At 38.2% G+C, this 144,179-nt stretch overlaps 3 protein-coding genes and 1 pseudogene across 5 annotated transcripts; all 4 read left to right on the plus strand.

The window, feature by feature from the left end:
- The first annotated feature begins 10,554 nt into the window (after positions 1–10,554).
- Positions 10,555–19,508, plus strand: LOC149169638 (cell division cycle 20.1, cofactor of APC complex-like; annotated as a pseudogene).
- Positions 19,509–27,000: 7,492 nt separating this feature from the next.
- On the plus strand, positions 27,001–119,689 carry LOC149169639 (uncharacterized). Of its 3 annotated transcripts, none has more exons than XM_089427137.1 (4): positions 27,001–27,080; positions 66,812–66,884; positions 118,877–118,932; positions 119,327–119,689. In XM_089427137.1, exons 1-4 carry the CDS (start codon positions 27,001–27,003, stop codon positions 119,430–119,432), a joined length of 315 nt encoding a protein of 104 aa, XP_089283263.1. In that variant the 3' UTR covers positions 119,433–119,689. The 3 variants fall into 3 exon arrangements, with proteins under 3 accessions (XP_089283263.1, XP_089283262.1, XP_089283264.1); XM_089427136.1 differs by lacking the exon at positions 27,001–27,080 and adding an exon at positions 66,239–66,461; XM_089427138.1 differs by lacking the exon at positions 27,001–27,080 and adding an exon at positions 66,495–66,635.
- LOC149169640 (UDP-glycosyltransferase 86A2-like) lies at positions 44,078–44,921 on the plus strand. Its single transcript, XM_089428062.1, has 2 exons — positions 44,078–44,579; positions 44,728–44,921. Exons 1-2 carry the CDS (start codon positions 44,078–44,080, stop codon positions 44,919–44,921), a joined length of 696 nt encoding a protein of 231 aa, XP_089284188.1.
- On the plus strand, positions 48,508–50,750 carry LOC149169641 (clavaminate synthase-like protein At3g21360). The gene is made up of 3 exons (XM_089428063.1): positions 48,508–49,023; positions 49,591–49,745; positions 50,402–50,750. The coding sequence occupies exons 1-3, from the start codon at positions 48,508–48,510 to the stop codon at positions 50,748–50,750; spliced, it is 1,020 nt and encodes a 339-aa protein (XP_089284189.1).
- Positions 119,690–144,179: the final 24,490 nt, after the last annotated feature.

Here is a 144,179-nt window from a genome sequence, read left to right on the forward strand (position 1 = left end):
CATGGAGGATTGCTTGGATTGACAGTGGTTTTGCCTAGCCTTGCCATTTCCTAGATAACCATGGTGTTGTGGGTTTTATCTTTGTTTTTTGGTTGGTGCTCAGTTCCTTTGGCCATGGGTTGAGTTATTAGTTCCTGGAGCCTTGGTTGGACAAATGCTATAGAAGCCCTTGGTGGGTTGGGTTACTAGTCCTAGAAGCCCTGGTTGGACAAACGCTCTGGAAGCCCGACAATAGTTATGGGTTGAGTTACTAGTTCTGGAAGCCCTAATTGGAACAAACACTCTAGAGCCCTGGACAACTTGGGTAGAGACAGGATAAAACCTTAGTTTAGTTGCCCAGTTACCCAGTCATGTAAGAGAGAGAGAGAGAATGATATTTTAAGGGGAATTTTAAGATTTGTGGTGAACTTGAAGACTTGTGACAAAATATTGGTCTTTATAAAAGGTTGATAACAAAGAAATTTATGAAACAAGAAGATGGAAACCTTATCATTATTGTGAAGAAGGAAGTACATTGAAGTTTTGACATTTAGGCATACTATAGTCCTAAACCACCTTGAAATTGAATAATGGGGTCTAAGAACAATCTTGGGGTCTTATGTGCATTAGCACATAATTCCTTGAAGGGGACCAAGTCAAGTGAGTCAATCATTATTAAGAAAATCCAACTCATTGTAACTAAAGTTAAGTGGGTCATCAAATTTAAGATTGTAATCAAACTTTAGGGTGCATGATAATTAGTGCCTGACACCCTTAGGTAACATAAAAATCAAGCGAGCATGATTAAGGGAATGAGTACAAGCGATCGAGTACAAGTAAATAAGTGAGCATGCTAGTACAAATGGGAAAAGGAGGAAATTTCCTTCTAAATGCATCTCAAGAAATTAAAGATTTGCAAGAGTGCAATCATGACTTGCACAATAAAATTAAAGTACTTGAGTGGAAATTACAACAAAATCAAACCATAATTGATCAAATGACTGACACACTAGCATGTGCAAAAGATCTTAGAAAATAAATAGATATGAAGGACCAATTTCTTGATGCTGTGTAGACTAAATTAAGAGAAAAACATGATCAAATTGATGATATGATTGATGCAACATCTATAGTGAAGGTAGATGAGTTTTGTGATACAAAAGATCTAATAGAAAAGGTTAATGCATCTTGTAACACAAATGAATTCACCCACAAAATTCATGCAAATTGTGTCTAGAAACAACTAATAATACAAAGTGACGCAACATGTCATACAAAGGACCTTATTCAAAAGTTTGATGCAACATGTGATACAGTTGAAATAATGGCAAAATTTGATGTAACTTGTGATACCCAAGACATAATATAGGTGATTGATGCACAATGTGATACAAATGACTTAATGGAATCAATGAATCAAGCACAAAATATCAGCCAGAGTAACAATTGTGAAGAAGAAAAAGGCAAGAAAATGGTATTTCTATGATGGTTATTAGACCTAGGGAAAAAGTTGTATTCAACAAAAATATGTATGGATTAGGCTACACCAAATATGATAACTTTTATATTTCAAATTGCTCCAAACCAATTCAGTTTGTGAGTTCAAGATTTCTTGATCAAGTTAAAAAGATTGATAAAAGTGCCAACATTGTTAGAGAAATAGACACATCAATGTTTTGATATCCATCCTTGTCTTCATTGTGGGAAGAAAAATCACCCATCAGAAAGATGTCGAAAGAAAAATAATCTAAGAAATTAATTCAATGTGGATGGATAAATCATTGGAGATGGAATCAAGAAGTAAAGAAGTTGCATAAGTCCTACAGTTTGGTCAAGATAGAGGTAAAGACAAAGCTGTCTGAAGAAATTGACGAAGAGATTTCAACAAGTTATTCCAAAAAAAAGATTGTACTCTCCCACACCTTAATGGGGGGAGTACATGCATAACTCTCCCACACCTTTGGGTGGGGAGAGTAAATTGATAAAACAGATTGGTTAGTGGAAGATTGAAAACCACCACATTATTCAAATCAAGCATATAGGTTAATGGTCATCTAAAAACCACTGCATTATTGAAAGTAGACTGGTTAGTGGGCATTCAAAAACCACCACCTTATTCAAAGAAGATTGGTTAGTGGTCATCCACAAGCCACCACATTATTCAAACTAGATTGGTTAATAGTAAACCATGAACCACTAGTTTTTATGGAAGACGATTAGTGGTCAACCAAAAAAACCACCACTTAAAGAATCCAAAGCCCTAGCTTGGATCCTTTCAAGAATTAACTATTGAAAAATTTCTCACCTTGCACCTGATAGGGGTGGACATCACATATAACTTTTAAGGTCTTATTATCATTTAGTCATCAATTGGGAATTCATGCATAGTAATTGGTCTCCTCAATATAAAATCATTTCAATTATTCAACTGAAATATTTGGACATAACAATTGTTCACTTCCTCGATATTCAAATATTGGCAGTTTTCAGGCATATCTTCATTGAAACTTAGTTCAACAGTGTTAGACAGTGAAGATAACACATGTTACTGGTACAATTATTTGAACTTGTGATTTTTTTTTGTGGGGGGGGGGGAGATGTTAGATTGTGATTTCCTAAATAATCACAAAATCTGAGAATACAATTGTCATGATTTGTAAATCTTATCTTGATTAGATGTCGTGATGATCCACTAATAGGTTGTCAGTGTGATCTAGATCTAGACCTAAAAGATCTTGAATGGTAATTAATGTATTATAAAGTTAAATTTTGAAATCTATATAATAGAATAGATGGCTTCAAGCCTTTTCCGCTAGTTTTCTTGTCTTGTCTCACTCTCGTAGATTCTTAAAATAAAACTTAGCAAAAGCTCAAAACCTTACTTGCACTAGCTTAAGAACATTTTAAATATATCCACCAATAATATAATAGATAAATAAAATTTAGTAATTCAAACAAATTAATAATATAATTTGCTTATAAAAAGGAAAAAAGATATATTTTAACTTCCACAAGACTAAAAATTAGTATATAAAACAATATAATAAATATAGTCAAACAATTAATTAATAGAAAGTTAATTATTAATCCATTACTAATCATAATCCTAATAAACCCAACTGTAAATCCATTACTAATCCTAATCTTAAGAAAATCAAATATAAATAAAAAAACGTAAAAACAAACAATTTAAAAATATTTAATTTACACCAATTTTCTTCATTCATCCCAAACATATACTTCAAAAACGCATTGAAAAAACCTCATAACCATACTTAGCATAGACGCAAATTAAAATAAAACCCCAAACAAACTCATTTTGCTTTTTTGGTTCGAAATAAGTTTGTCGGAATGAATATTTATACCCCAAGGAATTATTCAAGTTGTGAGGGAAAAGAGAGAAATATCAACGCTACCTGCGATTTCCGTTTCATTCGCGGAGATAGGGCAGTCTCTTTCTTATGCAGACTGAAACTTTACTTGGTAATCCCATGTCCCAACTCAATGATTTTTGCCATTCCTTCTTTTAAACGTTACCAGTAATCATATAATGTGTAGTGTCCACCTATGCTCAATGATAACTTTTATATTTCAAAGTACTCCACACCAATTCAGTTTGTGAGTTTACGATTTCTTGATGAAAAAAAGATTGATAAAAGTGCCAACATTGTTAGAGAAATGGACACATCAATGTTTTGATCCCCATCCTTGTCTTCATTGTGGGAAGAAAAATCACCCATCAGAAAGATGTCGAAAGCAAAATAATCTAAGAAATTAATTCAATATGGATGGATAAATCATTGGAGATGGAATCAAGAAGTAAAGAAGTTGCATAAGTCCTACAGTTTGGTCAAGATAGAGGTAAAGACAAAGGTGTTTGAAGAAATTGACAAAGAGCTTTCACAATTTAGTCCAAAAAAAAGATGGTACTCTCCCACATCTTAATGGGGGGAGCACATGCATGACTCTCCTACACCTTTGGGTGGGGAGAGTAAATTCACAGACGCAAATTAAATTAAAACCCCAAACAAACTCATTTTGCTTTTTGGTTCGAAATAAGTTCTTCAAAATGAACCTTTATACCCTGAGGAGTTATTCAAGTTGTGAGGGAAAAGAGAGAAATGTCGAAGCTACCTGCGATTTCCGTTTCATTCACAGAGATGGGGCAGTCTCTTTCTTATGCAGACGGGAACTATACTTGGTAATCCCATGTCCCAACTCAATGATTTTAGCCATTCCTTCTTTTAAACGTTACCAGTAATCATATAATGAACAGTGGCCACCTATACTCAATGATAACTTTTATATTTCAAAGTACTCGAAATCAATCTAGTTTGTGAGTTCAGGGTTTCTTGATGAAGTTAAAAAGATTGATAAAAGTGCCAACATTGTTAGAGAAATGGACACATCAATGTTGTGATATCCATCCTTGTCTTCATTGTGGGAAGAAAAACCACCCATCAGAAAGATGTCGAAAGCAAAATGATCTAAGAAATTAATTCAATATGGATGGATAAATCATTGGAGATGGAATCAAGAAGTAAAGAAGTTGCATAAGTCCTACAATTTGGTCAAGATAGAGGTAAAGACAAGGTTGTATGAATAAATTGACAAAGAGCTTTCAATAAGTTATTCCAAAAAAATATGGCACTCTCCCACACCTTAATGGGGGGAGCATATGCGTAACTCTCCTACACATTTGGGTGGGGAGAGTAAATTGATAAAACAGATTGGTTAGTGGTAAATTGAAAACCACCACATTATTCAAATCAAGCATATAGGTTAATGGTCATCTAAAAACCACCGCATTATTGAAAGTATATTGGTTAGTGGTCATCCAAAAACCACCACCTTATTCAAAGAAGATTGGTTAGTGGTCATCCAAAAGCCACCACATTATTCAAAGTAGATTGGTTAATGGTAAACCATAAACCACCAGTTTCTATGGAAGACGATTAGTGGTCAACCAAAAAAACCACCACTTAAAGAATCCAAAGCCCTAGCTTGGATCCTTTCAAGAATGAACTATTGAAAAACTTCTCACCTTGCACCTGATAGGGGTCGACATCACATATATGTTTCGAGATCTTATTAACATTTAGTCATCAACTCGGAATTCATGCATAGTAATTGGTCTCCTCAATATAAAATCATTTCAATTATTCAATTGAAATATTTAGACATAACAATTGTTCACTTCCACGATATTCAAATATTGGTAGTTTTCAGGCATATCTTCATTGAAACTTAGTTCAACAGTTTTAGATAGTGAAGATAACACATGTTACTGGTGTTAGAGTCGGTCTTGTCGCCCTCCATCAGCGATCAAAGCTCTTTGCATTTGCATAAATAGGTGTCTCATCAGTGTCAATTTTTGCATCCCATTAGGCATGCCATAACCCTGATGGAGGAGCTGGTGTCTTTGTCCCCCTCTTGGCATTGCTGGATCAGGTCATTTCAGTCCTTAGTCACTTTCAAGCTTATCTTGTCTTGTCTTGAGGTCAAATTCCTAGGTCTAGGGTTTTGGTCAAAATGGTTTACAAGGTCATGTCTCTGAAGGTCAATAAGTGCTCAGCAAGCCAAAGGGATGGTTTTAATGGTGTTTCTTCACAAATTTCTCTTTTGTACAGTTAATCTTCACCTTGGATTTAAAAACTTTGTTTTTAAAGCCAAGGTCATTTTTAAATGATTTTGCAAAAAATGTAAAAATTCAAAAGTTTTCAAAGGACAGCATGTAACCCTGGCTCCCTTGCCAAGATCCCTCAGATGATATCCCTGCAAAAAGAATCGAGCAAAAGCAGTAAATGAGTCAATTTCAGGACAAAGGAAACCAAAAAGGTCAATTTTATAAAGTGTCAAAGCAAAACATTATAAAGTGGGTTTGGGCATGAAATTTATTCAAATGAAAGCTATAAAGGCCCAATCTCCCTCCATTTACCCTCATTATGCATTCAAGTCACTTGCAAGAGAGTTTGGGCGAGTGATTGAGTGAAAGTTGAGCGAATTCGGGAGTTTGACAGGCGCGCGACCCGTCCAGCGCGTTCCCACAGTTCATTTTTTCAACGGGCGCGACCCGTCAGAGGCGCACGACCCGTTGGGTGAGGCGCGCGACTCGTCAGCGCCCTCCCTTTGAAATCACCTGCAAATTCACCCAAGGAGCTATCAAATCGCCGATTTGCTTAAGGTAGGCCCTCCAAACTCAAATTGGTTGCTTGTTATGTTTGAAGGACATCATGAATGTGTTTTTAAAGATCAAATTGTGCAAGAGAAAAAGCTCCATATGGTTGTATATTAAATTTGTAAAAATTTGCTAGGGTTTTATGTTGTTTCAATGGTTTTTCCCTTGTAATCATTTTTCCTCATTCCCATTTCATTTTCCTTGTATTTCCATGTAAATTTCCCTTTTAAATTTGTAAAGAAAATAAACCCTACCCCTTTTCCCTAAAAAATAAAAATCTAGCCCCAACCCTACCCCTTATAATACCCATGTAAACACATGTATTTAATGATGCATATGCAGTGTTTTTCCCTAAATTCCCTGTTGTATACATGTATTCCCATTTTCCTTTTAAAAAATTTCCCTCCTCTAACATTCCCTTCATGCTCCTTGTCCCCCTTGAAACAGCATACAAATCAACATTTTACAAAGCAGAAACAGCAGTACATTTTGGCCACTCTGCTCCTTAAACAATGTCAGAAACCGAAACCTATGAGCAGAGTGATGACTAGGCATCAGCTTCAGAGATTGAGATACAGAGGAGGCCTCATAAGGGTGGTAAGGGTGGACATCATAGGCGAGAGGAGCCCACCTCTTTGACAGATTTACAAGCTTGTCCTATGGCAGTCTCATGTTTCCAGTACATGTCTTGCTATGAGTTTTGTGAGAGGATCTCTCGGATTCAGCACCACAGAGAGTTGGCTCGCCTGTTTGTTTTACACTTGCATGATGGACATGTCAACCTTGCCGGGGTGGACTTCACATTGACACCTGAGGTGATTGCACAGGCCACAGGGATACCTAATGTTGGAGAGGTATGGAATAAGCGCAAGGTGTTGGACAGTGTTCATTTTGAGCCTTTTGTTAGACCAGCACTCATGAGACACTTGACAGGAGTGTTTCCCTTCAGATTTCTCAGGAGTGAGTATGCTCCCATGATGAGGCTCATCATGCACTATTTTACCTGTGAGGGTAGATTTTCACAGGTATATTCATACCATATTCGCCTCTTGATGCACTTCACCCGAGTGAGGATGATGAACATCCATGTTTTCTTCTATCAGAACATTGAGAAGATGGTGTCCATGATGCAGAGGAAGAGCCCGGTACAGCAGTACAGGAGCCTTTACCATTATGGTTTGATTCAGCTAGTGGTATTACATCAGTTGGCTCAGCAGGGCATCTCATGGGAGGAGTTCATCTCTCGTGAGTTTTTCACAGCACCATCACCGCCACATCCTGAGGTTATTCATGAGGAGGGAGGACCATCACAGCAGCATGACATCCCTGTCACTAGACATGTCAGCTCCTCACCTTTGGTTACTTATCAGAGAGGCCAGAGGGCCTTATTTGTAGCAGTCAGGCGAGTATTATCTCCACACCAGGTGGAAGGGGTCTCGCCTTCTTCATCGGCTCAGCGAGTGTTATCTCCACATCAGGTGGAAGGGGCCTCGCTTTCTTCACCAGCATAGGTACCAGGGAGGGGCAAACAGCCCAAGATTGATGAGGGACCATCAGGTGTTCCGGATATAGAGTTTATTGATCTTGATGTCAGTTCTCCTAGCCGAGAGGCAAAGGAGATCATTCAGCACCTCAGAGCTAAAAATGATGCCTTGCAGAGGAGATTAGAGGGGGCACAATGGACCATCACATACCTGGAGCAGTGCAACAAACAGTTGGAGGATGAACAAGCTCTTGATGAGTTGTGGAGGATTCGTAGTGACCGCCATTTGAACCGGAGAAGACCCGGTGATCTATTGCCCGCTGAGCGAGAGTCCATGCTCATCCAGGTAAATGCACACTTGGAGAGGCTATTGGCTAAGGCCAACCAAGAGAAGAAATTGCTGAGGAACATGAAGAACCATTACTGGGCAAGAATGCATGTGTGCAAGGCAAAGATGAAAATGTTCCAAAGGCGGTTGGCCAAAGCACAAAAAGGGAGAAAGAGGCCTGATCCCCTCCATATCTTGGCTGAGGCCTCACTGAAGGACCATGGCACTAAATAGCCCAGCCACAGCACAAATCCCAAGAAATTTTGAAAATTTTGGGTCAATTTTGATTTTTCAGGCAATTTACAGGTTTTTGCTCATTAACGGGTCTCACCCCCCGCGCGACCCTACATCATGGCAACTCCATTTTGCAAAAACTTAGCATTTCCAGATTTTTCATGAGAAGTTACATATGCTCATCAATGGACTTGAGATTTTATGAAGTTTTGGGCCTCCAGAAAGTCAAAAAACAAGCAAAAATTGACTTTCTGCCACATTTTTGAGTTGCAGAAAGCAGTCTTGGGAGATTGCAACTTTGGAGCGGCAAATGACCACCAAATTCAGAAATTCTAGTTGGGTTGGAAAGTAGACTCACAGACCTCTCCAACAAGCCTACTCTCGCTCAGTTTGGACACCGGGAAGTGCCCCAAATGTGGTCCCAAAGGCGCGTGACCCGTCAGGCAGAGGCGCGCGACCCGTCAGGCAAACTTCTCCAGATTTCACTGTACAGCTTAGAAAAACGCAGTTTGACCTTGTTTGACTTTTTGGGGTGGATTATTATCTTATTTGATGTAATTATTGTACTTTATTGACACTTTTACTCTTATGTACATCTTCTAGAAGATTCATTCATGAAAAAGGTGAAAATTAAATGAATGAATTGGTTTCCTAACTTATAGAGGCAAGTTGTTTTGACTGCCTAGTTTGTAGTGCTTAGTTTAGAAGTGGTTGAAACAGCTCCTAGGATAGTGATCTCGACCCATGGAGGCAGGGAAAGAGGTTAGATGATCTATATTATGTACTTTCTTGCTCATTTTCATGGTTGGACTCTTGAGGGAGAAGCTATCATTGTATTATTCACTGTATCTCTGCAATTTTTGGCTAAGGAAGACCAGGGTTTTGCAGTCCTTTTTGGGATTCTTGTGGTTACATGTATTGATGGTGTGTTTCTCTATGTACTTGTAAGTGTTTTATGTGAATCATTTCCTTTCTTTTCCTTCTGCACATTAAGCAAACGAAGTGTTAAAGTAAGAATTCATGGCTGTCATGCTCTGCTTTTAAGTTTGTTTAATTTCAATGTTTTCTACTGTTTAAGGAGAATTCAAAGTTATTGTTTGCTCTCCTTAGGTCCTCACCTGTCATTCCTGACCATCCACCTCAATCAAAAGCATCAATACTGTCTCCTACCTCGCCCCAAAGAACCCCCTGCAGAAACTGTGTCCAATCCCCGCACCCAAAATTGTCATCCCCTCAATTTGCCACCAAAAACCCTAAAAACCCCAAATCAACCTTTTTGATCAGTTTACTAGCCTAAAATCAGTGTTACCCTATTGGTCATCTCATCCATTGAAGATTTCACCGAGATAGACCGGAGAGAACCCTCTCCAGCCCCGTAGCGCTAGCTACGAGGCTAAGTGGTTTGATGTTGCCTTGAGGTTTACCTTTCTCAGCCTGAGGTGAAATTTCAAGCGCTAACATACTGGCGACCATACTGGGGAGAACATTCAATTTGTTGATTGTCTTGTCCCAGTACATGCAATCAAGGTGCAGATCTGATGCTGATGGTGGACAGCAGTCAGACACTTATGCAGGCTGAACCATTCACCTGGCGACTCCAACTCGATCCAGACATTCCAACGCTTGCTGATCCATTTATGCAATGGTGGGGTATGTGGCAAACCCTGCCCTGTGTGAAGCTCTAAACGAATTTAGAGAATGGTTAGTGGATATTGAAATTAATGAAGAATTTTTCAGTATCTTCCTTCGTTTGTTGAAATCTCCAAAGTTCCCTTGGTTTAAAACTAGTGTCTGTGAGTTAGTTGTTGATAGAATCGAAAAGAAGATTCAATGTTTAAATGAGCAAATCCAGTCATATGATTTCCAAGACCCTAAAAAGTTCCTCCTTCGCAACAAGAAACAACAGACTTGCCTACAGATGTATACATTGACAATGTGCAGCTGGAAGTATGTATTGCAGAGTTGGGACAGCCAACAGAGTCTGGCTTCCGTGATCCTATTGCGGCATATATGGACGTGTTTTTCAGTTTGATTGACAGATCAGGCTGTCTTTTCCGTGACCAGGGTCATTACGTGCATGAAGGGCTGCCAGCAATTACATCTGTGACCTCGTGGAAGCATTCTCGAGCGGCATCATTTTCAGGTTTACTTGAATGGTTAATATGGCATTTTAGTATTACCTGATCTATTGTTTGTGCAGCAAAGTAGGGTAGCTTTTGTAAATAAATAAGCATCCATAAGGGCAACATCTTGTTTTAGTTTGCTTGAAGATTGTTAAGTCATTTCAGTTCTGAGATCAAATCAGTTTGAGTTCAGTTTCAGTTTGAAAATGAGTCAAGAGTTGTGTTGATGATGAATCCATTGCCCAATGGGTGGAGGCACTGTCTGCTCTCCCAAAGTTCTGTGGTTCTTGGCACCTCCAAAAAGCGGCAGCTGCCATCCCAAGTGGAGCCGATGTTAGACTCCGTCTTGTCAAGTCAAATGTGAGATTGATTCTTCTTCAAAACCCTGTTTTGAAGAAGAAATCATTAATATGTAATTTGTCATGATGTTCCAAAGCTCTACAGTTCTTCAAATGACAGTGTTTTTCATGTGGATGATGAGACAATCCCTGCAAAAGTTAGAAATGGATTTACATTCTCCGTAGCTGATGAACAAGGACTAGACCATGCATTACTATAGAAAGAAGCCAAATTGGTGGCTAGAACTTTTAAGAAGGCGATGACAATAGGTTTTAGCTGGGATTCTTCTGCTACTCAGTATGAAGAGCTTTATGAACAGGCTCTGGCAATCAACAAGCCCGCATTTCTAGCTCCACTCAACAATCTGCTTCAAATTCATTTATGTTTTGATAATATAACAGTTTAAAAAAAAACCAAACATGTTGGTGCAGGTTCGGCAGCTGGACAAAATCAGAGTTCTCTGTCTTTATCGTATGAGGCAGCCATAGATGTAATTTCATCTAACAGCACCAATATAGCCAATGAATTTCTTATCATGTTTGAATATTTGAAGATGCTAGAGTTAGAGGATTCTTTATCGCAGCTCAAGGTTATCCATGTTGCTGGAACTAAAGGAAAGATTCGAAATATCTCAAGAAAAGTTTCTGGCAAACTTTTGGTGGTGTTGGGACCGGTTGAAGGATAATTGAACGGAGGATGTGCCTATGCCTAATTATTTCCGCCTCCCTACTCTAGTAGCATTCAAGATATTTACATCAGAGAAAGTGGAAATGGTTGAAATGACACTTATTGTTAAGGCTGATGTGCAGGGTACTGTTCAAGCTGTAACAGATACATTGAAAAGCCTGAATAGTTCTCAGGTGCTTGTTAATATTGTTCATACAGGAGTTGGGGCAATCTCTCAAGTTGATGTTGATTTAGCCCAAGAATATGGGGCTGTCATTGTAGGTTTCAATATACGCAACATGTCAAGTTCTGTAGATGCAACAGCTTGTCAAGCAAAGATAAATATAAGGCTCCGCCGTGTAATCTATCATCTACTAGAAGATATAGGAAACTTGATTGTGAGCATGGCACCCGGCATATGTGAAACTCAAATTGTTGGTGATTAAATGTTTTTAAGCTCAAAGGAAGGAGGTTTTGCGAAACTCCATATTGCTAAAGGGAATGGGTTCAGAACGAGAAATAGAGGTCGAGTTCTATTGGTGTAATAGGGAAAAATTGAATGTGTGCTGGCACTGCTCTCTTAGCTAAAAGGAAAATTTCTTCACTATTACCAAGGGCCATGTTGACTATAATAAATGGAGGGTTTATGGCTTAATAAGGAGCAAGAGTTTAATCTTCGAGGAAGGGTTTGAATTTATTGTGGTGGGCTGTGCGACTACCATTGTTTGAAGGATGGATTGGAGTTGTGGGAGCCGTATTCCCTTGTTGGTTGAGGCAACTGGCCTCTATTATGTTTGAGGAGAGACTAAACCATTGTTTGCACAGAACTGAGTGCTCTTCTTCCTTGATGACTGTGTGAGCTTTTCTTGTAGCAAAGATTCAAATTTCAGAGGACACATTCATTTGGTTGGTTGTACATGTGTATTCTCAATCGAGTGGATCCATGTGACTTTAATGTAGCTGTGACAAAGGCAGAAAGACAGAGAGATAAGAGGTCGATTTCCTTGGGGTCTTGATTACAACAACGTATTAAAGGTTGGGCATCGTATGGAAGAGAGGGACAAAAGATTGAAAGCGGAAGAGCCGCTGGGATCAACCAACAGGGTTCATTGCACGAGATAGTTCGTCTCAAACAAACTTGAGATGTGGAGAAACCAATGTAGAAAATGGGAAGGATTCTGGTTCTGTCATTTGTTAATGTGATAAAGAGAATAATGCCGAAACAGATCATGATGTATCCACTTCAGGTGGGAAATGATCTTCTGAACAAAAATCATGTGATCAATATTGATTGTCCAGGTACTTCTGTTCCGTTTGTCGTATCTTCTTGTCCACCTTCTACAAACATGTGTATGTCAAAAGGGGCCGGGGACATCTGGAAAGATCAGTCTTTGTCGTTTCTCATTCAACAAACGACGCAAATGCCTGGACGCGTAGATTCATGCGTTAGTTTCATCGGTACTATACCATGCTCAACAGATATGCCCATCATTATTGGATTAGAAAGATTGTAGGGGGGTCTGGATTCTGCGTTGTGGCAATTGAATACTCCGGCATTCAATCCGATATATGCGGTGGATTTACTCCAGATTATCAAAATCTTTTCCTAATTTCGGTAAACCGGCCAACGCATTTCCAGAGATTTGGGGCGCAGTTTGCAAAGTGGCATGCAAGATTCGATTGCCTGTGTTTATCTTCAGTAAATGGGATGGACACCTGTAATGCCACCTCTTCATCAGATTCAACAGATTCGAGTGGAAGGAGCGCTATTCTCTCTTCAAAAGCGCTGAGTGTTTGTTTTTTAGTTTTATTTATTAATAATGAAAAAACAAATCCCTTGTCTTGGGGGTCGATTTGTTTTGTTTTAACAGATTTTTTATTTAATGTATCAAAAACAAAATCATTTGGTTAGAGAGTGGGGGAGAGAATTCTAAGTGCTGAGAGGTGTGTGTAACAGAGTTTCATTGTACAGTTTTTGATAGAGATTTCTAATGAAATTACACAGCTCTGACTTCTGAGATTCCTGTGGTATGAAAGTTAGCATAAGTTTTTCTTCTGTTTCATATGTAAACTGTTATGTTTCATTTCACTTCATGATCATTTCTAATTGAACAAATGAAGTGTTAAGGTAGAATTCATCATTTGTATGCTCTGCCTTTAAGTTTGTTCAATATTTCATGTTTTCTTCTGTTTGACAAGGATTCATCTTCTATGCCCTTGTCAGCTCCTCAGCAGTCTTGCCATCCCATTTAATCTCAATTTGATGTTAAATTTCTTTCCTACCTTGCCTCAGTCGATAATCTGTGTTTTTTATTATATTTCTCTGTTCAAGCTGTTACTTTTCCCATGCAGCCCAGAAAAACCCCATCATTTTATTAAAAAACCCTTTTTTATCAATTTACTAGCCTAAAATCAGTGTTTCCCTATTGGTCATCTCGCCCATTGAAGATTTCACCGAGATAGACCGGAGAGAGCCCTCTCCAGCCCCGTAGGGCTAGCTACGAGGCTAAGTGGTTTGATGTTGCCTTGAGGTTTACCTTTCTCAGCCTGAGGTGAAATTTCAAGCGCTAACAACTGGTACAATTATTTGAACTTGTGAATTTTTATTTTTTTTGGGGGGGAGGGGGAGATGTTAGACTGTGAGTTCCTAAATAATCACAAAATTTGAGAATACAATTGCCATCACTGGTAAATCTTATCTTGATGAGATGTCATGATGATCCACTAATAAGTTGTCAGTCTTATCTACATCTAGACATAAAAGATCTTGAATGGTAATTGATGTATTATAAAGTTAAATTTTGAAATCAATATAATTAGGCCGATAGGCCTTCCTTTGAGTGAGCTTTTCGTCTACACTTTGTTTCTCTGCTTGACAGCTGGCGTGCACCTTCAACTCCCATATGGTTGACATTTGTCATGCAACTCCATTTCTGTTTCTCCTCTTCAGCTCTCTGCTCTCCCTATTTTTTTCCACGACCATTTCCATTCCTCCTGTTTCCGCTTTCTGCTCTTCCTGTTCTCTTCCACGCTCTGCTGCAATGATGTGTCTCGTTTCTACTATGCAATCTGTTGTGCACGACCTAGCCATTGGTTATTCAGTATACCCTGTTTACAGCCTTGTTTTATTGTTCAGAAATCGTTCACTTAGGTGCTCATAGTTCTTTTGTTCGAATTTTAGCTTAGTGCTCTCAAGAACAAACGCGGAATCGAACTCGGGACTGGCTGCGGCGTCGCTGGAATGGGCCTGGCCCTGCTCGGCCTCGACGTGGTCTTGACCGACATCACCCCTGTTCTGCCCGCCCTCAAACGCAACATGAAGAAAAACACGACGGCGACCTCCCTCGCCTCAGCCGGAAAACCAAGATCCGGCGTTGGAAGAGTGAAGATTTCTCAGCTGTATTGGAACAATGAGAAGCAGATTCAGGTACTGAAGCCTCCATTTGATTTCATTGTTGTCACAGATGTTGTTTATTTGGAGAATATCGTGGAGCTTTTGATTTCCACCATGAATGCCCTTTCTGGAGCGAATGCTGTAATTCTATTAGGTTATCAGATACGATGTCCAGAAGCCCATTAGCTTTTTTGGCAGATTTGTCCTAATTATTTCATTGTGGAGAAAATACCCCATGAGGATTTGCATCCAGAGTATGCGTATGAAGAAACTGATGTGTATATTCTCGGGATCCAGCATTGGAAGAGTGAAGATTTCTCAGCTCTATTGGAACAACGAGAAACAGATTCAGGTACTGAAGCCTCCCTTTGATTTCATTATTGTCACGGATGTTGTTTATTTGGAGAATACTGTGGAGCCTTTGATTTCCACCTTGAATGCCCTTTCTAGAGTGAATACTATAATTCTATTAGGTTATCAGATACAATCTACAAAAGCCCATCATCTTTTTTCGCATATTTCTCCTAATTGTTTCACTGTGGAGAAAGTACCCCATGAGGATTTGCATTTGGAGTATGCGTATGAAGAAACTGATGTGTATATTCTCTGGAAAAAATGACCTAAGTGTGGGTAAAATAAGGTTTTCCAGGGTTTAGGGGTGGGGCGCAAATTGTATATGGGTTATAAAGTAGAGGGCGCATAAAGTACCTGGCCCTGTTATGCAAAAACTCTGATCAGATTGCCACTGGGGGAAATCTTAGGCAGATCCTATTTCCGGAACTGGGTTGTCCAATTTTGTTCCACCGCAGGACAACGTTGCAGCTTTTGAAGTCGACATTCTTCTTTATGTGTGCGAGCATGAAGCCTCCCGGGTGAAAGGCGGCCGAAGAAGGCCAGAAAAAGGGTCACTATCATATTCCATTATATATAATGCTTTGAGAACCAGATCTTCCGTTGATGTTTACTTGTGTAAGAAAACCAAACCCTTAAGCCCTTTTAGATTGTACAAAATGGCTTGTGTTTGTTAATGCAGTAATATTCCATTTGGTGGATTGTTTGCAGTCTCCTTATACTTTTTCACTTAATGCTGAATTTGCTACCACACCCCAATCCAATTTTTAAAAATATTTACAAATTATTTCAGCACTGAAAAATACCTTTTGTGAATGAAACTTTAATCCCAGCCATTGATATTTACCTGCTTTTGCATTCTAAATATAACCTTGGAATCCAGTCAAACAGAATAGTGTTTGGGGCTTTCGTTATTAGTACACTGGATATGCCCATCTCAGAACAATTGTCCTTGGGCCATTTACCTTTTTTTTCTTAATATTTTAACTTATCCATGTTGATTATAGTCTGTAGATAGAACTCTGGATGCACCAGACCTTGTGGATGATTATTTTTTGAACCTACTGGACTGGAGTTTGAACAATGTGTTGTCCATAGCCCTTGGCAATACTGTATACCTGTGGGATGCTTCAAATAGTTCTATATCGGAGCTTCTAATTGCAGACGATGAAGAAGGCCCTGTTACTAGTGTTAGCTGGGCACCTGATGGGAGGCACATTGCCATTGGGTTGAATAATTCTGTTATACAGCTATGGGACTCTTCATCTGATAAACAGGTAAATAAAATCTCCTTATCTCTTTAAGGTTTTTTCATTCTAATGTAATGGAAATCTCCAAATTTTGACATGGATAAAATTGCAGTTAAGAGCATTGAAAGGTCATCATGCACGTGTTGGTGCCCTTGCTTGGAATGGTCCTATTCTTACGACAGGAAGACGGGATGGGATCATAATCAATCATGATGTTCGTATGTGAGAGCACATTGTTCAAACATACAGAGGGCATGACTAGGAGGTTTGTGGATTGAAATGGTCTCTTTCTGGCCAACAACTTGCAAGTGGGGGGAATGACAATCTATTGTACATTTGGGATCAGAGCATGGCATCCCATAATTCTACCTCTCAATATCTCCACCGCTTAGATGAACACCGTGCAACAATCAAGGCCTTGGCATGGTGCCCCTTCCAAAGCAATCTTTTAGCATCTAGTGGAGGGAGTGCATACATGTCTATAAAGTTTTGGAATACTCACACAGGTGCCTGCTTAAATACTGTAGACACTCATTCCCAAGTTTGTTCATTACTCTGGAATAGGCATGAACGTGAGTTACTGAGTTCACATGGATTTAGTCAGAACCAGTTAACCTTATGGAAGTACCCATCTATGGTGAAGATTACTGAACTTACAGGTCATACTTCTCGAGTTCTTCATCTAGCACAGGTATGGAAATTGATTTATTTTTATGAGTACCTATGCATTCATCTTTCGTTTTATGAATGGATTTGTCCTCGTGATCCTTCTTATGCCTTACCTCTTCAGAGCCCTGATGGGTACACAATTGCATCAGCTGCAGCAGATGAAACACTCAGGTTTTGGCAAATATTTGGAGTTCCTGGTACCTCAAAAAGGGCAAAGAGTAAAGATGAAAATGGGGCTTTCAGCAAGTGTCATACTTACATCCGCTAATAAGCATCTTTCTATATTTATGAAATGAGGATGTTTAACTCAAGGTAGTAATTCAATGTTTTGTTTTCTATTTCACATAGCTCTTCTGTAGGTTGTTGGATTGCCATGGAGCATGTTCCACTTTCTTCAATGTAATATGCTACAGTTTCTTCTTTCTTTCTTCTCATATACCATGAACTTTGAATTTATCTTTTGTGAAACTTGATGAAACAATGTTGCAACAGCTTTTTGAGACAAGAACCACTCCTTCAGCTGCATCGTAAAAATTAAAATGGTTTTGGCAAGTCTTTGGAGCCCCATATTCTTCAGTGAAGGTTCTGAAAATGATACATTATGAGTGTCAGCAAGTATGTCATTCACATCAACAAAGAAACCTCCACGCCTCCTCCACTCATGGAATAATTCACATTCTACAAAAAGCCTTCACGCCTCTACTCAATCTTATAGGTAATTCTTGAATGATTTATCTTCTTCATTTTGCTATGACGCACTTATTATGTAATTTCTTACCTGAGATAAATTCTATATCTCTATTGCTATAGAATTTTAGTTCTGTATCTATATTGCTATCTCATTTGTATAATTTTTTCGTAATATTTTACATTGTACTGTAGTTCAGTTCCTTAGGCTTGCAAAATTCATCTCTCACATACATTCATTCAAGAGATCAGTAAAGCATTTTTTAATAGACATTAATCAGAAAAATAGTCACATGCATAGGTCCTTGAAACTTGAAAGAACTCCATGAATTACCCTGACTTATGGTTACAACTCTCAACCTTACAAAAATTTTGACTGCGACAGAAGAACTGAAAAACTGACTAAATACCTCCATGCATACCAGGTATTGATGATATAGCCATGAATAAGTAGACACTAAATTGAGAGCTTCTAATGTGCTGCTAGGACAAGCGATATTCATCATCATTTGTTGTGCCCCTGTTGCAAGATCATGTCTCATGGAACTGTTGGTCTGATCAGTTATCTTTGTCCTCTGACACCTTAAATATTTTGAATGTTTGTTAAAGTTGTTCATGCTCATTGGTTCTATGATCTATTATATCACTCCTCCCATTTGCCAGTATCTATTATTGGTCTGTTGGACTGATCAACCATATTTATCCTATATTCATCTGCTTCCCAAATTAGTTTAAGTTGTGGCTTTTTTGTTTGTCTGATTTCCATCTGGTGCCTGTGCTTTGATTTGAAACTTCGTTGTTTGTGTTAATTGTTGTGATTGCTTTCTCTGGGACCCTTGTCAGATTTTGGCCTCTCATACTGTCTGCCCCACTAATTGATATTTTTGCTGGTACTCAAATTTAACATACCCACATGTGTTTTCCAATACCTTTCTTTATGCCAAATAGTGTGGGTTTCAGTGCCAATAAAGTAGATTAAGCTCCATCATGGTTTCATCTATTTATTGCCACTTTCCAGTACATATTGGTAATGAATTCATTTATTGATGAGTAAGAAATAACCAGATGAAAACCTTGTTTTCCCTATTCGTAAAGTTCTAAGGTAAGTGAAAGGAGATACTTGTCAGATTTCTTAAATTTAATGTGGCAGCATTTAGTCACTTAGTTTTATTCAAAGATTGTAGATGATCTGTAATTTATTATGCATGGTTGATTGGTACTTAGCAAGTTAGCATTGCATTTGCCATATGTCTAACAAATGATTTTTGAAATTTTCATCCTTTTAGTCAACAATAAAGGGGATAATGAGGTATCAACAATGAATTCTATTAAGGATCAATGGAAATAATTAAGATGAAATTCTAGTTTTGCCTCTTTTTAAAGGTACCTCCTTAGGCTATTTAAATGATATACTGTCAGGTATTTTAAGCTAATGTAGCAGAATTTAGATAATCACAGAGGTTGGGTTTGCAGCTACTGTCTAATTTGTTATGCATGGTTATCTGATACTTAAGACTACCATTTAATATGTGTCTAATGCTGATGAATTGCTTCTATTACTCAGTAATAATTGTTTTATTGCAGTGCATCCTTCTGAATCAAAATCCTAGGCAAGGCATAAGGAACATGGGATCGTGCCAACATTCTAAGATGCACATGGATGGATTCAAACTCTCAACCGAAGAATCATACGGAGAAGACTAGCATGGTCCCTCCATTGCATTTTGTATTATGGTGCACTTGTTTGTTGGTTCTGTACTTAGCTAATCGCACTACAATTTTGCAGCACATTTGACTTTTTAAGTAGCCCTTGTTGATACATCTATGTGTCATCTTTATATTATTTTATCATTTATGGCATGAGTTGCCTTGCAACTTCAAGTTCTTGTATTGCATTCTTCCGTCACTATTACCTGATTGTAGCTCTTCATTTCTGGCATGAATGATCAATATTTATTGATGTCTATCACATTATTTTTCTCGGCATTTATAAATGCCAATAGTAGAGTGGACATTTTTCCACCCTTCAACTTGACTGTTGGAAATCAACTTGACACTCTTCTACAATTAGTGTTTTAGAAATTGGTAATTACCAAGTGATCCATAAACGGTAGGCCCGCCTGTTTGTCTCGCCAACATGGGTCCTTCTCTGTGGAATTAAAAATGTACGTCTTTGCAATCACTATAGAACTGAGTTCAAGCTTCTTCCAGATCATCCCGTGATGAATAGCTCTGTTCCAGATCTGGTTTCAAGGCTACTTTTATTTGTTTAACAGTGCCAAGTCTAATTCCCAACAACAGATACATGTTGATTCCATTTCAAATGTCAGCTAAAATACCACATTGTTCATTTAAATGTATCACTTTTTTCATCAACACATCTGCCAAATCATTATAAAGTCAAGTAATAAACAAGATGCTAATCAATAACATGCAGGAATGACTCTGTTTGCATTCAGATTCAAGATTTGTTTTACATGTTTGTAGTAGAATACCAATCTCACTGCCAAGTGGAGATTAGTGCACTTCGTTTATATTTGCTACTTCTTTGCTTTTGAATGGGGATAATGCTCTGGCATTGCAGGGTTGGGTTTTGTTTTTTGTGGTTCTGTTATCACTCATGAATGGATGTGTTTATGGATTGAAGTTTAAGGAAAATATGGGTTTACTGTAGCATATGAATGGGATGCATCCAAGCATTGAAATTTCAGAAGTTGGGTTTATTGTGCCTATGAAATGGCATGTGTTCATGCTTTTGAAATTTTACTCAGAGAAAAGGAAAGATGGATTTGGTATTGCATATGAATGAGATGCATTCTTCGTATATTCTTGGCCATCTATAGAGGTTTCTTGATTTTGGGTAATTAACTTACTCTAAAATGAAATAAGACATTCAATGTGTTTCTGAAAAGTAATTGCACAATAATCCAGTCCAAGAAAACAAGGTTTTCCACAAACCAATTAACTCTTCTAGAAAAATTCAACAATTCCAATTTAATAATCCTATCGACCTCTCTTTGTACGTTTTCGGACAATTGCTAGTATAATAGATGGCTTCAAGCCTTTTCCGCTAGTTTTCTTGTCTTGTCTCACTCTCACAGATTCTCAACATAAATCTTAGCAAAAGCTCAAAACCTTACTTGCACTTGAATAAGAACATTTTAAATATATCCACCAATAATATAATAGATAAATAAAATTCAATAATTCAAATAAATTAATAAATATATATTAACTTCCACAAGACTAAAATTACTATATTAAACAATATAATAAATAGAGTCAATTAATTAATTAATAGAAAGTGAGTTATTAATCCATTACTAATCCTAATCCTTATAAAACCAATTATAAATCCATTACTAATCCTAATCCTAATAAAATCAACTATAAATAAAAAAACGTAAAAACAAACTATTTAAAAATATTTAATTTACACCAATTTTCTTCATTCATCCCAAAAATATACTTTAAAAACGCATTGAAAAAATCGCATAACCATACTTAGCACAAACAGAAATTAAAATAAAACCCCAAACAAACTCATTTTGCTTTTTGGCTAGAACTAAGTTTGTTGGAATGAACCTTTATACCTCGAGGAGTTATTCAAGTTGTGAGAGCAAAGAGAGAAATGTCGACGCTACCTGCGATTTTCGTTTCATTCGCAGAGATGGGGTAGTCTCTTTCTTACGCAGACTCAAACTTTACTTGGAAATCCCATGTCCCAACTCAATGGTTTTCGCCATTCCTTCTTTTAAACGTTACCAATAATCATATAATGAGTAGTGGCCACCTATGCTCAATGATAACTTTTATATTTCAAAGTACTCCTAACTAATTCAATTTGTGAGTTGAGGATTTCTTGATGAAGTTAAAAAGATTGATAAAAGTGCCAATGTTGTTAGAGAAATGGACACATCAATGTTTTGATCTCCATCATTGTCTTCATTGTGGGAAGAAAAAGCACCCATCAGAAAGATGTCGAAAGCAAAATAATCTAAGAAATTAATTCAATATGGATGGATAAATCATTGGAGATGGAATCAAGAACCAAAGAAGTTGCATAAGTCCTATTGTTTGGTCAAGATAGAGGTAAAGACAAAGCTGTTTGAAGAAACTGACAAAGAGCTTTCAACAAGTTATTCGAAAAAAATGGTACTCTCCCACATCTTGATGGGGGGAGCACATGCATAACTCTCCTACACCTTTGGGTGGGGATAGTAAATTCACAGATGCAAATTAAAACAAAACCCCAAAAAAACTCATTTTTCTTTTTGGTTCGAAATAAGTTCGTCAGAATGAACCTTTATACCCCGAGGAGTTATTCAAGTTGTGAGAAAAAAGAGAGAAATGTCAATGCTACCTGCAATTTCCGTTTCATTCGCGGAGATGGGGCAGTCTCTTTCTTATGCAAACTGGAACTTTACTTGGTAATCCCATGTCCCAACTCAATGATTTTCGCCATTCCTTCTTTTAAACGTTACCAGTAATCATATAATGAACAATGGCCACCTATACTCAATGATAACTTTTATATTTCAAAGTACTTCAAATAAATTCAACTTGTGAGTTCAAGATTTATTGAAGTCAAAAAGATTGATAAAAGTGCCAACATTATTAGAGAAATGGACACATCAATATTTTGATCTCCATCTTGGATAAAAGTGCCAACATTGTTAGAGAAATGGACACATCAATATTTTCATCTCCATCTTTGTCTTCATTGTGGGAAGAAAAATCACCCATCAGAAAGATGTTGAAAGCAAAATAATCTAAGAAATTAATTCAATATGGATGGATAAATCATTGGAGATGGAGCCCCAAGGGTTAGCTTAGTTGGTCAAAATTCGTGCCTCGCCATCGGGAGGTCACGGGGTCCATTCTCCCCAAAGCCCTTGGGGTTAGGCCTAGCTAGTGGGCTGCGGAGCTAGATTCCCTTCGAGGTCGATCAGCCTAGATTTTTCTGTGGACGTAGCGCCACCCGTTGACTAGGGTGTCCGTGAACCACAACCCAAAAAAAAAAATCATTGGAGATGGAATCAAGAAGTAAAGAAGTTGCATAATACAGTTTGGTTAAGATAGAGGTAAAGACAAAGTTGTATGAAGAAATAGATAAAGAGCTTTCAAGAAGTTATTCCAAAAAAAATATGGTACTCTCCCACACCTTAATGGGGGGAGAACATGCATAACTCTCCTACACCTTTGGGTGGGGAGAGTAAATTAATAAAACAAATTGGTTAGTGGTAAATTAAAAACCACCACATTATTCAAATCAAGCATATAGGTTAATAGTCATCTGAAAGCCACCATATTATTGAAAGTAGATTGGTTAGTGGTCATCCAAAAACCACCACCTTATTCAAAGAAGATTGGTTAGTGGCCATCCACAAGCCACCTCATTATTCAAAGTAGATTGGTTAATGGTAAACCATAAACCACCAGTTTCTATGGAAGACGATTAGTGGTCAACCAAAAAAACCACCACTTAAAGAATCCAAAGCACTAGCTTGGATCCTTTCAAGAATGAACTATTGAAAAACTTCTCACCTTGCACCTAACAAGGGTGGACATCACATATAATTTTCGAGGTCTTATTAGCATTTAGTCTTCAATTGGGAATTCATGCATAGTAACTGGTCTCCTCAATATAAAATGATTTCAATTATTCAACTGAAATATTTGGACATAACAATTGTTCACTTCCTCGATATTCAAATATTGGTAGTTTTCAGGCATATCTTCATTGAAACTTAGTTCAATAATTTTAGACAGTGAAGATAACACGTTATTGGTACAATTATTTGAACTTGTGATTTTTTTTTGGGGGCGGGGGGGGCGGGGGGGCGGTGGTACGAGGGGAGATGTTAGACTATGAGTTCCTAAATAATCACAAAATCTAAGAATACAACAGTCATGACTTGTAAATCTTATCTTGATGAGATGTTTTGATGATCCACTAATAAGTTGTGAGTGTGATCTAGACCTAGACCTAAAAGATCCTGAATGGTAATTGATGTATTATAAATTAAATTTTGAAATCAATATACTAGAATAGATGGGTTCAAGCCTTTTCCGCTAGTTTTCTTGTCTTGTCTCACTCTCCCAAATTCTTAACATTAAACTTAGCAAAATCTCAAAACCTTACTTGCACTTGCATAAGAACATTTTAAATATATCCACAAATAATATAATAGATAAATAAAATTCAATAATTCAAATAAATTAATAATATAATTTCCTTATAAAAAGAAAAAATATATATTTTAACTTCCACAATACTAAAAATTAGTATATAAAACAATATAATAAATAGAGTCAAACAATTAATTAATAGAAAGTGAATTATTAATCCATTACTAATCCTAATCCTAATAAAATCAACTATAAATCAAAAACGTAAAAATAAACTATTTAAAAATATTTAATTTACACCAATTTTCTTCATTCATCCCAAAAATATACTTTAAAAACACATTGAAAAAATCTCCTAACCATACTTAGCACATATGCAAATTAAAATAAAACCCCAAACAAACTCATTTTACTTTTTGGTTCGAAATAAGTTTGTGGGAATGAACCTTTATACCCAGAGGAGTTATTCAAGTTGTGAGGGAAAAGAGAGAAATGTCGACGCTACCTGCGATTTTCATTTCGTTTGTGGAGACGGGGCAGTCTCTTTCTTATGTAGACTAGAACTTTACTTAGTAATCCCATGTCCCAACTCAATGATTTTCGCAATTCCTTCTTTTAAATGTTACCAATAAGCATATTATGACCAGTGGCCACCCATGCTCAATGATAACTTTTATATTTCAAAGTACTCCAAACCAATTCAATTTGTGAGTTCAGGATTTCTTGATGAAGTTAAAGATTGATAAAAGTGCCAACGTTGTTAGAGAAATGGAGACATCAATGTTTTGATCTCCATCCTTGTCTTCATTGTGGGAAGAAAAAACACCCATCAGAAAGATGTCGAAAGTAAAATAATCTAAGAAATTAATTCAATATGGATGGATAAATCATTGGAGATGGAATCAAGAAGTAAAGAAGTTGCATAAGTCCTACAGTTTGGTCAAGATAGAGGTAAAAACAAAGCTGTCTGGAGAAATTGACAAAGAGCTTTGAACAAGTTATTCCAAAAAAGATGGTACTTTCCCACACCTTAATGGGGGGAGCACATGCATAACTCTCCTACACCTTTCGGTGGGGAGAGTAAATTCACAGATGCAAATTAAAATAAAACCCCAAACAAACTCATTTTGCTTTTTGGTTCGAAATAAGTTCTTCGGAATGAACCTTTATACCTCGAGGAGTTATTCAAGTTGTGAAGGAAAAGAGAGAAATGTTGAAGCTACCTGCGATTTCCGTTTCATTCGCGGAGATGGGGCAACCTCTTTCTTATGCAAACTGAAACTTTACATGGTAATCCCATGTCCCAACTCAATGATTTTCACCATTCCTTCTTTTAAACGTTACTAGTAATCATATAATGAACATTGGCCACCTATACTCAATGATAAATTTTATATTTCAAAGTACTCCAAACCAATTTAGTTTGTGAGTTTAGGATTTCTTTATTAAGTTAAAAATATTGATAAAAGTGCCAACATTGTTAGAGAAATTGACACATCAATGTTTTGATCTCCATCCTTGTCTTCATTGTGGGAAGAAAAATCACCCATCAGAAAGATGTCGAAAGCAAAATAATCTAAGAAATTAATTCAATATGGATGGATAAATCATTGGAGATGGAATCAAGAAGTAAAGAAGATGCATAAGTCCTACAGTTTGGTCAAGATAGAGGTAAATACAAAGTTGTATGAAGAAATTGACAAAAATCTTTCAACAAGTTATTCCAAAATAAAGATGGTACTCTCCCACACCTTAATCGGGGGAGCACATGCATAACTCTCCTACACCTTTGGGTGGGGAGAGTAAATTGATAAAACAGATTGGTTAGGGGTAAATCGAAAACCACCACATTATTCAAATCAAGCATATAGGTTAACGGTCATCTAAAAACCACCGCATTATTGAAAGTAGATTGGTTAGTGGTCATCCAAAAACCACCACCCTATTCAAAGAAGATTGGTTAGTGGTTATCCACAAGCCACCACATTATTCAAAGTAGATTGGTTAATGGTAAACCATAAACCACCAATTTCTATGGAATACGATCAGTGGTCAACCAAAAAAACCACCACTTAAAGAATCCAAAGCCCTAGAATGGATCCTTTCAAGAATGAACTATTGAAAAACTTCTCATCTTTCACCTAATAGGGGTGGACATCACATATAAGTTTCAAGGTCTTATTAGCATTTAGTCATCAATTGGGAATTCATGCATAGTAATTGGTCTCCTCAATATAAAATCATTTCAATTATTCAACTGAAATATTTGGACATAACAATTGTTCATTTCCCTGATATTCAAATATTGGCAGTTTTCATGCATATCTTCTTTTAAACTTAGTTCAATAGTTTTAGACAGTGAAGATAACACATGTTACTGGCACAATTATTTGAACTTGTGATTTTTTTTTAGGGGGGTGGGAGATGTTAGACTATGAGTTCTTAAATAATCACAAAATCTGAGAATACAACTGTCATGAATTGTAAATCTTATCTTGATGAGATGTCGTGATGATCCACCAATAAGTTGTGGGTGTGATCTAGATCTAGACCTAAAATATCATGAATGGTAATTGATGTATTACAAAGTTAAATTTTGAAATCAATATAATAGAATAGATGGCTTCAAGCCTTTTCCGCTAGTTTTCTTGTCTTGTCTCACTCTTGCAGATTCTTAACATAAAACTTAGCAAAAGCTCAAAACCTTACTTGCACTTGCATAAGAGCATTTAAATATATCCACCAATAATATAATAGATAAATAAAATTCAATAATTCAAGTAAATTAATAATACAATTTGCTTATAAAAAGAAAAGAAAAAGTATTTTAACTTCCACAAGACTCAAAATTAGTATATAAAACAATATAATAAATAGAGTCAAACAATTAATTAATAGAAAGTGAATTATTAATCCATTACTAATCCTAATCCTAATAAAATCAACTATAAATAAAAAACGTAAAACAAACTATTTGAAAATATTTAATTTACACCAATTTTCTTCATTCATCCCAAAAATATACTTTAAAAATGCATTGAAAAAATCTCATAACCATACTTAGCAGAGACGCAAATTAAAACAAAACCCCAAACAAACTCATTTTGCTTTTTGGTTCGAAATAAGTTCATCGGAATGAACCATTATACCTCGAGGAGTTATTCAAGTTGTGATGGAAAAGAGAGAAATGTCGACGCTACCTGCGATTTCCGTTTCATTCGTGGAGATGGGGCAGTCCCTTTCTTATGCAAATTGGAACTTTACTTGGTAATCCCATGTCCCAACTCAATGATTTTCGCCATTCCTTCTTTTAATCGTTACCAGTAATCATATAATGAGCAGTGACCACCTATGATCAATGATAACTTTTATATTTCAAAGTACTCCAAACCAATTCCGTTTTTGAGTTCAAGATTTCTTGATGAAGTTAAAAAGATTGATAAAAGTGCCAACATTGTTAGAGAAATAGAGACATCAATGTTTTGATCTCCATCCTTGTCTTCATTGTGGGAAGAAAAATCACCCATTAGAAAGATGTCGAAAGCAAAATAATCTAAGAAAGTAATTCATATGGATGGATAAATCATTGGAGATGGAATCAAGAAGTAAAGAAGTTGCATAAGTCCTACATTTTGGTCAAGATAGAGATAAAGACAAAGATGTCTGAAGAAATTCACAAAGATATCTCAACAAGTTATTCAAAAAAAAAGATGGTACTCTCCCACACCTTAATGGGGGAAGCACATGAATAACTCTACTACACCTTTTGGTGGGGAGAGTAAATTCGTAGATGCAAATAAAATAAAACCCCAAACAAACTCATTTTGATTTTTGGTTTGAAATAAGTTCGTCAGAATGAACCTTTATACCCAGAGGATTTATTCAAGTTGTGAGGGAAAAGAGAGAAATGTCGACGCTACCTATGATTTCTGTTTTATTCGCAGAGATGGGGCAGTCACTTTCTTATGTAGACTGGAACTTTACTTGGTAATCCCATGTCCCAACTCAATGATTTTCGCCATTCCTTCTTTTAAACATTACCAGTAATCATATAATGAACAGTGGCCACCTATACTCAATGATAACTTTTATATTTCAAAGTACTCCAAACCAATTTAGTTTGTGAGTTCAGGATTTCTTGATGAAGTTAAAAATATTGATAAAAGTGCCAACAATGTTAGAGAAATGGACACATCAATGTTTTGATCTCCATCCTTGTCTTCATTGTAGGAAGAAAAATCACCCATCAGAAAGATGTCGAAAGCAAACTAATCTAAGAAATTAATTCAATATGGATGGATAAATCATTGAAGATGGAATCAAGAATTAAAGAGTTGCATAAGTCCTACAGTTTGGTCAAGATAGAGGTAAAGACAAAGCTGTATGAAGAAATTGACAAAGAGCTTTCAAGAAGTTATTCCAAAAAAAAGATGGTACTCTCCCACACCTTAATGGGGGTAGCACATGCATAACTCTCCTACACCTTTGGGTGGGGAGAGTAAATTTATAAAACAGATTGGTTAGTGGTAAATTGAAAACCACCACATTATTCAAATCAAGCATATAGGTTAATGGTAATCTAAAAACCACTGCATTATTGAAAGTAGATTGGTTAGTGGTCATCCAAAAACCACCACCTTAATCAAAGAAGATTGATTAGTGGTCATCCACAAGCCACCACATTATTCAAAGTAGATTGGTTAATGGTAAACCATAAACCACCAGTTTCTATGGAAGATAATTAGTTGTCAACCAAAAAAGCCACCACTTAAAGAATCCAAAGCCCTAGCTTGGATCCTTTCAAGAATGAACTATTGAAAAACTTCTCACCTTGCACTTGATAGGGGTGGACATCACATATAAGTTTTGAGGTCTTATTAGCATTTAGTCTTCAATTAGGAATTCATGCATAGTAACTGGTCTCCTCAATATAAATCATTTCAATTATTCAACTAAAATATTTGGACATAACATTTGTTCACTTCCTTGATATTCAAATATTGGTAGTTTTCAAGGATATCTTCATTGAAACTTAGTTCAATAGTTTTAGAGATTGAAGATAACACATGTTAGTAGTACAATTATTTGAACTTGCGATTTTTTTTTGGGGCGGGAGATGTTAGAGTGTGAGTTCCTAAATAATCACAAAATCTGAGAATACAACTGTCATGACTTGTAAATCTTATCTTGATGAGATGTCGTGATGATCCACTAATAAGTTGTGAGTGTGATCTAGATCTAGACCTAAAAGATCCTGAATGGTAATTGATGTATTATAAAGTTAAATTTTGAAATCAATATAATAGAATAGATGGCTTCAAGCCTTTTCCGCTAGTTTTCTTGTCTTGTCTCACTCTCGCAGATTCTTAATATAAAACTTAGCAAAAGCTCAAAATCTTACTTGCACTTGCATAAGAACATTTTAAAGATATCCACCAATAATATAATAGATAAATAAAATTCAATAATTCAAATAAATTAATAATATAATTTGCTTATAAAAAGAAAAAAATATTTTAACTTCCACACGACTAAAAATTAGTATATAAAACAGTATAATAAATAGAGTCAAACAATTAATCAATAGAAAGTGAATTATTTATCCACTACTAATCCTAATCCTAATAAAACCAACTATAAATCCATTACTAATCCTAATCCTAATAAAATCAACTATAAATAAAAAACGTAAAACAAACTATTTAAAAATATTTAATTTACACCAATTTTCTTCATTCATCCCAAAAATATACTTTAAAAACTCATTGAAAAAATCTCATAACCATACTTATTAGCACAAACACAAATTAAAATAAAACCCCAAACAAACTCATTTTGCTTTTTGGTTCGAAATAAGTTTGTCAGAATGAACCTTTATACCCGGAGGAGTTATTCAAGTTGTGAGGGCAAAGAGAGAAATGTCGACGCTACTTGCGATTTCCTTTTCATTCACGGAGATGGGGCAGTGTCTTTCTTATGCAGATTGGAACTTTACTTGGTAATTCCATGTCCGAAATCAATGATTTTCGCCATTCCTTCTTTTAAACGTTACCAGTAATCATATAATGAGCAGTGGCCACCTATGCCACTGCCCAAACGCTTGAAGGCTATTATTACACTAGCAAAATTTTCCTTCATAATATTTCCAACGCTGAGGTGGATTGTTGAGTAAAAGGTTTTTTACAGAGGTCTTTGAAGCATATTAGCAAGTCATGGATAGTGAAGCCATGTTTTTCTGCCTACTTTCCCTTTTTGCACTTGTTTTTTTCGAAGCCATTTCTATTCGAGAATTAAAGAAATTATAGTTCCACTGTGATATTGCACTTACAATTCCAAGCATATTAGCAAGTCATGGATAGTGAAGCCATGTTTTTCTGCCTACTTTCACTTTTTGCACTTTGTTTTTTTTCGAAGCCATTTCTATTCGAGAATTAAAGAAATTACAGTTCCACTGTGCTATTGCACCTATGTTACCAGAAATGAAAAACGGGAAACGAGACGAGAAACAGAGTTTTGAGATTTCACATTCAAGAAACGAGGAGAGAGAAAAAACAATAAAAATAAGAAAAAAATAAATTTTAACTCTTCAAATAAAGTAAAGTTCAACCTAAAGTGTCATTACACTCAATTTTATATAAAACTATAAATTAGAACCAACTTTTTGTAAATAAAATCTAAAACCTAATTAGAATACATAATCTACCACTTATAAAATACTAAATAAAATTTAAAAATATATCATTTCAAAATAAAGTTAACCACTTTTAACATGATCCAAATAATAAACTATAGGATAATATTAGAATATTTGTTTGTTTTGGCAATAGCATTCTCAATGTTTTTCAATGTCCAAATAGTAAGCCATCTCAAAATATTTGATGTTTCTCACAATAAGATGTTGTTACCCACTAAGTCATTTGAAATGAAATACAGGGTGAAACAACACATCGTGTTGGATGATCAGTTGAAGAATGGAATAAAAGGCTTAATTGTATAAACTGCCTTATTTAGACACTCTATACACAAAATTATAGATTATGTATTCCAAATAATTCACTATGTCCAGTACTGACCCATGGTGACTAGAACAGTCGTAGAAAATGACGTTTCCTGTACCGTCCCGTTTCTAGCTCGTTTTTCTCCAAGAACGATCGCTCCCGTCACGTTTCTGGCGGAGTAGGGCCTCAAAGAACAAGGTTCCCAGGTCCTATTTATAAAATCAAAGTGTTCCCAAGGCCCCCATCTATCTATATATCTGTTTTTTTTTTCATGTTCTCGATCACTGGAGGACTTATTCAAATTAGTGTTCCTGAGGCCCTATCTATCTACACATCCGGTTTTTTTTTTTTTTCATGTTCTCGATCACCGGAGGAGTTATTCAAGTTGTGAGGGAAAAGAAAGAAATGTCGAAGCTACCTGCGATTTCCGTTTCATTCATGGAGATGGGGCAACCTCTTTCTTATGCAGGTTGAAACTTTACTGGGTAATCCCATGTCCCAACTCAATGATTTTCACCATTCCTTCTTTTAAACATTACTAGTAAACATATAATGAACATTGGCGACCTATACTCAATGATAACTTTTATATTTCAAAGTACTCCAAACCAATTTAGTTTGTGAGTTTAGGATTTCTCGATGAAGTTAAAAATATTGATAAAAGTGCCAACATTGTTAGAGAAATTGACACATCAATGTTTTGATCTCCATCCTTGTCTTCATTGTGGGAAGAAAAATCACCCATTAGAAAGATGTCGAAAGCAAAATAATCTGAGAAATTAATTCAATATGGATGGATAAATCATTGGAGATGGAATCAAGAAGTAAAGAAGTTGCATAAGTCCTACAGTTTGGTCAAGATAGAGGTAAAGACAATGTTGTATGAAGAAATTGACAAAAATATTTCAACAAGTTATTCCAAAATAAATATGGTACTCTCCCACACCTCAATGGGTGGAGCACATGCATAACTCTCCTACACCTTTGGGTGGGGAGAGTAAATTGATAAAACAGATTGGTTAGTGGTAAATTGAAAACCAACACATTATTCAAATCAAGCATATAGGTTAACGGTCATCTAAAAACCATCGCATTATTGAAAGTAGATTGGTTAGTGGTCATCCAAAAACCACCACCCTATTCAAAGAAGATTGGTTAGTGGTCATCCACAAGCCACCACATTATTCAAATTAGATTGGTTAATGGTAAACCATAAACCACCAATTTCTATGGAATATGATTAGTGGTCAACCAAAAAAACCACCACTTAAAGAATCCAAAGCCCTAGCTTGGATCCTTTCAAGAATGAACTATTGAAAAACTTCTTATCTTTCACCTGATAGGGGTGGACATCACATATAAGTTTCAAGGTCTTATTAGCATTTAGTCATCAATTGGGAATTCATGCATAGTAATTGGTCTCCTCAATATAAAATCATTTCAATTATTCAACTGAAATATTTGGACATAACAATTGTTCACTTCCCCGATATTCAAATATTGGCAGTTTTCATGCATATCTTCTTTGAAGCTTAGTTCAACAGTTTTAGACAGTGAAGATAACACATGTTATTAATACAATTATTTGAACTTGTGATTTTTTTTTAGGGGGGTGAGAGATGTTAGACTGTGAGTTCCTAAAAAATCACAAAATCTGAGAATACCACTGTCATGACTTGTAAATCTTATCTTGATGAGATGTCGTGATGATCCACTAATAAGTTGTGATGTTCCACTAATAAGTTGTGAGTGTGATATAGATCCAATTTCCATACAGATCAAACTCTATGAAATTGACACAAGCAGTCACAAATGCTTTGCTAAACAGAATGCAATCTTCATGAGGAATCAAAAGATGGAGGCTTGGACCAGACACAAACAGCTCCGACGGCGAAAATGGCGGAACCCTAGATTGGTTTTCGTTTCTGAACTACTCCCCATGGCGGTTTACAGGCAGACTCCGGGTTTCATGTGAAGTGTTGGGTTGACTGCGGCACTGTTATTGTTTTGCGCGAAGTTTCTTGGGTCTTCCTGCGGTCCCCCCTGGACACCCACTGCTGCTCTCACTGCCGCTCTGACTTTCCCTATCACGGTGCAGACGGACCACTGTTCGAACCCCGTTCGCACCACATAACCGACAGATTATCATGGGTGACGAGGATTTGGTTGATTACGAGGCGGACCCCATGCCGCATCAAGATATATGGGCACATACTAGCAGGCCTATTATGCTTCCGTGGAGCGTTTCGTTGGGTTTTGCGACAGGTGCCCCGAACCTGCATCCACATTTGTCTTCTACTGGAAAAAACAAAGGGCCGGCTATCTCTACAGCGGACACCCCGCCTATTGACTGCCCTCCTCTCTCCCCGGCTACGGCACAGTTACTGGGCACATGCTTCCTTAGTTCCCCTTTCCTGGATGCCTCACTACAGGACCACAACCGCCCTGCGCTCCCCCCGCCTCCTCCGCCTCCGCCCCTTTCGAGCTCCCACTCCCCCTCTGTATCATTTATGCCTCAGACACACCAGCATCCCTGCATCCGGCCTCCCTGGTTCTAGTTTTTCAACCCCTCGCACACCGATTCACTCTGGCTGTTTCACCACCCCGCCACTTCCGGTGCGTTCCGCTGCATCAGCACATCACAGTTCATCTGACCCGTGCCGCAACCTGCTGAAGGGTATACCATTTGGAAAACGCTCTGAGAAGGTGACCAAGGGACGCTGCCTCCGGTCCATTGATCCTGACTACAACATCAATTTGGGGCCTGAAGATCCACTTCCGGACGTTATGGATGCGGCTCGAAAAGTTCTGGTGGGCAGAGTCAGGGGTCGAACATACTCCGCGGAGAGACTCAAGCTTTGGGTGAACGAGATTTGGGGGTCTTTCTTCAAAGAACTCCCGGAGATTATGGTGCTAACAAGGGGTTGGTTTGCCCTACACTTTCAGAGGCCCGAATACACACAGTGGGTTCTCACCCAATACTGGCATATAGAGCTCGCTCCGGTCCTGCTCAAACGGTGGGATCCCCTTTTCGATCCAGAGCGCGAACAACTCGGGGAAGGCCCCATTTGGGTACGCCTTCCTGGGCTACCTTGGCAATTCTGGAATCAATTCACCTTCAAAAAAATTGGGGACACTTTAGGCACCTATCTGGAGCATGATAGATCATATGAAAAAACAGGCATCAGGACTATGGCACGAATACTGGTTAATATGGATATCAGGCCCGGGCTGGTGGAAAAGATCACCCTGCACCATAATCACGTCTCGCGCAAACATCCCCTTGATTATGAGGGAGTGCCATATCGATGCAGGAGATGCCACAAGTTGGGCACCTCTTCAAGGACTGCCCACTGCTAGCGAAGGGTATTTCTGAGGACTCTAAGGGCCCTCGTCAACAGACTACGGTGAATCAAAATGATGGTGAGCACCTGCCATCGGAGGGGGTACAGAATCAACAGGAGATCCCTACCATGAAGAAGGGGGACAGCGCTACAAAATCTGCTCGCAGCAAGGACTTGGATGCACCTGGACCGCCGCGGACCCGCTCGAGGACTGCTGGGAAGACTGCTAAATCGGTCGCGACTGTACCTACTCGATCGGGTAATGACTCCCTCCCCCCTCTCTCACAGTCATGCTCTATTGATATGCTGTCTAATGTGCATTCATCTATACAAGCACCCCGTTCTGAGCCTGTTACCATCCCCTCCATACTCTGCACCATTGCCCCTCCTCCGCCATCCATATCTACCACCCCTCCCACGCACAACCTGATCTTGGGGGATGCGGACCACCCATCTTCTCCGGATTTGTCCGGCTCACATCACTATCACCTGAGACCTAGAGCTCGGACTCGTATATTAGGTTTGGGCTCATCCCCTGGTCGTCTCCATAAACAGAAACGCGGCAGACCTTCACATATCTCATCGGCTAAGTTAAATGTTGTGGCTGACGTCGCCATGGGGCGACAGACTACCATTGAAAGGGCACTTAGAGCTATCGAGCCCATGAACTGTGGTGACCCATGATCTGGCTCTCCTTCAACTGCAGGGGACTAGCCAACCCCAAAAAACGACTGGCTCTGAAAAGACTCCTTCTAGTATCGAGGTGTGATATTATTTTTCTCCAAGAGACTCTATGCACAGCTAAGGTGGCGGTGGGATGCCTGCAAGGATTACTCCCGGGATGGACTCTGCATGGACTGGACGCATGTGGGCGATCAGGTGGTTTACTCATCGGCATCAATCCAAGGAAGTGTAGATCTTTCTCCGCCTGGGGGGGCAGAGGCTTCCTCGGAATGGATATTATGGTTGGTGATCTGGGTTTCCCGATCAGAATTATTAATATATATGGTCCCAACCAGCATCGACTTCCCTTCTGGCAAGAATTTCTATCCGGTAACCATATCACACAGAATACAGTGATCGGAGGGGATTTCAACTTCTCAATGGGAGTTGGAGAATCCTAGGGACATAATGCCCAGTGGGATACCATTGCGGATCAAATGCAATTACTTCTAGACTCTCATCACCTGGTGGACATTCCTATGAATAAGAAACTACCTACATGGCACAATCAGCGCACAGGGGAGGCTGCACTGGGGAGGCGATTAGACAGGTTTATGATGCACCAGGATCTAATCCAGTTATGCCCACTATACAGACAATGGGTTGGTACAGGGGGTCTATCTGATCATCATCCAATTTTTCTACAGATTAGTGACAACAAGCCCAAGCCGAGATCTCCATACAAATTTTTTGCTGGCCTTCTTAAGGATCCAGATTATATCAATTTGGTCACGGATTTCTGGGCAACACAGCCTCCTCTGCGGGAGCAGAGGAAGGTCTATGATTTCTGTGAAAGACTCAATAAACTCAAAGCATTGACTGAGAATTGGGCGACATCCAAAAGGAATAGAGATGAACAAATTCTGAAGGATACTGAAGCACAGATTGCTTCATTGACCGATGACAAAGGATCTGGATACCTCTCTGACGAATCCAAAGAACTACTCAATCGTCTGCACGGTCAAAAAGCAAAAATTCTACATGACAAGGAGGAGCAATGGAGGCTTAAAAGTAGAGCCATTTGGCTCAAAGCGGGGGACTGTAACACTAAATTCTTTCATAACTTAGCCAACGGAAGGAAGGCTTCGAACACCATATGGAGACTTCCAAGGGAGCCAGACGGATGGGCTACCACTCATCAGCAATTGGCTAGACTTGGGGTGTCTCATTTCAAGGGTCTTTTCACAGCACCACCTGAAGTCAATCTTCCTGATATTATTAGAACTGCAGAAAAGTTCCCTCGGTTTGTTAGCCAGGAGGACTTGGAAGATCTTACAGTACCAGTCACATCTCTGGAGCTTGAAAGTACACTAAAATGGTTCAAGAAAGATAAGAGCTCGGGACCAGATGGATGGCCGGTGGAATTCTATCTGGCATTTTATGAACAGATGGGAGAGGATCTATTAGCTGTTGTTAAGGAAAGTCGGATCTCGGGGCACATCCACCCTCCTATGAATCAGACCTATATTGCCTTGATCCCCAAAGCCGATGAACCCACTTCTTTCAATGATTTTCGGCCCATATCTCTCTGTAACTGCCTCTACAAAATCATTGCCAAGATTATAGCCAACCGTATTAAGCCGATTCTATCCTCCCATATATCTGCTGAACAATTTGCTTTTCTCCGAAATCGTCATATTCTAGAGGCTATTGGCACTGCCCAGGAAACCTTACATTCCATCAAGCTGAAGAAACTGGAAGGGGTATCCTTGAAAATTGATCTTACAAAGGCTTTTGACAAGGTGAATTGGCTATATCTTAAAATGATCCTTATACACCTGGGCTTTCCTCAGCCATTTATTAACTGGATCATGGGATGTGTTACATCTGTCTCTTTTGCCATTCTCATCAATGGTGCAGCCTCAGATCGTTTTTACATCAACAGGGGTATCAGGAAAGGATGCCCACTCTCTCCACTACTCTTTCTCATTGTTATGGAAGGGTTGAGTAGGCTTATCGCGGATGCAAAAAGGAATGGGGAGATAAGTGGCCTCAAAATTACCGAATAGCTCTCCATTACACACCTTTTGTTCGTGGATGATATACTCATATTCCTCAATGGCAGTGTCAGAGATAGCACTGCACTCAATAGTATCCTTCAACTATTCTGCAAAGCCACGGGTATGGAAATAAACAGGGACAAATCCACCAGATCAGTGACGAGATGTACTTAACAAGAAACTCAGTTGGCTGCCCAGTTCTTTCCCTTTCTGGAAAATAATCTACTGGATGGAATCAAATACTTGGGATTCAGATTAAGGCCGGATGGTTACAAAACTGAACACTGGGGGTGGCTCATTAACAAAATTGAAAAGAGGATAACTTGCTGGCACCATCGCTTACTATCAAAAGCGGGCAGATTACAGCTAATCAAATCTGTACTTGAGGCCACACCAGTGTACTGGATGTCCCTCACCTGGATTCTGAGGAGCATACTACAAAAAATTCAACAGATCTGCAGCAGGTTCCTGTGGAATGGGAACAAAAAGGGAAAGACCTTTGCATGGACAAGATGGTCCCTGGTATCTAGGCCCAAGAACTGGGGTGGGTGGGGACTTAAATCCCTCTCAGAATTTGCACTTGCCCTAACAGCTAAGCAGGGATGGTCACTACTCAAGATGGACAGCTTATGGGCAGAAGTTATTCACAAAAAATACTTTTGGCCTACAAATATCATTGACTGGATTCGTAGACCTTCTTGGAATCACCAAGGTGTATCTGTAATCTGGAAAGCTACCCTTAAAGCACTGCCCCTCATCAAGGAAAACCTTCTATGGAAAATTGGTAATGGAACTCAGGTACGCATTGGACTGGATCCATGGCTTGGGTCTGGGAACGCTCACCTCCTACCTGCAGACATGATCCGACATCTCAACTATAAGGGCATCAAACACTTAGCACAGGTCGGTGACCCAATCCGATCTACTATATTCTCGCAGGCTTGGATAACAGATCAACAGTGGCAATTAACAGATGAGTGGGCGGACCTATGGCAGCGATACATACAGGCGCTCACTGAAACTCATATTAAGCTACATGAGCAGGATGATGAACTCATTTGGGCACCTGCTAAATCAGGCATATATACACCTAAGCTGGGATATTTAAAGCTCATTGAGGACAAGAAGCCTGAATTACTCATAAATTGGTGGTCGAAAATCTGGCAGCTACAAGCTCAGCCCAGATCCAGACTCTTAATGTGGAGCATACTGGCCAATAAAATTCCAACTGGGGAAAATCTAAAAAGACGAGCATTTGCTGGACCTACCTGGTGTGTTCTATGCAACAAGGCGGAGGAATCTACATTCCATCTATTTCTCTCTTGCGAAGTTACCATTGAAATTTGGCAGCAGGTCAATCAAGCCCTCAACATTACATCCGCCTGGCATGCAGATGACATTCCCACTGCCTGGGATCAATGGTGGACTGCTGTGTCCTCGGAGAAAGCAAGAAATTTTCCATTAGTGGTGTCCATGTACATTTGGTACAAACGCAATGACATCATTTTTGCAGAAGGCAGGCGTAACTGGCAGTTTCTTCCGCCTACCATATGTGCTGCCTACACAGAAATTCCTTTTGACATTAAAGCTATTACACCCAGGCATATCACTCCAGAAATTATATACAGGAATATGCCGTGGGCATATTTTGATGGGGCCGCATCAGCTCAAGGGTGTGGAGGGGGTATCCTATTCCACATAACAGAAACTCATTATTTTCATCTGAGACTGGGTCTTGGTCTGGGTACCAACAATCATGCCGAACTCATCACATTGAGACATCTTCTTTATTTCGCTCTATCTAAAAACTGCAGGCAAATACAAATCTTTGGTGATTCTAAGATAATGATTGATTGGGCAAACAATAATTCCATTTGTCACACATATTCTTTGAGACATATCTTGGAAGAAATTGTTTTTTTCAAAACACATTTTGACCGGATCACTGTTTCTCATATATACAGGGAAAGAAATACAACTGCTGACCGGCTCTCGAAAGAAGCGGCGGATCGGCCTCTAGGCGACTGGATGATCGAGGAATACAGTCCAGACGGGATGCACGTTTTCTACCATCGCCCCTACATAGATGGACTGCTACAAGGGGACAACCTCCCCTACTGATTTTGAATTTTTGATTCACTAGATTATGCTTTGTATATAATGGCATGGCTCTTTCAGACAATATTGTATAATTTTTTAACAGAGGTAAAACCTCAATATTTGCATATTACAGTACATTATGTATATCTGAAATTTTTGTAAATGGATACAGCCCCATCGTATCCATAGCGACACTTATGGGACAGATCTTTTGTAACTACTGAACAGTGGTAATACCACGATTCCGCATATGCCATTGGCATCTACAGCATGTAATCTCTATTATACCTCTTAATAGAAATTATGAACTCTATTTTCCCCGAAAAAAAAAAAAAAAAAAAAAAAAAAAAAAAAAAAAAGATCTAGACCTAAAATATCCTGAATGGTAATTGATGTATTATAAAATTAAATTTTGAAATCAATATAATAGAATAGATGGCTTCAAGCCTTTTTTGCTAGTTTTCTTGTCTTGTCTCACTCTTGCATATTCTTAACATAAAACTTAGCAAAAGCTCAAAACCTTACTTTCACTTGCATAAGAGCATTTTAAATATATCCACCAATAATATAATAGATAAATAAATAAATGTTATGAAACCAACTCACAAAAAGATAGAAAAGATAGTTGAAAGCCTTAGAATTCAGCCTCTTCGAAGGGGCAACCTCCTTTACATTACACAAATGAACAATTCTTGGATGATTCAAATGACAAAACCTCCTTTCTATATATAAGAGTCTAAGGGGTCACAATATAACCAAGCCGACCTAACAATAATAATATAAAGGCACAAAAATAACAATAGAGGGATTTTATGAGGCACAGTAATAACAATATGGGGACAATAGGGGCACAACAATATTAATAAGGGATACAACTACAAGAGTAATGGGGGCATCACTAGTTTTATAGGGACCTTATGCCCCTCTCCTTCAAAAAAGTGTTGTCCTCAACGCTTGAGTAGTTCTGGATGCTTCTGTATAAAATTCTCATCCTCCCATGTGGAATCTTCAGCGGATAAGTTCTTCCACTTGATGAGATACTCTGAAATGGATCGATTTCATAGCTGTCAAATTCTTGTTTCTATGACTGCTTCTGGTTCCAATATAATTTTTCCTTCCTCGTCAAGTTCTAGTAATATTGTTTGAACTGGGAGCTTGTCACCTATAACCTTCTTTAAACATGAAACATGGAAAACTGGGTGCACTCGAGAAGCTGCAGGAAGCTCCAATTTGTTTTCCATAGTACCAATCTTTTGCAACACCTTGTACGGACCATAATACTTTGGTGATAATTTATTATCCTTCTTAGCTTGCTTGAGGGACATTTGTTTATATGGTTGTAGCCATAGGAATACCCAGTCACCTACATCAAAACTTCTTTCGCTGCGATGTTGATCTGCCTGTTGTTTCATTCTTTTCTGTGCCAACACGAGGTTATCCTTTGAGAGTTGGAGAACTTGTTGTTGATGCTTGATGTGATGTTCCACTGCTTGAACCTTGGAATTTTCTCTTAAATAGGATGTGATGGATGGTGGTTGATATCCATAAAGTGCCATAAATGGGGTCATTTTTGTTGCAGTATGGAAGGAAGTGTTATACCACCATTCAGCCAGAGGCAACCATTTGACCCATTGTGTCTGTTTATCAGATACCAAGCAACGAAGATATCCTTCCAAACATTTGTTTACTATCTCATTTTGCCCATCAGATTGAGGATGATAAGATGAGCTATGAGCTAACTGAGTACCAAGACAAGAAAATAATTCTATCGAAAAATTTCTAGTAAAAATGGGATCTCTGTCACTTACAATAATCTTTGGGTTTCCATGTAGCTTTTGAATTGTTTCCATAAATGCAGTAGAAATTGTACTGGCTTTAAATGGATGTGATAATGCACAAAAGTGTGCATACTTGGTAAGTCTGTCAACTACCACCATGATGACACTCTTTCCCTCAGACTTGGGTAAACTTGTGATACAATCCATTGAAACCTCCACCCAATGTTGGCTTGGAATGGATAAAGGTTGTAATATACTTGACGTCTTAAGTGTTTCAGCTTTATTTTGTTGGCAAACCAAACATTCCGCCACAGACTTGAAAAAAAAAAACCCAAGCGGGTTTTTTTTCATGGTCTCGATCACCGGAGGAGTTATTCAAATTGGTGTTCCCGAGGCCCTATCTATCTACATATCTGGTTTTCTTTTCATGTTCTCGATCACTAAATTTTATATAAAACTATAAATTAGAACCAACTTTTTGTAAATAAAATCTAAAACCTAATTAGAATACATAATCTACCACTTATAAATTATTAAATAAAATTTAAAATTACATCATTTCAAAATAAAGTTAACCACTTTTAACATGATCCAAATAATAAACTATAAGATAATATTATAATATTTGTTTGTTTTGGCAATAGAATTCTCGATGTTTTTCAATGTCCAAATAATAAGTCATCTGAAAATATTCTAAGTCATTTGAAATGAAATACAAGGTGAAACAACACATCCTGTTGGATGTTTTCGCACCTCGGAATTATCAGTTGAAGAATGGAATAAAAGGCTTAGTTGTATAAACTGCCTTATTTAGACACTCTATACACAAAATTATAGATTATGTATTCCAAATAATTCACTATGTCCAGCATTGACCCATGGTGACTAGAACGGCCGTAGAAAACGACGTTTCCCGTACTGTCCCGTTTCTAGCTTGTTTTTCTCCAAGAACAGTCGCTCCCGTCGTGTTTCTAGCGAAGTAGGGCCTCAAAGAACAAGGTTCCTAGGTCCTTTTTATAAAATCAAAGTGTTCTCGATCATCGGAGGAGTTATTCAAATTGGTGTTTCCGAGGCCCCTATCTATCTACATATTTGGTTTTTTGTTTTTCATGTTCTCGATCACCGGAGGAGTTATTCAAGTTGTGAGGGCAAAGAGAGAAATGTCGACGATACCTGTGTTTCATTCGTGGAGATGGGGCAGTTTATTGCTAATGCAGATTGGAATTTTACTTGGTAATCTTATTTCCCAACTCAATGATTTTAGCCATTCCTTATTTTAAACGTCACCAGTAGCCACCTATGCCACTGCCCAAATGCTTGAAGGCTATTAGCAAGTCATGGATAGTGAAGCCATGTTTTTCTACCTACTTTCCCTTTTTGCACTTTGTTTTTTTACGAAGCCATTTCTAATCGAAAATTAAATAAATTACAGTTCCATTGTGCTAAATATTGCACTTACAATTCGGAGAGAGGCATTCTAGTACGTCCTTTCATCTACAGTCCACAAGAACTTCTACTCTGCTAAAGTTCAGCCTAAACAAAAACTGTCCGCAAAAAATCCATACAAAGTCTTTGAAATTGGTCCTCTATCCTTCAACTATACCATATGTTCACACATGTCTAAAGGCAAATAAAAGTCTAATTTTTTTTCACAATTCTGAAACTTTCAGGACTATTTTGCACTTTGTCACGATCAAACATTTTTTTCTTTGTTTTATAATTATTATTCGGAAGTGTTTAGAGAAACATAATGTGAAGTCTAGTGCTTTACCCCAAGTGCGAACTTCATTGGGATTAGGTGCCATAGCTATTCCACTCAAGTCGCCAAGTAAATGCATCTGGCCTCATCACTTCGAGACTCATGCCATTCGAAAAATGGGAAACAAGACGAGAAACAGAGTTTTGAAATTTCACATTCAAGAAACGAGGAGAGAGAAAAAAACAATAAAAATAAGAAAAATAAATTTTAACTCTTCAAATAAAGTAAAGTTCAACCTAAAGTGTGACTACACTCAATTTTATATAAAATTATAAATTAGAACCAACTTTTTGTAAATAAAATCTAAAACCTAATTAGAATACATAATCTACCACTTATAAAATATTAAATAAAATTTAAAAATACATCATTTCAAAATAAAGTTAACCGCTTTTAACATGATCCAAATAATAAACTATAGGATAATGTTATAATATTTGTTTGTTTTGGCAATAACATTTTCCATGTTTTTCAATGTCCAAATAATAAGCCATCTGAAAATATTTGATTTTTCTCGCAATAAGATGTTGTTGCCCACTAAGTCATTTGAAACGAAATACTGGGTAAAACAACACATCGTGTTGGATGATTAGTTGAATAATGGAATAAAAAGCTTAATTGTATAAACTGCCTTATTTAGACACTCTATACACAGAATTATAGATTATGTATTCCAAATAATTCACTATGTCCAGTACTGACCCATGGTGACTAGAACGGCCGTAGAAAACTACGTTTCTCGTACCATCCCATTTCTAGCTCGTTTTTCTCTAAGAACGATCGCTCCTGTCTCGTTTCTGGCGGAGTAGGGCCTCAAAGAACAAGGTTCCTAGATCCTATTTATAAAATCAAAGTGTTCCCGAGGCCCCTATCTATCTATATATCTGGTTTTAATTAAAAAAACATAAAAATCTAATTATATTTTAATAATTTATTTTTTTATTAATTAAAATAAATAAATTATAAAATAAATTAATCATAGACCAATAATAATTAATAAACAAATATAATCACCCTATGTTAATTTTATATACCTAAAGGAATAAAATCATTCTTAAATTCAATAATATCATCACCCTATTTCTTTCCTAAGAAATTTAAGAGGCCATGGTTGGATTATTATTGCATGTTTGTTATAAAAATAATTAACATATAATTAGGCCGATAGGCCTTCCTATGCATCAACAATCGTCAACACTTTTATCGTGCTCCGTTGGATCAAGGGAGACACTTTCAACCATTGATTTGAAGTGTGACTGCTTTTTCTAAATATAGATTGAGTTGCTTTACTGCTTTCTCCCATTCTTTTATGTCACTCGTAAGATATTTCTGCTTTTTCCCTGCCAGTTGTCTCTCACATCGCATCTGGCAAGCATGCACTGCACTTTGACTGTTTTTTCCAAATATTGGTTGTTTTGCCTTCTTTTCACCTCCGAGTTCTATTGTGCATTGAACGTGGCCCTGTTATGCAAAAACTATGTTCAGATTGCCACTAGGGGAAATCTTAGGCAGATCCTATTTCCGTAGCCGAGGAACGTTGAAGCTCACAATCGAACAATCCAATGGCTCGCAATCCGCAATCCTTGCAAGGTCACATAACTCCCATGATGCACTTCGCGAAGAAACTTGCTTCCAAAGGTGTTACAGTCACGTTCGTTAACACGCACCACAGGCACCAGCAGATCACTAAGGCTAACAATCACAGTGCTGAACAAGACGACCCTCTTGAGAAGGAAGCGCTTAATGTTGGTCTTGATATTCGCTCTGTTCAAATCTCTGATGGATTACCTCTGGATTTCGATCGGTCAGCCAGATTGATCGATTTTATGCGCTCTGTAGATAATATGGCAGGAGAGTTGGAACGACTCCTTCAAAATCTCAACAAGACAGGGCCGACAATTTCTTGTGTCATAGCTGATAGTGGACTTTCCTGGTCATTTGAAGTCACAAAGAAATTAGGTATTCCCTGGATTTCGTTTTGGCCACAGCCTACCTTTCTTTATTCGATCCACTATCACGCACATCTGCTGGAGGATCTCCGTTGCAATCTTTATGAAGGAACCGGTAAGGTTTCTGGGTGCTTTAAATAGTTTTTTCGTTTGAAATCCTGCTTACAGAAGCTTGCAGATATATTTGCGCAGGTCTTCATTAGTAGGCATCTTGTTTAATTTTATTTTGGATTTTAATTATCGTCAGTGCGATTTATCTGCAGCTGATGAGGGCAGCATTTCGATTGATTTTATTCCCGGCGTACCAAACTTAGAAGCAAGAGATCTTCCGTCCTTCATACGTCGGACCCCGAGTCACAGTGCATTCTTGATGGGATGCATAGGTCCTTTCAGGTATGTCGCGAAGCAGATTGGGTTCTTGGAAATTCTTTTGACGATCTCGAAAGAAAGGAAGTGAATTTAAACCCTTCGGTACTGCATGCTAGTTCGTTGCTTCCCTCAGGTTTTTTGAACGGTGAACATTCCAAGGACATGAGAGTTGAAACGAGCATTTGGACAGAATGTGACTGTTCTGAGTGGCTGGATGCAAAGCCTAATCGTTCGGTTCTATACGTTTCCTTTGGGAGTATGGTTCATGTGACTAAAGCTCAGCTGGAGGAAATAATATGTAGTATGGTTGATGTGATGAACTTCCAGATCATGTGTCAGAAAGCTTCCAATATCCAACCGATACTCTTCTTCCACTCCAGCCCCTCAGGAATAATATGCAGTTAATATCTAGATTGGGAAGGGGCACGTTTAAACTAGGCTACTATCGTCTCTACTTTGATAGCTACAACATTCTTCGACTCATTTACGACGACGAATCAGGATTGAAAGACAACTACGGGCCTTCTGGCAGGCAAAACACATTATATGTCCGAGCTATGTTGAATGCCTACGGTAATTTCAGGTCAAACGACGGGTTTAACATTGCGGCATCAGATTATGGAGAAGGCCCCAAGAGAAGATTAACTCTGGACATTGATGGAAACCTGAGCCTATATAGTTTGGTGGAAGAGAAAGGTACATGGACCATTGTTTGGATGGTGATCCGTGATCAATGCAGAGTTCATAGCTTCTGTGGAATGTACGGTCTGTGCATATACACTCGAAAGCCTAGTTGTACATGTCCCCCTAGTTTTGACATGAAAGATTCCACCAATTGGTTCCAAGGTTGCCAGCGGAATCAAGAACTGGATGGGCATAGTACAAGACCTCTGTATTTTTCAGATACAAATTATTCTAACTTCGATCTATCCCAGCCTGCTGAGATTACGCTGGAAGAGTGCAAACGTTTGTGCATGAATAACAACCGTTGTGAAGGCTTTGTCTACGTGGATGGCGCCGGATTGTGTTTTCCTAAGTATTTACTGATCAGTGGATACCAATCTCCTGGTTAGACGGGCCACATGTACATCAAAGTTTCCAGCAATGATTCTACTGTTTCTAATATTACTAGTGCATCTAAGCCTTTGCCATTAAACTGTTCGCCTTCCACGGACGAAGACAAAAGGCACAAGACAAGAAGCGCTACTGTCAAATCTGCGCTAAGATATTTTGCTATTGCATTTGGTGTTGCAGAGCTATTTTGTGTAATACTTGGTTGGTGGTATATGTCCAGAACATATAGAGATCTTGGCTATGAACGTTTAGCCTACTCAGACATCCCCGGGGGATTCAAGAACTTTAGCTTTTCAGAATTGAAGAAAGTGAAGAAAGTGACAGATAACTTCAAGATAAGACTGGGAGAAGGAGGCTTTGGGTCTGTGTACAAAGGCGTGCTGACCGATGGTGAGGTGGTAGCAGTGAAGCGACTGGAAGGAGTATCCCAGGGTCATGATCAGTTCTGGGCAGAAGTGAGTGTGATTGGGAGAGTCCATCACATGAACTTAGTTCGTATGTTTGGCTTCTGTGCCGAAGGAAATCACAGGTTGTTAGTTTACGAGTACATTGAAAATGGGTCTCTAGACAAGTATCTGACTGCAGAAAGCCAAGAAGTTGGCAACGACAGAGTTTTGGGTTGGAAAGAAAGATTTGGGATTGCGGTGGGCACAGCCAAGGGGTTAGCCTACCTTCACGAAGAATGTTTGGAATGGATTCTGCACTGTGACATCAAGCCCCAAAACATACTTCTGGACATGAATTTTTGTCCCAAGGTTGCGGACTTTGGGTTGGCGAAGCTGGTAGATAGAGATCACTCATTCTCCTTCTCCACAATTAGAGGCACACGGGGTTACTTAGCACTGGAGTGGGCAATGAATATGCCAATCACGTCCAAGGTGGATGTTTATAGCTTTGGGATTGTTTTGTTAGAGATAGTGACCGGAAGAAGCTCGTTATCCAGTTCAACAGGACATCTGGTTCAGTGGGTCTCTGCAATGATGAGGGAAGGGAGAGAGATTGAGGAAGTGGTGGATCCGAGGTTGCATGGAGATTTTAATTCGGCAGAGGTGAAGAGAATCCTGAAAACAGCACTGCTCTGCATCGAGCAAGACAAGGATGTGAGACCAACCATGAGTCAGGCCGTCGAAATGCTTTCTCAACCTGATTCCTTTACATCATCAGATTCTCTTTGGGTGTAATTTTTTACTTCTTAACTCGTCTTGTAATGGAAGCTTTTGTGGTTCACGACTCACCTTTTGATTTTTGGCTATTAGAGCAGAATAACTCCAATCCCCAAAGTTGCACTTAGCTTGAATACCCTTAAATAGACCGTTGGATATCATGAGGCCACAAATCAACTCAGCTCTGACAAGGGAAGCCAAATTTTCTTTGTTGTAAACTTATAAATTCAGCACAAATAGCATTGATTATGTTGTATTCTATTCTTATCATTTCCTTTGGCAAAGCAATATACTCTGTAATTTGATTTTGTATTTGAAATTTACTGCAAGAGGAAATCTATGGAAATTTGAAAACGATATTCTGATTATTTTATCAAACGACAAAGAGCGTTTAGAAGGGTAATTGCACAATGATCCAATCCAAGAAAACAAGGTTTTCCACAAACCAATTAAATCTTCTAGAAAAATTCAACAATTCCAATTTAATAGTCCTATCGGCCTCTCTTTGTACCATTTGGGACAATTGCTAGTTATATTTAGGCCGATAGGCCTTCCTATGCATCAACAATTGTCAACACTTTTATCCTGCTTCGTTAGATCAGGTGAGACACTTTCAACCATTGATTTGAAGTGTGACTGTTTTTTCCAAATATTAGTTGAGTTTCCTTCTTGGCGTGGCAAGATATTTTTACTGCTTTTTCCCATTTTTTTATGTCACTCTTGAAGATATTTTTAGGCCGATAGGCCTTCCTATGCATCAACAATCGTCAACACTTTTATCCTGCTCCGTTAGATCAGGTGAGACACTTTCAACCATTGATTTGAAGTGTGACTGCTTTTTCCAAATATTGGTTGAGTTTCCTTCTTGGCATGGCAAGATATTTTTACTGCTTTTTCCCATTTTTTATGTCACTCTTGAAGATATTTTTACTGCTTTTTCCCATTCTTTTATGTCACCCTTGCCCTTTGTTTCTTTGGTATGCCAGTTGTTGTTGCTATTCTTCTTCCCTAGCTTTTGGCAAGCACTGATTAGTATTAAATTATATACCCCATACACCCATTAAAACTACCTGCGGCGAACTCTTTAGCTGTATCTCTACAGACTTAATCCCCAAACCCCCAAAGCCGTGATCTGGTGCATCTTGAAGTTGTGTTTCTAAGCTCTATAGCTGCATGGTTCATTCATTATCGTATTTGAACTAAACTGATAAATCATTTCTCAAATTTTGGATTTGAATGTCTCATTTTAAGCAAAATCTCGAATTTCAGGTTGTTTTAGAGGAAGCAAAGCCCAGCTGATCTGCACATTTAAATTATAGTAATGTCATCTCGCAAAGAGATTGTGTTACCTACCAGCCCTGACCTTTTAGTCGTCTCGTTGTTCTGCAAAAGCACAAGGTTCCCTCGAGTTTTGTATTTCGTTTTGTAATTTAGAACATGGAGATTACATCTGAATCATTTGCAACCATGCACACTTTCTTAGAAGGTCGAATACCAGAGCAGAAGATGACGATTGCAGGAGCGTCGGAAGAAAACAGATTATTCCCCAAGGTTCTTCTCCCTGCTCAGCAATGCGCTACCTCCCACGATCGCAAAGGAGGGATTGCAGATGTAACCCACAACATACGCAATAACAGAGATTGGATACAGCATCAACACACGGATCACGGTGCTCTGCTTTTCAGAGGATTCCCTCTCAGATCCGCCGCAGATTTCAGCTCATTTGTTAAAGCGTTTGGGTGGGAGGAGCAACGTTATGAAAGAAGAAGTCAAAATATCATTCAACCTCTTATAATATCTAGGAAATATCTAAAAGATATGTTATTTGATAGATGTACAAAGATATGTTATTTGAAATACAAATCTTCAATGCCTTGTTTCCCTAATCTATTATTTGGTACCAACTTACCAAGTGAACTTCAACAACTTTTACAACAGATTTCCCCCTTTGGTGTTATTCAATTTTATACCTATACAATAAATTGCCCCTTTTCTATTATTCAATGTGAGACCTATACAATAAAATGACCCTTTTCTGTTTTTCAATTCAATTTATGTTCGCCACAATTGAATTTAAAAACTTCTGCAACAAATTTTCCGCTTTGTTGTTACTCCACTTTGGAGACCCACATTTTGTTGTTACTAAATTTGGTTACCCTCTTATCCTCCATATCTCTAGCATATTCCAAAACCAGGAACGAATTCTCTCAATTGCTGTGTTAATTTGAATTCTCCCAACAAATACTGCCCTCTCACCAATTAGAATGCCCAAAGTTTTGGGGTTTTCTAAATCTTGGGATAGTTACCAAAACCCAAGCTAGAATGGATTGATGTCTATTATTCATTTATGGGTTAATATATCAAGATGGAAATGAACCTATAGCTAAACATGGCCATGAATTTTCGGGTTGGGTGTTTCAGTTTTTAAGAGCATGGATCTAGCTGAAGTTGAAACTTGTGTTGTGCCAATTTTCCATCTTTGTCTACTATTCAATTTTCTGTTACAATGGTTCGATGCAGATGGATGAGTGGCCGTCTAAGCTGTTTTTCTTCTACGAGACTGCACCTCCCACAGGTGGAGAGATTGCCATAGCTCTCAGCCAAGGCATTGCGCAGCGAATGGAAATCAGAATGCCTGAATTTGTAAGAAGAGTGAAGGATACAGGGTTGGTCATGTCTAAAGTAATGGCTCCACCCTAAACACATTTGCTTCCTTCTCTACCGGAAACTGGCAAACTTTTCTGGAAAAGAACGACCCAATTGAGGCGAAAAAGAGGTAAGTGCAATGTAGCTGCTAGAAGGCATTAATTAGCGTAAGTCCATTTAAAGTACCACCCGGTATAGCTTTCAGAATCTCAATTCACATGGTGTGTATACCAGTTGGTTTCACATGGTGTGTATATTAGTTGGTTTTAGTGGGTTTGGTCTCAGTTTACATTATAAATTTAAACCTTTTGGGAAGGGTTGAAAATGAAAATTGGTTGGGAATTAAATTTCCCCAATCTTATCTAGCCTCCCCTAAACTTTCACACAATTCTGATAATAAACATCCCATTATATAAACAAACTTTGATACCAACGCGACAATTTTGGAGGTGCATATAATTTTATCTGGCAATTTTGGAGGTGCGAACTTCACAGTTTGAGGATGGGTATTAATCCTGGGTATCAACTTGACATGATCTTCATAGGAGACCTCAGGTTCACATGGCTTTGTCATAACTTTATTATTTCACTGCATTTAAGCTCATCATCTCATTTATCATTTTGTTGTTCAGTTATTATTGCTTTCAAAGTTTAATGCCTCTGCATTTGAATGAATGATAAGCAGAGTAGTAGAGGTGATGGGTTGTAGGAACTTTAAGTGCCTAGAGGACGGACCAGATGAGTTCGTGTTCGGCCCTCGGGAGGCGATCAGAGCAATCGAGGGATATGGAGGGAGGCGAGCCTGGTTTAACACCATAACCGGCTATGGCAAAAGAAACCTGTCACTGTCTTTTGGAGATGGGTGTCATATTTCTGGTGAAGCAGCGGAGGCATCCAAGGCCATTGTTGATGAAGAGTGCGTAAATTTAAGGTGGGAGGAAGGGGATGTATTGTTGCTGGATAACCTGGTTGTTCAGCATGCGAGAAGACCTTCAAAGCCTCCACGTCAAGTACTGGTTGCTATGTGCAAGTAGACGTTATTCTCTGGTAGAGAAGGAACCTGAGATTTTTGCACAGGAAGATGATTTAGACGTAAAGAGTTTTGCATTTCATCTGTTTGTATCTAAACATCAAGATGATTTAGACGTAACGAGTTTTGCATTGCATCTATTTGTATCTAAAGAATAACTATTTTTGTTCCCTCTACATAACTCTTTCACAGTTCAAATATGCGTTATAGTGTAGAGTTTTTTAAACTATTTATGTTTGGTTTTAATTTCATGAGTAGAGATATTCTTTAATATAGACTCAGTTATCGAATGGATCAGCAAACCCTTCTGGTTTTTTAAATTTCCGTATTGAAATTCAGATATTTTTAATTAAAGGAGGTTACATGTTTGTTGGAAATAATGGAATTTCAGGTATAATTTTGATAAAATCAGGTGGAAATTTTGGGAAATCTTAGTTATAACTGTCAAGTTTTACAATTTTGGGAAATCCTGGTTATAACTGTCAAGTTTCAGAATTTTGGGTGCTCAGAAATTTTTGATAGTACTGATTCCACTTCCACCATAAAAAAAAAATATTCAAACAATTCCATAATTAAAAAAAAAAAAAAACCAAAACCAACTTTGAATGAAAAAAGACTATCCTCAACAAGCAATTCCTTATCAAATTCCTCCCTTTATAAATCAAATTTCTTTGGAAAAAATTGCTTATCAACAACATAAAATATATCTCTAACATATTATTCCCATTATTTTATACCTTCGAACCCTAGTTACCCTTAAAAAAACTCCCCATTTAGAAATGTGTAGAATATCTGTAAAAAGTACCAATATTTTTAACCAAATTTCCAAATTCTTTACCAAATAATAAACATCTCTAACAATAATCTTTTTAACACCAATCAAAACAAAGTCAGAGACATAAAAACGAAATCCATAAAAATCCCCATTCAAAATTATAGCTTTTAAAGTAAAGTTAATTAAAATATGAAAAGACATGTTCAAGACTAAGGGCGGTAGCTTTCAATCTTCTCATTTTTCTTGTTAAATTCTCTTTCTATATGGACTCCCTCTTCTCTCTTGCATCGGTATTCTTCTCTTATTAATTTTATCAAACTTTTGCCTGTATTCTTTTCCTATTAAATTTATCAGACTAAATTTTGATGCTTCCAAGGGAAACCCTAGTCCTTCATGTTACGGGGAGTCATTTGCTCAGAAACATGAAACATTATTATTTTATATTGATGCTTCCAAGGGAAACCCTAGTCCTTCATGTTACGGGGAGTCATTTGCTCAGAAACATGAAACATTATTATTTTATATTTTGTTAGATTGATCATAATAATAGAACTTAAAACTCTTGAAATGGGTCTAGAATTGTCTCCATCATCAATCTCTCTGGTCTAATTTTAAAAAGTGATTTTCGTTTTGTTATTTCTTTGATTATTAAGTTTTTTTTTTGGACTTTTCCCTCTCAAAATGGTCAAATATTAAAAATAAGTGAATCTTGTTATTTTTTTATTACTAAATTCTCTTATAGATTTTCTTTTTTCAAAATTACCAAAAATTAAAGACTCTAAAACTCTTTGAATCTCATCGAACAATTCATTCCTTGTATCTCTACCGCCATTCCTTTACACATCCTTAGATTTGCATATCCATTAGCCGACTAAAGATTGTATGACTCCCTCAATGTTCAACCACTCTCCCCCACTTCCTCACTAAAATAAAAATACCATAAAATAACAGCCTGGAGATATCATTACCATAATAACTTGAGTTAGATCCCTTTTCCCTTTTACCATAATAACAGGGAAATGAAAAATAAAGACAATCCACCACTTTGAATATCACAATTTATTCCAAACTCTTAGCCTCCTTGAAGTCTATAGTTCTAGACATTAAGCTAGGGGTGAAATTTATTTGAGCACCAACTTCAATAGCCTTGAAGTGTTTCGTTGGAGTACACAAGATTTACAAGGGCCCTATCATACTGCCAGAGACAACTTCTCCCGAAAAGGAATACAACAAATCTAACTTTGGCCTTGTGAAATAAATGCACGAATGCACCTGTAACTCGACACTCACCTCTGAGTAGAAAAATAAGGGATTTGATGAGCATAAAGTTTCAACTTTAGCTAGATCCATGCGCTTAAAAACTGATAATAATATCAACATGATATAATAATAATAATATCATGGTTTCTAATGGAATTAATTTTTTAATAGCAATATATCAACATGTTTTCTAATATTATGTTTTGACTTTCTAAATGCAATATACAATTATAATTTTTAATGAAATATACTGGTAGGGGATAGTCATGGTGGTTATTGCCTCGGTCACTAGCAAGCTTCGTATATGCTTGGCCATCTATAAAGGTTTCTTGATTTTGGGTAATTAACTTAATCTCTTGATTTTGGGTAATTAACTTACTCTAAAATGAAATAAGACATTCAATGTGCTCCTTGTAATATAGATATTAACAAAACATTTAAAGAAAAGTAATTGCACAAGGATCCAGTCCAAGAAAACAAGGTTTCCCACAAACCAATTAACTCTTCTAAAAAAATTCAACACTTCCAATTTGTTGAAATATTAATTTCAACTTGTCGTGCTGCATTTAATGCACAAAACCACCAGACCTTATCGGACCGCTTTTCACGAAAAGTGGTTTTCCTCCAAACGCACCCGATGCAATCACTTTTTGACGCGTGTCCATTGTACTTTTCCAAAAACCACTTTTCATCGGGATGTAAAGTTCGGTAGAAAAGGCCCGTCCGATATTGTTCCGAACCGTTTGATTGGAAGGAAGGTTGTCCACCGTCCGATTAATCCAAAGCTGCATTCAGGCCTGCAGGGAATGACATTGCGTGAAGTTTTTGGTTGACCGCCGGTAAAATATAAATGAAATTAAATGTGTTCGTAGAGTATTGGTAAAAAGTTTTTAATTTTAATGTTTTTTATTTCTTACGGAGGTATGGGCATAGTAAAAACGCATTTACGTGTTATGTTTTTGTTTTGTTGTTAGTTGACTTTGTATTGTAATGCAAGGGTGAAACGCACAACAGTGCGAAACAAACAAACACAGAAGAACAGGGGGCAGCGTGAATTTTTTTTTGTGTGGAGCATATGCATTGAAACGCATAGCAATGAAATGTATTGTGTAAATGCAGCAGCATGAGGAAAATATATGTAGTATTTTTGTTGATTGAAATGTAATGTGAAGAATGGATATGTAAGAATTTTTCTTATTTACAGTAGTATATGTAAATGAAAAATTTATACACAGAAGTGTAAATCTTTTCATAAAGAGACAGAGTAATTTTGTTGAAATGTTTTTGGTGAATCCCTCTGAGAGAAAGATGATGAATTTTGTATCAGGCATTTTATTTTAATGAATACAAAGCTTTTGTGGGTGTATGTAATACTATGTTCTTAGAAATCAGTTATAGCTTCCCTGTGTTAAGATCCTGGTGAAAAACAGAGCATTGTCTCTGTGTTCAGTTAATTTGTTTTTGGAATTTTACCAGAAAAAATCCCAACACAATTTAATAATCCTATCGGCCTCTCTTTGTACCTTTTGGGACAATTGCTAGTTATATAATTAGGCCGATAGGCCTTCCTTTGAAAGGGACTTTCGTCGTCCCTTTGTTTCTCAAACTGACACGTGTCGTCGGGAATAGAGCAGGCATAACCGCAGAGTTCTGAAAGCGAGCGGTCATACTCATCGTGTATTCATGGATATTCATGAAGGCGGTTCTGCGGCTACTTAATTTTAGTTGGAGTTTGAGAGAGTTTCATGGAGAATCAAGCTTGTCAGAGTCCATCTGTCGTCACGGTCTTCAACGTGGACAGGACGGAGCGAGACACAGTGACGAAGCTGGTACACCAATGGGAGTTGATCACGCCCGCATTGGAGGAGGATCTGTATCGGGTACCCAATTAAAAGGGGGGCAGACGGATGTTCAGCTGACCTTCAATGGAATGTATCTGGGACCCCTCCATGAACTCCTCGACATAGTGAATAAGAGCTTTCCGGAAATGGGCATGGTCAGCAGCGACTGTAAAGAGACGAGCTGGATAGGCTCCATATCCTACACTGCATACACAAACAGGGCCGAGTTATGCAACAGATACAATTCCAACAAAGGTTACTTCAAAGGGAAATTGGATTTCGTCAAAAGCCCTATTCCGCCATTAGCATGGCATGGAGCATGGAAATTCCTGGAAGAGCTGCCTGGAAATTCTTATGTTCTTCTCGATCCTCTTGGGGGTATAATGGATCAAATACCTGTTAGGATATTCCGACACATAGGAAATAGTTAAGTACAACTTGGTCTAGTATAGAGTTAGGTAAAGTGTGTTTCTTTACCATTGTACATTTTGTAACTTACAATCTGACGGTCACGATATGTAGTGATCCAACGGTTCATTCTCTCCTCGGTATTACCGACACTTGATCCGTGGCTTGACACCCGATTGGTCCATTAATTCTATTTAAAGCGCATGGAGGGTCATTTGTAGGGTAATCCGTGCATGAGAGAAACATATGTAAATTTTCATTCTTTTATTAATAAATTGCGTGAAGTGGCCGCGTTGGCTCAGCCCGTGGACTGTTTCCCTCTTTGAGGGTTTTAACCATGTCAAAATACTGGTGTATTGATCTGAGATCTGGTTGTGAGCGGTGTCCTTTTGGTGTTCTGTCTGAGGAACTTACCATGTAAATTCCTACATGGTATCAGAGCTATTTGAGGGCCGCGTCCATTGGTGATCCAAATCTGAAGCCGGTAGAACTGCATCCGACTGCCGTTTCCTAGATCTGCTGTTTCTGACTGCTTTCGGGCCGAGAGGACTGCTCTGTTGTGTTGGGAGCATCTGTTCCAGTGAGGAACCCCTTTCGTTTCACGCGAAAAGGTTTCCAGTAGCCCTAGCTGCGTCATTTTTAAGATCTGGAGGTATACAGTGTTTATTTGCAGTTTACTGTTATTTTCTCTCTGTTTATTTCGGTTTCGGTTTATTTATCTTTTTTTATTACCGGATCTATACCTTTCATTTCTGCGTATGCTCTTTGCCCTGCGACTCTGTGCGATCTGGGCAAATCAGAAACAGAAAGGAAGGATTTTTCTCATGCGTATGCTCTTTTCCCTGCGCCTTAGGGTGATCTCGGAAAATCAGAAACATTGAGGAAAATATTTAGTTTCCGGCCAAACCTAACTTTGAGCCGCAAGGTTCGTTTTTGAAAATATTTAGTTTTTCGGCTAAAGCTAACTTCGAGCCATAAGGTTCGTTTTCTTTGCATATCCATGTTGGGTTTTGTGTTTTTTGTTTTGTAGGGAAAAAGAGCTTTCTCAAAGCAAGCACGCAACCCAAAGCACCCCCCCCCCCCCCTCTCTCTCTCTCTCTCTCAAATTTTTTGTATAGATCAATTGGTTCAAAGCTATTTTAAGAGAGTAGAGGTCTTGGGTTCAAGTCTCCATTTTGTGGGGGCGGACTTTTCCATTTCCACACATTCCCACACTTCGTCGGCAACTTCAACAACTTTTTTTCAAAAAGCCATAACTTCTTCATCCGGAAGCCGTTTTCAGAGCCGTTTTTTTTAAACCAGCCTAATTTTTCGAGATCTATCCATTGGAACACTTATTTTCAGCATCTTTAGCTTCAGTTTCCATTGAAATGGAAAGTCAATACCAAGTTACCCTTGACAGCACCAACTACTTCCAATGGTTGGCTTACATTGAGGATTTGCTTAGAAGTAAAGGTCTCTACAGAATAGCCTCAGGCCAAGAAAAGAAACCGAAGGATGAAGATAAGGCTGCTAAATGGGAAAATAGGCAAGATCAAGCACGTGGATTGATAGGAATGTCTATTTCTCCAGATCTTAGATTCCATATTGCAGAAATTGATACTCCTGATGAAGCAATGAAACAAATCAATAAAGTTTTTGGGATTAAAAATGAAATTAGAGCCCATCAACTTGAAAATGAGTTGCTTACATTGGACCCTAATAATTTTTCTTGCATTGAAGATTTCTTGTCCAAGTTCAAGACCCTTAGATATCTTTTGGAAGGTGTTAAAGTTAAGAAAGAAGATAGTAACCTTATCTATTCCATTCTTACAAAGTTGGGACCAGCCTACTCTGTGTTTGTTTCCACCTTCCATTCTACAAGAGAAGCCTTCATTTCTCAAGGAACAGACTACAAGCCCCCTTCCTTTGACTCTTTTTGTGATTCTTTAATAAGAGAACAAGAAAAACTCTTACACCTTGGTCTTCTTAATCTTGGAAACTCTTCCAAGAAAGCGTTAGCCGCCCAGCAGCAACCAAATTCAAAGAATCCTAAGAAGTCATATCCTAAAAAGAATGGTCCTAAACCAAACAAGGGTCCTAAGCAATTTCAGCCCCAAAATGAAAAATCATTTCAACAAAATGATAAGACAAATAAAAACAAAGGGAAGAAGACTGATAGACATTGCAATTTTTGTAATCGAGATGGCCACTTAGAATCAAAATGCTTTAAGAAGATGGAAGCCTAGGAAGCAACAACGAAGAAGCATAACATCCATTTGGGGCAATCTTCAACTTCAACTTCATCTTCAGGAATGGCACTTTCTGCATGTGGTTGTCAAGCATCTCGGTCTGGCTATGCTTCAAATGTATCTTCTTCTTCTCATTCTCATGAGTGGCTCATTGATTCTGGAGTTTCTTATCACATGGCCAAAAACAAAGCCATGTTTTCTTCTTTAAATGATTGTAACACCAAAAATATATATGTTGGTGATGATAGATCTCTTAGTGTTGTACGGACTGGAACTGTTCATCTAGACAATGGTCAGTTTAATGATGTATTATGTGTTCCAACCTTATCCTGCAACCTTCTATCTGTATATCAGATAACTCATTCAGGTGAAGGTAAAATCGTTGAATTTTCACCTCATGATGTTGTAATCAAGGACTTAAGAGATCCTAAACAGATTTTGGCTACTGGCATTGCTGATGATTCTACAAGGTTGTATAAGTTTCACAACTTTGGGTCATCAAATCTTCCCTCAGTATTTGTTGCTCATAACGATGAAGTGAGCAAACTTTGGCATGAGCGATTTGGTCACTTAAACTATCGCTCCCTTCAGCATCTATGTAAAGAAAATATGGTGACAGGTCTTCCTATGGTATCTTGTAGAGATGGTGTTTGTTCCGGATGTGTACTCGGAAAACATCATCGGGACAGTTTTGAAAAACGTGCCTCTTGGCACGCCTCAGCCCCTTTACAGCTTGTGCATAGTGATTTATGTGGTCCACTTCCAGTTGTGTCATTCTCTGGCTGCAAGTATTTCTTAACTTTCATTGATGATTTCTCCAGACGCACTTGGGTATACTTCTTAAAACTCAAGAGTGAAGTATTTAACACTTTTTTGGCCTTCAAGGCCTTTGTTGAAAAACAATCTGGACATCAAATTCTTAAGTTAAGATCTGATAATGGTGGAGAATATGTTAAAAACACATTCATCAACTATTGCACTGAGAATGGAATTCAAATGCAACATACTGTTCCATATACTCCACAACAAAATGGTGTAGCTGAAAGGAAGAATCGCACCTTAAAGGAAATGGCTAATTGTATGCTACAATCTAAAGGACTTGGTCTTAGTTTTTAGGCAGAAGCAATTAACTGTGCAAATTACATAATAAACCACACTCCTACTAAGGCTTTAAAGAATATCACTCCAGAAGAAGCATGGAGCTCAATCAAACCAGATGTAAGTCACTTTCGTGTTTTTGGAAGTGAAGCGTGGGCCCATATTCCAGATGAAAAGCATAAAGCTTTAGAACCTAAGAGTGAAAAATGCACTTTTGTTGGATATTCTGAAGATGTCAAAGGCTATAGACTTATTCCATTTAAGTCCAAAAATGTTATCATTAGAAGAGATGTAAAATTTGATGAAAATATATCGGCCTGCGAGCCTAGTCCGACGGTTGTGCCACCTCTCCCTATCTCTTCTACTTTTGAAAACATTTCTTCTTTAGATGATGAAAGTGAGGATGACAATCCTCCCCCACCATCTCAGGATCTTCCTTCAGCTCCTCAGCTTCCAAAATGGGTTCGTGATACTCGAGATGCAGCAGGTGATCTTGCCGGTGATCCTACAGATCAGCGACGCACACGTTCTTAGTTCGAGAGAGCCTCTTCTTTACTGGCTCAAGCTCCAGTAAATTATGATCCTAACACCTTTGTAGAAGCTTCAGGCCATCCAGATTGGGAAGCAGCTATGAATGAAGAATATCATTCATTATTGGCAAATGATACATGGGATCTTGTTCCTCTACCAAAGGGACGAAAACTTGTTAGATGCAAATGGGTTTACAGAACCAAGTATGGACCAGATGGGAAAGTTGATAAACATAAAGCTCGTCTTGTTGCTAAGGGTTTTTCACATGTTGAAGGCATTGACTACACTGAAACCTTCTCCCATGTTGCCAAAATGAACTCTATCCGCCTTGTTCTTTCCCTTGCTGCCTCTTTCAAATGGGAAGTCCATCAGATGGATGTTAAATCTGCCTTCTTGCATGGAGACTTGCATGAAGAAATCTATATGGAACAACCCATTGGCTTCATACAAACAGACTCCAGCCTTGTATGTCGACTTAAGAAATCCCTTTATGGTCTCAAGCAAGCTCCTTGGGCTTGGTATGCCAAAATGGATAGCTTTCTTTTAGAATCTGGCTTTTCTAGGTGTCATTCTGACAATACTGTCTACACCAAGAAAGTGGGCAACTCTCTTATCATCCTTGTTCTTTATGTTGATGATCTTATCCTTACTGGTAGTGATCCCAACCTTATAAACCATGTGAAGTCTAGCCTTAAAAGGAAATTTGAAATGACAGACTTAGGACACTTACACTATTTTCTCGGTCTTCAAGTCTTGCAATCCAAGGAGGGTATTTCCCTTTCCCAGTCCAAGTATGCTTGTGATATTCTACGTCATTTTCACATGGAAGACTGCAAGCCAGCCCCTTCTCCCTTTCAGTCTGGAGTCAAACTTTCAGTCACTTGTACTTCTCCTGAAGTTGATGCTACCTTATACCGTCAACTTGTAGGAAAACTTTTGTATCTAACCCATACTCGTCCTGACCTTTCCTTTGCTGTTGGCCTTGTTGCTCGGTTCATGCAAAACCCCCGTGAAAGTCATTGGAAAGCAGCTAAAAGAATACTTCGTTATGTTCGAGGTACAATTCAGTTTGGGATTCATTACAGTGCCGAAGCATCTCCTCTATTGGTTGGTTTCAATGATTCCGATTGGGCTAGTGACCCTGATGATCGGAATTCTACTGCCGGTTATGTGTTCACTCGTGGTTCAGGACCTATTACATGGGCTTGCAAGAAAGAAGGTGCCATTTCTCTTTCATCAGCAGAAGCAGAGTATCGTGCTGCTGTAGAAGCTAGTAAGGAAGCCTTGTGGCTTCGTCAGATCCTATCAGAGTTTGGCTTTGAGCAGCAGCATCCGACTACACTTTGGTGTGATAATCAAAGTGCCATTCAGCTATGCAAAGATCCAGTCCAACATCAGTGCAGCAAACACATTGAACTGCACATGCACTTCATCAGAAAGCTCATTCACGACCATGTTCTTGAAGTGCAATATTGTTCAACAGATGATCAAGTTGCAGACATCTTCACAAAGGCTCTCACAGAGGCGAAGTTCACTAAACTTCGATTTATGGTTGGAGTTCAGGAAGTTGTCACTAAGGGGGGATAGGCTCTAGTGCCTCCTTCCCTCTCCTATTGTGCCATATTTGTAAATCCTTCAATCCTATCCCAAGTTGTTCTTAAGGGGGGATGTTAGGATATTCCGACACATAGGAAATAATTAAGTACAACTTGGTCTAGTATAGAGTTAGGTAAAGTGTGTTTCTTTACCGTTGTACATTTTGTAACTTACAATCCGACAGTCACGATATGTAGTGATCCGACGGTTCATTCTCTCCTCGGTATTACCGACACTTGATCCGTGGCTTGACACCCGATTGGTCCATGAATTCTATTTAAAGCGCATGGAGGGTCATTTGTAGGGTAATCCGTGCATGAGAGAAACATATGTAAATTTTCATTCTTTTATTAATAAATTGCCTGAAGTGGCCGCGTTGGCTCAGGCCGTGGACTGTTTCCCTCTTTGAGGGTTTTAACCATGTCAAAATACTGGTGTATTGATCTGAGATCTGGTTGTGAGCGGTGTCCTTTTGGTGTTCTGTCTGAGGAACTTACCCTGTAAATTCCTACAATACCGCCCTTTGCGATACCGTTCCCTCATCGAGCAGGGAATTTGCACTCGATACAGTATCAAATCACGTGGAATGATCCGAGCAAAGATGCAGAGTCAATTGCGTGGATTCGAAGGTTATACCAGTATATGGCTCTTTATGTTTCCAACTCTCCCAGAGCAGCTTATGTGAACTATCTGGATCTTGATTTGGGTGTAGCTCCCAATGGGACGACCACCGTTGAAGAAGGGAGGTTATAGGATGAGAAATATTTCGTGAATAACTATGATAGACTTGTGAAGGTAAAGAGTACCATTGATCCTAACATTATTTCCAGAAATTCTCAGAGCATTCCTGTCAAAAAGTGAGAACCAAGACAACTCGGTGCGTAGTGGGTCTGAATATCGATCGTGCTAATCTGAACGCTTATGGGCTTCTAATAAAATATTTATGAAAGGTAATGGATAGTTATATATTAATATATATCATATTGACTACCGCTCTCTTTCATAATGGATAATTATATATTAATATATATCATATTGACTACCGCTCTTTTCAAGAGAGTGTTTGGCTCTCATTTGTTGGCTTTGATTGTGTTGTGGCCATTTGTTGGGTTTGATGATGTTGTTGCCGGAATGGATTCCGGCGTGGTAGGTAGAACAACCTTTAGATATTTCCCAAAATGTAGTTAGATTTGGACCATGTAAATCCTATTCAAAAGAGGAAGATAGTAATTTGTTGCGTTTGATGATCTTGTGGCTGGAATGGATTTCGGTGTGGTAGGTGGAACAATTTTTAGATATTTTCCAAAATGTGATTAGATTTGGACCATCTAAATTTTATTCAAAAGAGGTTGATATTAAGATTTTATTAATAAAAAGTGTAATATATAGTGTGGCTGGTTAGTATAGTTAGATAGATAAAAGTAATATATGAAATCTAAATTTTATTCAAAAGAGGATGATATTAAGATTTTATTAATAAAAAGTGTAATATATAGTGTGGCTGGTTAGTATAGTTAGATAGATAAAAGTAATATATGAAATGAAAGATGATTAATAATATTTAGGTAAAAGACTTGATAATAGAAATAATAAAAATAAAGAGACATAATTAAATATGAAAGTAATGATATAAATACATAAGAATAAGATGGAAATTAATGGAATTAGAAAATCCTAAAGACGAAATAAAAGAATATAATAAATTGATAAATTATTAATTTAAGGGTGAAGACAGTGAATAATATACTTCTGAGATTGACTAAATTTATATATTCACAATTAAAGTTGTTAGGATGTTTTTCTATGTATAAGGTTTCTCTAAAAATATAAGTCAAATAATGAGGAGCATATGTCATGGTTTTAGTGTAATCAAGACAATATGATGTTTAGTGTTCTTAGAGCGTTTAATAATCACATAATTGTTGAGGTGATTATGATGGGTGTTCTTTAAGAAGGGTTTAGATAGAATGATTGGTTTAGACAAAGTAAAATTTACCATAAGAGCGGGGAATTTGGTGAATGCCTTGATAGTAGAATGAATTTCACTGATCTTTCAAACCTTTAAAAAGTTGCTTAATTGCCTTATAAAACTTAAAAATAATATTAATATTCTTCTTTGATATAAATCTTTGAATATAAATTTAAAATTTTTTAAAATTCATTTGAAAAAAAAAAAAAAACCAAAATTATATTAACCAATAAATAATTAAAATATACTTTCAAATAATTATTAAAAATTAAAACATAGATTTAAATTTAAAATAAAACATTAGCTTTTGTTCTTTACTCATGTCACTTGAATCCACAATAAAAAAACACATTGATTGATGCTGAACTTTTTTCCATGGTTGAAAATTGCATAAATTTTATGAAAGTTACCTTGTGCTTACGAGTCACGACTGCTTAAGTGCCTTTATGCCCCCGAAAGAAAACGGTTAATTTTTTTTTAACCTATTAAATAAACCAGTCAGTCTGTTTCGTTCTTTACATTGGTCACTTGAATACTTGACAGTATTGAAAGTATTGAAATATATCATAAACGATTGTAAGTACTAATTGATTGTTCACAATATTAATTAATAGTATACATATTTGTTGATATTATATATATATATTTTTAATTTTAGTGTTTATAAATATTTTTTCCTCTAACGATTTGGAAAAGAAAATTAAAATTGATTTTTAATTTTCAAATTATTTAATTTAATTAGGCTGATAGGCCTTCCTATGAATGAACATAGTCATCAACTTTTTCATTCTTTGATTGACATTTGTTATATGCTTTTCTGTTTGACATCTGGCAGTAAAATATATTTTTTTGACATCTGGCTATATTATTTATGTTACTGATTCATTATCCCTCGCCGCGCATCGCATCTGGCAAGCATGCACTGCACTTTGACTGCTTTTCCCAATATCAATTGAGTTGCCTTCTTTTCACCTCCGAGTTTTGTTGTGCATCGCAACACTTCTATGGTCTTGATTGGTTCTTTAGCTACATGGGTTTAATCTTGTACTAGAGATTGTTGTTGACACTCTCGCAATTCTGCACACGTGACAAACCAATCATCTCCCAATCAAACGACCTTATTATCTGGAGTGATACCTGATCAGTACGGCCTTGTATTGTTGATGTAGGGTTTGCTCCATTCTCGCTGAGTTTTCTTTGCTCTGCAAAATAAATCATTTACCCATCTGCTGTGGCCATGGATAAAGTTGGGCTGCACGGCTAACTGTATTGTTTTTGGAGTATTTCTGGTTTTGTTGCAGAAACCTTGAATTCGTACAATTCACATATTTGGGGGAAATATTGATTTCTACATCTTTGGGTAAATATTAATTTCTAATGAAGCCTACTCCAGTATTCAGAAGATAGAGGGTATAGTTACCACTGTGTTCCTTTGAATGGAATGATTTTCGGTTGTAATTGTTGTAGTGGGCTGACATGTTAATAGATCTACAGAAAGCTTTGATGCGGTTGGAGGTGAAGAATTGTGGTAAATTCAAGCATGTCATTTTTTCTTTTGCATCTTCAAGATGGGTTTCTGAGCAAGATGAGTTCTTCTCAAGCGAGCGTGTTCGAAGATATCTACATGGATCTTTGGACATGGTCTTCAATTCTCTAAATTGGCAATTGGCTCCATGCTATGTTTGCATCTTCAAGATAGGTTTCTGAGCAAGATGAGCTCTTCGTTTCGTCATTTTTCCAGGGGAGCGTGAATCATTTCTTGATTGCATATCTGCTTCTAATCAGCGGATATGTCTAAATGTCTTCCTTGCCATTTATTGCACTACAGTAACTATAGAGGTGATTTCATCCTCTCCAACTCGTCTGGGTCGCCTTCTATGAGTCAAGACATATAATGAATGTATATGAATCAACACATATCATGAATGTCTACTAAGGTGGCATGCAGGTTTTGTAAGGGCTGCCTTTTATGATTTAGAGAGATGTCTGAATATCTTGCTCACCCTTTCTCTTAAATGAAGAAGGCGGCATGCAGGCTTTTATATTTTATATTTTATTGTGAAGTTACTTGTGGCTTCCTGCGGGTTGATTTTCCCATGCTTTAAACCTGTAAGATCATTGGACTGTCATAGCTCTTGGCGTGCACGTTATTGTTGTATCTATGAATGGGTTTTTCTACTTCTTGGCTTCGATCATGACCATTTGGGGTGGCCTTTTGCACTGATTTCCATCTGCCTTCATCATCATGAGCTAGAGAGTCTATGATGTGTTTTGTCTTATAAGTTGGCATGTGTTCTATTTGATCATTCTTTTGTGTCTTTGATCATGGTTTCAGTATTCCTGGATATAGTGACAATGCCAACGGCTCCTTTCTCCTCCAATTGAGGTGTTATATTTGTTAAAAGATGTTCAGATTTTCTCATTTTATCATGAGATGAATCAGTTGGGATAATGAAATGAATGAGTTGCGATATCGATTTTATGTTGTCCTTCATGAAACGTTGTTCAAGTCGGCATCTTTGAGACTTTCCAATATATCACTGCTTCACTTCATTAGCTGATCTGAATAGTGTCCAGTGTGTTGTTCCTCCTTTCAAGCGTGCGTGTTCATGTTTAGATGGTTGTCTTTCGGCATGGTTGTCTTTAGGCGAGCGTGCGTGTTCATGTTTAGATGGTCGTCTTCAGGCGAGAGTGAGATCACAATCAGGAAGGCATCCATGGGGAAGAAGTGCTTCTATTATTCTTGCTACATGTAATGTTAGCAATGATTTGGTATTTTCTTATTTTTGTTTTTGCCTTCCGGCCTCCTAATTTGGCATTGACCATGGTTTTTTAACGTCTCTATAGACATGGTCTTTGGAATGGCTGTGGTCATTTAATTTCCAACTTCTAAGTTCTCCCTTTGACATTTAAGGTTTGTAATGTCATATTTAGCATGGTTTTGAATATTATATTTTGACTTTCTAATCGCAATATACAATTATGGTTTTCAATGTAGTATCATTCTATATATGTATATTATTCTTTATAAAATATAATAATAATATCATGGTTTCTAATGGAATTAACTTTTTAATAGCAATATATCAACATGTTTTATGATATTATGTTTTGACTTTCTAAATGCAATATACAATTATGGTTTTCAATGAAATACATTGGTAGGGGATAGTCATGGTGGTTATTGCCTTGGTCACTAGCAAGCTTCGTATATGCTTGGCCATCTATAGAGGTTTCTTGATTTTGGGTAATAAACTTACTCTAAAATGAAATAAGACATTCAATGTGTTCCTTGTAATATAGATATAAACAAAACATCTAAAGAAAAGTAATTGCACAATGATCCAGTCCAAGAAAACAAGGTTTTCCACAAACCAATTAAGCCTTTCAACTTTTTCAGCTTATTTGCTTATATCAAACATTTGTGCAAGGTTTGAACCAATTAACATTTCATTGAGTATGTATTTACAAATCAATGATTTTGGGATCAAATCCCACAAAACAATTCTATACATGCTCTTCAAATTCCTTCAAGCTTTTGAAAGTAAAACCAATGAATTGTCAATATAGTTTTACCATAATAAAAAACATTCAGAAAGCCTTTAGCCAGCGCAAATTGCTCATCCGTTAGGCTTGAACCAACATCTCTTCTAGAAAAATTCAACAATTCCAATTTAATATTCCTCTCGGCCTGTCTTTGTACTTTTGGGACAAATGCTAATTTATATTATAAACATTTTCCTTTTACTCTGCCCTTTTACCTAGAGATTTGTATTTCATTGAAACCCAATCGGTTTTTTTTGTTTTCTTCTTCATGTTCTCGATCACCGGAGTTATTAAATTGGTGTTCCGGAGGCCCTATCCATCCACATATCTGGTTTTTTTTCACCGGAGGAGTTATTCAAGTTGTGAGGGCAGAGCGAGAAATGTCGGCGACACCTGCGATTTCGGTTTCATTCGCGGAGGCGGGGCAGTCTTTTTCTAATGCAGATTGGAATTTTACTTGGTAATCTTATTTCCTAATTCAATGATTTTTGCCATTCCTTCTTTTAAACGTTACCAGTAATCATATAGTGGCCACCTATGCCACTGCCCAAACGCTGGAAGGCTATTAGCAAGTCATGGATAAATTACAGTTCCACTGTGCTATTGCACTTACAATTCGGAGAGAGGCATTCTAGTACGTCCCTTCATCTACAGTCCACAAGAACTTTTACTCTGCTAAAATTCAGCCTAAACAAAACTGTCTACAAAAAATCCTAGTCATGCAGGCCTAGGAATGCAGCCTTAGTCATATCTATAGCAAACTATCGATGTGCTTGAATATGATGAATATATTACCTTTTTGACATGCAGCGATTTGCAAGTGGAATATGCTTCAGAAGAGAATGCGTCCATGGTTTATACAGCACTTTCCGTTGACAAAGAGGTAAGTCATGACTACAGGCACCATCTATGCCCCGTAATTTGATTTTGTTTGTGCTGATGTATAATCAGGTTATTGGACAATGGAAATTATTGTCGTCACTCTGAAATGTTTTTCATCTAAAGAAAAATATCTCCCACTAGTTAAAACTTAAAACAAGGGATTTTTATTCATGGGAATTTCAGACTTCACCTTTTTCCTAGGTCTGTTTTGGAACTTTTGCCGAGTCAATTCACTGAAATCATTGTACAAGGTGAAATTGCTAAATGTTTTGCAATTTATGTAGATTGATAAATTTAAGGGTGAAGTCTGGAATGGGAACTTTTGCACAGTCGATTACTGAAATCAATGTACAGGGCAAAATTGTTAAATATATTTGCAATTATTGTAGGTTGATATATAACTTAATATATTTTCAAATTTCCATAAAAGAAGTCTATTAGGTTTATAAGCTAAGTTTACAATTCCGGTTGCATACATTTTGCCAAACATAGCTCCAAAAATTTCTCAGAAGTGTAACTTACATTGCAACGTATTTCAGATCAGTTTGTTAGATGCATATCTCTTATTGCTGTGCAATTCTTGAAGTCCTTTTATTCTTGTGTTCTTGTTGCATGTCTTTAAGATTTAGATATGATTGGATTCTGCCATATGTTTGAACAATTAGATAAATAAAATTTGAAGTTTGCGAAGTTCAACACTTCTTGATTTTCCTTAATAATTGTTTTCTTTAGTACTGCCTGTGAGTATTTTTCTTGACAATGAATTCCATGAGACATTTCATTGCCAAGTTGATTTTCCTTATTTCATTTGATGTAAACCATTGTTTTAAGATCCGGCTGGCTCGAAACCGACTCGGCCGAGTTGGTCCAAGCAGGAAAAAATGTTTCAACCCGGAAGAAAATTTGGTTCGGTCAGCCGAGTTATGACTGACCCGACCGAGTCATAGCATGACTCGGCCGAGTCAGTCATAACTCGGTCGACTCGGCCGGATCTGTAACTACTCGGCCGGGTAGCTAACAATGGCCAGTGAACCATAAAAACACGCCTTTTTTTTAAATTTTCTAAGTGTGGGGAACTCCAAAGGGGTTTATGAATTAGTTTGCTGATCGTTGGGGTCCATTCCCCTCTCCCAAACCGTAGTATTTGATCATATTGCCCTACTAAGGCTATGCTATTCATGGTAATGTTAAATTCTTAAAGTAAAAGTGACATTCTCCTTAATCTTCATTTTCATCCTTTTACTTAAATTTTTAACATTACCATGAAATGACTCAGGATGTTTGAGAATGGTTCTGGCCTCATTGGGAAAGTAGAATTTTGGATTTCATTCAAAATCCAGCAGACTTATCGGTTTTTCAGGATTTCAGGATTGGGGGATTACAATGTTTCCATTGAATTTTGTCATGTATTAGGGTATAGAACTCGTATTTAATCAAGAGCACCAATCCCTCTATGTAATTTGATGTTAGTGACATTGGTTGTCGAACTCCTCCGGGATTCGCTCCCAAACCGGGAGCTTCCGAAAATGTTGCTCTCGCTCCCGTTTTCGCTCCCGCTCCCTGCTTTCACTCTCGCTCCCAAGTAACACTGAGCCAGATGATGTTGAAAACTCTAGCAGTAGCAAGTAGTACTGGTCACAGACTTTTGTTGTAGAGGCCATTTCTAGCCTCCTTGGTTATGTGTTTTTGTTTTGATCTCTATATCATCATCGTGTATGTATTGGATAGTGCACTGGGTGCCATTTTAATATAATGGATATATTCATGAGCCTACTTTGATCATATGTTGTCTTCTATCTATATTCTAATGCTATGTGTTTGGAAACATGAATGGAAATCTTTAAAATTATGTGTTTTTATAAAAAATAAATATTTAATGTATTTTTTACAACGACCGAGTCATTGAAATCGAGCCGGCCAAGTCGATACCGAGTCGGAGTCGACCCTTGACCGAGTCGGAGTTTTAGAACATTGATGTGAACTACTGTTTCATCAGTACTTTATAATTTGGCTCACGTAGAAGGGATAGTTAACAAGAAATATATGATCTTCTAGTTCTGATTTACCTTTGTCGATAGATGCAAGTATGCCAAAGCCACTTTTAGAATCGGAAGTAGAGGAAAATATTACACCAACTCATGTGTTAATTTCTTTATATTAAATGATTAAAAAAATTACACCTTAAGAAATTTGATCCCTCTAGGTGTTTAGATCCAGTTTTAAGATGGATCTGCGCTAGTTTAATTTTTTGGATGTTGTCATGTACATATGTAAAATGAAATGAAATGATATTTTAATGTCCACGAGACTAGAAATAGTCTATGGGACCACTAGTTCCCTGTTCTTTCGCCTTTTACAATTCAATCATTTTCTTATTCAAATTGATGATGAGCTGGCCCAACCTTCTAACAATCCCCTCGTTGAAAATACAATGCCAAGAAATTGATGCTAACATATTCCCATAACTTTCTCTGATGTCTTTGAACGCATCACATTCCAAAATGAAATGTTTTTCCAATTCCGCTGCCGAAGACGTGCAAAATGTACACACCCATTCTTCCCAAGCTTCTTTAGGCCTTTTCCACTGTCCTGTTTCACACCGAAGAGTATGTGAGTTGGTTCTTAATTGAGCAATAAGAACCTTTGCCCTCCACAGAATGCTAGCTCTGATGTACTCTTTTTGTTGGAGATCACACGTAGGTTTGAACTCCTCAATGTAGTACTTCTTCTTTCCACCCAACTCTTTCCCCATACCCGTTTATGCAACTTCTCCATAACAAAATTATTTAGCTCCTTGCTATTTGTGGGACAAACATTGAGGTAGATATTCCATTTTTGCATCCATGTGTAGTTTTGTCTCATCCATGTTTTCTTTCTTTCACTCATGTCTTCATTGAAGATAACATTAGGCCATATACCTACTCCCATTTGTTCATTTTTTATAGATATCTTATGAGCCGCACCATAGCAATGGCTTCGATGGGAGTTTCTCCTGTTTCGCTCAACATTATCTCATAAGGTACCAAACTTTTTATTTTGAACTTACTCATGATCAAGCGTTTTTGGATTTTCTCAATTTGTTTCCATTTTGAGACGGGGGTGCTGTTAGCCCACAATTCATACCCATATAGCATCACTGGACATACTAGGAGTCCAAAAAACACTTTACTCATTTTCCATTCCCATAACTCTGCCTCACTTACTCATGATCAAGCGTTTTTGGATTTTCTCAATTTGTTTCCATTTTGAGATGGGGGTGTTGTTAGCCCACAATTCATACCCATATAGCATCACTGGACATACTAGGAGTCCAAAAAACACTTTACTCGTTTTCCAATCCCATAGCTCTGCCTCTCTACATCTGTTTTGAAGAGCATATAATGCTTTCCACCCTCTTAAATTGCTCTTGTTTCTGCAGCCCTCCCAATTAAGTTTGTTGTTAAAATCAACACCGAGGTACTTGTACTCATTTACTTCTTCAAGAATGCTGCCTTCAAAGAAGAACGTATGCTGGCTCTGCTTCCTTTTATTAGAGAAAATCATTATTTTGGTCTTGCTAGTATTGACTTGCATCCTCATTGCTCTACAATAATTCTCAAGGGCATATAAGCATCTGCAATCCATGGGCCAATTTAGCAATCAATACAAGATCATAAGCATATAAAAGAATCTTTATCACAATCTCCCCCAACCTAATACCATCTCCACCTTGCACATTTAGCCACTCTTCTAGTTTATCAATATATAAACCAAAAATAGTAGGGGATAGAGGGCAACCTTGCTTGACTCCAATGTCACTTCTAAAGCTTGATGAAATACTCACTGAGGTTCTAATTTTGACTTTCACCTCTTCATAAAGTCGACTCTATAATGCAAAGGAATTTCAAGTTTTTCCATTCTACGCCACAACTTATCTCTAGGGACTGTGTCAAATGCCTTTTTGAAGTCAACAAAGCAGCAAAATACTTCTTCTTTGTCCCCCCAAACCTTTTCAATAATGTGTCTCAACGTGATACCATGATCCACTGTAGAATGCTTCGGCCTAAAACCCGCTTGTCCTTTTGCCCTCTTTTCTTTTACTTCTGCCCACTTACTGATTTTATTTTCTACCATGCTGCCGAAAAGCTTTGCAAACAAAGGATTGATCATAATGGTTCTATAATTGGAAGGATTGTTAATGTCTCCACTTTTAAAAAGGAGTATTGCTAGGCTAGTTGTCCAGTCTCTTGGGAATCCTTGCTGAATGATGTTGTTGAATATTTACATTTCTATGGTTTGATGGTGGATGATCTGCTTGGGATGGTGGAGGAATCCAGGGTTTTGGGGAAAGCATTGGGTGTGCTCAACTCTACTTTTATAGCATTCCTTCCTAAGAAGTAAGATGCATTATCCTTTGATGATTTGAAGCCTATCTTTATGTGTAGCCTGGTATGCAAATTCATTTTTAAAATTATTGCCAACAGGCTGAAAGGAATTTTTATTTGGAGTTATAGCTGAAGAGCATTTTAGATTTCTTTTTAATAGACAAGTTCATGATGCTGTTGGAACAGCCCAGCAAGGAATGCATTCATTTAATTCTAGAATCTTCCTGCTGCAGTGATGAAGTTAGACATTGCAAAAGCACATGACAAGGTAAATTGGTTATATCTTAGACAGTTATTGATCCAGCTGGGCATGAATTTGCAGATTGTGGAATGGATTACAGGCCTTAGCTTCCTTTGCATTACTAACAAATGGCTCTCCCTTGGGTTTCTTTATTGCTTCTAGAGGACTTCAACAAGGATGTCCTTTAGCTAATTTTTTTCTTTGTACTGGTAGCCAAAGGACTTAAACAAAGATGTTCTTTAGCTCCTTTTCTCTTTGTACTGGTGGCCAAAGATCAAAGTATGTTGATCAGAGAAGTTAGGAGAGTTGGAACCTTGAAAGGAGTACAAATTTCCAAGCATGTTTATCATATTTACTTTTTGTTGATGACATCGTGACCTTTGGCAAACGTTCTGTTTCTGAAATCAGAAAAATAAAAGAGATTCTGGATATTTTTTGCAAGGCCACAGGCGTGGAGAATAATTTGAGAAGGTCATCAATGTTGTTTAATACTGTGGATGAAGAAGTAAAAACTTAAATGGTCTCCCTTCTCCCAATGGATACGTTGAACTTATCTGAAGGCATCAAATACTTAGGCTTCATCGTAAGGCCTAATATTCACAGGTGCGAATACTGTGTATGGATGTACAATAAAATTTAAGTGAGTGTTTCCCTATGGTGTAATAGGTAGCTTCCCAGGGGTGGTAGAGGCTATTCTGGGAAGCATTCCCATGTGTTGGATGTCTATTGCTCACATATCAAAAGTTATCCTTAACAAGATTAGTGCTTCAGCTTCCCTTGGACTGGAAAGAGGGAGAAGAAAGAAATTCCTAGAGTAAAATGGACTAAAGTGGGAAACCTAAAAGAAGCTTGAGGTTGGAGGTTAAAAAATATTCATTGCTTTAGTCAGGCTCTTAGCAAAATTGTTTGGAGGCTTGTCTATAATGAGGAGCTGTGGGGTAAGGTTATGAAGTCTAAATATCTGAGAAGGCTGTCTTTTGTAGAATGGCTTAGGAATGAAAGGAAGTCTTCAGAAGGAACTTTGGTAAGGGTCTTCCCTCTCATAGGAAAATGGGCAGCATGGAAACTTGGTAGGGAAAATAAGGAGAGAATAGGAGAAGACCCCTGGATTGCGTGTAAAGGTATTTCAGGATGTCTGAAGCCTTGTTAAATATTTTCATGCATAAGAGATTTTCGCTTTGGAGGATGCAGTAGTAAATGATGGAAGGAATATATGGGCCGAGTGCTAGAAGTTGGCAGAAGACTTGGCCTATGCAAGGGGAAAATCAGAGGAATGGAAACTTTTTGTAAACATATTAGCAGCGAGTGCCATAAAACGTTCACATCAAGAAGACATTTCCCAAGCGGTCTAAAAGTCATGGATCTAGAGAGTATACGATAAAATTCGGGATATTCAGCTAAGATGGAAGAAAACCAAGATGGAGAAAGAGTTTTGTGGTGGCAGGTAGTGTGGAAGTTAGACTGCCCTTTAAATGCCAAAATTTTCCTCTGGTTAGCTCGACAACAAAATTCTGACATGGGGAAACTGTTAGAAATGGAACATGCAGGGTCCAGGGAGATCCACTCTGTGTAAGGGCAATGTGGAAACTGTGGATCACTTGTTTGTTTCTTGTAATTTGTCTACAGTAGTATGGGTTGAAGTGCTTCAAATAAGTGAAAAAAACTAGTGGGAGCAGAGGACTTTGCTAGATTGATTTTGTTCTTGGATTGGAGACATGTATGAAAAAGCTTTCAGGGATTTACCACGTTATATGTTTGGGGTATTTGGACCTCAAGGAACAAAATCATATTCCAAGGAGCAGAGTTCAGTCCAACACAAATAGCTTATATAATCAGGCGTGCATGTGACAGTAGTTGGAATCCATTAAAAGAAATTTTTGCCAGAACACAAAAAGAATATCTTACAAACTATGATCAGGCCTGGGGCTTTTTGATGGAGCCTGCCAGGGTTGTCCAGGTGTGTGTGGGGCTCATGCTGTGTTGTTTCTCAATCAATCTCATTTTTTCAATCTGAAACTAGCTGCTGGAAATGGTACACATAATAGTGCTGAGCTATTTGCCATGTGGCTCCTGCTGCAAATGGCAGCAGCTAAAGGCTTAAAAAATTTGCAAGTCTTTGGAGATTCCAACCTAATGGTGAACTGGGCAAAAATGAATACAAAATTGTCAATCTGACCTTAGAACCTATAATGACCCAAATGCAGGAGGTTAAGAGGTCCTTTGATGAAGTTTCCTTTTTCGTTTTTGTTGAGAATTCAACTCCTTTGTTGATCATTTATCTAAAGAAGCTATTTCTTACGCAGGCGGGTCTCATTTCCGAGTAGGAGATCAGGGAATGTTCACAGGTCTCAGTTTCTGAGAGAGTCCTGTACTGATGCAGGGCCACCTTTCCAGTTGAAGTTCATTCAAAAAATCTGTTTTTGTTTATTCAAATTGTTAATGTACTGGACCCTTCGGGCAAACACCAGGATGACAAAGTCTTTTTTCTGAAGGTTACCTTCTAGCAGCCTCTGGATCTTTCTACAGTTAAGCCTTAGGACTGTTTATTTTTTGATCCTGTATGGGTCGTTTGATATATATATTGATTTCACTCTTGAAATATTGAATATAAAGCTTTTTTCTGTAAGGATTTCAAGTCTCAAAGAATATATGCAAAAGGACATGGAAAATGATGAGCATTTTTATGAGGCTATGAATACAATTAGTTACAGTCAACCAAAAACCCATAGCAAAAGGAGTCAGGTTTGTAAATAAAAAAAGAGTTGTTTGAAACTGGCAACCAACAACAGAAAACTTCATATCTTCTTCCACATAAACTTTTCCTCATTTCTACCTGTCTCTTTTCTTCCAAGAAAAAAAATGTATATTTGGCATTTTCTATTTCAAGTAGAAATCAAAATATACATTGACTGTGCCTGCTTATAAGAGCTCCTTTCAGACAACTTCCAGATCAGCATAAGATTCTACAAAACATCCTTATAATAAAAGGGTCAGGCCTAGACACAGACTTAAAGTACCACTATACTCCCTTACTTTTGGGAGGGCATTTCCAGCTATAGAGCTAACATTGCAAACAACCCAAAATAATATCTTAAAACTGCCTGAAAAATGCTTTTTAAACAGTACTTATTGGAAAGCCGACACCAAAACCCTCCTTCTGAATTCCTTGCCATGCATAATCATTTTTCTGATTGCAATGGCATCCTTGGAAAGACAATATGCCTGAGAATTAAATTGTCTGTGAACATGCTGAATTGAAACCGAATGAAAAGCTTCCTGGAGTTCCTTAACTCGGTGTTGCTAGTGAGAGAGAACAAGACTATCCAACTGTACAGATCCTTTAAACCTCTCTGTTGCCACTTTTGAGTCTCTAGCAACCCGAAGATCCTGAACACCTTTAACCACATCAAATTTTAGTAGGGCACAAGGGGCTACTAACTGTTGATCTTTGTGTAGCATTGGGAGGTATTCCCGCATCGCAAAAGGCCTCCCAAGTCAGCCAAGGAAAATTATAAAAATGAAAAATTAAAATTTGTATTTTTGGGCTTCATGTAGGACCTAAATGGTCAAGTTGGCCCCACCATGAAAGGATGTGACCCTTGGTCAAAGTCACCCATTTAACAAGTATAAATACACGAGTTGACTTCCACTTTTTGACCAATTTGGATTAGCACATTCTCTCTTCTATTCACACATGCGAAGTCAAGAAGATTTGATGTTTGACCAAGTCATAGAAGCTACCATTTGACCGAGTTTTGACCTGCTCTGTTTGACTGAGAACCTGTCCAAGTTTGACCACAGAAAAAGGCTGAGTTTGACCGCAGAGAGAGACTGTTTGACCGCAGGAAGTCAACCACAGGTCTGAGTTGACCGCAGGGGTCAGCCATAGGTCCAAAGCTGATTGCAGGGGGCTTGGTTGACCAGGATGAAAAGTTGACCAGAATTGACTATTTTGAAGGCTTGACAACATTTACTAAGCTGGAATTTTGACCAGGTTTTACTGGTGAATAGACTTGGATTTTGGCACAGATTACTAGAATATTCTTGGAATTGTAAATATTGCTGAAGAACAAATTTCTCCTAGAAGAAAAGTTTCTGGTTTTTCTCGCATGTTTGGGTTTCCCAGGGAAAATTTTGTTGTCCCTATTGAGCTTGGCTGTCTCTTTATGATCTTACTGTTTTCGCTGCATTATGTTGATATTTTCTGTGTATAATTGCTCAATGATATAAATGATATAAAATAATTTGATTCAAGATCATTAGGAAGTAATTATCAGATCAGAAAATCTGTTTCTACTGTGCATTCCTTGTAGAAAATTCAACATGGTATCAGAGCTTTGTTGAAAGAGCACACATTGCAGTCAGTCCTAGAGACAAATTTTCAAGCAACTTAATTGGTTTTTGGGTCTCTTGCCTAAAATGGCACCAAGTCTTAGAGTTGAAGACAGGTTGGATGGTGCCATCAATTTCAGATCTTGGAATACCAGGATACTCCTTATTTTGGAAGAGAATGAACTTCAGGATCATGTGGAGAAAGTCATTCTAGAGTCAGAGGGAGCTGAATAGAAAGACAAATATAGGAAGAATGAAGCTAAGGCCAAGAGAATCTTGGTAGATTCCATAAAAGATCACTTGATTCCTCATGTCACTGGATTAAAGGCTGCCAACATTTACTTTTTTCATCCTAATTTAGAGGATTGAGCGCCTCATACCTCTGTTTTGCTATTAGAATACTTGTAGAATTATTCCATTAACGCACCAATTGGCCAATTTGTTCATTCCAAATAATCACACTCTGATTACGACCATGATTGAACCTTATCTATTCTTGAGCCAGATTCCCCTACAAACCAATCATCTTCTTCAACAACCGTGCTTGATGCTAGCCAATGTGCACACCATGAACACTAATGTCTGCAACATAGCATTAATCCCTCACACTTAGTTGATGCCTCAACTCATATGAGAGAGCATAGTAATCTGCTATCCCTATCCCAGGATTTAGATTCCACAGCCAAATGGACATGGTCATTCTTGCGCTTTTTCCAGGCCACTCCTTGATCAAGGACTGAGAAAGCACAAACCAAACCCTTCCAAATATTTGAAACACCTCTTACAAATTTTACTTGAATTCTTATCCATTGTTCCACAGTTAAATTGGGAAAGTATTTTTGTTTTATCAGTTTTCCCCACATCCCCTTAGAGAATAAAATCCTACAAGGACTTTTATCTGCCAACACAAACATACATATATTTTCAACTCCCATCTGCCACAATTTTTGGGTTTTGCCAAAGTCTTCTATTTAATCATAAGGATTCCCTCCTTTTTCTTATGCCCATCCAGAGAAAACTGAAAAATTGCTTTCTAATAGCCTCAAGCATGCTTCTTAATGCACAACCAAGGGAAAGCCAGTATATTGGGATAATTTCAAGGACCAAATTGATAAGAATAAGACGACCACCAATGGAGAGCCACCTAAAACACCATTAAGTAATCCTTTTAACCAGCCAGATCCAATCCGCCACCCTGTAATCATTTGACGTGAGATAGTAACCCAAATATTTTAAACCTTGATCCATCACATCCATATTGAAAAGAATGAAAAAGCAAATCTAATCAATCACCTCTGGAGATACATCATTATGCAGAAAAGAAGATTTATCATTTCTAATTTCCATCCCTATTGCAAGACAAATTTGATCAATTATGCCCTTACTAGCCCGCCACTCTCTTATAGTTCCATCTCCACATAATAAAACACCATCCACAAAAAGGAAATGAGACACTAAAAAATGATCTGCCACCTGGATACCTTTAATCTTACCACTGACTCAGGCTTCCTTGAGAAGTCTGCTCAACCCTTCCGCAAAAACAGGAACAACGATAATGGGCACCCTTGTTGTAGTCTCATGTGAAGCTTTGAAGAACTAGGATGGGGATCCTTTAATTAACACCACGAAATTTGTTGAGGAGACATTATCCAAATTTAACCCAAGCTGTAGCAAGACCAGCAGGAGAAAAGTCCAACTTACTTTATTGTAAGCCTCAGCCAAGTCAAGTTTCATCACCACCACTGGAATTCCATTGTTTTTATGGAGTGGAGGCTCTCTTATCCGTTGTTGCATGAACCATCACTCTTGTACACCTATTAACTCCTTCAAACAACACCAGAATCCTGGGCAGTGATAATCCCCAACTAATGTACATTGGAAGCACTTTGAATGCCTCAACCTCAACATCATGAACCGAATGCCACATTTACTGCTTGAATGAAGTAGAACTCCACAAACCTGGGCAATCCAATGACCTTAGAACATCTCGCCACACCTGCTCTGCAATAGGACATGAGACAGAGATGGTTCACTGTTTCTTTGTCCTTCTGACACCACACACCTTATTGGGACCTTGCCAACCTTGTTTTTGACCATTATCCCAAGTCAAGACCTTATTGGCCAGCACCAACCAAACTGTAATGCATGCTTTTAAGGGACAATTCCATTTCCAAACAATAGTCCACCAACATTTACTTTCTTCATCCTCATTTAGAAGATTGAGCGCCTCATACCTCTGTTTTGCTAATAGAATACTTGTAGAATTATTCCATTAACACACCAATTGGTCAATTTTTTCATTCCAAATAATCACACTATGATTAAGACCACGATTGAACCTTATCTATTCTTGAGCCAGATTCCCCTACAAACCAACCATCTTCTTCAACAACCGTGCTTGATGCTAGCCAATGTGCACATCAGGAACACTAATGTCTGCAACACAGCATTAATCCCTCTCCCTTAGTTGATGTCTCAACTCATATGAGAGAGCATATTAATCTGCTATCCCTATCCAAGGATTTAGATTCCACAGCCAAACTGACATGGTCATTCTTGCCTATTTTCCAGGCCACTCCTTGATCAAGGACTGAGAAAGCACAAACCAAACTCTTCCAAATATTTGAAACACCTCTTACAGATTTTACTTGAATTCTTATCTATTGTTCCACAGTTAAATTGGGAAAGTATTTTTGTTTTATCAGTTTTCCCCACATCCCCTTAGAGAATAAAAGCCTACAAGGACTTTTATCTGCCAACACAAACATACATATATTTTCAACTCCCATCTGCCACAATTTTTGGGTTTTTCCAAAGTCTTCTATTTAATCAAAAGGATTCTCTCCTTTTTCTTATTGCCCATCCAGAGAAAACTGAAAGATTGCTTTCTAATATCCTCAAGCATGCTTCTTAATGCATAACCAAGGGAAAGCCAGTATATTGGGATAATTTCAAGGACCAAATTGATAAGAATAAGATGACCACCAATGGAGAGCCACCTAAAACACCATTAAGTAATCCTTTTAACCTGCCAGATCCAATCCGCCACTCTGTAATCATTTGACGTGAGATAGTAACCCAAATATTTTAAACCTTGATCCATCGCATCCGTATTGAAAGGAAATAAAAAGCAAATCTAATCAATCACCTCTGGAGATACATCATTATGCAGAAAAGAAGATTTATCATTTCTAATTTCCATCCCTATTGCAAGACAAATTTGGTCAATTATGCCCTTACTAGTCCCGCACTCTCTTATAGTTCCATCTCCACATAATAAAACACCATCCACAAAAAGGAAATGAGACACTAAAAAATGATCTGCCACCTGGATACCTTTAATCTTACCACTGACTCAGGCTTCTTACCACCAACTCAGGCTTCCTTGAGAAGTCTGCTCAACCCTTCCGCAAAAACAGGAACAATGATAATGGGCACCCTTGTTGTAGCCTCATGTGAAGCTTTGAAGAACTAGGATGGGGATCCATTAATTAACACCACGAAATTTGTTGAGGAGACATTATCCAAATTTAACCCAATCTGTAGCAAGACCAGCAGGAGAAAAGTCCAACTTACTTTATTGTAAGCCTCAGCCAAGTCAAGTTTCATCGCCACCACTGGAATTCCATTGTTTTTATGGTGTGGAGGCTCTCTTATGTTGAACTGATAGCATCTAATATCTACCTATTGAGAAGAAACCTTAATTGTTCCTCTGAGTTGCTAGAAGATAAAATACAGTGTTCCACAGGGACATGTCCCTAGGGTGAAGGGCACGCTCCCCATGTTTCCCATGTTGTTGGGATGGGGGGATGCCTGGGGAAATGTTTTTTGTCGTTCCCTTTTGGGGAAACTTAGGGAAACATAGGGGAAACACTTACCCAATGTGGGGATGTCCCCCTTCCAAAAGGGGGGCTTTTGGGCATCCCGTCTCTAAAGTGGGACAATTGGGTGCCCCCTATTAAATTTAGATAACAATGGTGTGTTCTATGCTTAGCACAATTACTTCAATGTACTTTAGCATCGCGATGACAATTTCCAATTTAGTTTCCAATAGTAATCACTTTAATCATTAATCACATTGACAATAAAAGTAGATAGAACATGAAACAAAATGCAAAGACAAGCCAAGACAAGAGAATACCAGATTTGGCGGATGCTAGGAAAGAACCCTTTGATCGATTCTTCTTATTATTATATCAAATGTTCAACACAAAGAGAGAATACAAAAGTCAAAATTGACTTGCCAAATCAAAGACAAAACAACCCTGTAAAATCTGCAATACTGCTTCTCAGTGAACAATAGTCAAATCAACCTGAACCAAGAAGTTGACGATGGTCAATGCAACAGTCAAACAGTCCACTTGGAGCTCGGTCAAACCCAGTCAAATTCAGCCTTCCTTGCTGGTCAAAGTCAGCCCAAAACAGTCCTTCAAAGTCTAGTCAAATTCGGTTAAAGGAGAGAGAAAGTCTGCTGTAATTTTCTGTGGTAAAAGTTGCAGTCAACCCCGAAGTCAACGCTGGTCAAAGTGCCCAGATTTTCTCGATTTCTGTGCCCAGTAATGTGGCCTAGAGAAACAGAAATAATCCTCCAAAAATCACAGTCAAAACTGGTCAAAGAGTCCCTGGTCAACGTTGGTCAAACTTGGTCAACTCCTGAAATTTTTGGCCCTGCAATTTTGTCTAGAAATTCGACCTCCTTGTGCCACACGTGTGAGAGAGAATGCCCAATAGCTGTACGAACCAATGAGAGAAGGAGAGAGAAGAATGTGAGAGTGATGATGATGCCAAATGAGGTGAGAGGACACTTGTATTTATACAAGTCGTTGAGGGTGAAGTGACACATCCATTGGGCTTCATGAGCCTACATGATGATGTGGCTGACCTGAACAATTTGCACATGTGTGGGCATAAATTCAAAAACACACTTTTGCTTGTCCAAATTAGATGATCTTTATATCAATTTTGGTCCTCTCGAAAAGAGGAATTTAATGCAATCATCATCTCCATCAAATGAGCTGTCCCAAGGTGGAATTTGGCCCTAGTTGCCAATTTTAACACTCCCTCTCAACTAGGGAGAATTCCACTTGCCAATCCATCCATCATCATCGATCATCATGCCATCTTGTCGTCATGTACCATCTCTGTATCTCATCTCATCTTTGCTCTGCTGAACACTGATATGAATAATGAAGAAGAATCGATCAAGAGTGAGTCACAAGACCTTACCACTCTCCACTGACAAAAGTTAGTCTAGAGGTAGAACCTCAATGAGACTTGATCCTAGATCAAGTTGTTGAACATCATGCATCCTAGTCATAGGGAGTACGACAGTACACGATGTGTCAATCGGTAGTGCTATGGTACCTAACCACTTTTCCCAACTCTTTGGCCAGATGAGAGGTACTTCCCATGAGTCTCGGACTAGATGGGTAGGATGTATGTTGGGGCATCGACAAGAGAAAGTGAACCACTCATCCTGCTCATATGCCATAGGAGAAGGTGAACCGCTCATCCTATGCATATGTCAATCGTAAGGGAAGGTGAACCACTCACCCTACACATGTGTCATCAATTGTAGGGGAAGGTGAACCATTCGCCCTACACACATGCCAACCATCATGGGGTATCACAGGGGAAGGTGAACCATTCACCCTGTACACAACACACCAATAGGGGAAGGTGAACCACTCACCCTATACATAATGCACCAATAGGGGAAGGTGAACCACTCACCCTATGGTCGTTCATAGCTCCAAGAAGTACCCCAAGCCCCCAGGAGCTCCTAGAGCTCAATGTCCAACTCAAGTGGGACCCTCATTGGAGGGTCTTTCCATGACTCCAAGTCTTTGTCGGAAAGCTAAGAATTTGACCTTCCCTAAGGGCTTCGTGAGGATGTCTGTGACTTGCTCATCGTTCTTGATGTGTTGGAGCCTTATTGCTCCCCGTTGTACCATATCTCGAAAAAAGTGGTACCTGATATCAATGTGCTTGGAGTAGTCTTGGAACACGGGATTCTCTGAAAGGCGAATCCCACTATGGTTGTCGCAGAAGATCACAGTGGTATCCAACATGTGCTCAAATAGCTCACTAAAGAGCTTCCTCAACTAAACAACTTCACAACAGGCCATACTAGCTGCAATGTATTCGACCTCGACGGTGTATAAAGCAACCGATTTTTGCTTCCTACTCATCCATGAAATTGAAGCAGACCCCAATGAGAAGCAACATCCTGATGTGCTCTTTTGATCCACCACACTGCCAGCCCAATTAACATCAGTATATCCATATAGCCTCAAATTCTCGACAATGTATCTTAGTCCATAGTTGATTGTGCCATGGAGATATCTCAAGAGATTCTTAGCAACAATCCAATGTGTGTGATGAGGTTCGACCATAAATTGACTCAACGTATTCACAACAAAGCATATGTCCAGACGAGATTTTACCAAGAAGGGTTTGCCATTCGGGCCTAACAACACTTCCACATAGCGTCTTGAAGTTGAGTTCCATCAGAGTAGACACAGACTTGCAATCCACCATCCCACATCTCTCGAGCAACTTCACAATGTATTTTCCTTGAGAAAGGAAAATCTCACCTGGCTTTTGCCAAACCTCTAGGCCTAGGAAGTAGTGCATTAATCCTAAGTCCATCTCGAACTCGGAAGCCAACATCCTCTTGCATTGATAAATGAGAGGGTCTGCACCTATTAGAAAGATATCATCTACACAAAGGACCAAAATGAGAGGCATGTCCTTTTGAACCTTGAAGTATAGGTTAGGATTAACATCGCTCCTCGTAAATCCCAACTTCATAAGATAGCTATCAATCCTCTCATACCAAGCCCTAGGGGCTTGCTTCAACCCATAGAGGGATTTCTTCAACCTGCATAGTGTGTCCGTCTATCTTGTACTTTGAACCCCTGAGGTTGTTCCAAGTAGACTTCTACCTTAAGCGAGCCATTCAAGAAAGCAGTCTTAACGTCCATTTGATGTAGTCTTCATCCTTGAGTGGCAGTTAGAGCAATAATAGATCAGATGGTTGTATATCAGGCAACAGGTGCAAATATCTCGTCATAGTCCACTCCTTCCTTTTGAGAGAAGCCTCGAGCAACGAACTTGGCCTTGTATTTTTCAACACTCCCATTTGCTCCATGTTTGATTTTGTACAGGCATTTTGAGGTGACAACGGATTTGTCCTTTGGTCTAGGAACTACATCCCATGCATCATTTTTCATGATAGATTCATACTCCTCATTCATCGCATCCTTCCAGACTTGGTGTTTTACGACTTCTTCAAATGTACATGGCTCAGTTTGAACAATGGTACTGATAGCAGCTAAGTACCCTTGATACCTGTTCGACTTCTTACTTTCACAGAATTTCCCTCTTTGAGCAATATGTCTTTCAACATCTTTGAGAGTATATTTGAGCCACAAAGGTCTTTTCCTTGAGGTAGAGGGATCACTAAGAGGTGGATCAATGGGATCCATTAGGCCTTCAACATCGGGCATAGGCTCATATGTCGGAGGTTCATCATGTTTTTCTGTAGCATCATCATTATCCTTCCTTGGAGTGGGGAGATCTCTGGCTTTCCCAAGGGTAGTGTCTTCATCGAAGGTGACATCATGGCTTACTTCCACTTCTCTTTGACCAGGCACATAGATTCTATATGCCTTTGAATTTTCACTGTAGCCCACAAATATACCTTTCTTCCTAGATGCTTCCAAATTGTTTCTTTTCTCTTTAGGCACATGAAAATATATGGGATGACCAAATATTTTAAAATGAGAAACATCAAGTTTCTTACTAGTGAAAACTTCTTCAGGTGTCTTACAATCCAGTGCTTGATTTGGGCTCCTATTTTGAACACACAAGACAATGTTGGCAGCTTCTCCCCATAAGAACTTTGGTAGACCTTGATCACGGAGCATGGCACGAGTGGCTTCCATAATTGTTCGATTCTTCCTTTTAGCAGCTCCATTTTGCTTAGGAGTGTATAGAATGGTTGTCTCCCTCTTAATCCTAGCCTCTCTGCAAAAGTCATTTAATTCATTTGGTTCATATTCAGTTCCATTGTCGGTCCTTAATGTTTGATCTTCTTCCCTATTTGGTTCTCCTCCAATGCTTTGAAAGAACGAAACCATTTGAACACTTCATCTTTTTTCTTCAAGAAATAGATTTGTGTTTTGTGAGAGAAGTCATCCACAAAAATTGCATGGTATACGTATCCTCCCAATGATGTTACGGGCAACATACCAGATAGGTCATAATGGACTAATTGAATAATATCGGTAGATTGACCTTCACTTGAAGGGAATGGTCCCCTTGTAAGTTTCTAAGTTATACAACCCTGAAAAACTCCATCATGATTCATGTTGAAATTAGGCATACCTGTAACCATCTTCCTTATCTCAGGTAAGGCTTTGTAATGTAAGTGGGCGAACCTTTGGTGACATAGCTCAAATTGAAGTGAAGCATCGCAAGTCAAGGCTCCCAAAGGACTTCCTCCAACTTGATAGAGGTCATCAACCCTATGTCCAAGTGTGAATGCATCTTTAGGGTTTCTTTGCCAAATACATACCTTTCCATCAATGAGTGCTACCGTGAAGCCTTTTGTTGATTTCTAGTAGCATCGGATGTGCTCTAAATCTCAAAATTCCCAGAAATTGTTTTGAGAAATCCACCCGGAGGCAATTTTATTAAAATAATTAATTATTTTTAATGGATCCCTAAGTCTAAACTTAGGAAATTAAAATAATTAATGGGTATTAATCTAACTATGGGTGTAACTTCTAGAAGAAGACGAGGATCAAGCCAAAATGATCTTATCCATTGATTAAGATCTAATCTGGGCCGTTGAATGTCAATGAGGAGATTATTTAAGGAGGCTTGAGGGTCATTTGGAAAACACATTGAGAGTTGATCAGTCAGATCAAATTGCTGAGCCAGAGAGCAATGCGGTGATTTTGTGGTGATCATGCAGACAGGCGCAAAGATAGTTTTGTTTGGAGAATCTTCTCCACAGCCAAGAATATGCAACAGAGAGGCAGAGAAAGACGCAGAGAGACGCAGAGGAGGCAACAAAGTGCCCAGTGAGGGTGACGCAGAGCCAGGAAGGGCTCACGTAGAGCAGCGCAGTGCCTTCCAAGCATAAGTCCGAGATTTTGCTGGGGGTTTGACGTTCTGAGCCAGGAGGGCTGAAGTTGGAGCTCTTGAGAGCAAATCGATCCAGCATAGAGGTGACGCAGTGCCTCAAAGGCAGTGGCGCATGCCCACGCAGTGACTATGTAAGGGCAATGCAGAGGTAGCCAGGGACTCGTTGGTTCAACTACCAGATCAACTGCGACTTGCAATGTAGAGTGAGGTAATCTCACTAATTTCTTTTGCCAAGTGATATTCTCTGTACTAGATTGCCAGCAAGGCATCCAAAGTTTGTATTCAGAAATAACTTCTGCTTAATAATAAAAACCCTCAGATTTGCTGCACCGGTTTTCCCGCATTGTGTTTTTCCGGGGACATTTGTCCAAAAATAACGACGTCATTGTGTTGTATTTTTTCCTGTTCAGTTTCTGGTTTCAGCATATTATTTTTAAAATAGTGAATGTTGCAATTGTATTTACTTTGATATTTACCATAGAACACAGTAAATAACTTGTATGGATTAACAAGTAGGAGAAGTAACATCAGTTTGCTGAAGTAGGGATTCTGGGTTTAGGAATTTTCACATGGTACCAGAGCTGCAGGTGAAGCAAGAAGAACAAAGCCGGAAGATCTAGTGCTGAAGAGAAGGAGGATCGAACTGCTGCATAGGCAACAATTCAAATCCCCAAAGCGATTGCGCAGTCTAGACTGGAGGGCAATGATTTTCGAGGAAAGGTCTCTCTTTGAGTGAGTTGACAGAGAGGTAAGACCTCCAGATCAAAGTTTGCTAGCGGTAGAGGGAGCAACGCAACAAATTCAGCGAAGAAGAGGTTTTTCTGGTGGGACGCAGTTTTTTTTGCAGGCAATTGCTGGGCAGAAAGACGTTCGAGGGAAGAGAGAGACACGGTTGAGGGAATATTTCCTCAAGGACTTCCAGCCAAGGAGTCTGAATTCTCAGTAGCTGAGCAACAACAGAGAGGGGCAGATCTACAAGCTCCAGAAAGGAGTGCGTAGGCCACTCCAGTGCTACGCAGAGGAGAGAGGAGGCTATTCGACTTTTCGATTGGCAGATATGGCAACCAATGGACTGAGAGATCAGGATAGGTTGGATGGGACATCCAACTATGTGATCTAGAAGGCAAGGATGTCATGTCTTCTGGATGAGCATTTTCTCAAAGTCTACGTCGACAGTGTGGTAGCTAAGTCCACAGATCTAGATCAACTCAAGAAGTATAAGGGAGAAATGGCGAAGACAAAAAGAATGATCCTCGACGCAGTAAAGGATCATATAGTCTATCACATAGCTAGCAGAAATATTGCCAAAGAGATGTGGGATGCATTGTCGATGCTGTATCTAGGATCTTCCGAGTAGCGAAAGATGTACTTGGACCAGAAGATGAGATCTATGCAGATGCAGAAGGGGGAACACATTGATCCATAGCTCATGAAGCTTCAGGAGACCCAAGATGAATTGGCAACTGTGGGGTCAACACCTCAAGGTTCCTAGATGGTAAGAATGACCCTAAATTTACTATCTGAGGAGTGGCAAGTCTTTGTCCAGAGCATCCTGGGCAGGGCGACTTTGCCAAACTGGGATGAGATGTGGACAAATCTTAAGCAAAAGGAGCTGAGGAGGGACTTGGTCAAGTGTAAACTCGACGGAAGCAACAATAGTGGGTCGAAGCCCAAGGAGGAGGGTGAGAATGCAAGCCTTGCATCTAAGGGGCAGCAGGAGCAACGAAAGCGGAAGGACGTTTCGAAGATTAAATGCTTTAGGTGTGGTGAAATGGGTCACTACGCAACACAATGTCCTCTCAGGAAGAAGGACAAAGATGAGAAGCATGATCTGAAGGTTGTAGCCACGAAGATCGAGGAGGATGAGTTTTCCATGACAGTCGAGATACCTCCAGGAGGGAGGTGGGCTGATTTAGAGTTGTAGTTTGAAAGAGCTACAAACAGGCAGGATCCTTGAGGAGCCCACCTCTCAGATCAATTCCTTGCTACGGGAGCCTAGATCAGAAGTAGCAAGATGGACCAATGTTAGTTGGTGCAAAGGAGTGCGTTGAAATTTCTAAGTCTAACCCGTTAGAAATTTTCCTGCACTATCTGGTTTATTTCACCTACTTGTTTAGTAACTGAACAAGTTATTTAACCATATAAATACTGAAATAAATACAATGGCAGTCTCAGCCATCTACAAATCATCAACTGAAAGAAATAGACAAACATACAAGGGACGCCGTTATTTTTGGACAATTTTCCCCGGAAAAACTCAACTTGGGAAAACCGGTGAAGCAGTTTTGAGGGTTTTATTATTAATCATCTTTTCTTGAGTACAATTGGGTGCCAAACTGGTTCACTTGACAGAGAAATCAATCTGGCAGTAATATCTCTCTTCGGAAGCAGATATTCGGCAAGTTTGCCCCACGAAAGTCTCTCCAACGCCTCTCCGAGGCTCTGCGTCAACCCTCTTGGCCTATGCGTTAGCTTAGAACCCTCTGCATCAACCTATAGATGCTCTGTGCTGGCTCTCTTGCCCTTTGTGTCACCCACGCAGGCCCTCTGCGCAGTCACTCTGGCCCTCTGTGTGGCTCCTGCTGGCTCTGCGTCTGCCTCTCTGCCTCTGCACTGGTCTTCCGGTACTATCTCTGCATCTCTGCTATGCACTCATTGCCCCTCGCTACAACTCTGATCATTGGTTTGATTTCTTTCACCAAACCTCGCTCTAGAAAATCGAACTGACTGATCAACTTGGTGTATCTCCAACTGGCCCTCAAGCCTCCTCTTATACTTTTTCTGTTGAGTCTTCAATGGCTGAGATTAAATCTCTAATAAAAGGCTAAGATTAGATTTGGCTTGATCCATGTCATTTAGAACCTTCTCACCCAGTTTTATATTAATATCCATTAATATTTTTATTTTCCTAAGTTTAGACTTAGGAACCGATTAAAAATATTAATTATTTTAATATCTCTTTAACCAGGAGGAATTTCCCCAAACCAGTTCTGGGTCTTGGAGATCTCATGTGCTTTAGCCTCTCCACTGATTTTCATGGCTAGAGCACATCCGATGCTACCTCAAATCAACACTCACTCTTACCGAGAAATGTGCTCTAGTAATGCTCCACCACTTAATGTTACCCTGATCATTCGACATCGGTACCTATGCTGATGTTTGGCCTTGCTGCCCAACATCCACTGCACTGCTGCCTCCTATATTGCTGCCCATGGCTCTACCACTGCCACTGCTACATCTGTAGTGCAACTCCCTCTGCATCCGTGCTGCTGCTGGTCCTTTCTCCCAACATTGGATCTGCACTGCAACCCTCTCTCATGCTGCATCGTGCTGCCCATAGCACTACCACTGCTACTACTGCACTGCAACTCAGTTACTAAGAAGTTGGTAACTGACCTACTCAACAACTGACTTCTTTGTCAGGCTAGAAGCCCTCCTGATGCTGAAGCTTTCTCTGCTGCTATCCTGTGCTCCCTCCGCTGTCGAAGGCATGGGTCGCACATAAACTAGATGAAATCAACATAATATGACCTCATATGAAATATGAGGTGGTTGAGAATGGTTGAAGGAACTCTAATTGAAAAGTTCCTCAGAAGAAAAATGTGTGAAGAAAGAAGGGAATAGATCGTGTAATATGCAACTATGAAGAAGGCAATCAACATCCAAGGACTAAAATATTTGACTAGGATATCTCCATGAAAGATATGAAGACTTTGATGAAGTCTGAAAAAGAAGGAGACCCTTGACAGTATATATCTTTTGAAGATATGTCAATATGTAGGATACTAATGCAAACAAGAAGATGTCGTGATGAAAGACCATGACAATATGTACAGCTCCCAGCGCAATACACAATGCATCAACATGTGCATGAAATTCCATGTCCCATTTTGGGAAGATGAGGATGGGAGCAGATGCCAGTTTCTCCTTGAGAACATCCAAACTTTTCATACAATCATCATTCCAACAATATGTAGCGTCCTTTTTCAATAGTTTTTCCATGGGCGCTGTTATTTGGGCATAGCTGTGGATGTCTTTCACCACTTATGACCATGAAGCAGGATGAAAGATCCTTAAGGAAACATGGCATGAAGAAGGCATCATGGCACGAAAGAAGACCAAATATGGACTAATCGATCACTTTCCAATGAAAGGAATGATGGCATGATTGACTCATGGATGAAAGTGATGGATGGTCTGTGCCCTACTAAGAAGTCCCGAAAGATGTAGACTCTATGAGAAAGAAGAAATTCATGACATCAAATGAAGGCGTTCTACAAGCAGCTTGTTGTCCCATGATCTCCACCTAAAGAGCTGCTGAAAGCAAGTCTGAGGTCAAGAGGGAGCTTTGTCAAGTCCCTAGTTAAAAGGGAGCTTGGGTGCATTCCTGTCTATAGGAATGGGTACATTCCTTCAGTGGAATGGGTATGTCCTCCCTCAGATTAGAGGGAGAGATAAACACATCATTCTTGTCTTCACTTGGGAAGATAAAATGGAGGATTGGGTAAACATCTGGCATCCGATACTCTTTGAGGATGAGTTAGGGCCGATATTATTTGAGGACTAGGAATCCATTATAAGAATAGTCCTGGCGGAACACACTTTGAGAACCCGGGTAGGGTGTGTTCCGAGAGAGACAATGATGAGGGTGTCTATACATCATTTGTCTTGCCAACATTTAGTTCTGATCTTGTGGAGAGATAGAGCTGTTAGTCAGGGCCTTGCTATGTGACAATGTTGGTTGATATGATGCTATACAGATGGGTTATCAATTTGACTCTTCTTATGAGAATTATTTAGATTGAGAATGTCCAAGTACCTTGTATGGATTATGAATACCTCCCTAGTTAAGAGGGAGTGTTGAAAAGGTAACTAGGTTTGGTCTTCATAATGACATGTGTAATCATGATTTTATGTAATTGATGTAAAGAAGAAAAATAAAATTATTTTTGTAATGCTTGAGTCATGGGTTTCATGCCCAAGGAATTTTATTTTTAGGTAAGGCTCCCATTGTGAGCCTTTAGGATTAGTCATCATGTCATAAGGTCTATAGAGTCAATGTCAAAGATGAAAGACCCATTTGGGCATGTAATTTATTGTAAAAGAAAAATTTGTGAACCCTCCAAGATCATGTCACAAGGTCACCTTGGAGTCGGCCTTAAGATAATTCTAGAAAGGCATGTCGGCCTTGTCACTGGGAGATGTCAACTCATTTTGAGGAGAAAACCACTATATATAGGCAACTCGGCCTACATTTGTAGACAAAATTTCGGTCAAGGATAAGAAGGCACAAAGAAGTGCGAAGTTCATGAAGAAGGAAGCCTATAACCAAGCGAAGGAAGGAGGAACATAATCAAGGATATTATCGGATTTGTTTTGGGTTGATCCACTCCACATGTGTGAGGAATAGATGCTGTCCATTGCAAAAGAAGCCGAGGTATGACAATCAAACTTGAAGTTCGGATCAAGGTAAAAGATAAGGTGGATCTCAAGCCGAGTTGCCAAAGAAGAAGTCTCCATGAAGATAAATCAAGGTTCAAAGTTGGTCAACCACACGTGCTAGGGTTTCTGAAGTAGGGCTAAAAGTTGCAGATCTGAAACAAGGGAACGAAATCTGAAGGATAACCGAGCTCATGAGAAAAGGAAGAAGTTTGACTATCATTGACTCAAGGAAGAAAACGTTAAATCAAGAAGGCCTGTTACTTGGCCTTGGAAAGGTTGTTGTGTCAAGGGTCTTGGTCGTGGTCTTGGTATTTGTCAATTGAAGTCTTTATAAGAAGAAGAATCCGTTTTGGGTTTTCCTCTCAAGTGGGAGAGGTTTTGCCCCTCGCTGATTGCCTACATTCTGTGTCTCTTGTCTCTTTATTATTTATGCTATGGTAGCTATTTTGTTAATTTTAGGCAACAATGGTATGTTTTATGCTTTAGAGCAATTTTACTTCAATTTATTTATTAGCCCAGTATCAATATTCAGATTAGCAATCACATCAACATGATAGTAAAATGCAGATAGAACATAAACATAAACAGTAGAAGACAAGCTAAGACAAGAGGACACAAGATGTGGCACTAGCCAGGGACAAACCCTAATGTGTGGAAACCCTTGATCAAATCTTGTTTTAGTCTTCAATAGTTCAGCAGAGAGAGATAGTACAATTTACAAATCTGATAATTTATTACAGCAACAAAAGAGCCCTAACCAGAAAAGTCAGTGCTAGTCAACAGGGCATATTTGACCGTCAACAAATCTGTCAACTTCAGTCTCCAAACAACAGGATAAAATAGCCCTCAAAACAGTCAAATTCAGCCTAGTCAAACAACCGACCCGCAGTCAACGCTAGCTATAGTCAATGCTGGTCAACAGTCAACGTTTAGCCTTGATTTTTGTGCCCAGAAATGTGGCCTGCCCATTTTGAGATAACCCTTACAAAAACTCAATCAAAGGAGGTCAACGCATGCTAGTCAACGCTTGGTCAAAATGCCTAGAAATTTGGTCTCCTGAAATTTCGACCTCCTGAAATTTCAGACGTGTGGAGAGAGAGAGACCCAAAAATCCATACCCAATCAATGAGGAGAGAGAGAGAGGGAGAAGTGTGGAGATGAGTGTGTCCAAATGAGGCTAAGTCACCTTCTATTTATATGCAACGTTGAGGATGAATAAACGTGACTGTTGGGCTTCTAAGCCTACATAAGTTTGCTGGCCGACCTTGACAATTTGACCATAATCAAAATAAATTTATAACATCATTTGTACATGTCAAATCGGATGATTTTTAGATCAATCCTACACCTCTCGGAGAGAGGAATCGAAGAAAAATATCAGCTGTCATAAATAAGGTGACCCATGTGGAGTTTGGCCCTAGTTGTCAATTTTAACACTCCGTCTCAACTAGGGAGAACTCTATCGGTTAATCCATTTGCCAATCTGTACTATCTGTGCCATCAATGCACTGCTCTTCACTGCTCTGCTCTGCTGAACTATGAAGAAGTGATCGAGAATGTATCATACCATTCTCTACTGACCCGAAGTGAGTTCCAATCAAAAGAGAGTGTCTCATACCACACTTACTGACCCAAAGTCAGTTCCAATTGATCCCAGATCAATATCGGTCATCCTAGCATAGGGAGTACGATAGTACACGATGTGTCCATCAATAGTACTATGGTCCCTATCCTCATTTCCCTACTCATTGGCCAGATGAGAGGTACTTCCCATGAGTCATAGACTGCATGGGTAGGATGTCTCAACAGGAGAAGGATGAACCACTCATCCTGCCTACATGTGGCCACGGGGTATCACAGGGGAAGGCTGAACCACTCACCCTGTACATAGCAAACCACTAGGGGAAGGCTAAACCACTCACCCTATTGTTGCTCATCGCTCCAAGAAGTACCCCAAGCCCCTCAGAGCTCCTAGAGCTCAATGTCCATCTCATACAGGACCCTCATAAGAGGTTCTCTCCATGACTCCAAGTCGTTCTTGGGAGGCCAAGAACTTGACCTTCCCTAGGGGCTTTGTATCGACGACCTGCTCATCAGTCCTAATGGGATGGAGCCTTATTGCTCTTTGTTGTACCATATCCCGGATAAAGTGGTACCTGATATCTACATGCTTGGAGCGATCATGAAACACGAGATTCTTTGATAATCGGATCCCACTCTGGTTGTTGCAGAGGATCATGGTGGTATCCAACACATGTCCAAACTACTCACTGAAGAGCTTCCTCAACTAAACAACTTCATAGGAGGCCATACTAGTAGCTATGTATTCTGCCTCAGCGGTGCTTAAGGCAACCGATTTCTGCTTCCTGCTCATCCAGGATATCGAAGTAGAACCCAAAGAAAAACAACATCCATAAGAATAACCATGCAGCCTCACATCTCCGGCAGAGTATCTCAGTCCATGAGTGATTGTGCCCCGAAGATATCTCAGAAGATTCTTGGCACCAATCCAATGTATATGATGAGGCTCAACCATATATTGGCTCAATGTGTTAACTGCAAAACATATGTCTGGACGAGAGTTCACCAAGAACATCAGTGCTCCTATGAGTTGACGATACTCAGAAGCATTTCCCAATCCAGGTCCAACAACACTACCACATTACTTCTTAAAGTTAAGTTCCATCGGAGTAGTCATAGGCTTGCAGTCCACCATCCCAAATCTTTCCAATATCTTCACAACATATTTTCCTTGAGAGAGGAAAATTTCACTTGGCTTTTGCCAGACCTCCAACCCTAGGAAATAGTGCATCGGTCCTAGGTCCTTCATCTCAAATTCAAAAACCAACTCCCTCTTACATTTGTGAATGAGAGGGTCTGCACCTGTCAGAAAGAGGTCGTCCCATAAAGTACCAGAATGAGAGGTTTATCATTTCAACCTTAAAGTAAAGGTTTGGATCGGCTTGACTTCTAGTGAATCCCAGCTTCATCAGATAGCTACTAATCCTCTCATACCAAGCCTGAGGTGCTTTCTTCAATCCATAGAGAGCTTTCTTCAACCTACATGCATGAGATTCCCGATCATGAACCTCAAACCTCTCGAGTTGTTCCACATAGACTTCCTCTTTGATTGAACCATGCAAGAAAGCGGTCTTGACATCCATTTGATGTAGGTTCCATCCTTGCGAGGTAGCAAGGGCTATGATCGAGTGGATGGTGGTGTATCGGGCAACAGGTGCAAATATCTCATCGTAATCTACACCTTCCTTTTGAGAGAAGCCTCTAGCGACAAAGTGAGCCTTGAACTTTTTTGCACTTCCATCAATTCCATGCTTGATTTTGTAGAGCCACTTAGAGGTGACAACTGATTTGTCCTGGGGTCTAGGGACCACATCCCAGACATCATTCTTCATAATTGACTCGGATTCCTCATTCATAGCATCCTTCCATACTTGATGCTTCATGGCTTCTTCAAATGATGAAGGCTCATTTTGAATGATAGTGATCATGGAGGCATCGTTTCGTCTTAAAGCACCTTGATTTCCGGTGTTAGCTTCTTTGTCCTTCCTTAGGATAGGAAGGTTGTTGATCTTCCCGAAGGCCATATCTTCGTTGAAGGAGACATCATGACTTATCTCAACTTCCTTTTGACCAGCCACATAAATTCTATATCCCTTAGAATTTTCGCTATAGCCCACAAATATTCCTTTCTTCCCAGATGCACCCAATTTGCTTCTTTTCTCTTTCGGCACATGAAAATATACGAGACTTCCAAAAATTCTAAAATGAGAGATATCGAGTTTCTTACCTGTGAACATTTCTTCGGGAGACTTGGAGTCCAATGCTTGATAAGGGCATCGGTTTTGAACATACACAACAGTATTTGCAGCTTCAGCCCATAAGAACTTCGGAGGCTCTGATCATGAAGCATGGCACGAACTGCTTCTACAATAGAGCGATTCTTCCTTTCAACCACACCATTCTGCTCAGGAGTGTATGGCATTGTAGTCTCCCTCTTAATGTCAACGTCTCTGCGATAATCTTGGAATTCATTGGATTCGTACTCGGTCCCATTATCAGTCCTCAATATCCTGATTTTCTTCTCGGATTGGTTTTTTATCAAGGCTTTGAAGTGTTGGAACTAGGTGAACACTTCATCCTTCTTCTTCAAGAAGTGGATCCAGGTCTTGCGAGAATAATCATCCGTAAAGGTGAGATAATATAATTATCTTCCCAAAGAGTTTATGGGCATCATACCAGATATGTCGGAGTGGATCAATTGCAATATATCTGTGGTCTTGCTATTACTTGAGGGGAATGGTCTCCTTGTAAGTTTTCCTTTGGCACATCCTGGACATACACCTTCATGCTCTACTTTGAACTCGGACATACCTGTCACCATCTGTGTCACATCAGGTAGGGCCTTTTAGTGAAGACAGGCAAACCTCCGGTGCCATAGTTCAAATTGTAGAGGTGTGTCACAAGACATGGCTCCCAATGGACTTCCTCCAACTTGATACAAAGTGTCAACCCTGAACCCAAGAGTAAAATCATCTTTAAAATTTCTTTTCTAAACACGTACCTTTCCATCGATGAATGCCACCTTGAATCCTTTGTCCTCCATGGCTGAAATGGACACCAGGTTCTTCTTGAGATCAGATACATATGGTGTTGATTTTAGGTTCATCTGGATGTGCTCTAGCCTTGAAAATTGGTGGAGAGGCTAAGGCACATGAGATCTCCAAGACCCAGAAATCGTTTGGAGAAATTCCACCCAGATGAGGAGTTATTAAAATAATTAATATTTTTAATGAGTTCTTATGTCTAAACTTAGGAAAATAAAAATATTAATGTGTATTGATAAAAAATGGGTGAGAAAGTTCTAAGTGACGAGGATCAAGCCAGTTATAATCTTAGTCGTTGATTAGGGACTTAATCTCGGTCGTTGAAGACTCAACAGGAAAAGTATAAGAGGAGGCTTGATGGTCAGTTGGAAAAATACCAAGAGAGATCAAAGAATTTGATTTTATGGGGCGAGGTTTGCCGAGGAAATCGAGTTAGTGATCAGAGTTGCAGTGAGGGGCAGTTTAGCAAGGAATTTTCATCTGAGGCTGAAGAATACATAGCAGAGAGGCAATGAAGTGCCGGGAGAGACAACGCAGGCCCTAGAAGGGCTGACGCAGAGGCCGTAAATCTGTCGCAGAGGGTTGACATAGTGAGACGCAGAAGTTGTAGAGGCTGATGCAGAGGCCGTAAATCTAATGCAGAGGATGCAAAGGGTTGACGTAGTGAGATGCAAAAGCCGCAAAGGTTAACGCTGAGCCTCAGAGGTAGCGTTGGAGAGATTATGTGGGTAGACTGGGAGCAGATCAACAAATTTTGAGCCGGGAGAGGGTGACACAACTCTTGGAGGAGTGACACAGTTCCAGAGCAGCGCTTGGAGCAGCTTTCGTTATCCAGCATAGGGAACAGTTGGAGTTGCTTTGGGGTTTGATCTTCCATTTGCTGATTTACCAGAATATTTGTCTCGGATAGAGGTACTACTGTCGAGGATATTCTCTGTTGGGTGAGCCATTTTTGGCACCCTAGTTGTATTCACGAAATATGATTAATAATACAAACCCTCTATATGCTGCGTTTTTCCGGGGACAATTGTCCAAAAATAACGGTGTCCCTTGTGTTATCGTCCTAGTTTATTTCAGTTCATGATCTGTATATTTGTGTAGGTTGCAATAATGTTTACATCGATGTTTATGTAATTAAATAACTTGTTAATGCAAAAAACAAGTAGGAGATTGTAAACCAGTGATTGCAGTAGGGGTTTCTGATGTGTTAGATTCAAAAATTTTCACATATAGTAATTCTTGTAAATGAATAGTGTTACCTTGATTCAATTGAAGGGTAACATTCCCTACTCCCTTCACGAGATAGGTGGCATCGTCTTCAAGGATGATCTCCAAGTTTGTCTCATTTTCTATCAAATTAGAGATGGCTTCCTTGTATCTGGTGAAGTGCCTTGAGGCACCACTATCAATCAACCAATTTCCCAAAGTGTCCGGAGGAGAGGTAGTGGAGAGGGCCGATATAAGATAGTACTCTTTTTGCTTATTTTTAACAACATTTGATTCTTCATACCTGGAGTTCCTTGATTTCTTGGAGGGTTGACCATTTCCTGATGTCCCGCATTCCTTTTTCCTTTGCCATTGGACCTACCATTCCTTTGATCGTTGTTGTTGAAGTTGCCCCTGGAATGATTGTAATCATCATCATGTGATGTGTCCCTTTTATTTGGACACTCCCTTGCATAGTGGCCAAACTTATTGCAAACAAAGCACATGCCCTTCCTTCCTCCCTTACATCCAAACTTTCCATGGAAATGAACTTTAGGCCCTGCATTATTTCTCCTTTTGGCATGAGCAAAGAATGCAGTGGGGTTGCTTCTATTAGAAGGCATTTCTTGCTCCACCATTCTTGTTTCTTCTTGAATGCATCTCGACATCAATTCTTCAAACCCTAGGATTCGATCGTTGTTGAGGACGGTGGTTCTAAATACAAACCACTCAGGTGGGAGTCCTCCAAGGGTGGTGAGAGTAAGTTCCCTGTCAGGAATGTCTTCTCCAATCGAGAGTAGATCATTCTCGATCTCAGTAATTCTCAAGAAATAGGATTGAATATCCTCGTCCTTGCCCTTCTTATATCCTTCAACTTATTATTGAGAAATAGAATTTGATTAGCATTACTAACCTTGAACACGTCGACCAACCTGTCGTAGATCTCCTTGGAGGTCTTCAATTCAGAGATGTAAGCCACCAGATGCTTGTCAATGGAATCCCTGATAATCTTCTTTGCTTTGACTTCAACCCTATTATACTTGGTCTTCGCAGCAACTGGTGCATTTGAAGGAGGTTCAGGGATTTTACCCTGCACATAGTCCATCACTTATTTTTCTTCCAAGGTCAAATCAAGAGACATCTTCCATCCATGATAGTCAGATTTATCATGGAGCTTGTCTTTAGCCGGGAAGTAGGATGAAGAACCCATTGAACCTTTTCTCCTTGTCCAACTGTCTTTGGTGATTGCACTTTCACTCTTGCTTGGGCTTTGTCTTCACCTCAGCTCTGATACCATGTTAATTTTAGGCAACAATGGTATGTTCTATGCTTTAGAGCAATTTTACTTCAATTTCTTTATTAACCCAGTATCAATATTCAGATTATTAATCACATCAACATGATAGTAAAATGCAGATAGAACATAAACATAAACAATAGAAGACAAGCCAAGACAAGAGGACACAAGATGTGGCACGAGCCAGGGACAAACCCCAATGTGGGGAACCCTTGATCAAATCTTGTTTTAGTCATCAATAGTTCAGCAGAGAGAGTACAATTTACAAATCCGATAATTTATAACAGCATCAAAAGAGCCCTAACCAGAAAAGTCAATGCTGGTCAACAGGGAAGATTTGACCCTCAACAAATCGGTCAACTTCGGCCTCCAAACAACAAGATAAAACAACCCTCAAAATAGTCAAATTCAACTCAGTGAAAGTCTGGTCAAAGAGCCCACCTGCGGTCAGCCCTAGCTGCAGTCAATGCTGGTCAACAGTAAACATTTAGCCTCGATTTATGTGCCCAGAAATGTGGCCTGCCCAAACAAAGATAGCCCTCACAAAAACATAGTCAAAGGAGGTCAACACATGCTGGTCAACACTTGGTCAAACTGTCCTGAAATTTCGGACGTGTGGAGAGAGAGAGACCCAAAAATACGTACCCAATCAATGAGGAGAGAGAGAGAGAAGTGTGAAGATGAGTGTGTCCAAATGAGGCTAAGTCACCTTCTATTTATATGCAACGTTGAGGATGAATAAACATGACTGTTGGGCTTCTGAGCCTACATAAGTTTGCTAGCTAACCTTGACAATTTGACCATAATCAAAATAAATTCATAACTTCATTTGTACATGTTAGAATCGAATGATCTTTAGATCAATCCTACAACTCTCGAAGAGAGGAATCCAAGAAAAATATCAGCGGTCATAAATAAGATGATCCATGTGGAGTTTGGCCCTAGTTGCCAATTATAACATATTTGATGAAGAAGAACACTACAATAACCTAAGTAATGAAAAGAAGTAAAAAGCATTCACAAGTAGCTATCATTGATAGAGAAATATTCTGATCCTAATCACCTAGATTTCTCAACACCAAGTTGGCCAATGCCAATTCAACACTACTATCCAAACCCATATCATCAGGAAATACCTTCTTAAACCCTTTGCTACTCGCTCCAGCACACACACATCAACAAACACGCATTACAATGAAGATAAAGCAGCCCAAATGAGGCTTTTAAAGAGCCGCAACACGCTTTTTGACAGGGACACATGTCCCAAAATTGTGACACACTGCTTGGGAGAATTGGATTTGCTAGGTCTATGAATCCCTTATGTTAGACACGCTCGACCCATGAATCGGACACGTGTACCTCGAGAATCGTGTCCAACACGCGGGATTTGGGACACATGAGGGGGGAGGACGAATCTAGTTGCTTAGCTACTAGCTAATTCTGAGCTTTTTGGGCCATTTTTCTTTGCTCAGATTACCATTATTCTTTTTACCTTTTTTCAGATTCTTCCCAAACTGAAACCTATTTTTTCTCCTGCATTTGGTTCATACTTTTTCCAGTTCTGGATAATCAGATTCCTAAACCTTTCTTCTTCCAACCAAGTATAATAGAATTCTTTTGACCTTCTTCAGATTCTTTGCAAACAGAAACATAGTTTTTTCCCCTGCATTTGGTTCATAATTTTTCCAGTTCTGGATAACTAGATTTCTAAACCTTTCTTCTTCCAACCAAGTAAAATTGAATTTGAAGGGCTCTAGAGGTTTTTTTGTCTTCTTTTTATATTTCCAACAAGATAAGAAGATAGTCCTGAGCTCTTCCTCCTACCCAATGTTTTCAATCTACTGACGTTCTCCAAAATCCTTTCTGCTATCAAAAATCTGTCCAACCTTTTGGAGACCCCTTCCCCACCACTTCTGAAATTTCTCTATGTTGGAACAAAAATAACATGTTCCACATCACAGAGCCGTAGTTCCTTATAAACCTATGAGAAATAATCAGCCAGTGGGTCGTGTCTGGCATTTCCCCATATTTTCACTTGTCTGAATTGTCAGATTTGAATATCCCCCCACTTTAACATTGTCATTTGTGATCAGCCCTGCTGTCTAAAGTTTACAGACATTTTCAGAACTAGGGAAATTAATGTAACTTGAGAAATTTCACCAATTTCTTAGAGGTTTTTTGGATCTCAACCCTTTTTCAGCTTCAGGGTTGTTATGGAATATGATATAATAGCAGCAATATTGGATAATAGTTCACCTCCTAACAACCCCAATCAACAGGGTAATCCAAGAGAAAAGATACCAAAGTGTGGCAACAAGTTTCAGCCCTCTAGGGAAATCCTATTATGCATAAAATGGATCTGGAATTCACTTTATGACAGCTGCAAATCTTCTCTATCTCATTAAATATTAATGTTAAAAACAACACAATTTCGACTTTCACTAATGTTAAATCAAGATCACAAACTAGTGCCAGCAGTTACCAAATCGTGAAGATAAAGATAACTTAAAATCAAATCTGCAATAAGGCACTTTTGGACAGATGAAAACTTCATATATATGTGTAAAGATGAAGTATATGTACATACCAGAGCCTCATCCCAAGGTTAGTAGAATCTTCTAGCTCTCCAAAACCCTAACTAGGAAAAACCAAGAAAACCTTAACCAACACCAAAGAGCTCCAATAAGTAAGCATCACACTAGCAAGTCCTCCAAAGCAAGATGTGTTTTCTCAACTACTTAACAAGTACAATCTAGGGTTTAATCACACTGTTGTAGCTTTTTTGTCTCAAGGAATGAAACCCTATCCCTAATATTCAAGATGCTTCAAAAACCCAAGAAACCCTAGTGCTTTCAAGGCAAAAGAGAGAGTATAGAAGCGATGTAGAGAGAGAGAGAGAGAGAGAGAGAGAGAGAGAAGTGTTACACTTCTCCTCACTTCTTTAACACAAGATGATGGAAATAATCTCTTCATCCTCTATTTATATGAGAGGTAAGGGAGGCCAACAATACATATGTGGGACTAAACCTTAAAAGCAACCTACAAAGCCACAAGTAGGCTCACACATGTAAATCACTACACTCCAAGGGTACAAATGTCAAGGTGATGTCACACACAAGTAAGGCTCCAATGAAAAGGCTCTCCATGATGTGTCCAATGCACTTCCTATAAGCCTCCATGGACTCCAATGCTCCTCCCAAGCCATGTACTCCATTGTATCTACTCCCTTTGGATGAACACTATCACAATCTAAACATACCTAGTTCATTTTTATGCCTTGCAAGCATCTAAGCTACCTCATGTTGTTTATGGCGCAATGCTCTTCCCTAAAATGCCAAATTCTCCTCTTGCAATGTTGGGCATCCTCTCAAGCAAGCAACCATTCTACATGTGGCTAGAATGAAGAATGTCAAGCAACCAATTGAGCAAGCATGATCATACAAAATGTGCAAATCCATCATGTCCATCCAAGAGATGATCATATACCATGCACCACAAATATCATGAAGCACACCCATACATGGTGTAAACACTTTTGGAGTAACCTTGAAGGCTAACAATTCCTTTTTATGAGGAAAGTGTTTCACCAACACCTGTCAACTTCTTCTGCAACTCCATCAAACTTTCCATTTGCAAATCTATACCTTTTGCAGTGTTGGAATCAACCACCTTTCATTTGAAAGGAATTGTCAACTATCCATCATAAGATGCTATCTCAAGATTCAAACCTATGAATCTAAAGGAACATAACTCTCAATTATATGCCACTTGCCTGACTCCATCATCCCTCAAGTCAACATCATGGGCCAAAATCAATGGACACAACATCATGAATTTTTGAATACATCTTGCAAAGATAATAATATCTCCATACAAGACCAAGACAAGTGAACCACTTTTATTAAAGTCCCACAGATACAAATTTTTACAAGTCACATCCATCCTGAAATACCAAGCTTGTGGTATAAAGTAACAATTCATGTAGAGCTCTCAACAACTTGTGGGCATGAGGATCCCTCTGAGTTTCATGCACCTCAAAACCTATGATGTTGGCATTATGATACAAGTGTTGTCCTTGATGGCAACTCACTCACAGGTCAGTTCAGATTTGATAAAGGGCAACTCAAATTGTAACAGGTCAATTCAGAGGTATCCAGGCATTGGTACAGAAGAACAGGAAGTTGGAACAAAGGTTTACTGATCAGAATCAAGATGTTGAAGGAAAAGAATGTTGTAAGGTAGTTTAAGCTGTATACACAATTTCACCTTGTCAAAGCAGTGTATACACACGGGTTCACAGAACAAAAAGAGCGTATACGTATGCACGCACTTTTACAAGAGGAAAAACGCGTATGGGTTGGAAAATCAAGGAAATACAAGTTAAAGAATACCAAGGGTCAATACCATGGTATTAGCCCACAATATTGAGCGGAGTAACGACTATTTGATCCTGTCCAAGAATACCATAGGTTCTAAGTGTTGTTTTGGTCCGAGGTATTGAGAAAAGCTAAAAATTATATAAGGAGGAGAAGATCAAAGGGCCAAGTGTGTAAGTGAAAGGGTTTCTCAGGAATACTTCTATCTGAAGTATATTTTATGTTGCAGGGGCTATGGTTATGATATAATTTGAAATATTTTGTGCACCTTGAATTCAATGTTGGATCAGGATCACGAGACTTAAAATGACTTATCATTGAATGATCTGATATTGGTTGGGCTAGATCTGATTTCTTACACATGTTTTATTTTTTAAATGTCATGATCTGGGTATGTCTGAAGTCTGGAATAGCAACGAAGTTGTAAGTTTGTATTTACAGATCTATACGCTAGTTTGCCTTGGTGAAGGCGCGTATACACGTTGGTTCGAAGCTTCCAAGTAGCGTATGCAAAAGAAAAGCCTGTTATTTAGAAATGACTGATCTATCTGATTAGTGTTGCTGGTTTATTGATGTCTGTCAATGATGTCTTCTTAGATCTGAAAATAGAACTGAATGCGTAAGGAGATTGAGTCTGATTGATTGATTGATTGATTAAGTGAGAAGGGTGATCTTTGCTGCTGACTATCTAGATCTTTGTAATTTGACAATAGATGTTCAGAATATTACTGGTTGGTACAGATTTGATTCAGAAGTTTTTATGATTCAGTAGTTTTGGAGGTATACGCAGGTTTGGTTAAAGGAAGTAGCGTATACACACAGGTTGGGTTCATTAAAGTAGCATATGCATTCTGATGTATGATTTTTAAGGTTGCAGTTGGTTTTGAATGATGATGCATTTTTCTGGGTTCAACACAGTGTTTTGGTGACAGTGATCTGACTGTTCAAATTGACTGATTATTGGTTGATGCAGTTATTATTATAGAGTTTGAGCTTCAAAGTTTCTGATGGGTCCAGTATGAAAATTTGATGAAACGAGGCCTTCATATTGTGTTGTTGTGTACCAGGAGTATCTAGTCTGAAAATTTATGAAACGTGGTCCTTGGAGGAAGAGAGAAGGTCGTAGCCTTCTGTAGGTCGGCGCCTACGTACTAGTAAACATATTGGCTAGTATAAGAGCTAGGGGGTTGTAGCTCCCTTCCATTAGAAGCTGGAGAACGAGAGAAGGTTGTAGCCTTCTGCAGGTGGGTGCTTGCGTACTGGTATGAGTCTGCACTAGTACAAGATTGTAAACATATTTTCTTTATATTAAAAAGAAGATAGAGACGACATCAACAGGTGGTTTTTCTCCCGCATTGGGTTTCCACCTTAAATTTTGGTGTTCATGTGTGTTGCTTATGTGTGATGGTTTATTATATTATTACTGCACATAGTTACTATATAATAAAGTATTGATGCACTGATTAAAGATCAACACATGATGAAATAACTAAATCATAAGTTCTCTGGGTATATGTTGGTTTCCTTAATCATAGTTGTGTACACATGCAAGTTCACTTCACTGAAGTAGCGTATATAAATCTGATTATGAAATGAAAACTTATTGAATTGTAAATACTGATTCCCCCCCCTCCCTGTGAATATTATTTCCAACATATGCCAACTGAAATGGCTTGAATTATGTTTGAGGAAACATGGTATTTCATATAGGACAAACACCATAGGTAACCACTCTCGTAACCCGATCAAAGATCATAACACCAATATATTTTCTAAGAGGGAAACAATCCACGACCCTAGCCAATGTGGCCACTTGAGGTATTTATATTAATGTAAAAGAAAATTTGTACATAAGATTCTCACAATCGATCATCAATGATGACCCTCCATGCTTTTTAAATGGAGATCATGGGCCATTTGGGTGTTAAGCCACAAATCAACAACCTTAATATGGAGGAGAATATGAGTCGTTGAATTACTATATGGGTAGAACATATCACGACTGTCAAATTACAATGCAACTAGTGCATACTAAAGAAACACTTTCACATAAAGACACATTAGACCAAGTTGATCTTAATTAATTCATAAATGTTTAAATATCTTAAAATCACCCCTTAAAAACAACTTGGATAGGGTTGAAGGATTTACAAAGGTGACACAATAGGAGGAGACATTAGAGCCTATCTCCCCTTAATCTCAACTTCCTGAACTCCTATCATAAATGAATGTTTGGAACACTTCGCTTTCATAAGAGACTTTGTGAAATGTTTGCAACTTGGTCTTCTTTAGGGCAAAAGAGCACTTCAAGAATGTGAACATGAATGAGCTTTTGATGAAGTGCATGTGTAGTGCAATGTGTTTGTTGCGTTGATGTTGAATTGGATCTTTGGCGAGCTTGATGGCATTCTGATTGTTGCACCAAAGGTGGTCGGATGCTATTGCTAGAGTCCAAACTTTGAAAGGTTTTGACGAAGCCACAAGACTTCTTGACTTGCATTAATCATTGCTTTATACTCTGCTTCTATTGAAGAAAAAGGAATAGACTATTGCTTCTTACAAACCCATTGACAGGTCTTGAACAAAGGCTGAAGCATAACTTGCAATAGACTTTCAAGGTTTCAAATTCAATCTGAATTAGTGAAACCAAACAACCACCCCTCCAAAATATAATGTATCAGAAATTAAATTGTATCTTGGATATATTGAGGTATCCTTCTTATTGCTTTGCAATTAATTTCATGGGGTGTTTACACACACTTGGTAACAAGACCAACAACAAAGGAATTTTAGGACAAGTATGAGTCAAATATAATAGGCTACCAAGTAATGCTACAATGTGGCATCAATTTCGGGGCTAGTGCAAATGGCAACAAGTTTGACTCCAGATCGGAGGGGAGAAGGGGTTGGTTTACAATCTTCCATGTGAAAGCAACAAAGAAGGTCATTTGAGTTTTGCATACCTAGATTGGGAAAGAGAAATTCCTTCCTTGGTTTGCAATACTTGGAGGCAAAAGAAATAATACAAATTGCCTAAGTCTGTCTCTTCAAACTTTTTCTAAAAGCTTGATTTCACATGGGTTAAAAGTTTATGATCACTACTAGTGAGGATATGGTCATCAACATAAAGAACAAGTATAAGGAGATGGCTTCCTACTTTCTTGGTGTAAACATTAGGGTAAGAATGATATCTAGAAAAGTCGGTGCCAAGAAGCAAGTTATCCTTTTTAGCATACCAAATTCAAGGAGCTTGTTTAAAACCATAGAGAGATTTCTTAAGGTGGCAAACATGATTGGGGTGACTCTAAACAAAGCTAAGAGGTTTTTCCATGTAAATTTATTCTTGTAAATCCTCATTCAAGAAGGAAGATTTAACATCCATTTGATGGACCTCCCAACCATGTGAGGCAACAAGGGCTAAAACAAGGTGTGTTTTGGAAACAGGGCAAAGGTTTCATTGTAGTTGATTCCTTCAACTTGAGAGAATCCTTTAGCAACTAATCAGGCTTTATGTCTTTCAACACTTCCATTGGATGCATATTTACTTCTTTACACCCATTTACAACTGACAAGTTTTCTTCCTTTTGGACAAGGTATGAGTTCCCAAGTATCATTTTCCATTAAGGAATGATATTTTTCATTTTATTTCCCAATCTGGATGGCTTGAAGCTTTTGCAAATGTTTTTAGATCATGATTCTCTGAAACTTGATCCAAAAGAGATGGGGCTCATCGGAACTGTGGACATGTACAATGCTAATTTGTAGGATCGCTGACAAGATAACTAGTTGCTTCTCGTGTAGAATGGACCCATTTGGAAAGCTGTGGTTTTGGCATAAGTTCATGTTCAATGGACTTATCTGGAAGAAGGTGAGCATGTGGAGGTGGATTTTGATTCTCACTATCATCATTTGAAGAAGAAACTAGAATAGGAATAGAAGGCGACATAAGAGTTAAAGATGGCTCATAGGTCGAAGATGGTACAAAAACTGAATTAGGCTTGCAGGCCAAGAGATATTTATCAAATTTAACATCTCTTCTAATAGTTTTGTTCATTGGAATGAGTGTGAAGAAGTCTATAACCTTTTACCTTCAAAATTATCCAACAAAAATATGCTGCTCTTTTAGGTTACAAGTCTATCATTTTCTCAGGAAGAATGTGAGCCCATGCTACACAACCAAATACACGGAAGTGGCTTACATCTGGCTTAATCCATGCTTCTTTTAGTGTTATATTTTTTAAAGCCTTTGTGAAATTCGATTTACTATGTAATTTGTACAGTTGACTGCTTTCGCCCAATAATGAAAACTTACTCCCTTAGATTGGATCATATAATTGGCCATTTCCTTTAAAGTGCGATTCTTTCTCTCAACAATATCATTTTGTTGTGGTCTATATGGAATACCATGTTGCATTTAAATGCCCTGTGCAGTGCAGTAAGTTGTGAATTTGTTGTTAACATAATCATCACTATTATCTGTTATTAACCTTTGTAGTTGATGTCTAGATTATTTTGTTTAACAAGGGCTTTGTGAGCCAAAAACATGTCAAAAACTTCACTCTTTAAGTTTTAAGAAGTATTTCCAAGTGCATTTGGAGAAGTCATCAATGAAAATTATGCAGTACTTGTAGGATAAGAAAGCGGGTTTCACAATTCAATGTGAACAAGCTACAAGGGGGTTGAGGCATGCTAAGTGGCACATTTGTCAAAATTGTCTCGATGATATTTTCCAAGAACATAGTTGATACAAACACCATCTCTATAAGAAATGAGAGGAAGACCCATCACCATATATTGATTACATTGTTGCTGTGATGAGCGATAATTTAGATGACCAAACTACTTATGCTAAAGTTTGTTCAAATCATCGCTGTCAGGAATAAAAACTAATGGAAAAGACGATAATCCAAAGTTGTCAAATTATTAGAACCTGATAATATCATCAACTATTCCAGTGGTTAGGACATGTTTATGATCTTTTCGATCCTTGATTACAACTCGATGAGGTGAAAACTTTACTGTTTTGCAATATTTCTAAATGAGTGATTTGATATACTAATAGAAGGTTGTAGGAAAGACTCAGTACACATAATATATTATTGAAATGATCATTATCTACTTGAATAGTTCAAGACTCTACAATAATAAGAGATTTATCATCACCATCAAATATCGTTTGGTGTTACAATCATTAAGAGTAGAAATAATGTCTTTATCCTTAGCCATATAATAAGAATTTCTAGAAGCAATAAGCCATTCATAAGAAGAAGAAGTAGATGTTGCATTGCTAGGGAAACTGAAAGCAAAAAGTGCATGTCCATGAGAAGAAGTTTTAGAAATAAAGATTGATGTTGTACTTCTTCTAAGGCCTCCATGTTTTTAAAACATTTAAATCCTGTTGTCGCACAAAATGTCTAGGCACCGCAACAACGCTCAGAGTAAGGGTTGTCATTGTAATCCTTACTCACTCCGTTTAGGCTCTCTCCTAGACTAGGTAAGGGAGGTAGTCCCTACGCTGAACGAATGAGGGTAGCTTGTGAAACACAGACTCTGGGAGACTTAAAGATGAACAACTTGATGAATATAAACAAGTCCTGGTTAATCGAAATGGATAAATCTTAATAAAACAAGACACAACCACAAGATAAATAATTATGGACCAGTGCCTTTATACTCAATTAACCATAGACTAAATAAAAACAAGTTATCCAGAGAAATTTATAAATGTGGCAAAGCGACGATCATGAATAATTAAATGTCAACGCCCAAAACTTTATCATGCAAGATATTCTAGCAATTAAATCCCATGAAGAATTATGAAATTTAAATGCTAAGCAATGATTCCGGATTTAAAATAGTTTTCATTAATAACTAATCTAGAATAATTTATCATTCTCCAATAGTCAATGATTTTAAAACATCAATCGCACCTGACAATAGAGAAATCACTACCACGAAAGGACACCAAGGAACTTTAGATTAACAATTCAATTATTCCTTAGGCAATTAATTTAATGTGGTAAATGAAGAAATTAAATTTTTAATGTGACTAAAAATCAAAAGACCTTAGTCAAATTTAAATTTTTATGGGCCGTAGGCCACATAAAAATAAAAATTTCTTAAATGTAAAAGCTCAACTTCTTTTGATATAATTCATTCGCATTTTCAAAGTCACCAAATTTTAAACAAAGTCAAAATAATGAAAATAAAAAAAATAAAAAACACAAAAACCAAAGTCATAATAAAAAAAATCAAAACAATAATAATAAAAAAAGAAATGGAGAATAACCAAAACAAAAAATCAAATTTAAAATAAAAACGAATCTAGAAGTTAACCAAAGTAAAAAAAATCAAATTAAAACAAAATAAAAAAAGAATCTAACTAAACCCTAATTGCATAATACAAATGAAAAAAAAGTCAAATGCTTTGATTTGTTGTGCAAGTTGAGACGGGGATGGATTTGATGGAGGAGAAGCAACGTTTTTTTGCAGGGGATGAGGGTTGCAGTAGAAAAGAAAAACGCAGAGAAAAAAAATTTGAAATTTGCAGTGGAATATGATGGAAGTGATGCATGTAAGCTGAAGAGACAGTGAGTCAAGCAAGCTGGAAAAAACGCAACATACAGAGGTGCTGTGATTTTGGTAGCAAAGGAGGAAAGAGGGTTAAAAACAAATCGATTTTTTCCAAAGAAAAAAAAAATACGACATAAAATGATAGCCAGAAAACCCTTTAAAGCATTTCTAGAAATTGTTTGATTAAAGATAATGTATCCTTCTCCTTCAAATTTATTCTTGAAACCCTTATAGAAACTTCTAGATCTAAGAATTGTAAAACCCTTGGACTGCAACATTTTGAATAATATGTCTCTGCAAAGTTATGTGAATAAACCCCAGAGATCCAGATCTTACCCTCCAGGGCCTAGATCTGGACTCTACACAAATTATTTCCTCAAATCTGTAGCTGCACAACAACAAGAAAACACCCAAACGATATATACAGTGATAAAAACTAAAACCCAGAAAAACCCATGTTAGAAAAATAATTACAAATTTTACAAACTGCAGGCTTTAATTAGCTAGATCTACCATTGTGCTGCACATAAATTAAAAGATTTTTACATTTTAAAGGTGCTAACTTGAAACTCTCGTGCATAAGTAAAGCAAAAAAAATCTTATGATAAGCCCGAGATTAATTTTGTTGGGCTCTTCAGAAAACACGGATCGAGATTTGGTTGGTCCAATTGAAAACTTCTCCCAATGCCTGAGGATCTAAAAAATCAAGATTTCTCTGCAAAACTCAATCCAGCCATCAAAATAGAGCGAGAAAATAATAATGAAATTTAGACAAATAGAGATACCTGCTATTACATTTAAAATTTAGATTATTATTCAAACCCTAGTGACTGAGCAAGATACCTGTACTCAAATCACTCTTTAGAAGCTATCATCAATGGCTTTAGAAAAAATTATGCATGAAAACAACACATCTTACAGTATTCCCATGAAGAGTAACACCAACAGAACTTAATCCCAAAGTCTTTCTTTATTATCCAGAAAAAGATTACACAAGAGCTTTTTGATAAGTACACGACTCAAAGGTCGGATGGATCGACTGACAAATGACTTCCTATTTAAGGATAAATTCTCCAATGGCTAGTTCGAGTGATCCTCGTCAAAACAATCTTGACCGTTGATGAAGATTAATTTTTTTTTTAATCTCATTCGTCGAAATATTTAAATATTTGGGGAAATTCAAAAATTTTCATTAAATGTATTTTAATTAATTAAAAAATAATTTTTTTGAGTTAATTTCCCAAAAAATTTGACTTTGACTTAACTCTCAGGGATCAAAGGTTTAAAATTTGGCAAAATAATTAATTTACCTTAGTCCTAAAACGTTTTAAAATTTAATTTTTAAGGACCGACGAATTTTGCCTTTGGAGAATTTAAATTTACCTAGGACCTTGAATTAATTAAATTTCTGGCTTAGGATTTTAATTAATTTATTGGCCAAAAAATATAATTAACCTATGAGGGGATAAATTATTTTTTCAATCCTCAAGACACTTTACATCATAAGGGGGAAAACCCATTTGTAATAGACCCTCACAGACTACCCATTTCTGCGACACAAATATAATCCAGTAGACCAAACAATTTGTAATAAAATAACCTAACCAAATAGTTAGGATTATTCCCAAGTTACTTTTACATAGACTCGATCTAGAACACTAGGACTCACCTAAGATCCTAGCGATAAAATTCATTCCAGCTTTGGGGTAACACTGGAGGAAAACTCTGCCGACCATCCGAGAATGGATTAGTGAGACAAAAAACCTCCCAGAATGGAGATCATCACTAGAAAAGTGGGTTTACCTAGGTCGTTATACACTTGACACGGATCTAATGAGATTATTTACATTATACACATGCAGAAAGGGTTTACATAACATCTTGGAAGTCAAGCTGATGATGATCGCTGGATGGCACAGACACATCGATCAAGTGCTATCTCTTTTGCGAAAAAAGGGAGTGTACTGCTATGGGTCGTTGACACGTAGTGGTCAACAAACTCTATATGATCATCTTTCCCACAAAAGTTGCAATTTCTGTCAGTGTTCTTACTCTTTGATTTTGGTCGTCCTCTGTCACCATTGGGAGTAGAAGCTAACTGAGAGGGTTTCTGATGTTTGTTTTACTTGTTGTTGCAAATATGTTGCTTTTTGGGATGATTAGTTTTATCCTTCTATTGGGTCCACCAAGGCTTTGTTAGATGTACCTACGGTGCTCTACACTCCAAGATGCAAGAGCTTATCTTGCTCTCTAATTAAAGAATCACAAAAAGATTCAAGAGTGAGATCTTGATATGCAACCCCTAGAGCTTCTCCAGTGGCATAAAAGGTAGATACAAAAACAAAATATTTAGTACCAAGCTTAGCAAGAATAATATATATGCATTGGTCATCCTTCATATCAATTTTATAGTCTTGAAGTAAAAACATAAGTGTTTTGAACTTAGATAAATAATGAAAGCCATTATTTGTTTTTCAAGTTGATGGGCTCTAATGATATTTTGTTGGACAAAGACCTTATTCCACTTATTCCAAGCTTCATTTGGGTCATCAATTCCTTGAAGATGAAACCTTAAATTAAGAGAAACAAGAATTCCAATTAATCCCCATGCTTCATCGTTATAAATTCCTATTATCCCATTTGGCTTTCTTATCGGCATTAGTGTGGGATTTTTCTTTATCCAAGGTAATTTAGTACAATCGTCTACTTCTTAGTACATCCTCCTTATGGGATTTCCATAAGAAGTAGTTGGTACTTGTAAATAAAAGTTCACTTGGAGTACCTATATTAAGATATGTAGATAATATGGATTCAAAAGCTGAAATTGATTATTTGAATCGAAATATCTAAAGAAAAAAGGTTGTTTAAAAAGAAAGAACACTAGAACTGAACTTCAAATGTCAAAGTTATGACCTTTTTAAAAAAGACATAATTTAAGGTGACCAAAGCACCACTTGTTGAAAAATGTGTAACTAGGTTCGGTCTTCATAGATATGAAATGTACTTTTTGATTCTTGTAAATTGTAAAATGAAATAAAATTATTATTATTATTTTTGGAGCATGGGTTTCATGCTCAAGGTCTTTTTTATTTTATAGGTCAAGAACCCATTGAGTGCTTCCAGGGTTTGTCCTAGGCCAAGAAGTCAAAAGAGTCATTGTCATAAGTTGAAGACCCCTTCGGGCACATTGTAACTTGTAAAGAAAATTATTTTTGTCTTTAAAAGTGTCAAAATACCCTTCAAGACCAAGTCGGCCTAAAATGAGGAGCCATGTTCACCTTGAGGAGCCTATATAAAGGAGGAAAATCGACCTCTTTGAAGCACATCCATCTCTTATTCCTTCAAGAGAAGGAAGAGGAAGAAGAAGGAAACAAAGAAGGAAGAAGACTAAGAAGACTTGGATTTGGGCTATTTCTCTCTCACACATGCTAAGGAAGGCTAGGGTTTTTGTAACCGATATGGGTTTTCCTCTACAATTTTCGATCTTGAAGAAGGGAAGGCAAGAAGGTCAAGCGAAGGTCACAAGAAGCCATCCTCAAGCTCCAAAAGTTAGAGAATGGCAAGTGAAGGTCTAAGAAAGCCTTGGAAGGCTAAAATGAAGCTCACACATGTGGTAGCAACAACTGCAGGAGTGCTGAAAATTTCAGGTTTGCAGTGGAGGCTGAAATTCTGCAGTTGGGGGTCGAAGTTGTGCTACTGGAGGAGATTTAACTGGGTTTGACTTGTTCAAGGAAAACACACCATTCAAAAACGTTGGAATTGGTCTTGGTGGTTATTGATCTTGATCTAGAGGTCTTGGAATTCGTTAATTGAAGAATCTATAAGGAAGAGAAGAGATTTGCGGGTTTTTCTCTCAATTGGAGAAGTTTTGGCCCTGGCTTGCAGCGTATATTTTGTGTTCTTGTTCTTCTTGTTTTGGTAGTTGTTTGATGATATACAAACATAATATTAAGTAAAGAAGTTAATACGTAAGAAAAAGTTAAAATACATCACAAGCAGTTATCAAGAAAAGAGAAATCACTCTAATCATTGCCCTATAGATTTCTCAAAACCACGTGGTAGGTAGAAGTCGACCTGTGTGGAGAGAGATGCACAATGAGGTTATTGAGTAAAGAAAAGATTTATTCCCTTCTATAACTTTGCCTAGAAGCTCACTTTTGCAAATAAGTTGCTTATGATGCGATCCACTTTATAAAATAAGTGAAAATCATTTTTACAATGAAGTTATTTTATAAACTTAAGTCACATACAAAAGGTAACTAAAAAGAGTATTAAAGCTACCTTATAATGTTTCAATTTTATAATTTAAGTGAAAGACACTTTACAATAAAGTTAAGAGATAGCTCAAGGTTGTAAAGTTTCCAAATCTTTATTAAATAAATTGGAGCTTGAATTTACTCCATAACAAAAATAAAAAATCCAAGCATGCATCAATCACATAGATGGCTGGAAAATACAACGAAAGCATAAAACACGAAACACAAAATCTATCTTTCAAATCAACTTATTATTCATGACTCAAATTTACAAGGTCACCTCATAAACAAGTGTTTCTACCTGCTGAATGAGAAAACTGCAAAACTTGTTATGAGAAACTTGCGATATGACTTTGTTTGTATGATTGTACAAATTGTTAGTACGATTGTACGAAATTCACTATGCGGATAGATCTACAACTTGCAATCACTGATGGGATATTCTTCTCATTGCTGCGCAATTTTCTCCTTTCCTCAACCTCTTTCTCCACCTTAAGATGAAATTGTCTTTATGAAGAATCAACGTCTCTTCTACCTCTACCTTGCCTTGCTTCCATAGTTTTAGCAGAGAATCGGTTTTTAAGATTATTCCTAGTCTAAGCAGAATTTTAAACTAACTACTAAAATAAGACTCACATTTTTTATAAAATGAATTACAATATAGAATTACTTTTCTAAAATTAGAATTAGTATTTGAAAATTAGTTTTTTCAAAAATATCTCAAACTATTTCTTGCGTGTTCACACCAAACATGTGTCAAAGTTCCTAATTGAGCTATAATTGTAAACACTTGCTCTTAGCGAGGAAGGAATTTTGCACCAATCCAAGTCAATGTTATCAGAAGATTTAGAACCAGACCGATCATTGAATTGATCGACCCCAAGAATGAGAACCAAATTAGAATTGGAAAGGAATTAGACCAAAAAATCTGTTAAACAAAAAAATACATAAATATTCAAATTTTAAAGAAAATACATAAATATTCATGTGTATCCATATCCACATGAATTTAAATATACACATATGTACAAAGTTTCTCATATATATAGCAAGGTGTGCATATAGCCAAAAAAGCATTGAGTGCAATCCACCTTTGAACCAAAAATGCATCAACAAAGAGGCTTTAGATGGCCTCTATATTCCAAAAAAAATCATGCTACAAGAAGTACCTACATATCATCAAAATCATCGCCTATATTGGAATCCTTATCATCAATATCACCCTCTAAGCATTAAAATAAGATAGAGAAGGCTTAAAGTGTGGAATTGGGATTTTGTTTGAGTGATGGGTACATTTTTACTAGGGTTATAACAAAGGAGTTCAACAATCCATGCCACCAACATCGAGGTACATAGAGGGCCTGGCACTCTTGATTAAATGCTAGTTCCATGCCCTCATACATATTAATAGAATCCAATGAAAACGTTGCACTCCCCCCAATCATGAAATCCTGAAAACTGTTAAATTTACTGGATTTTGAGTGGGATCTAAAATTTTACTTTGTCCATATGAAATCCAATGAGGTTGGAACCACTCTCAAACATTTTGAAACAATTAATAGTAATGTTAAAAAATGATGAAAATGTTATCTTTTAGTTTTGTCCTTTCACTTTAAGAATTTAGCATTACAATTAATTACAAAGCATTAGTAGTGCCCTATGGTTGAATTTTAGGATTCCCCACTCATAAATTATTATTCCTAGGCAAAATTCAGGGGGGACGCCCTAATGTCCCCCTTTAGAGGGGGGGATGTTTTTTGAAGATAATAAAATATAAATCGTCATCTGCTGCACTAGTTTTCCCTTCGGGGTTTTTCTAGGGACTTTAGTCCAAAATCCTTGGTGTCATTTTTATGTGTGTGCATCTATTTCTTAGTTCCTGACTTATTTTCAGTAGCATTTATTTTTAATTGTGAAGATTGCATTAGTGAGCTATTCGTTATTTGTCTTTAATTAATTAACAAAAGGCAAATAAATTGCATTAGTTAGAAGAATAGCCAATTTATTGCAATTGTGGATTTTTCACATGGTATCAGAGCAGTGTTGATCAGATTTGAAGCTCAAAGGTGAAAGCAAAAGAAATCATGCAGTTTCAAAGGGTGATTTGAAGCACTTTCTTCAAATTTGCATAGGTCAGCCAAGCAGTACGCATAGCAAAGAGGCAGAGTTCGATTTCCAGATCTGACCTGGTGGAAAAATGTGAATTTCCTTAGATCTGTAGTAGCAGGCAGTAGATTTACCGGAGAGAGCATTCCGTTGAGCAGATCAGTGATTTTGTATAACAAACCTATCAAATTTGGGCGCAGAAATTTGCAATAGGGGTTTACATTTGTAGCTTAGCTGGGAAGGAAGAGGAAAGCACACATGAGGAATTTCCAACAATTTCTTAGATGGTTTCCAACCAAGGGAGAGGAGATTGAAATTCCAGTAGTGATGTTGGATTTTGCAGTGTGAATTAGCTAGTCTAGCAGTGCAAATTGCCGGGAGAAGGTTTGATCAGTTGCTAGAGGTCAGATCAGTGTCCAGAATGCAGAGCAAATTTCTTCCAGAGGCAGAGGGAGGCTATATGTCCCACCTGGAGGCAGATCCGGGGCTGTACGAATTTCCAGAGGCCACATCTGCGCATTCCAAGAGGAGCACGAGCAACAAAAGAAGCCAGATTCAGTTGCCGAAAAGAGAAAAGGGAGTTCCAATTTGTTGACCTCTAGCATACTTGAGTTTCATAGAGATGGCCACAACATGTCTTAGGGATCAAGACAAACTTGATAGAGCCTCTAACTTTGGTGTATGGAAGGCCAGAATGCAATTCCTGTTAGATGAGCATGGTTTGAAGGCTTTCGTGACAAATGTCATGGTAGAGCCAACTGATCCACAACAATTGGCTACCTTTAGAAAGAAATGGCCAAAACTAAGAGGATGTTCCTATATGGGGTTCGGGATCACATAGTCCTGCATATTGCAGACAAGAATACAACAAAGGACATGTGGGGTGCCGTCATAAAACTGTATGAGAATCCATCAAAGAATCGTAAGATGATTCTCAAGGAGAAGCTGAGGACCAACTTGATGCAAAAGGGAGAAGCCGTTACATCCTATCTCACTAGAATTCAGGCTGTCAGAGATGAACTTGTGGTAGTAGGAGAGAAACCTGAAGAATGTGAGCTAGTGAGGGCAATTCTCAACGGTTTTACTAAGGAGTGGCATACTTTCATCCAAGTTATTTCTGGGCGAGATACACTACTTGGATGGGATCATCAATGGAGTGACTTCACTCAAGAGGAGTTGAGGCTCAATCTTGCAGCAGGTACTATCAACAACAACAAGGAGGAGGAGGATGAGGAAAACGTAGCCCTTGCAAGTAAGGGAAAGATGAAGAAGGGTCTTAGTCAAGGACAAGGCTCAATGGGAGGAGAAAAGAAGAAGAAAGACCCGTCGAAGGTCAAGTGCTTTGGGTGTGGTGAATTTGGCTACTATGTCTCCCAGTGTCCTCAACAGAAGAAGGATAAGAAGTAGGAGTAGATAGTAGATTCGACAGAGATTGATGAGTTAACCGCCAAATTGGAGGAGTTTGCACCGATAGCAACAATACCTTCAAGAGGAGGAGGGGCTTGATACCTTAGCATGTCAAGATGGGCAAGTTCCAGCGTAGATGCAACATGAAGATCAATTAGAGCAGTTCCAACTGTTGCAATAGGACCATCACCTTTGCTACGAGGGCCCATAGTATCATAGTAGTAGGTTCAGTGTCGGCAAAGATAGTCGCAATTAATACTTGAGAGATAGTGTAGAGCTAGTTGCAGTGGCACATATAACGCGAATTGCTCAGTTGCAGGGTGCAGATGCAATTTTAGCCACACTGATTTCCCATTGGGAGATTGTGACTCAGAGGGACTCTAGCTTTAGAGGGAGCAACCCTATGGAATCTTAGTGCTTCAGGTTCTAAGGAGATCAGACTCACTATTGTAGTAGTTGCAGTAGCAGTGCAGGATCAACAACAACAGTGTGAGGTGGATCAAAGTATGCGCAGTAGTTGATGGACAATGTTTGCTAGTCGAATTTTTCACAATGATTTCCAATGACAGGGACTCAGATTAGGTGAGATGTGAAGAAAGAAGGTGTAATAGATGTTAGACATCAGTAGCATGGTTAGTCTTAGCTACAGGTTGTAGATGAGAGATGATGGAGAGAACACCTTCCTCGCTAAGAGGGAGTGTTAATTATTGGATATTGTGGTAGCATCAGACTGGTGTTCTAGTCTCTAAGGTGTCAGAGAGACTAAGGAACTTGAGATCTCCAATACCCAAAAATGATTTTGCGAGATATGGCTCCGAAACACCTTAATTAAATTGATTGACCGGAAAATTAAAATTTCCTAAGTCTAACTTAGGAAAACTAGTTAATTAAAGTGTATTTATTAAGAAAATCGACTTTTGCTCTAGAGGCTTCTCAAAAGCGATTTAGCAGAGTCTAAGATGATCTGAGCCATCGATCATGATTAGATCTTGGCTGTTGGTGCTCTAGCGAGAGAATTGTAAGAGCAAGTCAATGGGCCTTGGAGAAGAGACATCGAAGGAGCAAGAGAGCATGGCAGTGCGAATTTCCCAGTGTGCAACATTCAACGAGGGAAGAGTTCGAGCTAGTAGACCATTAGTGAGAGGATCAACAAAAATTGGAGGGTTTCCAGGGGAGATTTCCACTTCAATTTGCAAAGGTCGAGTTTACCGGTAGGAAGGCCATGCGAATTTCTCTAGTGCGCGGATTTGGGCAGTATATCACTTTTTCAGTTACTGGGATTAGATCCAGAGGATAGAGCTAGTTGCCTAGTGCGAGTGCAAGATCACCAAAGGAGTGCAGGATCAACAAATCTTAGTTTCCAACTAGTGTGTATTTCCTGCATCAACGCCTTTTTTGTGCCCATTTACTGGAGGAGGCCGATTTTGATTTTGTGAGAGAAACAAAGGGTTTTCAGGTCGATCTGCCAGTTGGAGTGGAGTAAATTTTTCGGAGCTTGACTAGTAATTGGCAAGCAGATCTATGTACTCTGTAATTTGCTGAAGATAATAAAATATAAACCCTCATCTGCTGCATCGGTTTTCCCTTCGGGTTGTTTCCGGGGACTTTAGTCCAAAATCCTTCGTGTCGTTTTTATGTGTGTGCATCTATTTCTTAGTCCCTGATTTATTTTTCACATCATTTATTTTTAATTGTGAAGATTGTAGTAGTAAGCTATTCGTTATTTGCCGTTAATTAATTAACAAAAACAAATAAACTGAATTAGTTAGAAAAATAATTTCTAGTTTATTGCAATTGTGGATTTTTCATAGGACGCCCTCGCCTCCCCCCTTGTTCCCTTTTGAGGGGGGAAACCCACATGCAGCTATTTTGGGGAAACATGTTTACCACATTGGATAAACATTTTCCCCTACATTTCCCCAAAAGGGAGTTGTGGGGAAACATTTCCATAGCCGTCCCCCCATCCTAGGAGTGTGGGAAACATAGGGAGCATGCCCCTCACCTTGGGGGAGGCATCCTTTTGTAACATTGATAAATATCCTTTGGGTTGACCCACTGGCTACCCCAGATCAATATTAAAAAAATCGACATCAGGATAAAATTTGCAAAGGTCTGAAAAATGAAAAAATTGTAAAAATTGGCAAAATTAAATTAAAAAAAGTGATGGCAATATTTTAGATTTTATCACAATTTTTACGATTTTATCCCTTTCTTTTCAGACTTAAAAATTGGTGATTTTTTCAGCTGATAAAATTGGCGCCCATCACAATTTTTTCGTGATATTTTCAACACTGCCACAGACATCCTTGTGTAGGTATTTTTGTTGAATGCTTTTTGATACATAATAGAACTGTGTATCTAAATTTTGCATGCAACTTTATAGTTTATTGTAATGAATCTTTGTTAGCATGAACTTGTGTTTCACAACATTTTGACGTTGCTCTTGCGACTTTAATTCATGGACTTAAGGCCTCTCTGTTATTTTTTTTGTGATTTCTTTGCTGGGAATGTCTGATGATTTGATGTTTATATTTTCCTCATGATAGAGAAGAACTATTAAGTGCAACTCAGTAAGATTCTTATTCCTAAACATATATTTTTCTCTCCTGCAGTTACAACCTGACAAAGTGAAGAGGAATATGGTTTTGAATGGTCGGCAACTTTTGGTGTGAGTAAATCTCCCCTTTATCAGTTTTATGCAATGCATCTGCAACTAAATTGGTATTGCGAATATTGAAGTCTTGTTACATCCAAGTCTGCAGCTAGTGACCTTGAGGATATTCTGAATGGGTCTATACTTGTAATGTGCATTTCTAGTAGGTACAATGATTTAACGTGATTACAGCATGTTATCATCTCTAGTCTGTATATCAAGTGTAGGTGCTTGGACTGGTCTTGGTTCCTAAGATTTAATGTCATGCAGAATTAAACAGGCAGCTTTAAGACTTGAAATACGTTTTATTGAAGGATTTGTATTTACATCTGCTATGTTAAGAAACATTATACTTTCTGCCAATTTAACTTTCAAAGAATTTAACTGCTGCTTGCATTTGTTACTTCAGTCAGTTTGCAGCAGTGGAAGCTAGATTTCTTCGTGCTTCTTTCAGTGCATTTGTGGATATCCTAGTGCTTGCGACTAGAACCATTGAACAATTTGGTTCCAATTAGAGACACTACATACTTGTGACGTGATGAAGTTGTTTGGCTTCTGAAGAATTCAGCACAATGAGTTAGAATGGAAGATCAGCAATGGAAACTATTTTATTTACAAATAGATGGTTCCAACTTATTACACCTTGTTCTTGTACAATATGTTCTATTTCTTATGGATTTAATGGACAGCCGCAATAACGGATTAGTCATCCCTATTGTAAGGTAAACTGTATTTCTATAAGGAGCATTTTTATAGAATTTTATTTTATCTATGCAAGGTACGCAGGAACTGTCTGCTTCCTAATGCTTTTAGTCAGTTCAAGATATTTGCATGCTTGGACCGATGGCCTTGATAGATTTAAGGTTTTCACCATTTATTTCATTTGTGTCATGTATGTAAAGTAAATACATCTCAATTCCATATTACAGTGAAGGAAGGCAAATTATTCAGATAAGATAATTAAAGCAAATAGTGCAATCCAATTACAGATATTCAATCTCTTTCTTGCAAAATTAACTGTTTTTTTGTAACTTAGTCTATTCTATTAATATACACAGAGGTTACGATGCCAGAGAGTGAGGGTTGGCAGAACCAGGCTCAATGCTCTGTAATTATGAAAAGATCAGTTTTAACCAGTGGTTTTCCATGAGCAGAAATAAAAGATGGGCCCTTTGCCTCTAGAGTTTACGATACATACTACCATAACAGTAACAACCAAAACTGGAACTAACTGGGCTATAATCCAAAAAAATTACTACTAATGTCATATTCATCATAGAAAAGTATATAACAGGGCAGGTCTGGGGGTCATTCCTGGACATTAGTGTCCAAGGAAATGGGGTTTGAAGGACTTCTAGATTCCTTTCCTACCTCATCAACATCCAGCATTTGAGTATGAACATTGGTGTCATTTTCCTCTTCATCATCCTCTTCATTAAAGGCGAGAATGGCCATGATGAATGCATCATACTTGGCATCCATCTGATCTAGCTCCTCCATAATTGGGTGAATCTCTTGCCCTCCAAATTTGGAGGCCATCATTTCCTAGACATGCCTATAAAGATCTGCCATCATAGAATATGTTGAGTTTCTGCCACTTGAATGCCCATGGTCTGGAATTACTTTGCCCACCTCATCTACTACTGGATCAGGGGTTTGGGCTCTTTTCGGCTTGATTCTGTTCCCGAGCTCTACTTGGTTCCTTGTAGTCTCTAAATGGTGCCTCTGGTAGCCTCTTTCAGTGGCAGCCACCTTCACTTTTGCTTTTCTTTCCCAGGAAGAGAAGCCAGTGGTGGCCTATGAGAATGGCCAACCTCCTCTCATTTATGGGACTTAGGTGGCCTACCCCTTCTTTTCCTACCATTGTCTCCCCTATTCTCTTAAAGGCCGTCATAAATTAGACGGGGAGGTATGTAATCCATGGTTTCCCCCAGCAGATACAGTCAAAACAGAGAGAAGGAAACCAATGCTCTTACCTTCGACGCTCTTCTCTTTCTCTTCACATAATATTTCTTCTGCCATTCCAAAGCCAGAGATACCAGAGAAAAGGGGAATGAGCTTCATCAAATGATTGTGTGTGGTGTGTGCTCTTCCATGCTGCAAATTGACGGTTTCGTCATCCTCTGTGTGCTAGATAATAATATCCCCCCCTATATTTTCATGAGTAGTAGTATGGTTGGTGATGGGACCGTGCTTGCTATCAGTCAAATGACACCTGCCTGCGAAAAGGTTTTTGTGACACTATCTGGGATCTCACAAAATTAACCTTTGAAATCTGTATAAACTAGGAAAAAATTACAAGTCACCATTTAATCGGAGAGGGTGAAATGGTTTTTTTTTTCAATAAATGCATGAGTTTCACCATTGGAGGTATTAACCCAATTTTAGGTTTTCTTTTCTTGTTCTTCCCTTTCTTTCCCAACCGATAGCTATGGATATCATCTCTACGTTGCCCTATGAGAATGGCCAACCTCCTCTCATTTATGGGACTTAGGTGGCCTACCTCTTCTTTTCGTACCATTGTCTCCCCTATTCTCTTAAAGGCCGTCATAAATTAGATGGGGAGGTATGTAATCCATGGTTTCCCCCAGCAGATACAGTCAAAACAGAGAGAAGGAAACCAATGCTGTTACCTTCGACGCTCTTCTCCTTCTCTTCACATAATATTTCTTCTGCCATTCCAAAGCCGGAGATACCAGAGAAAAGGGGAATGAGCTTCATCAAATGATTGTGTGTTGTGTGTGCTCTTCCATGCTGCAAATTGACAGTTTCGTCATCCTCTGTGTGCTAGAGAATAATATCCCCCCCATATTTTCATGAGTAGCAGTATGGTTGGTGATGGGACTGTGCTTGCTATCAGTAAAATGACATCTGCCTGCCAAAAGGTTTTTGTGACACAATCTGGGATCTCACAAAATTAACCTTTGAAATTTGTATAAACAAGGAAAAAATTACAAGTCACCATTTAATCGGAGTGAGTGAAATGGTTGTTTTTTTTTTCAATAACTGCATGAGTTTCACCAGTGGAGGTATTAGCCCAATTTTAGGTTTTCTTTTCTTGCTCTTCCCTTTCTTTCCCAACCGATAGCTATGGATATCATCTCTAGGTTGCCCTAACTATATAGTGTAATGTAGAGAGTAAGTTCCTGACAATGCAAAAAATACAATGCCATTTTCATATAAATTGATAACCACTATCAGAAGCCCTGCTCCAATGTTCTTTTTATCAGATTTATGGTGACACTGGAACATTTATCAAAAGAAAAATCTTCCTATTCGGTACAATATAAAGGTCCTTCCAATGAAATTGACACCTACTATTTGTGTGGAGAGGGTGAATTTTAATTGAATAATTGGATTGGAATAAGGGTGTTTGAAGTAGATGGTGGTTTGTTCAAGAGAATTGGTTTTGATTTATAGGTTTATAGCGATCACTGAGATCCCTTAGAGAATGTATAGACTAATTGAAAGGTAAAAGGTTGTTGTGAGCTTTCTTCTACGATGGAGGGCAGATCTTCAAAAAATTTGAGTGAACCAATACTTAGGTTTGGTGGTCCAAAACTTCAAGAGAAAGAACTTACTATGCACTGCACTCTTTTTTCTTTTCCTTTTTTTTTTTCTTTATTTTTTCTCCAAAGGGAAAGAATCTGTAATTTTATTCTACTTTAAACAAGGAACAAAATTACATTTTGTAGATGCCGAAAGCATTTGGTAAGATAAGCTTCTCGGCTTATGTGCAAAAAGAAAAGAAAAACTGAAAAAATTACATAAGATCTTGCAAGTTAAGTGATAATAATCACTTAACTTTTCTTTCTTGCCTTCCTGTTTTTTTGGACCTTTTGCCATCCCCTAGAGTTGGGATGTATTGGAACCATTGCCAATTCACTTCCTGTTGTCTTCGGTGGAAGTTCTTTGTCTGAATTTGCGCTCTCAGAAATGTGATCTCTCTTTGTACCCCTTGTCCCATATTCTTTGTGTGCCTCATTTTTTTGCTGATCTGGTGCTTGGAACTCTTCTGATTCAATTCCATTCTACATATGTGTTGTGCTGTCATTCTGGACCAGAGCATCCCCTTCTACTTGATTTGGAGGGTTCTCCATGGTTTCTTCTTCTGAGAGGTAGGGATCAGAAGGTCGCCATCCCTTTGATTTGCAAGCTTGCCCCTTTTTCCTTTTTGGGATTTTTTTGCCTTCAGGCATGTGTTCTACAAGTGTCCTGTTTGGTAACATATTCGACATCTGAATGCTATATTTTCATAGTCCAAAAATTGGGTCCACTAAATGTTTTTATGTTTTAGCAGAATGCGATTAGGTAGGCCTTTACTGAGGTTTATTTCTACATAGTTTCTGACGAAGGTAAATAGACCTTTCTTCGTTCTTTCGAGGTCCATATTTTTGAATGATCCCAGGGTGTTTTCAATATCATCTAGAACCTTGTGGTACTTGAAAGGAAGGGGGATATTTGGTAGCCTCTCCCATACAAACATTGTTGAGACCACCATTTTTGTGGCATCAAAATTTGGGAACCAAGGGGTGATGAAGAGCCCAACTCTTCCCTAGAACCAGGGCCCATCATTCAATACTTTCTCCTGATCTTCCTGAGTATCGAATTGTAAAATAAAGAAACCCTTGGAGCATAGATAAATATCACAATTGGGGGTCCAAGTTGAAAAGACCCACTGATGCAAAGCATCAAATTTAGGCCAAAAGCCATTGAACTTGCAGATCACAACCATAGATTGGAGAGCAGAAAAGAGGTGGTTTACCTATGATAGGTTAACCTCCATGGTAGACACTTGTTTCATTTGTTTTGCAGCGTAAGGTCATGGGATGTGCATAGTCAAATTTGTTGGATTGGTGCCCTTTCCTTGTGCCGCATCCTTGTAGGAGATATTATCACTAGGGTTTTTGGATCCCCGAGCCCCTCCACACAACCTCAGGTTCAAGATTATGGTAGAGTTTCTTGAAATGCAGTAGTTCCTTATCTGAGAAAAATCTTGTAGCAACTTTCCTTCAGAAAGGAGACACTGTGTATTTGCATGAATACCCAACCTATTCTCTATGAGCTGCTTTAACTTTGTCACTGAGTCTGAATCTACAACCCAGAAAAGGAGAGGCTTCCCATTTAGGTTCTTGATGAAGATTTGCAAAGCCTCTTGTTCCAACCCATCCTTTCTTCCTTCTCGCCCATATTGATGAGAACGGGGGGATTCTCCTATCAGATTTGTGCCATGCGTGAAGACGGATGACAACTCCTTTGTCGTCTTCATGGGATTGGAGAGATAAAATGACACTCTCGTCTTGATGTTAAAGGGTATGTCCTCAGGAGAAACCCCGTTGGTCAACATATTTTTTTTTTCACATGTGGTTCACGGATACCCATGGTCAATGGGCAGCCGCTACGTCCACGGTAAGAACTGGGTAGCTCATACCCCGAAGGGGAGCACACCCCTCGGCCTATGCTGACCTGACGCCAAGAGCTTTCGGGAATTGACCCTGTGACCTCCCGATTGGCGAGGCACTGATTTGACCGATTGAGCTAACTCTTGGGGCTTCGTTGGTCAACATATTGTTTACAAGGATTTTGAATTCGATGCAATTCATGATCCTCCTGATGGAGGTTCCATCCTTCTTTCTTGCCAAATTGGTCGCGAAGTTGATGTTGAAATGCGTAACTAGGTTTGGTCTTCATAATGTCTATTGTAATCATGATTTTATGTGTTCAACGAAAATAGAAAAATAAATTTATTATTTTCATTCTTGATGCATGGGTTTCATGCTCAAGGTAAATTTATTTGTCGGTCAAGCACCCATTGAGTGCTTCTAGGTTTGTCATAGAATTATGAAGTCAAAAGAATCATTGTCATATATGTAAGACCCCTTTGGGCATCTTGTATTATGTAAAAGAAATTTATTTGAGTCATAAAAGACCCTCCAAGACCGTGTCAAAGAGTTGGAACAAGTTGACCTACATGAAAGATCAAGTCGGCCTCATGGAGGCAATTCGTAGCCCTGGAAAACCTATATGTAAGAGACATTCGACCACATTTGGAGAATACATCCAAGACATACGAAGAAGCAAGAATAAGAGTTTGATCTTAAAAGGAAGAAGTCCTAAGGCAAGTGAAGTTCAAGAAGGAAGCTAGAGTCGAAGTTTTTGGGTCTCTCTCTCTCTCTCTCTCTCTTAAGTGCAACGAAATTCTGATGTTGCTAGGTAAAAGTTGTTGGAAAGTTGCTAGAGGACGAAGTCATTGGAAAGTTGTTGGAAGTCGAAGTTGCTAGAAAAGTTGCTGGGGTTGAAGTTGTCACTGGAAGGTCAAAGTTTGTTGCTGTAAGTTGTGAAAGGAAAGCTCATTAAGAAGAAAGGTTGACTTGGTCATGAAGGAGTCTTTGTTAAGGGTCTTAGGTCTTGGAATTCGTCATTTGAAGATTCTATAAGAAGAGAAGAATTCTTGTGGGTTTTCCTCTCAAGAGGAGAGATTTTCGTCTTGGCTAGCAATCTACCTCTTGTCCTCTTGTCTCATTGATCTTTATTGTTTCGTAGCTCTTTGATGATATAAAACATAATAATAGTCATGTTGAAGAAGAAGCTAATCAAGTTAAGTAAAAAGACATCATAAGCAGTTATCAAAGTAAGATAAATCACTTAATCTAGTTGCCTACTAGATTTCTCAACTTGGTATCAGAGCTAAGGTGAAGAAGAAGAGGCAACTTGAAGATCAAATCATTGAAGAAGGATACATAAGGGCCGAGCACAAGGAAATTATTAAGGAGGCCTAAGAAGCACCAAGGAGGAGTACTTATCTCAAAGATTACATCATCGCTAGAAGGAGGCCTCAAGGACCCTACCTCCACTCAAAGAAAGAAGGACTACATATTTGAAGCATCTTGAAGTTTCCATATTCTACATTTCTACATCCAAAAAAAGCAAGAAGAATCATTTCCATCATCATCAAACAAATCAAGGTGATCTCCCTCAGATTGAAGCCAAGATCACATCTCAAACATCCTTGAAGAAAATCATCATAAAAAAAACATCAAGTTGAAGATATCATCATCTAGGAGCATCTACACTGGACCAGTAAGTATATTTATATATATATCTCTGAATCTACTATCAACATGAATTCATTCTGCAAGGAGAACAATAAATTGGTTGGGTCATCAAATTTCCTTGCATGGAAAAAGAGGATAGGTTTGATCCACATAGAGAATGAAGTTATGGAATATGTTGAGGGTTCAATCTCCAAGCCATATCAAGAGCAAGCTTAGGCATTATCAATATATAAGGGCTCAAAGAATCCTCATAGAATCAATCAAGGATTCCCTCAGAATGAAGTTATGGAATATGTTAAGGGTTCAATCTCCAAGCCATATCAAGAGCAAGCTTAGGCATTATCAATATATAAGGGCTCAAAGAATCCTCATAGAGTCAATCAAGGATTCCCTCATCTCTTATGTAGCAAAGTTGGAGAAATCAAAATATATCTATGAAAAGTTGGTAGAATTGTTTTCCGTAAGCACGATAGAAGTTATATCATTGAGAACCAAACTATACAAAATGAAGTTATCAAAGGAAGGAGTAGCCTCATACCTTATGAGGGTATCCCAAATAAGAGATCAACTACAAGAACTTGGAGAAATAATGTCTGATAAAGAGATGGCCGCTGTTGTGCTCAATGCACTACTTGATGAATGGGGCAATTTTGTATATCTAGTATCTATGGAAAGAAAGAAGCCACTCCATTCAATGAACTTTGGTCATTGTGTTAGATTGAAGAAACTAGGTTGAAAACAAAGAGTGATGTTGGGTCAAATGAACAAGTTCAAGCATATGCTACCATGGCTCGGAGAAAAGGAAAGTTTGGAAAGTTTGATCCTCGGAAAAAGAAGAAGATCGATATGTCAAAGATACAATGCTATGAATGTAATGAATATGGGCACTTTAAAAGGAATTGTCCTAAACTCAGGAAGGACAACAATAAGAGAAAGGAAAGAAATGAAGCCCATGTTACTGAAGAAGTGGAAGAATCAGAAAAGAATAAATCAAAGGAGGAAGTGAAAGATATTTACTATGACTAAGATAATCTCCTTCACTTAGTTCTTTTCAGTTATAGAAGAGAATAGAAAGCATCACAAGTATGATAGGATGCATTATAGCAAGATAGAGATGACATCATCATAGAAGCATGGAAGGATAATTGAAATAGAAGTCTACATGGTTGTAGCTATCATCATGATAAAAAGAAAGTAACTCATGACATCTCCATTAGAAGCATATAAGGACAACCGTAGTAGCAATATGTATGGTTGGAGGAAAGTCATCTAGCAAGATAGAAGGTAAAGAAATCATCACACATCATCATCATTAGGAACGAGACATTTGCAAGATGAGGATAATCAAGATCCTCCATTGGAATCTTCATTGGAAGGTTCACGTCTACTAAGAAGAAGCAAGTGAATCGCAGATAGTTCACATTCCATCATGTGTGGGATCCACTGGTATGGTAGGATGATTGAGACGTGCAACATGTCAAGTTGGTTGAAGTACTTTCATCTTCAAGCAAGGAAAGGAAGCTGCTAGAAGGAAGTCTAGATGACCAAAAGGAAGAAGAGGTATGTATATATTTAATAAATAAAGTCATGTAATCATATAGTTTCTGATAGCATGGTTGAATGCTCTATCTCATGGGCATGATCAAAGAAGAAGGATCTCTTCCATTAGGATGATGCATGAAGGCATGTAGACAATGTGCCTTGAACTCGTCTATATGTTGATAAGATGAAATCAACATAATATGACCTCGTACGAAATATGAGGTGGTTGACAATCATGGTTCGTATGTTGAAAGAACCAGGTAAAGAAGATCCCGAGGAAAGGAATATGTGAAGAAAGGAAGAAGAGTTCGTGAAAGTTGCAACTATAGTCACATAAGATAAATGATCAACATCCGATAACTAGAAGAATTAGCTATGACATCTCCATGGAGAAGGTATGCAACCCCAATAAAGTCTGAAAAAGGAGACCCTTGATATTGAATGTCTTGGAGATTGAGTCATACATGTGCAGGATGTTCATGTTGCAAGAAGCTGATGTCATGACGAAAGACCATCATAAAAAGGTAAATTTGATTTGATGTTCATTTTGATTTTTGAAAACATCTGGTTGGGTTGAAATAGGGCTACCAAAAGAGAGTTGTAGAAGTTACCTACAACTAGTACTCATGGGAATGGATGGAAGATCCTAAAAGATATGACTTGGAAAAGGTAGCTATATGAAGGATAACGAGATGTGGACTAGAAGATCACTTTCTGATGAAGAGAAGGATGGCATGGCTATTGGTTCAACTCTATGAAAAGAAAGTGATGTAGAAGATGGATGACGCCCTACAAAGAATTTATATTGAAGAAGGGTCCATAATGAATAAGATGAAGTTCATGACTTGATGCAGAAAAAGGAGTCCTACAAGCAACTGATAGTACGATGATCTCCACTAAAGAGCAAAAAGCTACTGTTGGAAACAAGTCCCTAGTTGAGAGGGAGCTTTGACAAGTCCCTTGTTAAAAGGGAGCTTGAATATATTCCTCTTATAGGAATGGGTATACCTTCCCTAGTTAAGAGGGAGAGATAGACACATCATTCTTTTCTTCATGTTATGAAGAAAGAATGGAGGATTGAGTAAGCATATGGTTTTCGATACTCTTTGAGGATGTGGTAGGGTATCCAATAGGTATGGGGTATGTGCCTTAAGAGACAATGATGATGGTGTCTATCAGTCATTGTCTCATCAACATTGTGCTATGATCTTATGGAGAGATAGAACTGTTAGTCAAGGCCTTGCTATGTGACAATGCCGATTGGTATGATGAGATGCATTGGTATAAGAAGAGAAAATAACTTATGAGATGGCTTACCAATCTCACTCTTCTTATGAGAATTATTCAGTATGAGAATGTCCAAGTACCATGTATGGTTTATGAATACCTCCCTAGTTAAGAGAGAGTGTTGAAATATGTAACTAGGTTTGTACTTTATAATGTCTATTGTAATCATGAATTTATGTATTTGATGAAAATAGATTTTTTTTTATTATTATTTTCATTCTTAATGGATGGGTTTCATGCTCAAGGTCAATTTATTTGTAGGTCAAGCACCCATTGCGTGCTTCTAGGTTTGGCATAAAATTATGAAGTCAAATGAGTCATTGTCATACATGTAAGACCCCTTTGGGTATCTTGTATTATGTGAAAGGAATTTATTTGAGTCATAAAAGACCCTCCAAGACCTTGTCAATGAGCTGCAACAAGTTGACCTACATGAAAGATCAAGTTGGCCTCATGGAGGAAGTTCATACCCTTGGAAAGCTTATACGTAAGAGGCTTTCGACCTCATTTGGAGTGTACATCCAAGACATACATAAAATCAAGAAGAAGAGTTCGATCTTAAAAGGGAGAAGTCCTAAGGCAAGCGAAGTTCAAGAAGGAACCTAGAGTCGAAGATTTTGGGTCTCTCTCTCTCTTAAGTGCAATAAAATTATGAAGCTGCTAGGTAAAAATCGCTGGAAAGTTTTTGAAGGACGAAGTTGCTGGAGAATGAAATTGCTGGAAAGTTGCTAGAAGTCAAAGTTGTCGGGGTTCGAAGTTGCTGGAAAAGTTACTGGGGTCGAAGTTGTTGTTGGAAGGTCAAAGTTTGTTGCTGTAAGCCGTGTAAGGAAATCTCATTAAGAAGAAAGGTTGAATTGGCCTTGGAGGGGTCTTTGCCAAGGATCTAAGGTCTTCGAATTTGTCATTTGAAGATTCTATAAGAAGAGAGGAATTCTTGTGGGTTTTCCTCTCAAGAGGAGAGGTTTTGGCCCTGGCTAGCAGCCTACTTTTTGTGTCCTCTTGTCTCATTGATTGTTTGGTAGTTGTTTGATGATAGAAAACATAATAATAATCAAGTTGAAGAAGAAGCTAATGAAGTTAAGTAAAAAGACATCACAAGCAGTTATTAAAGTAAGAGAAATCACTTAATCTAACCGCCCCATAGATTTCTCAACAATTGAGAGATTCACACAATATTTTCACCCTCGACTAAAACATGACAAGCTTTGCATCCCTTGGAAACAATATCTCTCTACCCATAGTTGCGACCTCCTTCAACTTGGAGTGCCATGCCTCAATAAATTTCCTTGGAGACACCACAACACCTCCATCCGCCAATGCATCCTCATTGCCCATCAAGCAGAGGCTGCCTGTGTTCCTTAGCAACCCTAGCTCCCATATCCACCATGATCTTCGCCTATGAAAACTCCAACCATGCTTCAATGCATTGCACTCTTATAAACACACGCAAACCAAATAGTATTTTTAATTCCACTGCAAATTTAGGCTTAGACAACCATTCCAAATAACACCAACCACCTAAGTTGTATCAATGCATTTTCTATTATAACATATTGCCCATTCAAGATGGATTTACAAAGGCTACAACAATGCACACATATTTAACAAACAATGGGCCCTAAGTATGTTAACCTTTTGCTAAGAAACAAAGTGACACAACCTTAATGCGAACATTATGAGAAAATATATAATTTTAAATTCCAATGCAAATTCAGGCATGAACAACCATTCCAAAGAACACCAAATAACCACCCAAAGTGGTATCAATGGATTTTCTATTATAATGCTATGCCCATCCTATGTGGATTTACACAGGCTACAATACCTCACACTGTCTTCAACAAACAATGCCCAAGTATGCTAGCATTGTGCTAAGTAACTAAGTGACTTAGCCTTAATGCTAACATTACAAGCAAATACTTTCAGTTGAATTATAAACATATAGATCAACTAATTCAAATTACAAAAACTCAAGTACATAAATAGATATGTAGAAAATTATCTTAGTTAACTTAAAAACTGCAAATTTGTAAGAGAGTATAAATCAACTTTCAATGCCCATTGCACTCAAATTGCACAACTTTATGACCCATGTTGCTCATCCATATACATGGCTAACCCTAGGAGAAAATTTTTCTTATTTGTTGCAGATTTCTAACGATACAACAAAGATCATCATTTTATGATCCACATTATAAAGATGATGATATACATTCTCCACATATAGCAACTCCTTATATGCCACTTCTACCTCACATGTTCAACTCATTCACTTGATAAACATACTCATTTGATGATGGTGGTTCAACAAACATGAGGTACACTAGTCATTGCTTCATACAAAATGTTTACATTTAATGTATTAGGTATTTGAGTAAGTATCATGGGTTGAACTTAGAAAATGAATCATGAGGCTTAGAAGTTATACTTGTTGCCTTATTTCACCTTTGTGGTTATTGATTTCTTCTCGTCAAGTGTGACCATCTAGGGGTTTGTTTTCTCATTTTCCAGGGGGGACATGAATTGGAGGCCTAGATTGAGATAGCGTGGCCATATTCTTCCATACTTAGCACTTTATATGCATCACTTTTCACCATTCTCCTCTTTGAGTTGGTTGTTGTTAGCCACCCATATTGATTCCTTTCTTGTCTTATTCTATAAGAAGAATGAGTTTGGGAATGCTTAAAGGTTGATGCAGTTGCAAAATAAAAGATTAAGAGCATGTGCCAAATGATAAAATGCAAAATAATTACAAGGGATGAATTGTAATTAAAGGCCAAGTTAGCTTGAGCTCTACACCCTTATGTGAGGCCATTATCCCAGTCCCATGCATATAATGATCTATCAAAATAAGAGGGACTTAAATGAACATCCCAACCCCTATGAGCAATGAATTGTCCATACTAAAAGGGGGTTTCAAAAGAAAATAAATGAAACTTACAAATAAGCTAATCAAAGAAATGTAAAGGGCTAAAGGATGGAAAAAGTAGTGCCGAAGGAGGGGTAACTCAAGTAGCACAAGTGATCCCTTTACAAACGTGCTCATGGATGAAGGTCTTGCAAACCCATAGACAAGACTATGACACCACTTATGGAGTCCACTCATTAACTATATCATTTATCACATTCACCTATCAATTGAAGGGTTGATCTAGGAACTGTTCTTGCCCTTTGGGCTTTTTCTTTCATTGTCATTGGAAGCACCTAATTGGGGTACTTGATAACCCTCCCATACCTAAATCAGTATAAGGTCATAATCTAGTGTAAATTTTGAAGAATATACTTAATGTGATCTACTTACATGGTTTATGCATTAAGTATATTTCACTCTTAATGTTATATTGAATCTTGTATACATGATGGATTGATCTCACTTAATTCCTTGAGTTGTGCTTCCTGATGATTTGACATACTTATGCATGGTCCTTTGGAGGACATTGATGTTGCTTCCCACACTTCATGGATGAGAGCACCCAACTTGTTGATGGATGTTGGAACCTTGATGATGAGTGTTGGACCATGAGATGACTTGGCACCATGCTAAACACCCTCCTTCCCACGTGGGACCATGGTTGTTACACCTTGGAGTTATGACGTTGCATGGATGTGCTAGATGCACCACTTGGAGAGGGCATGAATCCCCTTGATGATCTTGTATCTCTTTGATGCTAGACACCCTCCTTCCCATGGGGGACCATGGTCGTTACACCTTGGAGTTAGGACATCAAATGGATGTGTTAGACACACCACTTGGAGAGGGCCATGAATCCCCTTGATGATCTTGTATCTCTTTGATGATGTGGAGCTTTCCCTTGAGGAGGATGGGCATGCTAATGATCATTCACCTCTTTGGAGAGGCCATTGAAACCACTTACCTTGATTATGTCACAAGGATGTTTAGGACGTTGTACATATGATGCGACATCACAATTGATGGGGTACTTGGGCTCAATGAGGCTCTTTTTGACGATGAGACATGACCCTTGAATGGAGAGACCTTCCCCTATGATGATTCATTGCACCTTTTGGGGAGAGACATGCCTTTTAGATATGATGTCACCCTCTCGAGGCTTATACAGTCACAAGTGACCTTTTTAAGGACATTTTTCATGTTTTATCATTGTATTATTATCTTAGTTGTTGTTTTGCGGGTCAACCTAATGACCTATCCACTTTCTATCATGGATTTTTATTATTTTAGGGCCTTTAGTGAATTTTTAGCCTTAAAAGGGTGAAGTGCTTGGTTAACCTAGTATAAATGGCAAAGCGCTACCCTTCTTTTGAATCGTTGCACACTTAATATATGTCACTTCTCTTATAGTTGTCTTTTCTTTCTAAATTTGCTATGGACCACTAGTTGAGTGACTTTTACGCTGGTAGATTTTGTGATGTGGATGGTTCTCTTTTCATGGATGATTAGTGGTGAACTTTGATGATATGGGTTATTTAATATGAGCTATATTTTTCTAATCTAGGGTTATTGAATATTCACCATACAAGGGTTTTCATCAAGTTCTCTTGAGGTAACACAAGTTAAGATCCCTCCCTTATTTTTCTAAGAAAATAAAAGGATGCTAGTATTAGAGTATTAGGATACTAGAACTCTTCCAAAGTTTGTGACTCTTAAACTCAATTAGCCCTAGATTGAGAAATGCACTAGTTTCTATCTCTCGTGTCAATAATTTAACTCTCTAAACTTATTTTTCTTTTTATTCCAGGGTAAATTAGGTTTAGTTACAACAAAATCATATTTTTAGCATCGATTGACTTAGATGTTAATGTCCTATGGCTGAACTTGTTCAAAATATATTGGAAAAACAAGTGTATCATTTTATGTGTATTTTCTAGCCATAAATTAGGGTTGATGTTTAGGGTTTTAATTACTATATTATGATTTTTAACCGCAGAAAATTGTTATAATTAGTTTTCTTATTTACTCTTATTTTAAACCCTCATTTTTCACTTTATTATCATAGTATCTAGGGTTAAATTTGCTACTGTTATAAACTAGTTTATTGTTGCAATTTTTGATTTTTCACGTTAGTTTATTTCAACGAAGTGTGATTTCTTTATTGTGTGTGTTGGGGACCTTCTTTGAGCCTTTATTGGTCGACCTAAGCCTCTAGAAGATCTGTAGGACCCTTTGAACTCAAATATGGAAATTGTTGTCTGTTGACCATATACATGTCAACAGTTTCAAAAAGCAGAGTACACAACAATGGATAATTTATATATTTATTTTATTATATATATATATATATATTATTTAGTCAATGTCATCATTGTAATCCCAAATTCTGCAAATAATTAAAAATGATTCTAGTATGACTATTAAGCCATGTAACAACACGTAGGTAAGCCTATGATTCTTAACAAAGGGTTTCACTCTAGGGAGTTTTTTAACCTCTCCAAATTATTTGTGTTTGTAAACACGAATAACTGGGAAAGTTTTTCTCCCAAATATACCCCAAAGCTAGGGTGAAACTCATTGATAAGGTCTTAGGTGAGTTCTAGTGTTATTGAGTCAATGTATTTTCATTATAATAGATCATGTGTCTTGTGTTGCAAAATTTGGTTGTGTCTATGAGTAAAATTCCCCTTCTAAGGGTTGATTATTGTAATATCTTGATGTAAAAATGTTGTCTAGGAATATTTTGGTGAATTGTTCCTCATAATTAGAACACTACTGGAAAAATATTTTTTAGACACACTTGGAGGGTAGAAAGCTATTTGTAATCCCCTCTTGAGTGTATTATTTAATTTTCTCTCAAAAATAAAAAACAAAATTAGCCATAAATTGTCAAACAAATATAATGAAAGGAAAAATTTAATTACTTTCCAAGTAGAAAAAATCATCAAAAATTAATTGAGGTTATTTTTCAAGGGAAAAATTCAAGGCAAATGAAAAACCATCATTTCCAAGGCAGAAAGTCCCAGTCCAAAATTTCTTTGGGCCCAGAAGGCTATTTTTTCTAGCAAGTTAGAATTTTTGGTCCAAGGAGTTAGTTATTTCGCACAAGTAACAATAATTCTATTTTTGAAGATCCTCCAGTGGTTCAAAAGTCAAAGTTTGATCCCTCCAACACAGTATATAAGGAAACTCAAATTCTTTTGGATATTTATGCCAAACTACCAAGGGTTAAATTTTTTTTGATGACGAAGAAGCCATGGTTTGAGTTACTAGTTGTTATTTTTCACTTGGAGGGGTTGATCCCTCTCATTTTCTATATAAGGAAGCTTTCTAGATCCTCATTGTAACAACAAGGATGATGTACTGAGCTAATCTCTCTTGGGTTTCTTTTGACAATAAAGCATAAGTCTTTGGGGTTTCAATTCAAGGTGTTTCACTCACATAGATTTATGGTATGTGTTGAATTTTCTTAATGCTCTAATTGTGTAATATTGAATATTTTTGTTTCAATAGCCAGTAGTTGGATCATCTATTAGCACATGTATCTTACTTTAGGTGTTGGGTTCTAGAGAAACATTTTCTACTCACTCGATGTAGCAGGTATCTCTAGATCTTGAGGGTTTTAAATGTGTATCTAAACCCCTTTTGAAGCTAACAATTTATCTATCAAAGTGTGCAAATATCTTAGGGTGATTCAGCCCTTGGGAAACCCCCAAGTACATAGACTTTGAGGAGACCTTCATCTTGTTTGGCTTCTTGGCTTGATCTAACAATTTATGGTGCAATATTTGGCTAGTATATTAAAATAAAATATTTATCTCACTTATTTTCAAAATATACTTGGGCTATAGAATATTTATTTGCTAATTAGAGATTAAATTTTATTGTATATATTGTAAATAATTTGTGAATATAACCCTACCAACCCTTTTATTTTAAATTTTCATTGTGTACATAATTTTTGGGGTTTTATTTTCAAATTACTTCTAGATCTTGTGGATGCCTCTGTCTTTATAACTTTCCGGTGCCAGTGACTCAAGAATTCAAACGAAAGTTTAAAGTTTGAAGGTTCAAGTCCTCACCTAGCCTAGATGACTAGGGTTTGGGAACTTATTTGTTGAAGAATCTAAGGCAAAGTGGTGTAGTGTGATTCTTCGTTACTTGATAACAATTTGTGGAGTGTTTTTACTTTTCTTGTTATCCTAATATTCTTCTTCTTCTTATTAATGCATGTGTGTGAACTTCATCAAAATGCTACCAAAACATAAAAACAATAACACAAGATGTTGGCTCTTTGCCAGGGCCAAAACCTCTCTTTTCCCGAGAGGAAAACCCTTTAGTGAATTTCTCTTATTGAAGCTTCTATTGATCAATGCCAAACCCTAGACCCCTTTCAAGATCACTTCCTCTTGCAACACTTCATCTTCCTCTCTTCATCACTTCTTTTGGCAACTGTTGCATACTTAGGGAAGCAACAATGTAACCCTAATTCTCCACACGTGTGGGTGATTCTCCTCACAAAACTATGTTAGACTTGTCTTCCTTTCTTCGCTTGCATACCCTTCTTCTACGCTTGAGAGATAAGCCTTGTAGGCCTAGTTTGAACCCTAAACTATGGGATATATGTGGCTGTGATAGTGGTGATGTGATGACTACAGTTAGCCCTCGTTCACTCGCACATGTGACTGTAATAAGCTTTAAATCAACCATATTTACTTCGCTATCCTTCCTCGCTTTCTCGCTTGAGTGGAAGGCTCTTTAGGTCTATGATCTTAACCCAAACAATGGAGTTTGTATGACTGTGATAGAGGGCTGCTATGACAACAGAGAGACCCTCTCCTTCTTCGCACGTGTGGCTGCAACAACCCTTGAACAAACCTATTAACTTTGGTGGTATATCCTTCTTCCTTGCTGTCCCTTGGAGACCCTTTTTCCTTCGCTCTTTATTGCCTTTTTCCTTCGTAGATTTCAGAGAGTACGTGAATGCGTTGTATTGGAATGGACAATCTATATAAATAGAGGACTGTCCCTCCATTTAGGCCGACTAGAAGGCCAATTAGTTCTCTTGTTTGTAGGCCGACTTGAGGACTGCTAGGACGCTGATTTGTTGAGCAGACTTCAGATAGTTTCCATGGTGGTGTAGCATGCTTGAAGGAGCTTCTTGATGGTGCCATTACATAGGATTAGACTTGACTTTTCTTGGAGGATTTCCGTTTGTGTTTAATACATATTTATACAAGGTGTAACATGCCCTTAAGGTCTTCAAACTTTTCTTTTGACTATTTGACTTACCTATAACACTTTAAATAGTGCTAGACCTATTTCAATGATCAAGAAACTCATTGACATATATTATAAAAATAATATTTCTTTTTTTGAATAAATAAAAATATTAAAATTACATTTATGAAGGCTGAACCTAGTTACATTTCCTTCAACACTCCCCCTTAAGTATTCATATAATATTCCAAGGTGTTAGGCTATTATCAATCTTAAAGAATTCACATGAGAGATACCGGATTTTCAATCCATTTGTTATAGCATCATATCCATCAACATTGTCATAGTGCAAGGCCTTGACTAATAGCTCCATCTCTTTACGAGATCATGAGCTACAATGCTGGCGAGACCAATGATTTATAGACACCTTCATCATTATATCTCAAGGTACATACCCACTCGGGTGTTCTCTGGGTATGACCTTCTAGGAATATTCTTATCTTGGGTTCCCAACCCTCAAAGAATATCGGTCCTTTTGCCTACGCTTGTCTTGGATGCTCTACACATCCTCAAAGAGTATCAGATGCTAGATGATTACCTAATGCTCCCATTATTTCTTCCCAAGTGAAGACATGAATGTTGTGTCTATCTTGTGTCTACATTTCCATTCATGGCCTTCATCTAGACTTACGGTTGTTAGTCCCGGTCTAGTGCATGACCCATGAAATGGAAAAACACAATTGTCACTCCTTTGTAAACAGGGGTGATCCAAAACTCCCTCTTGATCACCAACCTGTTAGAGCTCCCTCTTAACTAGGGACTCTTTCATTCATCATCAACTTCTTCTTCGGGTGTCCTTCAGCTGCTTGATCTTCTTCCTTTCTTTGATGTCACGAAGTCTTCGTTTAGCCTTCTTCTAAGTAGGGCACCATCCATCTATCACTTTCCTTCCTGGATTGTCATGTCTTGCTTCCTTCATGGAAAATGGATTACTTGTCATTCATCAGGTTTTCTTGTCATCTAGGCTACTCCTTTTTCATGTTGTCCATGCTTTAGAATATTCTTCTCATGGATGATTCATTGTACATGCTTGTTTACATGTTTTGACCTAGTAGCCCATTATGACTTCATCCTGATATTGCTTCAAAATTGTTTTTTCTTTTGCTGGATGGCTTATTCATCACGACATCTTTGTAGAGTAGAATCAATTATCTTCATCTTTCATATCTCTAAGGCCTTCATAGGTGTCAAGGGTCCTTTCTTTCTTTGTCAGAGTTGTCCTACCTTATTTCAGGAGATATCTTCAAAGCATTTTGTTGGATAGTGATTCTCGGTGATCATGGTGTTCTTCACATGCTTGATCTCTTTCTTCATTTTCTTCTTTTCAGATAGACAGGTCAACCATCTAATGCTTCTTGTGAGAGCATTCCTTCATTGCTTGCTTTCTGGACTTGTTATCATTTCTTCTTGCTTCTTAGTCAGCAATCTTATGCTCCTTATGTGAGCATATTCTTTTGTTGACCTTCATTGCAATGTAGTACTGCCTTCGAGCATGTCTATGGTGAAAGAGATTATTTCATACTTGGTCATGTTATAGAACTATTCCCATGACTCAATAATATACAAATGATAACATGACTAAACCTTTGATGTATACATACCTCATCTTGATTCTCCTTGGATCATCTTAGCTTCATTTGGTTGTCCTTGGTGTGGTCCTTCTTGCTTCATCTTAACTTGCCTGCATATCATCCTTTTCTTGAATCCCATGAATGGGATTCCCAATGAGACATCTGCTTTGGTCCATGAACCTTATTTTGAAGATTCCATAATAGGATCTAAAAGATCCTTGCCTTGAAAATGTTTCTTTTCTTTTTGATGATGGAGGTCTTCTAAGATTCTTAATCATGATCAATTTTCCTTTCATTGTGTATGAGGGCCTATACTAGGTATGCTTCTTCTACATGAATATCTTGAGCCATGCTCCTATATTCTAGAAGATATTTCTACTCATGCAATTTTGTTCTTATCATAAATGCTACATCTTCATGAGTATCTAGAACTCTATGTACATCATGCTTATAGATTCTAAAGGATGTTTTTAGCCATGCAATTTTAATCTATTCCTACATGCTCCTGTCCTACTCAAAACTTTTAAAGGAGTCTAGAAGTAAGGAGTTTGACCTAGTCATAGTAGAGATCCAGAGGATCTTCCTTCTTTGCTTGTTTCCCTCTTCTTTAACCTCTTGAGTTATGTGAGCTTCTTCCCTCTTCCTTTTTTTGTTGTCCTTCTTAAGCTTAGGACAATTCCTTTCGTAGTGTCCATATTCTTGACATCTAAAACATTGAATTTTGGACATGTTTTTGTTGCTTGTTCTCCGTGGACCAAACTTGCCAAATTTACCCTTTCTCTTGGCCATGGTAGCAAATGCTGGCTCCTTTGATCCCACACCTTCTTTTGCCTTGAGTCTGGTTTCCTCTATCCTGTATAGAGACCACATTTCACTGAGAGTGGTTGCTTCCTTCTTGCATATATGGTTGATGTGAAGTTTCCCCACTCCTCAGGTAGAGCATTGAGTACTACAATTGTCATCTCTCTGCCAGACATGACTTCCCCAAGCTCTTGAAGTTGGTATCTCATTTTAGATATTTTCATGAAGTAGGGAGCTATTCCTTCCTTTGTTATCTTCATCTTGTATAATTCATTCCTTAGAGATATTACTTCTCCGGTTATGGATACCGAGAATAGCTCTACTAGCTTATCATAAATTTCTTTTGATGTCTCAAATTTGGAGACATAGGGAATGCGAGAGTCTTTGATTGATTCTATCAGAATCCTTTTAGCTCTTGTCTCATCCTTATTGTACATGGCTAAGGCTTGAGTTTGTTCCTTAGCAGGGATAGTGATATTCCCTTTGACATGTTTTAGGAGTTCATTCTCCTTGGGAAGTAGATCAGTCCTCTTCTTCCATGCAAGAAAGTTATTGGTACCTACCAATTTATTGCTTTCCTTGAAAAAAGACATTGATGTATATTCAGAAGGGGACATGTACTTACTTGATAGATTTTGAGAGGAAATGGATTTGCTTCTTCCTTGAAGACTTGATGGCTTGCCTTCCTTGGATATTGATGTTCTTCAAGTTGCCTTCTCCAAGTGGAGTTGCTTGATGACTTGTAGCTTGATGTAGGTCCTGCTTCAATCTGCTCTTCTTTGTAGGTGCCTTTATGTAAGTTTCTTCTTTTAGCTTTGTAGAAATCCTTGATGAATGATGGCTTGTATTCCCTTCTTGTCCTTGAAGTGATTGAGACTTCTAGGCTTGATGCTTCAACTTTGTAGATGCTTATCCTTGATGAGTGTTCTTGAGTTGCCCTTTCCTTGATGTGTCACCTTGGATCTGATACCATGTTGAAGAATCTAGGGCAAAGAGGTGTAGTGTGATTCTTCGTTACTTGATAAAAAATTATGGAGTCTTTTTACTTCTTTTGTTAGCTTAATCTTCTTCTTCTTATTAATGCATATGTGTGAACTTCATCAAATTGATACCAAAACATAAAAACAAGAACACAAGATGTTAGCTCTCTGCCAGGGCCAAAACCTCTCTTTTCTTGAGAGGAAAACCCTTTAGTGAATTTCTCTTATTGAAGCTTCTATTGATCAATGCCAAACCCTAGACCCCTGAAAATAATATCCTCCAAGCACAAGTCAAGTCTTTTCAAGATCACTTCCTCTTGCAACACTTCGTCTTCCTCCCTTCAGCACTTCTTCTGGCAACTATTGCATACTTAGGGAAGCAACAATGCAACCCTAATTCTCCATACGTGTGAGTGATTCTCCTCACAAAACTATGTTAGACTTGTCTTCCTTTCTTCGCTTGCATACCCTTCTTCTACACTTGAGAGATAGGCATTTTACGCCTAGTTTGAACCCTAAACAGTGAGATATATGTGGCTGTGATAGTGCTGTTGTGATGACCGCAGTTAGCCCTCCTTCACTCTCACGTGTGACTGTAATAAGCTTTAGATCAACCATATTTACTTTGCTATCCTTCCTTGCTTTCTAGCTTGAGTGGGAGGCTCTTTAGGCCTATGATCTAACCCAAACAATGGAGTTTGTATGACTGTGATAGAGGGCTACTATGACAACAGAGAGACCCTCTCCTTCGCACGTGTGGTTGCAGCAAGCCTAGAACATACCTCTTAACCTCAGTGGTATATCCTTCTTCCTTGCTTCCCTTGGATACCTTTTTACTTCGGATATTTCAGAGAGTACTTGAATGTGTTGTATTGGAGTGGACAACCTTTATAAATAGAGGTATGTCCCTCCATTTAGGCTGACTAGTCATCTTGTTTGTAGGCCGACTTTAGGACTGCTAGGAGGTTGATTTGTTGAGCAGACTTCGGATAGTTTCCATGGTGGTGTAGCATGCTTGAAGGAGCTTCTTGATGGTTCCATTGCATAGGAGTAGACTTGAATTTGTTTGGAGGATTTCCCTTTGTCTTTAATACATATTTATACAAGATGTAGCATGCCCTTAATGTCTTCAACCTTTTATTTTGACTAATTGAATTACCTATAACACTTTAAATAGTGATAGACCTATTTCAATGAGCAAGAAACTCATTGACATATAATATAAAAATGATCATTTTTTTCTTGAATTTCTTGAATAAATACAAATATCAAAAGTACATTTATAAAGACCGAACCTAGTTACATTTCCTTCGACATTATTCACTTAAGGAGGATCTATCTAGCCTTTGGGAAGAAATTGTTCAGCCTTTGAGGGTGGATCTAGCCTCTAGAGGTTCCAATTTACCATACCAAGGTCCTAGAAACTCAACATTCAAGCTTTTGACAGAGCTGCTAGCCCTATATGGCTAAATTCACTACAAAATCAACATTTCTTGGTAAATATTTATCATCTAAGGGTTTTGAAATAAAATTTCTTAGATATAATCACATTTTTTGTGGCTAATATTTGACTTGGTGGCTCATTGAAGGTAACCGCAGGCGTTTTCAACCTCATTAGGCTTGGCCACAGGCCTAACAGGCCTTTCCTAGCTTAGTCACAGGCTTAAGATGGCCTAATAACCCTGGTCACAACCATTTTTGGTTTGATAACCTCTTCATTGTTGATATTTGGCACTAACACTCGGTGTTTGTGTGAAAATTCCTAAATAGAAATCCTACTGCATTAATTAATATTATTTCTTCTACTTATTACCTCAGAAATAAGTTATCTACAATATTCTTACGACAAATATCGAAATATATTCTACTGCAGTCTTCACAATTAAAACATTGTAGAAAGTAAGTGTAAGGAAATATACTCGCACAAATATAATAAAAATGACACAATTATTTTCGGACAACTGACCCCGGAAAAACCCAATGTGGGAAAACCGGTGCAACAGATGAGGGTTTTTATTATTCTTTAACAAATTCTCTTGTACAAAATACAACCAGCAAAATAAGAATGAAAAATTTTACAAACACTTCTTGACCAATTCTACCCCAGATGAAGCACTTCTTCTTCTCTGGAATCCTTCTGATCCTCTCTACGTCAAATTTCTCTCCCAAGCTCAGCGTCAAGCTACCCACGCAGGCTTTGCGTCAAACTGCCTTTGCGCTGCGCGTCACCCTGTTCCTGCTTTGCGTTTTGCTGCCTTGCACTCTCTGAATGTGCTGATGCCCTCTCTCTTTGTCTCACCTGCAACTCTCCCTCTGAATCGATTTTCTTTTTCTGAACTTCGACTTGTGAGAAAATTGATCTTACTCAGGTAATTGAGTATCTACCTCTAATGTATTTTCCAAATGACCCTCAAGCCCCTTTTTATATCTTCCTGTTGGACAACCAACGACCTAGATTAACTCCTAATCAAAGGCTCATATTGTTTTGACATGATCTCCGTCTTTTTCTAGAAGATTCACCCACAATTAGATTAATATCCATTAATATTTTAACCCCATTAAAAATAGCAATTATTTTAATATAATCGTCTCTGGGCAGAATTTCTTAAAACGATTTCTGGGTTCTTTGGAATGCATGTGCCCAAGCCTCCCTACAAAATTTGAGGCCTAGAGAACATTTGATGCTACCCCAAATCAACACTCCCTCTTAGCGAGGAATGTGCTCTAGCAATATGCTGTTGCTGCATACTGCTTTGAATTTGAAGCATCGTCCTATGCGCTATTGATGTCTGACATGCTGTCCACCAACTATTGTGTTGCTGCTATAACTGTACTGCTGCCTTTGACACTGCCACTGCCAATGTTACATTTGTACTACAAATCCCTCTGAATGTCTGCATCTATGCTGCTGCTGGCACTGCCAATTGTTGCTGCACTGCAAACTGCTGCTGCTGGCACTGCCAACTGTTGTTGCACTGCAAACTGCTGCTGCTACTGAAACGAATTTTCAACCATACCCATCCACTCTCTGAACTGAGTGAACTTAGCTTTTCCGAGAGCCTTTGTGAGTGTATCAACCACCTGCTCTCATGTGGGGACATACTGTAGCTGTACTGCTCCACGCTGAACACAGTGTCTGATAAAGTGACAACGAATATCTATATGTTTCGACCGATCATGAAACACTGGATTCTCAGAGAGATTGATACAAATCTGATTATCCCGGTAAACCTTGGTCGCTTCCATCCTTTTTCTGAATAAGCTCACAAGCAATTTTCTGAGCCATATGGCTTCGCACGTAGCTTTGCTCGCTGCCATATATTCTACTTTTGCTGAACTAAGTGCTACAAATTTTTGCTTCTTGTTGCACCAAGATATCATACCTGATCCAACACTGAAGCAGTACCCTGAGGTACTTTTTCGATCTATTGAGTTACCTGCCCAATCTGCATCAATGAACACATTCAAACTGACGTCTTCCCCTCTGGAGTACTTTAACCCATATCCAACTGTTCCACATACATACCTTAGAATGTGTCTTGCTGCAGCCCAATGCACCCTTTTTGGTTCCACCATGAACTGACTAAGAGTGTTGACAACAAAACAAATGTCTAGCCTAGTGTTGAACACATACATAAGTGACCTAATGAGTTGCCCATATAAGGTGGGATATAATTCTTTGTCTTCTGATGAATCTATTTTATTCCAGTTGGTGATCATGGGAGTTGCCATGGGTCGACAATAATGCATTCTAAATATGTTCAAAATTTCTGTAGCGTACCTTCCTTGTCGAAGGAAGATCTCCCCATTCTTCTGCCAAACTTCCAACCCCAGA

The sequence above is a fragment of the Pinus tabuliformis genome, chromosome 4_2 (genome assembly GCF_031772625.1).
Source record: "Pinus tabuliformis cultivar Carrire ecotype Pingquan chromosome 4_2, CPIR1, whole genome shotgun sequence".
In the NCBI taxonomy this organism is placed as follows: Eukaryota; Viridiplantae; Streptophyta; class Pinopsida; order Pinales; family Pinaceae; genus Pinus; species Pinus tabuliformis.

Bases quoted from the DNA above. Each gene is read 5' to 3' on its own strand.
- LOC149169639 (XM_089427137.1), top strand. From the start codon at position 27,001: ATGTCGACGCTACCTGCGATTTCCGTTTCATTCGTGGAGATGGGGCAG. The intron at 27,081-66,811 runs GTAATCCCATGT...TTTGACATGCAG, and splicing joins GCAAATTGGAACTTTACTTG to CGATTTGCAAGTGGAATATG. The intron at 118,933-119,326 runs GTGAGTAAATCT...TTGTTACTTCAG, and splicing joins AATGGTCGGCAACTTTTGGT to TCAGTTTGCAGCAGTGGAAG.
- LOC149169640 (XM_089428062.1), top strand. From the start codon at position 44,078: ATGGCTCGCAATCCGCAATCCTTGCAAGGTCACATAACTCCCATGATG. The intron at 44,580-44,727 runs GTAAGGTTTCTG...ATTTATCTGCAG, and splicing joins CAATCTTTATGAAGGAACCG to CTGATGAGGGCAGCATTTCG.
- LOC149169641 (XM_089428063.1), top strand. From the start codon at position 48,508: ATGGAGATTACATCTGAATCATTTGCAACCATGCACACTTTCTTAGAA. The intron at 49,024-49,590 runs GTTATTCAATTT...GGTTCGATGCAG, and splicing joins AACAGATTTCCCCCTTTGGT to ATGGATGAGTGGCCGTCTAA. The intron at 49,746-50,401 runs GTCTAAAGTAAT...AATGATAAGCAG, and splicing joins AAGGATACAGGGTTGGTCAT to AGTAGTAGAGGTGATGGGTT.